Raw genomic sequence first — 142,504 nt, 5'->3', positions numbered from 1 at the left:
GTTATTCGTTGTGATGAGCAAAAGGGGAAATTCTGTGACTAAGCCTGTAAAAAAAGATCCTGGGGGTGTGTAGGGATCTATAGTAGGGGAATAAAGAAGTTGGCTTACTTCGCAGGTATGCTGTCAGGTCACTGTACGATATACCAGGTGTCCCTGGAGGCCCAGGTGGTCCAGGGAGCCCAATGCTCATCCCAGAACCTGCAAAATCAAACAGATCTAAGAGTAGCATGTTATCAAAACAGGCTGTTACAGTGTGAGCAGACAGGCTGCAGGGCTTGTTCACAGGCAATGCAGGAGAGATGCCTACAGGGTGGAGTGTTCCTATCTGCAGACTGTGCTGGGAGCCAGGGCTCAAGCCTTGTTCTGGAGTTAAAACTTGCCCTGTTAATCCCAATACAAGGGCACCTGCAGACAGGCAGGCATCAGGTCTCTATTCTTGGCAAAAGCTCTGCATGTCTCATGAACCCCTGACACAGGGTGAGGGCACCCCAGGACATATAGCTCAGCTGTGACCCTCTGGCTGATGCATGTGCTGCTCTCCCTGTGCCTGCCTACCTGCAAGCAGCTCTGGTGTGAAACTTTGCACCTTTGTAATTTGCTTTAATGAAATGTTCTTGCTGATAAAATGCAGCTGTCCTGCCTGAACTGCTGGGGTGCTGCTGATAAACAGCAGTTTCCTACTTTCAGAGCCAAAGAGGAAATTCCCGTCATCTTTGGAGCAGCCCATTAGTGAGATCTGTTCTCCACGGGCAGTTCAGAGAGAGTGAGCACGGACCAGGCTGTGCTTTTAAGTAGATAGTTGCAGCTACGCAGAAGGCTATAACCTGGCCACAGACCCAGTGAGAAAAGGGTTATAAAGGTACTTGGAAGGTGTTGATGGGACTTCTAAGATGAAATGCTGTTCCTAGGCTCAGTTTTTAGCAAAGAAAGAACTCATTACTAGAGTCTGTGGATAGTATCTTAGCTATAGGGCACGTTTGTTCTCTTCCAAGTCTATCATAATCCCTGTGAGGAGGTCTCTGTACATGGGGATTCACACAGTTGACACTGAAAGATTTTTCACTGACAGCATGAGCTTTCTGCTCAGCTCCCAAAGGAAAAGAGGGAAACGCACACTAATAAAGACCATTACTTGTCAAGTAGCTGATAAACCGCCTGGTCAGCTCATCATAATCCAGTGACAGAGACATGCCATCTCCCCCTGGTCCAGGAGGTCCTGGTGGCCCCCGAGGTCCAATTAGATACTGACGAATTTCTTCTCCTGAAAATGAAAAATGCATATTTTAAGCCTGTCCGGCTGCCGCAAAGATGCAAGGTGTGAGGAGTTCCCAGCCTGTAAGCTGAGTCCCCACCACTAAGAAAACCATCAAAACCTATGGATGCAAAGCTCCTTTCCCCACACTTCTCCTTTTCTGAGTGTGAACTGCCCTGTGTATGGTGTCAGAAATATTTGTGACAGGGACGGGAACCTCCTACTACTCAGGATTTGAGGAGGATGATAATCTTGATTGCTAAAGGGATCTCCTTGTGTTCTGTTTCTTCAGGACACCCTGTACAACATCTTAGGTAAAGGAAATTAAAAGTGGCTGGAAAAGACCATGCTGAGATCTGTGGTATTTCAGCAGATATTTGTCTGTTCGGAACATGGAATCTGATTGTCTTGCCACTGGATCACACAGGAGGAGTGCAGTGTCGGCCAGCATCATCAATACCTTCAGGCACAGCAAAATTACATCCTCATGATTTATCTATCAGTCCACAGTGACAGCATGTGCACAAAAGAATACAGAGCTGGGTACCCTCCTCACCTTAAGAGCAAAGACATCGCAAGGCCTTGGAGTGGGCAAGAGGGAATGGGGGGGACCCTAAGAGAGTGGGGGAGCTGGAAAGTGGAAGCTGAAGGTTTAGTGGAAAACTGGAGGAAATTGTGGGAAATTGTTCAAAAGGAGGGACATAGGCAGATGCCACTTAGAGAGTGAAGGAGGGAAAGGGAGGGGAGAGAGTGGGAATCCGCAGAGTTACAGCAGTATGTATGAAAAGCAAACAGGTAAGAAAGTATAGTTTCTGGAAAGCATGGAAACTCTCCAGTACAAGACATAAAGTCTCCAAAGGACTTGGAAGGCAGGCTGAGAGAGTTGGGGCTGTTCAGCCTGGAGAAGAGAAGGCTCCGGGTTGATCTTATTGCAGCTTCCAGTACTTAAAGGGGGCCTACAGGAAAGCTGGAGAGGGACTTTTTACAAGGGCATGTAGTGATAGGACAAGGGGCAATGGATTTAAACTGAAAGAGGGGAGATTTAGATTGGATATAAGGAAGAAATTTTTCTCACCCACTCTGAGGGTGGTGAGGCACTGGAACAGGTTGCCCAGAGAAGTTGTAGATGCCCCATCCCTGGCAGTGTTCAAGGCCAGGCTGGATGAAGCTTTGGGCAACCTGGTGTAGTAGAGGGTTTCCCTGCCCATGGCAGGGGGGATGGAACTAGATGATCTTTGAGGTGCCTTCCAATCCAACCCATTCTATGATTCTATGACTCAGCAGCACCTGTGGCAGGCCTTTGCCCTCTGAAGCAGCTGCTGATAACTTTGGTTGGAGACAGGAGACTGGAAGGGAAGGGCAGATCTCCCGGCTGCTGGGATGCTTTAACCCCAGACCCCATGTTTACCTTGAGGGTCACTTACTCTGCAGCATGTCCAGAAGTTCTTGGTACAAAACGGATGTAGTTGATACCGAACGGGCAAATGACTGGTAGCGATCTGAAGAGCCTGTGGGAATGAAAAGGTTTTACGTCACGCAGGATGAGACAGAAAGTGAAGAGGGGTCAGGCAGGGACAAAGGAGAGCTGAATCAATCCCGTTTAACTGCTGGAATGGGCTTCCCCTGCCCCCAGCCATGAATCAGTTGCTGTCTCACACAGCCTTGTTGTCTACACAGCTGTATGATCTGTGCTCTTCTGGCTGAGATTCCAGGCTGCTTCCAAAAGCTCTGGGAATTTAATCTACTTTAGGAGGGCCCCAAGCATACAGAACTACTCTAGAATATTTGAGACCACATACACCAAATAGAGCCACCTCTGTTTGGATCTTAAGGGCATTACAGGGTCTAACAGCTAACGTTTAACGTGAGACTTCTTAAACAGCGGCCACTGTTAATCTAACCTTTGTAATGGGACAGACTGAGGCCACCTCAGCTGTGTGGAGTCCTGGGCCAAGACTGCAGAAGATGAATAACTGAGCTGGGGTGCTGCTATTTAAACATGTTGTTTGTCCTCTGATTCTCACCTCCTAGGTGTTGCACAAGCTCAGTTGAGAGCGTGACTCAGTACAGAGCTTACCAACATGGTGCTTACTTGTCATATAGCTCATAACACGGGTAGCCAGCTCTGCATAATCCAAGTTCATCCCATCTGCAGTGGTGATGACTCCAGGTGGGCCAGGTGGGCCTGGTGGGCCTTGGGCACCAGTCAAATAACGCCTCACGTCATCACCTAGGTGGGAAGCCCAAGATATGCCCACATCACTAGAGAGAAGACAATGGCCATATGCACAATTACTGGACCCTCTTTCCTTCCTTGGCAAAAAGCAAGCCAACAGAAGGCCAGTTCTGCAGAGGCCACAGTGGGCAACAGTACTTCACAGTATCCAACAAAAATAAGGCCAGAGCAGTAGGGCTGCTGCTTCTAAAAGAAGAGTGACAAGGGGCTCAGGGAGCAAAACAGAGAGAGAGAAAGAGGCATCCATCTGCTGACCTATGGTAAAATGTCATTATACTCACTCTTCAGGTAGTCAGTGACATACTGCTGAATCTCTTGAGATGAACTTCCACCTGGACCAGGAGGACCGGGTGGCCCAGGAGGTCCTGGGGGTCCCTGAATTTGTCTGGATCCACCTACAGAAAGCATTGTAAGGAGAAGGAATGTTTTTGGCATGGTTGCATTAGACCAAGCGATGCTAAAGTGTGCTTGCATTGAGCCCTTCCCACAGGTCTGGAAAGAGCTTTGGGAATGGACTATGGAGGGGCTCCCCCTCCATCTCTAAACACAGTCTGAACATGGGCTGTTAGGCAGTATAATGTCTTCAATTAATTCGGCATTTTATAATTCAGCCTATGCAGCTTTGCAGGGCTGAGTTCAGAGACCTCTCTGGCTTCATACTGACAGACCTGGTCTGGTCAGTTTTGGCACCAGAGTGCAATGCTGTGCAGAAATAGACATGGAGATCCATAAAAGCACTCAAGCTCATTAGGCTAACCTCACTGCCCTGCTGCTCCCAATCCCAGCCAGCCTGGGCAGCACCAGCTCAAGAACTTCCTCACTGGTTTCCATTGCAAGATACACCTGGGCCCTGTGTGATTCCTGTCACCACAGTGTCCAGTGACACCTCATGTACTTTAAGGTATCTGTCTTCCCAGCACCCTGAGGTCGTGTTCCCAGAACACGATGCGGAGAGGCAGAGGGCGTGCTCACATGGAGGGACATTTAAGTTAATCCATATGTACTTTTTGTGAAACTGCATTCATGTCCTGCGTACAGAGATACTCTTATTCAGAATGAAAGCAGCTTAATTCACACGAATCCACCTGAGGGCAAGTAAAACCGAACAAAGGGCACTTTTGTTCTGATCAGAAATGTTTCTATTAAAGGGTTCAATGCAGCTTCCCTAATCCCTGTGAAACATTGCTAGCCAACCTGGAATCCCTTTCTTTCATGCCCCATGGGGACAAACTCTGGCTCAAAAGCTTCCCAGTAAGCTGGAAACAGAAAACTTGCAATCCTTTGTCTGATTTAAAGTAGGCTGTGAAAAAAAGAGGTTTTGAACACAATTCCCATCAGCACTAGGTTGGCACTCACACTTGTAAAACCCAAAGGAGCTTTTTCAAAGTCTCCACCAAGATGTCAGCATTTCTTGATAGTATCAGAGCACTGATGGTCTGGCCTCTTACCTCGAGATGCTCCTGGGATGCCAGGAGCGCCTGGGACACCTGCATCACCTGGAAACCAGAGTAAGGGTGACAGACAATTGTAACGAGTGTCACTGCACATTGCATAATTGGTTGTGTAAAACAGTTGAGCTACATGTTGTCAGAGAAGCAACTACCCAGCCCTTGTCACGACTATCTTGAATTAGCAGCTTGTTGGGGAAGAGCAGAAGGAAAAGGCCACAGCAGCTTTCCTGAGCCTTCTGTGACCTGCACATGCACCTTGTGCTCAGAGCAATTCTATTGTCATGGTCCTGCTCTGCCTGAAAAGGCAGGGGTGGGCACAGCTGTAGTTCTCAAAGGACCAGGTTGCTCCATCCTTTAGTCTCAACCACTCTTAGCTGTGTGAAGCCACCAGCAAAGAAAGAAAGATTTTTAACTTCACCTTTGGGTCCAGGTGCACCTGGTGGGCCTGGGAGTCCTGGAGGTCCCTGCATGGTGACTCTGTCACCTGTCAATTGCAGAAGAAGAGTCAGAGATTCACAGGAATAAAGCGTGTGGACAAAATCCTGGCTCCACTAAAACTAAGACAGAATCAATAGAGCAGGATTTTGTCCTCTGGTTTCAGCCTAGGGACAATGAATTCAAAGCACAAAAGAGTGCATAGACTGACCGTGGGAGAATGCTGAAAGGCCAGGCTCACCCGGTTCTCCTGCATGGGATACAGAAATGGAGGAGCAGTCATATACACAGGCAAGCTACCCTGCACCCCACTGATATGTCCTGGAAACCTCCTTACCCGTGAATCCTCGTGGACCTCGTTCACCTGTGAACAGGGGAGCAGAAGAACAGCGTTGGCATTTGCTTTGTTCTGATCTGCCACATCCCAGCCCACACTGCAGAATATTATCATTGTCTTCAATTTGCAGGGCAGAAATGGGTAAAGAGAGGAGGTCTCATGTTTTTCTGCCAGCTGAGAGCTGAGCTACACTTCACAAGGCCACCTCCTTACACTGACTTAGCCAAGTCCACACTGTATTTGGCGAAAAGATCATTCCCCTTTAATGGCAAATCTGAAGCTCTGAACGCTCCGGAATCTACTGGGCTCGCAAAGTTAGGATCTGAATACAGTGACCGCCTTGACTCCAGTACTGGAGGCTAATAAATTTCTCTGACAAAGACTGACTTGTCTTAAGGCAGCAGACAGGAGTCTTATTTAGTGACCACTGTGCTAGCTTTCTTACAGTTACAGAAAGGCTGGAGGCTTTCTGCTTCCAAGTCCTTCCTTCCTTCTTTTCAGTCTGAGATGCTGAGATCCATTTAAAATCTTTGTAAGGCAGCAGGATATACCCACCTTGGTCTCCCTTCGGGCCTGGTGGGCCTGGTGGACCTGGTGGGCCTGAGAAGAATGTTTCTGTAATTAAAACAAAAAGGTTTCTGCATGACATCCAGCAGAACATGACATAAAGTCTCCTCTGGCTCCACCTTGTCCTAGTCAAGGATGTGCTTTTTGGAACCCAACAGTCAGGACATTCCCAGGACATAGGCCAGGGAATGAGTGGGAAGAACCTGCCTGAGGTGGACATGGAAGATCCTGGTCTCCCTGGTGGGCCCGGAGGTCCTGGCAATCCTTCTCCTTCAAAAGGAACAAAAACAGGCTTCAGGAAGGATGAACCTCAACAATGTAAATAAACAGACATCAGGGCTGCTACATTGCCAGCCATGGCCATAGCTCAAATATTTCCAAGTGTAGGCTAGTATCATTGTTTTCTCCACACACACCTATTCCTCTATCCCTGTTAGTTATTTTTCATTATCATTTGCCACCACAGCAGACACAGGACAGAGAAACTCCTTTCTTTGTGGTACAGACTGCCTATCCCAGCGAGTCTTCACTGCATTGAGAGGGAAAGTTCATTTCATCACACACCTGACTAGCTCCCCTTTACTGCTGAGCAGAGAGCAAGGAATGGGGTTACGCTCCTATATTGTGTCCTCCTGCACCTCCCCTCTTCTGGCTATGAAAGGGAAATCTGTGCTACAGGAAGTGGAGTGGGGATATGTTCCCCATGATAAGAACCACTCCATCTGTCCCCAGCTGGAAGTTAAGGCTGCACAACTAAAAAGTAAAGATGGAATTGATTACAGTTACTTCCTTTGGAGGCTTGAGAATGTTGAGTGTCTTCCCAAAAAGTATGGTATTTATGAATTACTATTCTGGCTAGCAAACCTCTGCCAAAGCAAATCTTCTCTTGGGCAGAATCCTGCTACTGTGAAACTATATTGCAGTGAAATTGTGTTAGTAGGAACCCACTATGTGAAATTCTGCTTCCAGTAAAGTCAGCTCTAGTAACTTCCACCAGATCCAAGACTGCATCTGGGATACCACAAGGCACAGGATAGAGACACTGGAAAATGCCCTCACTTTCCAGGTTTGTTTCAGAGAAACAAGCTCTTACCTGGGGGTCCACGAGGTCCAGGAGGTCCCTGCACAGATTCACCTGATGAAGAAAGAAACAGGATTATTACAGAATATTTACTCAGTAAACTGCATGGCCCAGAAACATGCCATGTGTGTTAGCATCCCCCTGCTCATGTACTGAGCTCTCCTATATTACATACCTGGTGGTCCAGGGGGACCTGGTGGTCCTGCTCGCCCTTGTAAATCTGCCAGCACTATGCAAATGAAACACACACAAAAAGGGAAAATTGTTGCTGTGGAGATACTGCTGCTATGGAAACACTGTCCTTGCATTGCTGTTAGAAGCTCTTACAGTCAAAGGTGGACTAAGGCAGGACCTGAGTGACCTAAGACAAAGTTGAGTCAGGGAGGGGAGAAAAGAGATGTATTTGTTGCTAGCATGCAGGCTAGGACATGAAGCAAAATACTGTGCTGAGCAAGTTGGTAGCATTTTGGAAACAGGGAGATCTCTCTGGAGCATAATGGTTGCTGAGAGAAAGAACAAAGGACTCAAAGGCTGCAAAAGGAGAGAATGAGTTTTCAAGGAGAGGAAATATTCTTCCAACGAAGGGCAAGTTTTGGGAGGAAAACATTATGCAGCCATTATTTAACAAGTAGCTGCACTGTGTTATCTTGATTGGAGATGTATCCTCACCTCCATGCTGAGGGACAAACAAAGTTCAGTGATGCTGAGATCGAACTCCTGAATGGGGGATGGACAGTACTGAAGCATAGTCTGGATCTACATGACCCCCTTCAGATGGTGATCAGGCAAGGACTATTTATGATTTCATGCCCTCCTCTGCCTTGCCTCTCCTGCACACTTGCAGAGGTCTCAAATCCCAGGAATACTGCACCACACATCCAGCATTGCAAAGAGCAAGCAGACACTCTTCTCAGGATGCTGCTAAACCATTCTGTTCTGCTCCACTTATTTTCATCTTAAAATAGCATTTGCTCCCCTGCGAATTTGTCCTCTAATTCACAAAGAGTTTTTGGATTTCTGTTGCTTAGACTAACGTGCCTTTTCAAACTGGTTCTCCTCTTGTGGATGGCTCTGTGTTCATACTACACAGGGAACTGCCCTGTGCGAATACAGTGGCTAAAAGGCCAGTCTGAAACCTCACAGCTCTGTGACCATCTCTGCTGTGAGAGACTGTTCACCAGTCACTATTTCTTAGCTTTCTTCTTTGTGTCATGGGCCTAATTCAATCTACCTCCTTTCGAAAGCACTTTGGGATGCACAGATGAAAAGGAGGGCAGAAGAAGTAGCTGGTACTGCTGTCCCACCACCATACACATACACACACACACTTTATGTCACATTGAGAGGAAAGAGGTAGAGGCACCTCCTGTTAGCTGTGAGTGGGCCTTGAGGCCTCTGGCACCTCTCCAAGCAAAGGACTGGAAAGGCAGGTCCACTTACTTCGAGATGTTAATGACGAGACTTCCGTTTTGATAGTTTCTATCACAGCTTCACCTGGGGATCCCTTCTCACCCCGTGGACCTTTTTTTTTTGAAAAAAAAAGAGAAAGTGAATTATGTAACTCAGGGAGAATGACATTTTGTACCCACTCCTCACCTCCCTGACAACAGATTCTGACTTTGCTTATGTGAACTGGGAGCATGAACTCAGTCCCTGGCTCTGAGGGACATTGTATTCAAATCTGGAAATTACTGCACAACTTGCTCTAACAGGATCATAAAAAACTAAGAAAGGTTCTTAGGAGTCAGCTGTGTTCAAGCCCTTCCAAACAGATGTCTGTCCAAATGGCAGTGGTTTCACAGTGACATTATGACATTATTACCAATTTGGCTCTAGTTTGTTCCCCCACCTTTCAAAATGGCAGGAGGTATCCAGCTGGGCTATATCCCCTACCACAGAAAAGCAACTGCACTTGAGAAGTGCCTTAGAAATACCAGCCTACAGAAAAAATAACATAAGAAAAAAAGACATTTGCAGCATCCACATCACACTGGCTCTTAACACCCCGCTTCTTCCCCTGGGAAAGAAAAAAATAATAGAAATCCTTTACAAGATTAATTAAGCTAAATAATGCAGTGAAATGAACCGAAAGGAAGAAATCTGCAAACAAAAGGGAGAGAGATTGTGCCAAGGGCTGACAGAATTAGAAACAAAGGAAAACTAATGAATTCAGTTCTCTTAAGAAGAAGAAGAATCAAAGCTGATGGAGAAGTACCTTGCTGCCCAGGGAGACCAGCTGGTCCAACAGGACCTGGTTTCAAAGGAAAAAAAACAGATTGCATTAGATTTTCCTGGTTGTATTTTACAGTAGCAGAAACGAATCAATAAGTCTTTTATAAGAACTGAAACTATCAAATAATGTATTTGTCTGCACAAATAAATGGAATTGCTATGGGGTATGAATTTGTCAATGACCCATGTGTTACCTGAAGCTCTGGAGAAAAGGCTTATTTTCCACCACATGGCAATTAGTGCTTGGTGCCCCTTAGACTGGTGAAATAACCAGAATGTCACTGACCACGACAGAACTGCAACATCCCTAACTGTCCTCTCGCATTCCCTGCTGCAAATTGAGGTTAGCTCTACCAAACCAGCTCCAGGATTAGCTCCAGCTTTACAGCTGGGAGAGGCAGAGAAGTGCCATAAGAACCAGGGCTCAGGAACTCTGCTGCCTCACACCAGCGTGCTGGAGGGCAGTGTTTGACCTGGGACAGAGAGTCTGAGGACCAAGCTCATGCATAGCCAGAGTCTCTGTGTGTGTTTGTGTGAAAGATTTGTAGATGCTTCTGTGGGATTTCTGCTGCCTTGAGTTCAAAGCTAAGCTTTCCCTAAGCTGGGAAAGAAGCACTTCCTAATTTCAGTAACAGTACTGGAAAAGAGATTAGACACAGCCTGCTTTCCTGAGAGGCAAAAGAGCTTGATTCTACTTGCTGGATTTGACCTATCACTACTTCGTACTCATCAGATCAAAGGACAACAGTGTTCCCAGTTTCTTCATCTTCTCAGCTCTTCCTTCTTTCCTTCCCCCCTGTGATCATATCCCATTTCTCCCTTGAGGCTGCTGCCTCCCTAACTCAACCTGAGATCTTGGTCTTTCTGCAGGGAAGGGTGAGGACCATGAGTCCTGCCTGAGCAATTTTGCCTCCCAGACAGGGCAGCCTGGCAGAGACAATAAACATCACACATTAAATTAAGAACTGGATGCACAGCAATGCAAGCTGCCTGCAAAAAACACATCAGAGGAACAGCTTCCTCACCTGGAACACCTGGGGGTCCAGTGGGGCCAGGTGGGCCTGGGGGACCTGGTGGGCCTGGCAGAGCAATAGTTGACGAACCCTCTGAAACACAAACATATACGCTTGCACACATATACATACCCAGTGAACGCGTAACCAATCTAACTTTAGGGAATCACACATCTATAGTATATGTATTCTCCCAACACAGGTCTGACACACAGTCGAGATGAATTTAGGAGGCATAACAAAAACCAGAGAAAATCCTCAAAAAGCAGAAGTGTTTGAACTCTCACAGCACTACATACCAGCACTTATGACTTTTCCTGGAGCTCCAGGTTCTCCTAAGAAAACAAAGAGACAAAAGAATTTGCTTTTCGGGGAAGATCTGTCACTAGCTCAATGATATAGTCTTATTAAACATGTGATTTCTGTTCTCTTTGCCTTTGATCTCTTGTCTGAGAAGTCATAGCACTAGAAGGTCATGGGGAAGTAACAGAGCTCAGCTAATCCAGAGATATCCTCTGATCAGCTTTCCAAGCACTACATGTACCAGAATAGGCAAAAGGCCTTGATTTATCTGAGGCAGGCACACAGCTTCCATTGCAGCCACCAGGCACCACACTCATATGCTCAGGGCAGAACCAGGTTTGCTAAGGTTTTCTCAGTGGAGAACTGGCACGCTGAGTGCCTCAGCAGATGCCCTCCTTTTCGTGTATGCTCAGGGAGGCTTTGGCTACCGTCTGTTTCTCAGACCTTCCCTTCCTAAAGCCGCTAGATGCCACTGTTGTTTCAGGGACTGGTCAGCAGAGCGGCTAATCCTCCCTAAAATGAAGGGCTTAGAGAGAAAAGTAGTATTAGGGAAGAAACAAAACTCACCTTTAGCCCCCGGTCGGCCTGGGTTGCCTGGAAGTCCTGATATGAGGTAGATGAACAATTTTAAACGGTTAGTGCAAATATTGTTTGCTCTACTTTTTCCAGGTACCCCAGCTGAGTTTCACTTACGGGTTTATAGAAGCTCCCTACTCAAGACCCTGGCTTTCAGCATTTATAAGCAGGTCCCTGACAGCAAGTAGAGGAATTCATAATGGACTGGAGACTGAGCTGGTAGTGTCCCAGGGCATAGTTGAAGTCTTCCCTTCTCCCACTGCTCCCTAGATTTACGTGGGGCTTCTTCCAGGTACTGCTCCCTGTCCTGAGGCTCCTGGATAAAGTCCCTGCTGACTTGCCCCCCAACCACCTCTGCTTGCAGACGTCACATCCTCTGTTTCCACCTCTATTGCTACATCCTCTCCCCTCTATTTCTGCTGCTGCTTAGAAGGACTTTCCGGTGATGCACAGGGAACTGGAACATGTTGTTTGTTGCAAACTGTTTTGGGGAGAGATAAATTTTCAACACTCCAAGGCTCTGCGTTCCTCAAAAATTACACAGCAATCACAAAACATGTCTTAAAAGCCAAGGGAGATGCAGAAACCTTGGGATATCACTTTAGAAACCCCAAGCAGCACAGAAGGAAAATTACAAGGGTTTTTTTAGCCCATATCAAAGTGTATCATTGATAAATTGAAACACAGTGGAAAAGCCTACCTGGTGGCCCTTGGGGTCCTGTGAGACCTGGAAGAAAAAGGCAAAAATCTAAGATGTCTAAACAAATTTCAGATGGGGAAGGATAGACAGGGAGGAAAAGATTACATTTACTTAAAATTATAGCACACAGTCCACGAATGATGTAAACTGGCTTAGCACCTGTTAAGTAATCTGAACGTCGGCTCATAGCAGCTGACGTTCCTGTTTGTAGTGTGTGCAATCCTGAGATCATAAAGGGTCTAGATTCCCTGTGTTTTCCTTTCATCACCATCTTACAGTACAGAGATCCTTTGCCAGCCTTAACTTCAAATTAAGACTCGAAATTGTTGACAGAGACATCTGTGTTCTTGACTGAGTACAAACTATTTTTGTTCTCTGTGTGTCTTTACCTGGCTCTCCTGCATCTCCAGAGGGTCCTGGAGGGCCTCGGGCTCCCGGCATTCCCATAAGACCTGGTTCACCTAGGGATATAATCACCATTAACAAGCCAGAAGTCACTGACTTACAATCTACCAATCCATTCAAGCTTGGCCACCAGCTGTTCTGAAGCACTTTCTACCTATTGTATTCTCATAGCCAACTGATCATTTTCAGCATCAGCGTCTGGGAGGTGAACATCAATGACAGAAGAGTTCTGTAGTGAGAACTCTGTCACAAGTTTACAGCCAGCTCCATTACACATCTCAGTTCCATGCTTACATGGCTGACTCTACAGTTCTTCTGAGACAGCAAGATCCCAGAACATGAATCTGCTGCCATCTTCTCTCACCCCATTTACAAATCAATCTCCTGCCAAATCAGAAAGTACTTGCATTTCTGCCTCAAAGGAATCCCTTACCTTTTTCACCTGGCTGTCCATCACGACCAGCTTGTCCTGTCCAAAGAAAAGAGATTGATAGGAATGGCTGAAATAGTATCACAGTTGCCCTGTCCTCCTTCTAAGCGGAGCACAGCCCTACATACAAGAGTGTGGCTTTCCATCATATTGCACCTGAAAGAAACCTTGGCTGCAGTTACCGAAGATCCAGAAAGCATTCACTTGAAACTTAACTGCAGAACATCTGTTCTGATTATACAGACTCATTTTAGCTATCTAGAGAAAAGACCTAGGATCACAACCAGTACGACTCCACTCCCACGTTGTTTCCCTGTCTGTGCTCACAGAAACATGTTCTGGGTGGAAATGACATTGCCCTACATATACACACAGCTGTTTTTTGTTACTCACCTGCAGGTCCTTTAGCCCCTGGCTCTCCTGGAGGACCAGGCATTCCTCTTGAGCCTTGTTCACCTGTAACAAAACAGTATGAAAATGAATCAAACAAATCTTGGTGAGGATGCAGTTTATGACTGTCAGCAATATTTGGTGCATTGCCATTGAAAAACAGCATTGACAGGGTGTTCAGGCCTTGTGATTCGTGACTGTCTCTGGGCATTATAAAAGCTCTAGTGACGCGAACACACGGCATGTGAGGAAGAATTTCCTTAAAGTTAAACACAAAGATTGCTACCAAGATAACTGGAATCAAGAATGGAATCTACTTGTTTAAAATTTGGGTGCAAAAATAAAACTCCTACAACCAATAACATCATGACACTTTTTCAGAAAGCTAACTGGGATTGGCTGGGTTATACGATTATTTGAGAACTCAAATAATGCAAGTGTATATTAGATAGGCTGTTACTCCAGGAAAACAATCCACTGACCTGTCATTCCACGAGAACCCTTCTCACCCTGATCACCTGTGGAACAAAAAACGGAAGGATTCTGTGAGATTGTTTCATTGTAACATGTTTCCATCAGAGAAAATAAAATCTTTCTGACAGGAGCACAGAAGAAAAAGCCAAAGAAGGATAACGTTAATATCCATGGACAGGATCCATATCTAAAGAAATCTAAAGAAAATATCCACAAAAGACATTTAAGTGATCAACATACCTTTGGGTCCAGGGGCTCCAGCGGCTCCTTTCTCGCCTGAAAGATATATGGATGATTGAAGAATAGTAATAACAAGTCAGAAGGGAAAGGAATTTCATGCATCAAGAAAAATCATAGAGGACATACAGATACTCTGATATCAGACAAACCCAAACTGAAAACTCCTTTCCTTCAATACAGCTCCACTCATCCAACCATGTTTCCTCACCTAGACTCCGCTATTACCTCTGCATCTCTTGTATTTCTCAATATTTGCTTGCAATCACTGACTAAGTTTAGTTCCTCTTCCCTTTTCCTCAGTCTTATGATTTTCTTTGCCCCTAGCGTCAAAATGCTACATGCTCAGACCAAGCCTGCTACTCAGCGCAGAGCTAGAAACGCACATCAGCCAGTGCTGCTGTAATTGCCGGGAGGAAGAGAAGCTTACCTTTAGCGCCTGGGAGACCTGCTTCTCCTCTAAATCCTTGTAGGCCAGGAGGACCTGTAGAAAAATGAGATGGGGGTTTAATTCATCCCACTCACCATTATGGATCGCTGAAAAAGAAAAACTGTCATTCTGAGGTTTTTTGTCTAGTCTCCAGATGCCATAGCAAAGGAATGCAGCACTCACCTGGAGGACCTTGTGGACCTGGAGAACCCATCAGACCTGTGAAAAAGGAACATGAATTTTCTTTCAGCAACACCACAATTAGAAACTGAACAAATCTCTTTTGGTTTGCCCAACAGTATCCACAACCCAACAGGTTTTTCATAGAATCATAGAATCACAGAATGGCATAGGCTGAAAGGGACCTTAGAGATCACCTAATCCAGCCTCCCTGTCATGGGCAGGGACACCTCTCAACTAGACCAGGCTACTCAAGGCTCCGTCCAACCTGGCCTTGAACACCTCCAGGGAGGGGGCATCCACAATCTCTCTGGGCAATCTATTCCAAAGTCTCACTACTCTCATACTGAAAGCAGATTGGAATTCCCCCAGCGTCTGGAAGAATTTGCATCACTGGCACTCTCAAAACCAGGACGAGAAATCTACACAACTTCCTGTGACATAGGGAAGTGGTTTTCCCTAAAGTAAGGTAAAGAGACTCAAGTTTTCCATCTTGGCTGAGACACTGGGATCTGTGCTTCAGGTGGGACTCATTTTTTTATAGTGCAATTTTTATCACAGTTACATGAATTGTAGAGCTGTAACTGTGTTCAAAGACTATTAGGGATATGGAGCTGACATTATTTCTGAAAGCAGAGAAAAAACAGCTGGAAACATCACACATCTTAAAGATTGATGTTTTGAGAAACCTCCCTGTCAATCCCCATTCTCACTAAAAATCTCTGAGAATTTATTACTCTGAAGGTTATGTGTACCTACCAAAGTAAATTTTATCTAAAATTAGGACAATTAGCTCACTTTTCTGATTACTGTAGTGCAACACAAGTGAAACAGGAAGGCTGGAGTGTTCATTTACTCCTAACCAGTTTGTAAGGCTCTCTCTGTCCATCTTCATATTTACCTTTAAGGCCAGCAGAACCTGGGGGACCAGGTGGCCCTGGAGGACCTGGCTCACCAACACCACCTGCAGAATTAGAGCATAAATAGATACTGTAGAATACAATTGAGATTCCATTTTTCCATTATTCTATCTCTTGTTATTCTTTCTCTTGCAAGTGTCATGAATAATCTGCTGGTCAGTTCAAAACACCCAAATAAGCATACATTGCCCAACTCCCATCTCACTGGGCTTTAGGATGAGCCAGAAAAATCCCCCAGCTTTGGTGACTTTGGTAACAGTGAAGAAGATGACCTTGATACTAAGTGCTTTTGATTCTGTCAAACTCAAACCTGACCGTGAGACCTGGCAAACAAATCAACCCCTGTTTATCCATTGTAAATTTGGCCAAAAAAAATCCCTTAGGCCAGACTTTTCTGTGCTGGAAATGGCTGAAATGAAATCTGGATTTGAATAATCAAATCAAATTCTATCACTGAGGTGTTTTATAAATTGGGATCAAAGTCTAGCTTTTGTCCATCTCTGCTTTATCCAAGAATGGGACACCTAGTTCCTACCTCTGTCTCCTTTTTCTCCAAATCCAGGTGGCCCAGGCTCCCCTCGAGGCCCTGGTAGCCCTTCTCGACCTCTTTGTCCCATGGGACCTTCCATGCCAGGATCACCTACAGGAAACAAATGTCTTGCAAAAAAAGCTGCCTTTATGGGAGGCCCTGGATAAGAGGATCCACGGCCACCTCCATGGGGGAAGGCAATGAGTACACCAAGCTGGTGTTTGTATTCCCATGCCATGTGTCAATCAGTTGTGAGAAACTCACAGCATGGATAGAGATGCTTACCCATGCTGCCTTTCTGTCCTTTCGGTCCTTCTGGTCCTTGGTGCCCAATTGGACCAGGAATGCCTGGAAAGAAAGACATAACAAATGTTCAGAGCCCGTGTCTGTATAAAGTGAACAAATAACATGCAAATTAGGGGAACCCGAAGCCTAGAGAGATTCATCAGCTGGGGTAAAGCATATATTTCTTGGAAGGTGGGTACTTGAACAGGGATCTCTTTAGAAGAACACAGTACATACAAGAGCACAAGAAAGTTGGGCCAAGAACTCACGCAGCTGTGGGACTCTGTCAAAGGCAGGCTGGGATCTTCACACCCGCAAATTAGGCATGTTCAACTAAGTGGAAGGCAAGCTGAGGCCTGGCTTGTAACCAAGTCTCTCAGCTGTGTCTGTAGTTGAGCACCAAGGTATTAATCAAGGGACTTAGTCTATGCTAAATATTGATTCCTTAGAGAACTACCTTGAGCTAGGTTTGCAGTGCAAAATTTGTTCTTGCCTACACTAAATGTCCTCCCTCAAAGGAGAATTGTACTACTGCCCACCTGGGACACCAGGAAGTCCTCGCTCTCCTGTAGAGAGAAAGAAATAGACCATCAGTGGGGAACAGGTCTTCCCTGATTGTCACTTTGGCTGACCTTCACCCCCTATAAAAAGTAGTTTATGTTCCCGGCATGTTTACAAGTTCCAGCATCCCCAGCAATGCCACACTGGCATTGAATGGATTGAATCATTCACACCACACGAAATCCTCTGAAGCATTCTGTCATTAAACCAGGTAGAGCTTGGCTTCAGGAATGACTTTCACCCAGGTGAAAAGTTTCTAGATTCAAAGTAAGATCTGTTATCTCTTCTACTGTGAACTCTAAAATTGTCTTTGCCCGAAAGAAGAGCAAAAAACCCATCCATCACAATATCCGAACTACAGAATGCACTGGCTTCTCTATTTAACTTCTGGAGTAAGAAAAATTCATTTGCTACCCAAGCCCTCTGGCAGGCTGCCAATCTACCTGAGAAAGCAGGTAACTCCAGACTCACCTCTGGGACCTTGTATTCCCATGTCACCTGAGAACAGAGGGAGGAAAAAAAAATCAGGAGAGATTCTGGAGATATTTCCAATGTTACTAATTCATTTTATTTTTCTAGTTGCTTTCTTGCCTTTAATGAAGCATGAAGGAGTTTTGGGTGAACAGGGACACTTCACACTTGAATAGTGCAGGATCAGACCCATCCCACTAGTGGCAAACAGGATCTGTCATTTCACACTGGCACAATGCAAGATTGAGCCTCCTGTAACAGTTCTGCATGGGATCAGGCCCTCTACAGTTTACGTGGCAAACTAGCTTTACACTCTAGCAGGACTAGGGGAGTGACTGTCCCCCTGCATTCGGCACTGGTGAGGCTGCATCTCGAATACTGTGTTCCATTTTGGGCCTCTCACTACAAGAAAGACATTGAGGTGCTGGAGCACATCCAAAGAAGGGCAATGAAGCTGGTGAAGGGTGTAGAGCACAAGTCTTATGAGGACCAGCTGAGAGAAGTGAAGAAACAGAGGTTCAGGGGAGACTTTATTGTTCTCTACAACTATCTGAAAAGAGGTTGTAGTGAAGCGGGTGTCGGTCTCGTTCCATGTAAAAAGTGATAAAACAAGAGGAAATGGCCTCAAGTTGCATCAGAGGAGGTTTAGATTGGATATTAGGAAAAATTTCTTCACCAAAAGGGTTATCAAGCATTGGAATGGGCTGCCCAGGGAAGTGGTTGAATCGTCATCCCATGAGATATTTAAAACACATGTAGATATGTAAAACACTTAGGGACACAGTTTAGTGGTGGACTTAGAAGTGTTAGGTTTATGGTTGGACCTTCAAGGTCTTTTCCAATCTAAATGATTCTATGATTCCATGATTCTTTTTGTTCAAGTATAAACCAGCTTTATCTTTCTCACTGCTAATTTCCCATTGTGGCAAAATCCACCCAAACTTGTGCATTGCCAGAGCCAAAGAATAAGACAGGGGAAAAGAAGGACTGTATGGCTGTACCTTTCTCACCAGGTTCTCCTCTCTCCCCTCGGAAGTAGCCTGTAACAGGAAGTGTTACAAGGGGTTGTTAGAGCGCATTACACGACAGAGTAACTACTCACTTCACATCCAAGGATCCTTCTGTTTTGTTTTTGAGGCTGCAGGCAGCACAGGCTAAGCACAGCATGGCTTTATAAGTAGAGTTTCCTCAGCAAATTTGCTTTTGCAAATCCATGAAACTTCTGAAGCAGGGAGAAGGTAGGCTCCTCTGTTGTTAACTCATCTCCATCATCTACTGAATGGAAGTAAATCATCTTTCCCTTGCTAATGAAAGTACCATGAGAAATAAGGTCTGGGTTCATTTTTCTGTGTAGTTCTTTCAAAATGGAAAACTCACTTGCTACAGCAAACACGATACATCCTGGCACAGGATGGCACATCCACAGCCTACTTTCTTCTCCCTTTTCTGCTGCCTCTAAGGGATGCACCACCAGTGTTAGTGGCAGCAATCTGAGCTCCAGCACAGCTTGCCTGTGAGGTCGGGTGAGGGCACTATTTTTGACAGATTTCATTGCACTCTAAAAGTCCTGGTCTTCAGGCCCTTAGGTAGTCAAATCCTCCCACTCCTCTTTAAGTAATCTGGTCTGATGCAGCATCACAGACATTGACTCTGCTCACCTCGTTCCATTTCCTTGTTCAGTCTGCTCTTCACCATCAACCAGACTGACTCTTCATTTTCATAAGGGAAAGTTGAGGAGGGTGAAATACCATGAAGAAAGTCTACTCTTGAAACATCCTTTTCTATTTTTGAATTCCCTTCGTTAATTGCCAGGAGGCCACCATTGATTTTTTCCAGGTTTTCCACACGTGATTTCAGCTTTCTCACTTCTTCCGCTGGAAAGTTAAAGTAAAATGCTAGAGAATGTACTGCCACAGATGCATGCCTGAAACACCTACTTCTAACCGCAGGGACAAGGCAGCACTGTGTCAGATCACTACAGCCACTGAGTTTTTCAGGATTGTTCTTTGAATCTTTTATTCTAGCAGGGATATCTGGAGTTTAAAAGACAACTTCGGAATCTGTTAGTCTCTGAGAAGTAAGACCTCAAATCTCAGAAGTTTTCCTGTCCTACTTACCCCAAGACTATATAACCCCTCATCAAAAGTTTATATTCCTTATCCATTCTTTATGTCCAGTTGTAATATCTTAGTGGAAGTCACCATCATGCTGACTGTGATCCTCATCAGTTCTCTGGCTTGATATCTCTGACACTTGGCCTCTTTGCCAGCTTACACCCTCTGTTTGTCTTTCTATCCCATTCAACATTTTGTTTCTCAGTTATTTCTTACCCAAAGCAATGAGTCCAAAAAGCAATCCAAGGAGAAGCAACCAGGCCAGAAGCAAACCCAAGAGCCATTTCCACCAGCTACAGCAGGAACCACAGGGACACCAGGATGGTGCTGATCCAATTGCACCCCTTGCATCACCATTTCGTATTTCTGGAAGAGGAAAAGGGAAGTCTCCCGGTTAATGATGAGTTCTGTGACTTGAGAGTCCAGAATCTCTTAGAACAAGGACAGTAATGTCTGATACATTATACAAAGGGCTATGGAGAAAAATCTTTATACCCCACTCTGCACATGGTGGGTGTAATTCTAGGTCCTGTGAAAGCTGGGAACAGCATTCCCAATGGGAATTCCAACAAGAGACAACACTCAGTGCATTTTAAAATAACAGCTGAAAAACGTGATCCCCTTGGGGTCAATTTTTTGTACAGTTTTGAGCCATCAATTACACCAACAGTCAGCATGGTCTGTCTGAGCCCTCTTCTCCCCATAAATCTGTCCTGGTAGCAGGACGCAGCTGTACTGTCAGCTATCTGATTTTCTCCAGCAATAAAAAAACACCCCAACTGCTCACTCATCCACAACCAAATCACTGGTACCAATTTCTCTGGTGTATGCTCTGCTCATTATAGACAAAGAAGTCCCCTGAACATTCCCTCCCTCTGATGTCACTGCACAGTCATCACTCATGTCACTCAAGAACAATTGCTTTTTTGTATATTGTGCTTTGGTGCTTCTTTCAATGAAAGTCTGAACTGTATCACTTACCTGCGTAAGTTGCTTTGTCCCTTGTTGGCACGGATTTCAGTCCTCCTGTTTTAACAGCAGTAAAAGAGGTTTCAACAGTCTTTCTATGCAAGATTAAGCTTAGAGCATACGCTTGAAAGGGAAAGGTAGTAATGGAGGCAGAAGGAGAAAGTTCTGTTGCATTTCTAAAGGGACAAACTCTTACCATTTGCATCTGATTTTAGGCCAGTATCTGTAGCATAAGAGGAGGAAAATCCCTGCTTCTCTTTCTTCAAGGTGTCTTCTACAAAGGAGCCTGAACAGGAACCAAATATAATTAAAAACATGGCACCAGAAGTTCAACCAGGCCTATCTTCTTTCATTGGCAAAAGGCATATTTTTGACTGGGAAGACAAAATAACTCTGCTTGTTTAAACCAGATCTAGATTTTTGCTTTCTAAGCTCCTGAGCTTTGTGAAATATTCCAAGGCACACTCTGGAGCTTCAAATGCAAAAGCTGGACCTAGATTGCAGCTGGCATTGTTAAAGGCTAACTGCCTGCCACAGCTTCTTGTTTGGCTTGCAGGGCTTTGAGTCAAGTGTAGTGTTCTGAACTCTCGCTATGATCAGTCTCCACTTCCCTGCCCTCAGCCTATTCACATGTCCTGAAGAAGAGAAGTTACCTCCATTAAGCCCAGTGGTAGAGGCACTAAAGACTTTGCCACTGTCCTTTGTCATGATCAAAAGCTCCATCTCCTTCTTTGCTGGGGCATTCTCCTTCTCCAGCAGCAGGAACTTGCAGTCTTTGCGCAGAATGTCATCCCCCTGGGAGCTCAAAACAGTTCCCCCTGCAATATTGGTAAAGGATGGGAAAGAGGAGGAGATGAGTATGGGCCACTGAGTCATAACTACAAGCCAAACACTTTCGTTCATTAAAATAGGTAGTCCCATTGTGATTGGGGTTGCCACTACTATAAACATCCAGGAACAGAGACACTGGTCACTGAAGCTAGGAGGAGGGCTGTGTGTGTCATTAGGTTTCTTTAAAGATGTGTATTTCACTAGCAGGAGAGTAACTGCTACTAGAAATGGAAAGCATCTGGAATTCAATCACATACAGCAATGATTTGGTCAATAACATCTTCACTTCTCTGACACACTTACTATAAAATCATAGAAACTCAGTCTGAGAGAGACATTCAAGGGTCATCAGAGCCAGCACAGCTCAAGATGAGGAGCATCTTTAGCAGACCTACTCTGTCAGGCACAAAGCACTTCATATCCTTGAGAGCCAGGCATGGTTATGAAGCATTGAACTGTAGATTACTGAGGTTGGGTCCAGGCCAAACAAGACTCAAGAACATCCGTGTGGTCACCCTTCTGCCATTAGGCAGTATCAAGTATGCCTGGAATGGTGTACAAACCTGAATTTGCACACAAATTGGCACAACATTGAAAATCAAGATAACCAGAATGGTACTATTCCGTTACTCTAGCACAAACCCAGAGTAAACCTGTATTAGAGATGTTATCATAACTTCTGTGCTATTTTTAAGCCTCATCTTTGGGAGTCCTTGGATTGCAAAAGAAACTTGGCTTCCCGTACACAAAAAAATAAAAGACTAATTTATAGCTTTCAGAGTTGCAGGAAAAAGTTGGAAAAGATGAATCCCAACTGTTCAAGGATGAAAGGTCAGTAGAAAGACCTCAACTTCTCTCATTAAAAAAAAATAATTCTGATCATGTGTAAGTCAATGCCCTGATTTTTGAGTTGTTGAGGCTGGTACTACTGCAACACGATGTTAAAGAGCAACCTTGCAAATGTTTGGACTTCAAATGAAGCACAATTTCACACGTGTGACCTTCTATCCAGTTACCCGCCTGCTGAGCAGTAATAGCTGCAATTAAATCATCCAGGTTACCACAGAGTAGGGGAGATCTGAATCAGACCAGCTCATTTGCTCATTCTTAGCTTCCAGCTCATTTGCTTTCTTTTCAGAAAGGCACTGGTGGGAGACTTTGCTAGTGACAAGTCATGGTCCTCAGGAGCCAGGTATTAGTGTCAGTCAGCTGGCCGAATTTCTGACTCATTTTTATCATGATATGCTTGTACAAGGCCATGCCTGAACAACCGAATGACACACTCACCTGCAGAAGCAGGCACACCAGTACTTGCCACGGTGTTGCTCTGAGAAGTGTTCTTCATCCCATATGCTGCAATGAAGAAATTTGAGAATGAAAAGAAATGAAGGATAAAGGTATCTACACACATCAACCTTGGGCTGCACACCATTTGAAAAATCTCTTCTCATTTAGGGTACTGAAGACAGCTCAAACAATCAAGGGCTTCCCGAGCAAGCAAATCTCTGGAGTTTACATAGGCACTGAGAGCTGTTCCTGCAAATGCAAAGCAGAGGAAATGTTCCTCAATATCCTCTCATACCACACTGCTCCACACAAGAAGATGGTAATGAAGGAGCCTCTGTCAAGATGAACTTTCTAGTCACTATAGAAAAGGTGGGAGAAGACAGCACACATTGGTGACCTTCACACTTTCTTTAGGCTTAAATTGTTGCTGACCTGCAGAGGCTGCAGTAGCATTCTGGGTCAGGGTTGAAGAGCTTGGAGACAGGTTGTTTTGAACTCCAAACACTGCAAAGACAAATATGGCAACAGGGGTTACAAGGTTTCTGTGGTGCAGGTGATATTCTGGCTAAAACCAAAACAAAACCAATGATAATAACAACCACCTCTCCCAAGAAATTTCACTAGCTAGCTAGAAGCATCACAGGCCTAAGCATTCTGCTCAAAGATCTTCCTTACAAAATGTTTTTTTCCTTACATCATTTTGCTGTATAAGTTATTGTTGGCCCAGCACAATAATGGTGACTATTTTAAAACATTATCTCAAGTTAGACTGCGGGGCAACTCTCATGGCTGCATGGACCTTTCTGCAGGGGGGAACCTGGGAAAAAGGTAAGTTCAGGAAACTAGCTTGGTGTGACTAGGGGAAATTTAAGGAGATAACTGCTCACAGTATGTGTCAAAGAGAGAAGAGAGAAGCAAACAGTGTGGAAGGTGGCACCTTTGGTGCCAGAATCAGCATGGCAACGTTAGTGCAGTGTACAGACTGCTCTCATACACCCTGTTCTCTCTGCAGGCCCAGTCAGAGACCCTGCACGATGCCACTGTGTTGTGCAGACATAGTGTGTGTACCTGTGAAATGAAGTGGTTTAGTGACATTGAAGAGAGTCTACCAGAAGCCATGAGCTGGGTGAAACAAAGGAAAATTACAGGGAGAACTGGTAGAGTAAGACATTACTCTGAGTTGGTCTAGAGAAGAAACAGGGAGGCCTAACAGGTTTCTTTCAAAAGACAAATTATTCTCCTTGGAAAATTTCTAGTTTTCCCTGCCTCCAGGCAAAAATAGTCAGGAGCTAACACCAGCTATACATGGCCAATTCAAAATAAATCCACCATAAACAAGGAAGAACTTGGGTGTGCAAACAAGTTGCTGACACTGTGATGAGGAACAGAAGAGAAACATAGTGATACAGGTATTATTTCATTTTACAAATCTGCTAGGACTGTGGTGCTGTGACAGCGTGAAGGGAAGAAGAGAAATATCTGACCTGTAGAGGAAGTGCTCAGGCCTGTGTTCAGAGTATGACTGCTGGGAGCCAGGTTATTTGGAACACCAAAAACTGCAAAAAGAGGAAGTGAAATGTTATTACTTTTCTGGAATTGGAAATCCACCACCCGAAGGTCAGTGGTACAGTCACAGAAATTAAGAGTCACAGTTAGTGAAATGCAGTTAGCAAAAATGTACAATAATTGCACAGAGGAGAAATCTCAAAAATTGTGACACCAAACCACTCTTTTACTGAACTGACAAAGGGGAGAAAATCCTACATAAGACAAGTTGCAATCGTGAGACAGTGTGAGAAAGCAAAGCTTCTAATAGTATGCTATCATGAAGCTTCCTGTGGTTTTTCTCTGCAGCTGGGAAATGCAGCATCCCTGGCATGCAGAAGCAGGCCTTACAAGGTATAAGCACACTCAACACTTACTGATTATGTCTTTAGTGTGTGAGGACTGAAGGGCTAGGCCCAGTTGTTCTTACAATGGGCCAAGATAATCCAATGTTAACTAAAGTCTAAAACTAGTTTTGATAGGGAATGTGAGCCTAACCTCGTTGATAAAGCTATCATCAAAGTTTAGTGACAGATCAGGTAGTCAGGACAACAGAATCTCACAAAAAAGAGTTTTCAAATACAGTCAGTGTAGAAGCAGAGAGCACCAAGTTACAGAAAACCAGAGAAAATTCAAGCATATCCCCTGCTATCTTGATTCTTCCTTCATTTTAGTTTTCTTACTATGCAAAAAAAAAGCACTGCTGTTGACCCAGTTTCAGTATGGAGTTATATCCTTCAAGCCTGAGTGGTCCAGAAGCATACCTGATCCTGCAGAGTGAGACATAGCATTGATCAAGGAAGAGCTGTTATGGTATCCACCAAGGGAAGACCCAGCAGGCAGAGTGGAGGACCACATGTATGAAGGGAGGGCAGTATTCAGTATGGTTGTATCATATGTCCCCGATACTGTAAAAACCCAAACAGACGTGGCTTAGCATGCATTGCAGGTTTACATGGCAAACGACTTTATCTGCCTTAAATTTCAACTACCCTTGTGGAGTCAACACAGTGACTCCAGGTTAACATAGTACAACGGATCTGAAACGCCAGCTGACTACAGCCCACCTGAATTTTAAGCAATGGAATAAAGATTGACCTGATAGCATGATCATTGACAAAACACCTTGAAGATATTTCATTGCTTGTAGATGCTATGATACCAGAATAAACCACTTTGGTCTGTCATTCTCTTAATAAATCATCCTGGGCCATGGGACACATGACTTTTGCTTCCCACATGTGGCTCTGATTGGTTCACTAGTGTATTAGATTAAAATTCCTAGTTTTAGACAGGATTTGAGCCATGTGCAGGAAAAAGGGTATTGCTTGTTCCTAGATACTGGTAGAGGACAATGGAGTGAATGTGAATACCACTGCCTCAAGCACTGTGGTGAGGCTTATAAATAATAAAAGCTGGTTATGGTATTTTAAGTACCACTTGTATTATTATCAGGTTCTAGTGATCTCTGAACAATGTGCTGTGGACAATACATCAAACACGGACCTAAGTGTTATGTTCAGTACTATCTCCATCTTTCTTGGAGATAAGAGATCAAATTGCTCTACGATATGTTTGCTTAGAGCTCTTGTCTCTGTCAGAAGCATCTCTGAATCAAAGCTAGTGGCAGCAGGAACTGGAAATTAAACAAGTCACTAGAAAGCTACCCGAGATGGTTCTTGTTAGGGCAACATCTGGACAGGCCTCCAGCATTCTGACCCTTTTTCTGTATGGTCACCACTGTCTGGGACAGAGACCACGTATTCTTACTTGGATGTTCTTAGCAACTGGGTATTTTTATGGTAAATAACGTTTGGAATGGCTCCAGCATTGCTAACTGTGCTCTGCCAAGTACCTGACTGAGAGCTCTCAGTAACCATCTTTGTCTCCACCACAGCCTTTTTCGGTATCGGGAGCGTACTTGACGGTGATCGAGTAGGGCTGCAGCTGGCCGATCGACTTCCTTTCAGCAAACGTTTCACATCATCCAACTCTGTCCCTGGCAGGAAAAGCAAGTATCAAGATTCATCCAAAAGCCATTGTTTCATTGATCTGTAATCTTGCCCTGGCTAAACCATTCCATGGAATTTACCTGTGACTATCTATGAAGTTGTTAATTTCTGGAGGTGCCTTTTGAGGAGTGCCACTTACTTAATAACAAGCCTCAGGGCCTCATTTCTGGAACTAAGCACAACTACATCCTTGCAAGATCACCGTCTAACCCACAGCACGCTTCCTTGTTCAGAAAGGGGAGACAAATGAACGTTCTTAACAGGAAAAAAAGAATGACATGCTGCTATCTGTCACCATAAGAACTGGGTCCCAGGGACACTGCAGACATACCCACAGCAGCAACACCCTCTATCCTATACCTGATCCCCCTGGAATAAAAGCCGTGGCACTTACATCTGCCAGAGGGAGATGCACTCTGCAGTCGGACTCGTATTTCACTCTCTGGGAAGAGAAAAAGCAGATCATGAATATGGAGTGAGATGCATTTGTGCCCTCAGCTGGGAATGAATCTTTGGGTTGAAGTGAATTCCTTCCTTCTTGCTGTCTATATTCCATCTTGCCATCTTGCTGCTTGATCTGAGCAGCACTCATGGCCCATGTGAATTGGTTGTAAATTGGTTTTGGTGACTTTTTGGTTTGGGCTCGCATTTTGCTGCTGTTAATTCCAGAGAGCTCTATTTCACTCATTGAAGGCCTCTGTTGAAATCAATAGCATTGTTACTGCCAGACATACAGAAGGCCTAACTATGCAGTCCTCAATCACATTGATATTCCCGCTCATGACAATTATTATTATTACTATCCTTCTGGACAAAAACCTAGAGATCCAAAAGAAGCTTACTAAATACACAAATTCCCCACTACTTCACACTGTCATCTCTACCATGTCCTGTACAATATAGTCTCTTACAACCTGCTGATTTCTCTTTTGGCTCACTGAATGTGACCAGGCTAGTTTTAAGCCAAGATTCTCACCAGGTACTCGATTTCATTACTGACTTCTACTGTCTAGCACAAGAGACCGTGGAGTTAACGTGATTTGGTTGGGGCAAGCCTTTAAGCTCGCTACCCACAAGCAAACTGGCCAGCCAGGACATGTGATACGTGGTCCTCAAGATGCAATCTGACAGTGCATGCACTGTAAAAGAAACACTAGCTTTTTGCATTCATGTGCAGAAGCTGATGGATTGGAATTATTTTCTGAAGTAATATGAAAAGCTGGAGCTGACTCTCTGGTGTCTGTTTTATTATGTATGTCCTAGTTCTGCTGGGAGCTCAGGTATGTAATGTGCCAGAGGAGACTGTGAAGATCTGACACAGAATAATTGGTAACTGTGACACTCTCCAGGAGGAGTGCGCAAGAGCGCACTTTGATTTACATCCACTGCTAAAATTAACTTGGATAAAGTGACATTATAGTTTCCTCTTCAAGCAACTGGGAACAGATATTACATTCTTACAGGGCAATATAATCCTGCTTCCCCAACACTGCTAATAAATTATTAGAAGAGCTGAATGATTTAAACAATGCAGAGCTTTACAGCAAGCTGGCTAAAGAGACCGCAGTAAGTCCATAATTTCCTCACCATCTCCTTACTACCAGCATGACATCATTTGAGGGTATGGCCTTATGGTTTGTAAAATAAGATTACAGTAGGAGGAACATGAATACAATTACTGTAAATATGTCAGAGGCAGATCACAGAGCATGGATGGACCGAGTTTACGGTAGTGAAGAGACAAGATGGAAGACTCTGTCCTATGACCCTAGATGTCCAGATCCCCAAGTAGATCCTCCCTTCTGACACAGTTAAAACCACCAAGACTTTCACTGGAGTCAATTATTACACCAAGCTTGTTTAAGCAGTTGCTTACAGGTAGGTCTGCAGTGGTGTAAATCCACGTACCTCATCTGACTGCTGTACACTTAAACTGGTTGATTCCAGCTAAGGAATAGGTCCATTTAACACACCCTGAATTGTACTGAAGAAAACAAAGGAGGCTTCTACAAGAACAGTACTACTCACCTCGACTTTGGCTTCTCCCTCGTGTGGAGGCAGATGCTGTGAACAGCAATGAGAAAAGCAATATTAGGCTTTACTGCCTGTGACATCTCTGAAAATTAACACACAGATCTTGCTCAGAGTGCTCAGATGCAGACAGAAACCTTCTTTATTTGGGGCACAGCTGGAGGAATTGAACTCTTAGATTTGCCAGGCTCTCTTTGGACCATAAGGTATCTTAAAGAACAGGTAGCACCTTTAGCATTTCTGGACCATCTGCTGCTTTTTGTATACATAAATGTTGTTCATAGATGGAGATCTCCCATTTCCACAGGCCAAAAGGAAGCTAATAGGTCTGTTTACCCCACCAACCATGGCTGGACACTGTGAAACCCTGCCTCCTCTCTAAGCCAGAAAGATGGCCTGATCATAGTTTCACTATCTGCACTGAGTAAAATTGGCAGCTCAGAATTTGGAGAGGGGAAGCTTATACCTGCTGACAATGTTCAGTGTAAATGTATCACCTGATAGCCTGTTCATTTTTCCACATAAATATGTCAAAGCCTAGAAAAGAGCTATTGGAAAAGTATATCCAGCAATGGCTCAAAATCCTAAGATTCTGGGCTTTCTTGCTTGGAGCTGTTCTCCTAGCTACGGGGGATGGAAGAGGAAATGCTATGAAGCATCCCATGTCTATGTTCTCCTGTCCATGTCCTATGGCACATGGGGAGTGTCACAAAAGCTGTTGAGGGTAGCAGATATACATTATGCACCCTCTGTTTGAACATGTATCAGCTAGAGACCCTGCTATCAGCTGTTAATGTAAATCCCAGATAACTTCTCCAAAGTCATGGATCTGCACTTGCTGCCCCATACAGAGGCAGCATAGGCAGAGCAAGACACAGTAATGTGCACAATGCCACCATAGTCACCAGCTCACATGACCTCGCCATAATGTTCAGAGGAACAGCTCTAAAAAGAACAAACCAATTTCTTTTCTGGGAAACTCAGGAGAAGAGTTGGCACTGGAGCTCCCTGTAAAGAACAGAAAAGTGTTCATTAATACTTTGCACAAGCTCATTAAAAGCTTTCAAAACATATCTTTCTGGTAGCTGTCTAATCCCAGTGGGTAACAAATATTTCCATTTAAAAAAAAAGAGCAATTCAGGATTATATAAAAAAGCTGCTAATGTCTTTCAACAAAAATATTCCACAACTCCTTTTAGGAATGAGCATTACTATAAATAGGACTTAATCATTAAAATGTGTCCCTGATGGCTTATTTCCTAGCAAAACCACAATGGGATTCTTGTGCTATTTTGGTCAATCCTGCATTAATGTGACCTCAGAGTGCACAACACATTCCCTCCTTTCTATGGCATGTTATGCAATACCTTCATATGTTGCATGGCGGTTGACATAGGTTTTTCTTTCAAATGTTGAGCCAGGTGATTTGGTGAGAGTAGAGCTGGGAGACTGGGTTTGTCTGTAGCCAGAGGATGATGATGATGAATTCAATCTACCACTTCCACCTATAGGTAAAACAAAATGCCCTCAGCAAATTTGCATTGGTACCTCATAACTGGAGATGAACATTTGGGTCTAATTCTGACTATTCTGAGCATTCAGTGCAGAGGGAAGTATCAGTTATCTTTGTGGTTTCAAAACATATCTTGTCAATTATACATATGACAGGTTTTGGCCTAGGGGAATGAATGAGCCATCTCCCCTAAGCAGGAATAAATCTGGCTCTGGATGGTGCTGGGTTTTGGTTTGCACACAGATGCACCTATAAACTCATGTTACATGACACAGGTCACAAAAACTGGGAGACTGTTAAGCCAAACTCAAAGTTCATCTTATCATCTCAGTGCATAAGATAAGGGAAAGCAGAGATGAGTCCACTTCCCTTCCAAAGCAGCTATCCAGACTCTCACTTGGTCATGCCTTAGTCAGTCACAGCATCACAAAATCACAGAATGTTAGGGATTGGAAGGGACCTCAAAGGATCATCTAGTCCGATCCCCCTGCCTGAGCAGGACCACCTAGATCAGATCACACAAGAACGCGTCCAGGCGGGTTTTGAACATCTCCAGAGAAGGAGACTTGACAACCTCTCTGGGCAGCCTGTTCCAGTGTTCTGTTACCCTTACTGTGAAGAAGTTCTTCCTCACGTTTAAGCAGAACCTCCTATGTTCCAGCTTATATCCATTTCCCCTTGTCCTATCATTGGATGCCAGTGAGAAGAGCCTGGCTCCATCCTCATGGCAGTCACCCTTTACATATTTATAAACATTAATGAGGTCCCCCCCTCAGTCTCCTCTTCTCCAAGCAGAAGTGATTGAGGTGTGCGTCAGGCCCAAGGCTGTCTGGAGGTTATCAGTGGCTGTTAGACAGAGGAAAGAATTTCCCTCCTAATTCACATCAGTGTTTTGGAGAAAGAATTGAGCAGCCATAACTAATGTGTTCATACTCTGTATGAAATCTAATGCTGGAGTATGATCAGAGTATAGCAAAAAGGGAGCCCTGTCATAAAGTGCAACATATCCACTCTGATCAGCAGTATCAGACTGGATTTTGTTTACCCATCCCTGCAAAAAGAGTATACCCTTCTGATCTCAACAGAGTGTTTTCTTGCCAACCTTCCCCTCTACAAGGACCTGTTTTGTTCTGAACTTTTCCACTTAATTCAGCAGAACAAACTACTGTGACAAGTAGGCCTCTGTTGGAGGCATTCTGCAAGCAGAGCGGGAAAGCAGAGATTAGAAAATGCTCTGTAAAACTTCAAGAACCCATTATTTCTAAAGTTCAGATTTTTTTCTCTTCCTCCACACACTGAAAATAAATAACTAGGAAGACAGCAATCCTGCAGAGTTGTCTGAGTTTGCAGGGCTGGGTTCAGTTCTCAGACTGGTGCCAGTCCAGACAACTAGACTGACATCTTCACTGGAGTTACTTCACATCTGCCCGGAGGCAAAGTGATTCCGCAGTCTTGCCTGTAGTTGGTATGGAGGTGTCTGTCATACCTATTGGCTATGGGTAATTCTCCTGCTGAGCTCCCAAACTGCACTTCACTCCCTATGGTTTGTCAGCTCTTTTGGAGCATGGAGAATGTTTTCTACAAGGATAGTTATACAGTCTGTCCCACTGGGACAGAGAGAGGGTTATGCCAGAAACCTGGCTAGGAAGCTTCTTCTCCAGAAACCTTTGCTATGACAATCTAACAGCTAGGCAAAGAATACTGTTAGAGAAGAACTCTGTTTTTAAGGAGCAGATATCACATACCGATTTAGCACGTCAGAAAATTGGGCAGACTGTTCAAAGTGCTAAAGCCATGGACACAGTGGGAATGGCATTTTTTTGTTGCTTTTCTCCTGAAATCAAATTTTCCCTGTGGAAAATGGGAATTTTGCCATTTACTCACCCATCCTCAAACCCAACTTTAGGGAAAGAATACCTTTGCTTTGAGTATTTGCCACTTCTACTTTCATAAACCCTGTTTTCCTTACCGCTGGCTCACCCTACTTCCCTGTCCTGAATCTCTCCTCAGATCATTTATGCTGCCCTTGCTTTTGTTTCCTCACTGTGCAATGTCTTCATTCCTTACTTGAAGTCACATAGCTGCTGCCATGTGTGTAAGACCTCTTTTCCACTCCACCCACTCCAGGGTGGGATGATGTTTTCAGCCCGCTGCTGCTCCCTCCTTCTGGAAGAGATGAGCACAAAATGAGACATTCTCTCAAGGTAAAAGATGAGAAAAGCAAAGACACTGCAAGACAAGGCAAGAGGTACCCAAAGCTGTCCTCATACTCAATTACAAGTATAGCTTCATGTCTGGTGAGATGCCAGAATTGCAGAGAAGTGTCTTGGCAGAGCAGATAAGCATTCACACTGCAAACCCAGCAGGTTGGTAGTGAAGTTTCGCTCCATACATGAAATGAAGGATACTCCTGTTAACCCTCATCATAAATGAGAGAGAGAGTGCGATTCCTGCCCAACCCAGCTGCAGCAAGCCAATCAAGAATATGGTGGTATAAAGAGCATGGAGGATTCTTCCCTACTTGTTGCATAGAGGTATGCAACCCATGACACCTGATATTACCCAAAAAGATTCACTCACTGTTGTCAATTGAGTAAGATGACAGGGGAATACACTGCAGCCCCATCGGTGGAGGCTGCAGACCCATCACTTTTGACCCTTGGCCCCAAGAGACAGTCACCACTTGAGACCCTATATCTGGCTTTAAGCCCTTGGAGAGTCTGGTCTACCAGTCTTAGTGGACTGTGCAGCTTCGTATCTGAAAATACTCAGACAGCTCCCCGCGTGCTGCTCCTTCTCTCCACTAACAAGTATTTCGGCAGAGGCATTTCGGAAAATAGCTCCTCTTTGGGTGCAAGTCTTTCTGCACAAAGACCTGCTGAACCTAGGGATTTATGGAAATAATGCAGTTAAGAAGCATGGAAGGACACAGAACACCAAGCTGAAGTAATGTAATTACTTACTGGGTGGTAAGGACGTCAGTCTTGTGGTCACTGTCTCTGTAATAACTGAGGGAAGAAAAGGGTGCAGAAGTAACGGCATGTTAATAGAGCCAAACAAGATCAATGTTCTATTTAATTTCCATGGAAGATCATGACTCGTTTAAAGACATGGACTCATTTAAAGAAAAGTCCTTTAAGACCACACTGCCTGGGGGCTGCAGTTTCATTAGCACACAATGCTGCGTGTTCGTTTGCAGGCCTTTCAACACTACAGTAACAAAGAACATTACTGCCATGAAAGACTTTTTCTTTACAAAATCCCTGTAAAACATGGAAGCATTATTATTTCTGGGCACTTCTGAACCACAGCTATTGCTGTAGCAGCAAAGCCCATGGTCAGATCTCAGATCCCTTATTAGATTCCTACTAGCTAATTCCCATAATGTCAGCAGAAAACTTATTCTCCCTTTATACACAGCCAAAAAATCTATCTTAAGAACATTTTATAAGCCACGCAGGACATTGATATCAGAGGTAGAAAGAGAATCCAAATGCCTGCACTACTGGCTAGAAATGTAACCTCAGGGCAATCATCTGTGGTTAAACAATCAAGACATGTTACATGTCTCTAAGCGTCTGATCTCGGCCCATTCTATTCCTTATTCTGACTTCAACAGAGAGACCAGCGGCAGGTGCAGAACTTAGTTCTGGACCTCTAGTCAGCATTCAATCCCTTACAAACCCGAGTATCTGCTTCTGGGATTTTTGGTGTGTGACATAAAAACCAAAAAAATGTTCTCCTTACGTCTTTCAGTAACTTCTGATCCGTCTTGCCTCGTTTTCTTTGTTACAGAATCCATACCATTGCCACCTGCAGGGAAAGCAGAGACACTGCACTCAGAGCTCTGACTAGTAGGAGATGACAACAGTTCCTCACAAGCCCCACCACTTTTCTCCCTTCAGCTGGGGACTAGACTGCCTGGAAGACATCTATGCCAGGGATTTTACAGTGTCTTTCCAGAGCCATGTGAGTATTACTTATAGACCCTCACCACTTGCCTACAAAACTGGATGCTGCACAATGCTGCAGAGCTGAAACAGCTGGAGGGCCTGTAAACCCAACAGGCAAGATAGGGGCAAATGAGGCAAGTCCACTCAGTGCTGGAGAAGTTTAGACCTGGATTTATATCCAGACTTTGTGGCACTACACCATGGTCTCCAGCTGTGCCCCTGTAAAGGCTTGATCAAAACCACAGGATCCAAATGCCACTCCCACACATCTGCTCTAGGCAGGACTCAACAGTAGAGGATTAGAAATGCAGGTAGTTGCAGGAGTAAACTACCTACATCATCCCAGTAATGCCAGAAAAACCTAAGCGGAGATACTGTTGCACTTTTGACAGCATACTGAGCATCCTCAGGGCACACTGACACTAAAGCCACAGCACTGACTTTAGTGAAGCAGAAAAACACTGGAGCTACCTTTAAACTAGCCATTTTCGACAGCAAGGAATCTAAGGTAGGAAGTACTTTATCTTGCTTTACAGGCAGAGCAGAGACAGTTTGGAGGTGCTGACAGTGGCTATGGAATCTGATCTAATTTAATGCCAGCTTAGGTCAGTCTACCCAGTATTGGAATCACTGCTGTGAATGCCGTGTAGACTCTTCTTAACGACTTGGATCCACTTCAAGTCCAAATTACAATCTCTAGCAGAGGTATGACTGTCTGCCAAGGCAGGAATACCACAAAGAAACATTGTGATGGTGGAAAAGAAACATCAGCTAGAAGAGAAAATACTTCTGTCAGAAGGAAATATACAGTTGCTCACTCCTAGTTGCTTTAAGAACATTCATCTTGTGCAGCTGCAAACAATGAGAACAAGTTGATAATAGGCCAAAACTCTCCACTGCATTTGAAGAAGACTCCTTAAAACTGAAGGCCTAGCTGTACCAAAACCTACACACTTAACAGGCTGAGTCTGAAAAGAAGCTTTGGGCAAAATTCGTTCCAAGATTTCGAGCTTGAGGCAGAACCCAAGACCATGCCGTCCAATTGAGCTGCCATTTGAGTTTGATCCTCATGATTCCACTTACCCTTCTACAAAGTGTCTACCAAGTAACCCCCTTGATGTAACACTTGTACTGCCCATGCATAAATAATGACACAAAGAAGGATACAGCAGAGAATCTGCAGGAATATCTAAAGTTCAGATTCAGTTCTGTCTTTGAGCAGCTCCTGCTGTTCCCAAAGTTGGACAGGAACAATCTGAGAGTAGAAGGCACACTGCCAATCAAGCCACGTTAGCCTCCTATCACAGACTCAGCTGAACTTTGTGGAGAACACCCACAGTGCCCATAGTCCTCACTCTCTGCACCTCAGACACTGAGCTTGGCTAAACAGCCTTGTAAATGGGGTTCCTGAGGCCACATCCAAGTCCTTACACAACCTTGGCGGCAGGATATCACCCAACCCTTACAGTGCTTGCTAACGCTGGAGATTTCCAAGGGAGTAACCAGGGCGCTGATTCCAAGGCATATGCAAGACCAGAGCTATATGTGTTAGGAGAGTTCCTCCTCCAGCAGGATGACAATGCCCTGCAATAGGAAGGGTTCCTGCTCATTCGCTCCAAGGAGAGGCAGTATCTCTGCTACTATTTCTTATTGCATCAACAGTGGAAGCATCTTTCAAGCTCCTACCATAAAAACAGATGCTGGAAGCTGTTGTCTGGATGTCAGCACTATTGACTTTGCCAGTGTTTTTGGCAGAGGACACAGCTTTGTATTTGGAAACCGCTTTCCTACTGCTTTGTAGCCCCAGAACTCCACTTCCTTTCTGCTATTGGGAAACAGTGCTGGAAGAGGCCAGCACCACCATGGAGTGAATGCACCTTCTGCTCTTTGCCTTCCCTGAGAAAGGGGAGGATCTTGATCTGATACCAATCCGAAAAAAACGAGAAGAGGTTAAACCACATCTTTGGAGCCACACATGCCACAGCCCAGTACTAGCACATGGTGCATTTTGATCTAAGTTGCACGTGTGTTTGCCACCTGAATGCAAAAGCCAGCACAGGTTCCAGCAGGCTGACGGAGCAGGATTTCCATGATCTGCCAGGAGTGACTCATTTCACCAGCTCCTATCTGGGTTCACAAAGACATAGCTGTGGGCTATGTCTGTGGCAAAGCAATAGCGCTGTTGAATCAGAGAAGCCACCTGCAATTATCTCCGAGTAACGAGCAAGAACTTGTGAAGTGGGATCACTCTCAAACAGCGCAGGCAGCAAAAGAGAGGGCAACCCCATGGCCACTTTAACATAAGCTCAGGGGTTGTAATGCACTTGTGGCACCCACAAAAACAGGGAACTTGCAGACCTCACTGGCACTAGGATCCAGAAAGGTCTAGCACTGCCACACTTGTGCACATTGCTTCCTCTGTGCACAGCACTGAAAAGCAGGATAGTAATAGTTGTCCAGCTCTGCAAGGCATGCTTAGGTCAGTGCCTTCCACGTAAGCCCTACACTGCAGAGAGCCTCCTGCTCTCCCACCTGACTGCAGTGCAGCATGCTGCCAAGGATGCTCAGCCAGTCTGAGATGGGACATTCAAACCTCTCTTTGTATTTCAGAAGTTCGGCACTGTGTGCAATTGTAATAAAGTTTTTTTAAAGGCATTTTTCAAAAGGGAGCAGAATAGCCACAAAGACATATTTTAATGGAAAAATGAAAGCAGGCACGCTCCAGATTCTTTTATTCCTCCACAATATCCTTCCAGCTTTCATGTCAGAATGCTGTTACACTCACAGCACATCCTTTCAGCTCTCTCCTCCCTCCATTAATAAGGCTCCTGCTGTGAGACACTCCATTAGGAGAAAGAGGCACTAGCAGGTGCCAAGATTAATAATATTTAATGTCAGTGAACCCTTTGATCATGAATGCTCTGAGACTCAGTAGATGCCTCCAAACCATGTCACTGACTATGTTAAAGGCAAATGCCATGGCTGCCATCATATCAAATGTCTCTTAGGGTACCCCTTCCTCTTAATCAAGCCTTTCAGGTGCCACTGTCCTGGAACTAATAGAACTGGTTCGAAAATGGCCCCTTATCTCTCTTTTACTCCACAGGCTAGGAATCTGACCTTCTCATTCTGCTTTAAAAGCTGTTCCTTTCCAGTCATTCTACTTAAACCAACACAGTCAGAATTGAATCAACCAAATTATGCTTCCAAATCTGCTCATTTTGTAGACTCACTGAAATGATGCTAATGCCAGGGCAGCAGGTTGGATGCCCCACTAAAGCCTGGACATGCTGTAGGAACCAAATTCTGCTTTGCCAACAACCTGTCCTGGTTTCTTTGACACCGGTATGTGCTCATTTCCCAGAGCACAAGCAGGAGCACTGCCCAGACTTCACTTCGCACTGCCAGGTGCTTTCCTTTCAAAAAATGTGTCCTCACCGTGCCTACTTAATTGTGCTACCCAAAGAAAAACGGGCCAAAGCAAGGCCATTCTGACCTGCACAAGCTTCTCACCTCTGGCACAGAAAGAGAGGCAAACAATCTGGGTTCGTACAAAAACTGTCTGCAGAACAGGAAAGTGCTGCTGTCACCATTTCACAGATGAAGAAACTAGTCACAGAAGGACAAATAACTTCCCCGAAGTCACTCTACAAACCGGTCCAAAGACAGGAAAACAAGACAGGTCTCTTACCTTATGCCACTATGTTCACATTGCCACACCTGCTGCAGAAAGGATTCAATCTGATTCTCAAATCAGACTTTCCCGACTTATTGTGACAAAGCTTTGAAAACACCTTACAGTGCCTCCTAATCTTCTATGACAAAAATGTGGCCCAAAGTCCATAATCAGTGAGTCACTGCTGATAAATAAACCCACCTGTCTGAGACAAGCAAAGCTTGTCCGTAGCAACACGAGGTTTCACTCAGAAGCAGTGCCACACGTTCTCAGGACTAGAGATCAACTCCCTAATATTACACCCTGCGCCCACCATCTGAAGCTTCAATTCACAATCAGTATTCCTCCAGCACATTTCGGATCTGCACACTTTTAAAAACAGCCAACAGTTGATCTGCATTTCACCATGCTAGTACCCTCACAGAACTTTATCTGTTTGCATGGTAGTTTCACAAAACGCATTCAAAACGTCCCCAGAGCTTGGCTTCGCATTTCTTACCTCCCAGCAGGTACACTCCTTTCACTTGATACTCATTTTAAAAGAGATATATTAACTGACAAACACAAAACCAAAATGATCCAGCTCTTACAGTCTCATTTTTACATTGATTCCCCATAGAAAAATGTTAACACCTCTTCTATTTTGCCTGAGAATACAGCCTTGTTCTGCAATAAATCTGGAAGAGAGAAAATTCAGGATACTTTTTTTTCTCTTTTTTTCTTTAGTAATGTAACTTACCTGGAGTGCTTTGGTTACTGAACTGAAAATCTGTTTTTCTCCTCAACTGTTTCCTTTCTACCGAAATTTGCCACCTACACCTTATATCATGTCCTTCCAAAGGCGTGTGGAATCTGAGTGATCATCCAAAAATGTTCACCTCTCCTTTATTCAACCTGTTTTATTCTCACCCTTCTTCAGCTTTTCTATTCCCGTGTTCTTAAACAAGTCCCAACAAAGGCGTGTCGTGGTTTCCTGCCTCACCCTACCCTTCCAATTATCTGACACTCACTGGAAAAAAAGATCTGCCTCCAGGAATCAAACTTTATTGAAAGCAAAACTGCTCCTACCTATTTGCTCAGGTAGATTAACCATTCAGATCCCAAACAGATAAAGGTGTGAAGGCTTACGTCAGGGAAAATGAACTGTTATGGCAGTGCTTTCTGATACATGATCCGAGATCTGTTTTGGTCTTTTCTTACAGAAAGTTACACAGCACCTACTGATGTCTCTGCAAAGCTGGCTGCAAGCTAACCATATTTTGGTGCCTGCAGTACAAGAGTCTAAACTCCAACTAGTACAAACTGCTGAAAACCACTCAAGTCAGTTGTCTGAACTGGCTTGCCAACTCCATAGATAATTATGCTTTATTCAGAAGGCAGCACTATTAATAAATAAAAGTACACCAGACTGAGTAAGGAACAAAATTTCTTCCATGTATGTCACCTGCAGACTTCTCACAATATAGGAACTGGAGCAGAAGAGCAGCCATGGTGGGTCAAAGCAGAACTCCATCTAGTTCCCAACCCTGTCTCCCACCATGGCCCATATTAACAGCCCTGGTAAGGCTATATGAACAGGACAAGGATATGCAGATATTTTTCCGGTGTACACTAGAGACTTCCTAAGCCAAAGGCAGCAGCATTGCAATCATTTCTTGATGGATTTTTTTCATTAATTTGTCTAATTAGTTTTTGAATCCATACAACATTATAGTATGTACAGTGTCCTACAGCAGAGATTTTCACAGCTTAACTATACCTTGTAAGAAGATTTTTCCTCCTACTGAACATGACAGCATCATTCAGTGCCCTGTGCTTCTTTCTAAGAATCAGAATTCACCTTGGCCTCTTGCATACTACACAGATTTTGACAGGTTCATACCACTGAATGGGAAAGAACTTGATGCTTCATGTGTATTTTTGCACAGACTTTTCAAGGGATTGTTGCTACGTACTGTGAAGCTCACTCTCTGTTCTTTTAAGTTCCATACTGGAGATTTCCCAGGGTGTGTAGGTGCAGGGCTGCTATACAGCACTACAATGCCACTCCAGAGGCTACACCCCATGTTTGTTGATGGGGATCAAGACTTCTTCAGAATTTATTAATGCATCTTCTAAATCCCAGAACTTGTATTATACTGATCTTTAATCAGACAGATACTAATGAAGCATAATTTCCTTCCTGCACGGAGGAAGCATCCATGACTCTGCCTTCTGAGCAATAATCAAAGGACATCTAGTTGTCTAAACAAGCTGCATGTGATAAATAAGTCATTAAAAGGTGTAGACCTCAGCCTGGCACCTGGCCAAACTGCGCTTGGCTTAAGCCTTGACCAAAAGGATAAAGGCGGCTTTAGCTTTTTAAACTTCATGTTCTTTGAACATGGCATATTACTGCCTCTCTTATTATCAACTGCACTTTAAACCTGCACTTTGGTCATCTCATTTTACATCTGCTTCCAGTAAAATCCACAGCTGTATGCTTCAGACATAGCCTGGCTCTTCACGGACAGAAGCTGTTCAAGAAAAGACAGCTCTGAATGCACTGGGCTATTCTAGCTCTGAAAGACCCACCAGCATGAGACAGACTCACTAGGATGGCACACAGACCTCACTGAAGCAAGAGAAGAGAGCTCGCATTCTCAGATAACGTCTTCCGAACTGGAGGAATTTTCTCCCTCCTTTAACTTTGTCTACCGGTTTTCTTTATATATGCATAAACAAAAGGTAGCCATCATCATTTTGATAAAATAAGAAAATTACATTATTTTAGTCCCTGCAATGTTGTCAGTGACAAAGACATTGGTTTAATCTTTCTTGAGAACAAAGTGTTCCTGGAGCATCTCTTCAGGAGTCATTTTGCCAATTCCTTACTGGAAAGAAAAAGAAGGTGGTGGTCGGGTATGACATAGAGGTACCTTAAAAGGAAACTGAAAATAAATTACATCTTGGGAATCACTGAATCTGCATTTAAAAGAGGAAATTTAGGTGAAGATGAAGTTAAGGATGTTGCCTGATGAAATACACTGATTAGATCACTCAGGATCCTAATGGGCAAGTGTCAACATCAAGGGCATAATTTAGAGAGGTCCTGAGCCTTTTACGGAAGTCCATGATTGCCTCACGTATTCAGAGCCACTGAACTGAACTGAACCAGTGTGGACTGGTGGTTAGAGCAGAAGAGGCAACTTGAGCTCCTCTTGGAGGTAACAATCACCATCTCCCCGTTCCCCCATCTGTCCCGCTCAATTTTGCTTGTAGAAGGTGAAGTCTGTAGACATGGAGTCACACCACTGCCGGGTGTACCTGGGAATGTATTACCAGACACAGAGTTTGCTGCTTTCCCTGTTCCCACCACAAGAAGTAGCTGCAAAGACTTTGAACTTTCAATCGATGCTTCAGTCTGGCAGCTATAGAAAACAAATCACAGTTGAAGACAGCATCATCTTCTCTCGTGAAAGATGCTCCAAAAGTTTACAGCAGCTGATGCTGGCACTGAAAAAGCTGAGAAGATGAGGCAGAGCTCCACACTGCACATTCACCGCACCTGGAAGTGGGCTGTGCTGTAGCACATCTGAATCACCTCCCACTCTGCAAGGGGAGCCCAAAGATAAAGAGTCCCAAAGCTGAACCAGCTGGTTTCGTCATGGCCATCCTCTAGCAGCTCAAGGTGTGTTCATGGTTTAGAAACAGCGAAGTGATGATAACTTGTTATCTTCAACTTCAAAGGGAGCTGTGGAGCCCAGGATAAGGTGTACATCAGTCTTACAATTCTTCCTCAGCTGACACATAAATTACACAGCCAGTAAACCAGCCAAGAAGCTGATTGGAACAGTGCAGGCCCACACAAGGCTGGTTCTCACAGGGAAGAAGAAACCACACCCATTTCTGGGTAGCAACTGCAGTTGCCTCTGTGCCTTGGTTTTGCACAATAGAGCTGGGCAGCTCCTGAACCAACCAGAGCCTCCCGAGTCACTCCCTTGACTCAATGCCCCAAGTTCATGGTTTGCACATCACTTGAGAAACTCACCATGAGTAACCTCAGGCATCAATAAAAGCCTTGTGGGGAACGGATCACTGCTTTTGGGGTGCTGGGGGGTGAGTAATGTCAGGATGCAAAAAAACATTGCTAACTCAGTCTCACCAGTCCCAAGAGACTTCAGTGATCAAGAGATGTCTTGGCTGTTTGTACTCATTAATATAAAAGCTGTACAGCTAAGGACTGACTTTTCTCTCTCCTTTTGGCTTTATATAGCATGTCACACAATGGGAGGCTTGCTACAGCTTCGAAGGTTTATCACAGTGCAAATAATAAGCAGCAATATTTATAATAAAGCTATATATGCATATGGAGCATTATAAAACACTGATCCTTCACAGTGCAGGACAAACTGAATTGTACTGGTCCACAGAGGAGGGCCTGGACTGTTCTGGTGGAGGACAGAGATTGGGAGGAGGTGGCTGAAGACTTGAGCTTGCTGCTCTTACTACTATCATGAGGACAGGAGAAGTGAGACTTTTCAGCAGCTGTAGACAGCTGTCTACCTCTGCTCAGAGAGAAGCCTGTACAGACACTAGGACCCTGATGCCCTCTTGGTGCTCTGCAACACAGCTGCCTAAGAGTTACCAGCAAGCATCCCAGCCCAAGGGCTGGAGATGCACATATGCTTTGTCTTGTGTGTCTGGGACTGCTCCCGATGTATGCCGCAGTGACAGATTCAAGACAGATCCAAACAAAACACACCTGTGACCTCTTAAAGTGCCCCTGTCCTCCATGCAGCTATGTACGTGCATTGATGTTTGGGCACACTTTACACCTTTATACAGGTCAGGCTGTACAGCCGGAGGTGGCTGGCAGAGCCAGGAGTTATCACCCACGTCAGATTCACCTCTAATGGCAGCAAGGCTGGGATGTTAACAGACCTATTTGCAAAAATGACCTGCTGTTATCCCTTCCTCCCCCTCTCCCTCTCTTCCCCACTCCTCCCTCACCCTTGGCAATTAAGGAGCTATTCCAGCTGTCCAGCAAACCACAGCATCTGCCAGGGAACACAGCTGTGAAGCAGATGGTCCTGATCACTGCCGCTTTGAGGGATATCTCTGTGAGTTTAAACTAAGTAACTTTCATCCATAAGACTCCTCTCCTTCCCAGCGCTGGTGTGATGAATAATCCCTTTCACTTTGTCCTCTAGGTAAGAGCTGCCTGCAACACATGCTGCGTACACCAGCAGCGGTATGAGCTGGACCGAGTCTCTTGTTTGATGCTGTTGGTTACAACCAGCCCACTGCCCAATTTGCTTGGCCAAAGACAAAGGAAACCAGTCCTTGAGTATTTTAAGAGAATGCAAAGCTTCATTCATAAGGCAAAATAATATCCTGTTCCCTAGCTTTTAGAAAACTACTGACTATTTGCAAGCCCACTCATGAACCTTTAAAACAGTTTTAGCACCAGTGTCTTTTAGACAAAAAACATGCACCAGAAAATGCATTATTTGCTAACCTCGCACATCAAGTGTTTCAGTCAGCCAGGCAACAAAGGGACACAACCAAAGCCAGATGACCTGGCTGTGGTGCTGCCAATATAAACAATGGAGAAAAGTCAAAGCAAACTGTTTACAAAGAACTGGCAGCGTGGAAAAAAAGCCCTTCTGGCAGCCGCAAAGAAAAGAAGATTTGATTTGTGAATTGCTCACCAGTCACATCCATGGTTGAAATTCCAAGCAATTAGTATTTCAAACAAACAATTCAACCAGTTCTACCTGCTGCCAGTTCAAAGCCTGCAAGTTTAAGCACCATTCCAAAAAGCAACACAGGGAGAACTGCAGTGCAACAGTGCAAACAGGACAAAAGCTGGAGAGAAAACTTTATCTTAGAGATCTGCCTCAGAAAATGATGAGTGTTGGCAAGTAAGTCTGATTTCTGTGGGCCATCTTGACAGAAAATTCAAAACACACATTGGCAAAAAAATCCTGATGGAAAATCTCTGCCAGGCTCAACTACAGCTTGCAGCAGCTCACCTCCTACACAGAGAGAGGGATTGTCATTAGCAGGATGGGAAACGCATGGGAGGGTGACTGAAGGGTCTCCAAGAACAGTTTTCTTTTGCTCTCCCCTTCTCCAGTGCTATAGATTCCTGCCCTGCAAGTCCTTTTCACCGCTAAGTTTCAAAGGGTCATTTTTGGATCCGGAATTATTTCACAGCCCAGACAGGATTTTCAGGAGACTTTAGGAACAGAAGTGCCACTGACGCTGTCACTCAGCTGAGTTTGTACATAGTGCAAGACCATCTCCTGAAAGTACCTGGGCACAGAGAATGAAATTGAACACGGCCAGCACACAAAGCCAATAGCTTACACCCGGTTCAGGAGCCTGGCCAAGACTGCGGATCACTGCAGGGGCAGTAAGTGAAGAAAGCACAAAATCTGTTGCTGCAGGGATGGCGGAACTGCAACTGAGTCTATCCGGTTTGTGGTACATCTTTGTATCCCATCCCCAAGCTCTCTAGCCATATCTACACTGTCAAGATCAAACTTTGCTTTCCTAATAATTTTCTCATTGTCCACGTTGTTTACACACAAGCATGTGCTAAGAGAACGTCAGCCTGATCTCCGGAGCAGCCTGGGGGCAGGCCCAGAGCATCAGCAGTGTCCAACACTCCTTCGCTCATGCAGTACACATCGATCTCACAGGTACAGATAAATATAAGCAGGAGTCACTAGTTTTCACATACCCCAAAAGGCCTAGTAGCCATCCCTAGAAGGTCCTCTAACCAATATGCAAGCGATTTTGCAGTGTGTCATCTCCAGAACTTGGCTTGTCCTAAATGCTGTGGTGAGACAGCGAACTCAAACTACCAGTTTCCTAGACCAAGACAAAAACAAGTACATGGAGCAAACATCAATGACTCAATGGATTTGGCAGGTTTACACTCATTCTTGAGGTGGGTCTTGTAGTGTATGTAGACCCTCTGCGGCCCTGCCATATGCAAGAGAAAAAGGGAGCTGCCTGAGAGACTCAGATCAATAAAGTGTATAGTGCCATGCACCGCTTCCCAGACAGCAGGGCTCCTGAATCTAGGTGGGGATCCCCAACACCAGGAGCAAGTACAATGAGCACATCTTCAAACAAATTTATCAATGATATAGCTTTGCGGGCCACTAAGAGAACATGCTTCCATTATCAGGGATTCTGAATAGAAGCAAATGATCACCCAGGGGAAAAAAAGGAATTGAGGTATAAGGAGATTTTAAATGTGTATTCAATACGTTCACTTTTCTGATTTGTAGCCTGACCATTTGAGGCCCGTTGTGGATGAAGTACATTTCACCCACCATTTTCAGCTGCAGGTTTTCTGAGGAACCTGTGGTAAGTAAAAGAAGCGTATTGCCAAATGATTTTAGTCTACAATGGAGGGATTTTCCCCTCCCTTTGAAAATCTTTAGAAGTCTGCAAGTTGCAAAAGGCTGGAAACTATTGTAACAGGTCAGAAAAAACAGGTTAACAGCACAGAACATGCAGCACAAGAATACTGTGTATGGTTTGATCCCTTCTGCAGGGATGGAAAATACCTAGCAATCTTAGATTCAGGATAGAAAATAAATGATGCTTTAAATTCAGTCTATTTTACTAATACAGACCTTTGCTGGGCCCCATCTATATGGTACACCAGTCTGTCACTTTAGGAAATATCAAAGCATTAAAAAAATTTAAAAATAGCCAAATCAAGATTCTGAGCTTTTCAATTTTCATTTTTGTACACAATAGGCTTTTTGCAGTCCATGAATAGCACGTCTATCGTGCACACGTGCACATGTGTATGTTGGTCATGAAACTGCCTTTGTTGTGAGTTTCAATTAGAAAACAAAAGGACATTGAATACAACAACCTGGTTTTGTACTCCAGCAACACTATTGAAGATTTTGTGTTGCTTAAAGGATGAGTTTTTCCTCAAGAGTATACAGCAGTTAGGAGAAGGGGAAAAGACAGATCCAGAATCAAGACAATCTCTCCAATGTTTACAACAGAGGAAATAATTGATGGAGCAGAATCATTAGCTGGCTGAAAACTCTCCATCGATTTTGTTTTTCACACCACTTTTATAGAAAAGTTTACAAGAAAAAAATATTTTTGTTTTCAACAGAGTCTGAAAATGACAAAAAGTGGAAAATTTCTTTTTGTTCCTTTCCTCTTTTTTTTTTTCCATGGCAGTAAGGGGAACCATTTGGAATATAGGCTTTCCCAAAGCAAATGGCTTTAAAAAAAAAATAAAGCTTTTTAGAACATTTTTCAACATTTCTTTTTGACTTTTAGAATTTAAAATTAAAATCCCTCGCACTAAGAATTAAACAAAGAAAACCATGATGCATTTCTTCCAAAACTGTTTGCTTAAATAGATCGCATTTGTGAACCCTCTTTGCTAACTTTTTCAAGCTGTAGTCTGGTTCTAGGCAGAACTTGAAGAAAGTCACTGCTAAATGAGGCTGGTACAATCTAAACCCAGAAATGATAAGATAAGAATAAGACAGCTGATTTTTCACACCTGTAGGGTGGTAACTTGGACATTGCTCCCACATAATATTTTTCTGGGATCGCTCTTTGTAGTAAAGGGAAGTGAAAGCATAAAACTTTTATATCCATATTTCTACTTCTTTATCAGGCGTTATGTTTATGTTATATCTATATTTCTACTCCTTTAACAGGCTATGTTTTTAAACATTTTGAAAACACATATTTCATGTGATTTTTCACTCAGTTCTGACAGGTTTACACAGCTAAGATGCAAGAGCAGTAATTCGTCTCTCCAAGTTTCTATCTTCATATTTGAACTCTCCTGAGACCAAATGATGGAGCAGATACCGTCTGGCACTACATTAATACTGATGGGGTAAGAGTTAGTTCGAAATCTGTGTCAAAGCAAAACCAGGTTTTTGTGGAGAAGCAAGAGAAGGCCAGCCCAGTAGCGAATATATTCATCTGGAATATGCAAACATCTGTACAGTGATTTAAACCTGTAATTTTCACATTGTTCTCTCTAACCCTGTGATCAGACAGGCTGCCCTGGGCTGAAGGAGCTTTGAGAAAATGTTTCCTGTAATGGTAGATTTCTGGGGGAATCGTCAATCTTAGGTGGTAATGTTTCTGAGGGGAAAAAAAGTGACTTTGTATAAACATGTTAGAACAGCTGTGCTCTGTATGTCCTGGGAAGTTCTGACTATCTCCTGGGCCCATGCATGATGAAGACTGAGGCCATTCAGCAAATTTCCTGAGTCAGACTTTGAATACAAGATTACAGAGTTCTACAAGATTTCTGCTCGAGAGATGGTCCCTGTCAACGTGATTCTTCTCCTTCTTCGCTAGGAAGGCACTTCCTGTGATTAGGCTCTCAAGCATTTCAGGGTGGCGCTCATTTTTCACTGCCAAAGTAAACAACAGCATGAAAAGTCCCTGCTGGGCTACTAAGGCGTTCCCTCTAAGGGAACACGCTCTCTTGTGAGCCCTGTTTATTGCCACCGATCACTGGGGATTTATCATGGATTGGCATTTATCACAGTAAAGATTGATGTTACCACCAGGGATGGGCATTTCAGCTCACATTAGCTTTTTGGTTTCATGGGCGCTTCACAACCATAAATCAAATTCAAACATACGCTTATCGAGTATTGCAAAAGAGTTTTAAACCAAGAGACTGGTTTCCATTAGCATAAAGCTGGATTGGGCTTGTTTCTGTTGCATTTGTTTAGACCTGCATTAACACCATGCACTATAAAGGAGCAACCTGGATCTTACTTTGGTTCTGAAGGCGACATCATACCACTTGCCATAACTGCTTGTTGCAGTGTGAAACTGTTTTTATTCCTATTCCTATTTCTATTTCTATTTATTTGCTGAACTGGTCCTCAGAAAGGCTTGAATCCTTCTTCCTGGCTGCTGTCATGCTGCACCTGCTTTTCCTGGGGCACACAGCCTCAGCTGCCATGTGCAGGCTTGCAAAGCCTCAATTTAAATGGCACTCCTTTATTAGAGGATACATTCCAGGGGCATAAAATACTATTATCCAATATACATGGCTAGAAGACTGCTGATCTCCTGCAGGACTGCAATTACAAGACAGGACATGAGACTCTTGGTAAGATCACTCTCCAGAACGCACCTCGCATGGCAGCTGGAAGCTGCATACACATTCTCAGTACTGAGGCTGGAGACTGCCTTGGAGACTCTTCTTTCTCACATTGTAAAAACTACTGAAGTAAAGAACGAGTTAATCTTATTGAGAGCTAGTAACACTTCTTCAGAGTTCTCTTCTTTGGAAACTTTTGCCTACATTACTGTAATTATGCTTCCATCACTTTTTTCTCTCTTCCCTTCTTCAAGAACTGCTAAGTATCCTCTTCAAGACATAGATATCAACTGTCCTCTCTCTATTCCTTTCACGAATCTTCCTCATCTCCTATTTTTAGCAGAGAGCTATGGAAATTTATTAATCCATAAGTTTTGTGGTCATAGGAGGGAAGATGGTATTTCAATCCACGTGACTGGCAGCAGAGTTGTGTGAGCTGTTGTACTGAAGTTTTTCAAATCTAGTACCTTTCCCTGGTCTATTCACTTCCACTGTGTCTTGAGCTACTCTTTATTTACAAAATTGAACTGTTCATTTAACTTACAGTGCATTGTTTCTACTCCTTGATTTAATACCTGAAACTTTAATTTACAAGCGCTGGGTTTTTTAGCTTTCCTGACTATTTTTTCCAAAAAACAGATCACCATCTGCACTGAGTTCTGCTGGAAGGATATTCACTCCATTGAGGCAAGCAAAAACACCATCAGATCTATACTGCAGGGGTAAATTGTGCATAACACCTGTTTTGATAAGCATTTATTAATGATAGAAGTAATGTTCATTTATCCAGAAATGTCAGCTATTACACTGGTTACAGTACCAATTTAAGTATGTGTTTTGTAGGCTGCTATGTACACTTTTTCTAACTCAATCCCTCCCCCATCTCTTCAGCTCAGTAAATTACTGATAAAGTTAAGAATTGGATTATTGCAGATAAGAAGTATATAGTTTATAGCACCAATAAGAAGTTGAGTCCCGAATGAAAGACTGATACAACAGAGGTTTTTTTTAAAAAATAAATGCTGGTTTTGGTAAGCAAAGAGGCTATAAAGTCCAAAGCTGCTATATTCTATACTGCGCACAGGACCTATGGCAAGGATGCAGGGAGAATATGTGAGAGGGTAAGAAAAATACTTTATTTTTATTGCAGAATAGATCTTTAAAGCGATACAACCCAGAAGCTCATATCCCAACTTCAATACTGAATCCACAGAAGCTTTGATCTACAGATCTGAAAGCAGGGTAAATCCTTTTGTCCTCAACAGAGAGATGGGAGGCTTACGGTGGAAGACATCAAATTAGGCTGTGATGGATTTGATCACAGGTTCTAAATCACTTGTGGACCAGCACAGTATCTTTCTCCTCCTAATTACATGTCTTTAATCCATATGATTAAAATCTGAAGCCATTTCAAATACATCAACCAATTTCTTAGGAAATGGAAAAAGGTGGATGCACTGAATGATTATGTCAGATTTTCAGTCCTTCAACAAAGATGACAGATGCACTGCACAGAATAACAACAGTCAACAAGTTTCGAACTATCTGTCATGTGTAACTACACGTGCCATAGCAAGGCATGATAAGCAACCTTTGACTCCACAATAACACATCAAAACAGGCATTAAAGGAGTCACACTGTTCAGCAGATCTGAAGCTGAGTCAGAGCCTGCTAAGATCTCTTTCAATAGGGAAGTTAAAGGTGTCTTTGTCTAGAACATACTTTTATCCTGACTTTCAAGGTGAACTGATTGTTTACAAAAAGACACCTTTGTATCAGCTTTGCAGAAAGCACAGGGGTCTGTCTTTGTTCAACCTGATCACTGAAAAGGTTTGGAGAGGGTAAAGTGTCTACAGTGTGCTGCCTGCTCTATGGTGGTTATCCTGGAGGTAATACTGATCTTCGCTCTGTTCATAAGGAAGATGGCACAGACTGAAATAAGATCTTGCCCAAAACGTACAAGGTCTATTTTTCTTAAATTCTGTTGCTGTATATGGATTTTTATAAATGCTCACTATTTATCTCTTTCACAATGCATTTCATCTGTATCTTGTGTTGAAGTTAATTATAGCATAGATTTCCTTCTGTTTTGATATGCCAGCACTTCAGTGATCTTGATCAAGTTTCATACCTACATGAAACACTCTGGCACAAACTTCCTGTCCATACAAACATTCCCACACAGACAGAACAGACCAGAACCACAAGGAACAGTCATGACATAGACTCAATGCTTCTCTTCAGAAACCATTTTGGAAAAAACAGATACAAGGGTTAAAACATGCCAGTCCCTGCACATTCTTTTTTGCCTTGACCCTGAGTTAATCATGAAGGGACATACATAAAAGCTGGAAACTGTGGCTGGAGTTACAGAGTAGTTAGAGACACACCACTTATCAATAGTTAGAATGAGAGTAAATATTTGAGCAACACTACAAAAGTCATAGCTGAAACTTGTTTAGAAACAAGTGTTTTTCAATCTGTTTTATGATCCCTCACTGTTACTTAATCTAGACCATCTTTTAGTTTGCAGCTTTCTTCTTATGTGGGTTAAAAGCAGAGTTCAGCACCATTCATTTATGCTCCCATTCCCTCACATCTCTCCAAGTGTCCCGCTTTTCATTAGAGATTGTGCTTCTGCAATCAAATCTCTCGCCAGACACATCTTTGCCATCAAAACCACAAGTGACATGCTAATTCCAACCAAAAATCGTTCATTGAAGGATAAATAAAGAGAAGATTTGTGACCCAGAAGAGAGGAGAACAGATCACTGCGGGTCTGTGGCCTTTTGATATTATTTATTTCTGCTTCATAAGAACACAGAGGTACAACGCAGTCTGTGGAATATCTATGCATGCGTGTACATGGTGTAGTAGTAGTAAACCCAGTAATAATAATTTCTATAGAAATCATGCAGCTCTTTCATGCATGACGGTCTTACAGTAAGTTCATGCACACTTAGAACCCAGATGTTCCAAGTTTCTGCATCTACCACAATTCATCGAATTGATCTGTAACTCATCGTTACAACCAAAATGACAATGTTAAGGTGACAACTGTATGGCCAGCTCTGAAACATGCCAGAGCTGATTGAGAAGTGTTTATTTTCAGCAGGACTCATCCTTCTCTGGAACTAGGCAGGAATGCTTCTTCATTTTAACTGCTGACTTTTTTCACACATTTCTCCTGATAGTTACAAGAAAAACATGATCCTAAGCCAGCCAGGGTCACACTGCCTTGCACAATGGGGTTTCTCCTGGAATAGCTCACAATTTTTGCAAAAGGTTAGTATTACAATTTCAGTTGCAACAAGTAGAACAACAAAAATATAAACAAGGAACATTCAGAGAAAGACAATGAGCAGTAGCTGGCTTTACTTGGAAAGTCTCTACATAATCTGGCTCCTCGACTCAGAGTTACTCTTTCACTCCTTGCTCTCCCCACGAATGGCCACCAGTAGTTCTATTGCTCCTTCACATAACGTTGCCTGCAAGAGGATCTCATTTTACAAACCAGCATTTCTCCAGTGCCAAGAAGGTATTAAAAATCAAAATTAAAAGGAGTAATGGTGAGATGATGGTAAGTACACTATGCTCCAGCTGCTCAGCTGGTAGGGCAGAACCCTGGGGGGAAAGGAAGCTTTTATTTTCAGTGCGTTCCTTGTACCAGAGCTTGAACACTGACTTCACACTAGCAGATTATTTTTTAAATAGCTCTGAGTAAGACATTTGCAAGTGAACACTCAGAACTTGGATCCAAGCTATTTAACTAGCTTTTGCTTCCAGTTTCTGGCAGTTTTTCTGACTTGGCTCTAAACCTTCTGACTGTGCCCATCTCTCTGCTTGAAAAATCCTGTTTTTTATGCAAAGCACCAAAGTATTGCCTTTCCCAAGAGCCAGGTCTGTTTTTTGTCACTTCTTCTCAGCAAGATGACTGGCTGGAAACTTGGTATTCAAACTTTTCAATTCAGAGCAATCCAGATTCTTACTGATTTTCTTCCATTAGAAGTTCAGCTTGTGAGACCTGTGATAACACACAGCCTTCTCTTATAAAAATCAAGGCACTCTGGGCTCATCCTCACTCCGTATGTTATGTGCTGGGATGGATCTTTGTGGGTGTATTTATTGTAATCACAGGGTTGCCAGTTGCATGTTATGGTGGCTGCTTTCCTTACTCGGTGCCTGAAAAGGAGCTGCTCTTTGGGTTCTACTTTAATAACATCCATGATCAAAGTTGTCAGCCGAAGGCTTTGTAACCACAATACCTAAAGAGGTTTTTAGTTTACAGCATAAATTAAAGAGTTCAGAACAAAATATTTACACTCTTCCCCCAAATATGAAAAATCCGTACTAAGAAAATAGTTCTGTTAGGTATGATGGCAAGATAAAAATAATGGATAAAACATAGTGTAAGTGGTGATCTGAAGTGAAGAACCCTCGCTAGGAACTGTGTGTATTTTTTGAGTTTGGTACATTGAGTTCACCAAATCCTGTTTCTTTTGTAAAGATTGAGGTATCTACAGGAGCCCAATAAGAACACTGACCCACTGCTCCCCCTTCTGACAGAGTAACATTTGCCAAGTCTATAAGGATGAACTCTCTGAGAGTCTTTATACCTTTATTTTGAAGTATATGTGTAATTTTAAGCACATAAAATTATACAACTGTAGAGAATAAGGTTGAAAAGGCCTTCAATTAGCTATCTTGTCCATCTCTCTGTCCCAAGACCTAGCTCCATCATAACGGTTCTTGATAGATTTATCTTTAAAAGACTTTTAAAAATTTCCATGAGGTTTCAAAGCCTCTTGGGGTGATCTGGGTCATATCTCACCATACTTGCTGTTAGAAAATGTCTTGAGTTCCAAAACAAGTTATCACCTGCTTCAGCTGAGGATCACTTCCTCTCTTCCATTATCACTGTAACTTATCTCCTTTCTTGCCACCACCGTTTTTGTATTGAATGCTTTTGTCGTATATGCCATTAAGGTTTTCAACAGCAAACTAAGCTTTTCCTGCTCCTGCAGCTTTCCTCAAACACTGAGTTTCCTAGACCTCTGATCACTAATAACTACTGCTAGCCTTCATGGGGACTACCCACACGCTTAAAGCTGCATGGATACTGAAGTACTGTGCTGAACTGGGGACTTCATTCCTAACGTTGCCCAAGGCTGTCAAATACATGCTGGTCTAGTTTAATTGCATTACACTTCAGTTAATTACTGTTTTGATAATAACAATCTGGTAGTTTTGCAAATGTCTTTAAACTTGTAACTGCAGGTAAAAACTACCATATTTTGCTGGTGAAGGACAACCAGTGCCAAATTGTTGTGAACCTCACCAACCGGACCAGCAGGCAGTGTTTAACTTAAAGTTTCACAAGATATTTCCTTAACAGTGCAGGCATGAAACTGTGTGTATTGGAAACCAGTGTTCTTAATATTTCTGTAAGTAAATTGTTTTGCAATAAACACGCATGCCCAATACCTAATGCTTACTGCGACTTTACTACACACATATATCCCCATCCGCATCAGTAAAGAGGTTCCATCCCCTCCATTTCTGTACACAAAACACAGAAGACAAAATAGCATCTGTGGTAGCTAATGCACATCAAGTGTATGCAGGCAAGCAAAACACAAAGAAATCCACAAGCCAATACATGCACATAAAATATTATAACAAAAACTCAGGAAGACATAGACCAAGTGGGAAGAAGATGGAATGGAAACAGAGACTAAGCAATTGCCAGAGTCAAGAGCAATCAGCAATCAGCACAGGAGGAGGGCAGTGAACTGCGGCTGGGCTGGTGTTAAAGAGGCTATTAGAATTACATGCTCCTGCTTCTGTTCTCTTTACTGTAGCTACTTGCAGTGTCAGTGAAATCCCTCAGCTTTTCCTAAAACAAGGGCACAGTGTCTGCACAACAAACTAGTGAAAAAAGACCACCATCTAGAAGCAATACAAGTAAGCATACAATAAAAAATCAAGATGTACAGCTCCCAACATATAAACAACTTAGCAATAAACAAGCATATGATCAAATACAGGAGAACTGTTTGTTATGTACTTGCGTGCATGTGAAACATTCACAGAATATTTCTGTGTCAAGTATTCAGGAACTGTTAGGGACAACTCCGAACAGTATTTTAATGGATAGAAAGAATATGCTAAGAGTGTCTCTTCAATGCATTTTTAAATTTTTTGCTTTACCTAGGATCTTCATTTTTAAACCATCAGTGTGACAACACAGTCAACATTCATTTGTGGAAGATATTCTAAAGATGCTTTGATTTGAACACATACCCATCTCTTCATGAAAGAGCTTCCTGATTTGGTGACCGCCTCTTGGGATTCCTCCACCGGAGATGATGAACATTTAGTCACAGTTTAATCACCTCCAGTGTCAGTTCGAACATGGCTGCAGCTGTGGGGCATAAATGTAAAAGGAATCTTAGATTGCAGTTGCATTCATTCTAGTAATGGCTTTAATAGGCCAAAATACTGAAAAAGGCTGCGCCTCCCATTTAACTGCTTCCCACAAAGAAAGCACTTGAGGAGCATTTAATCTTACCCCACTTTTCCTACCTTTCTTCTATTCAAATTATGCAGATGAAAAAATTCTTACAAATCAATTAAATGAAATTAGTTGTTGATACAAAATCATCAATTCCCATGAAATCAGCTAAGCTAAAGATGAAATTGGCCCATGTGGTTTTGCTGTTTCAAAAGCAAGTGCAGCAAAAATTAATAGCAGCAATAGAGTTTATCACGGTGACTTCAGGGCGTGGGGTTTGATCCTCCACATTCGGGATGACAAGTCATTGCAACTTCTCCATTGTATCTGTGAGGATGATAATATTCTGGATTACTCTTTGTAATGTATCACACATGATTAAGCAGGGTGCACCCATACATGCACTGTTAATCCTAGAAAAAAGAATCCCACATAGGACTTCCTACCCAGACATCAATGCAGACAGTTTTAAGGTTAGTCATGCCTGGTCTCACAGGCTCAAGAAGAGTCAGGGTATATGCTAGCTAAAATTCCAGGGTGATCTATCTGCTAATCTAACTCCTGTGGAGTCTTTCAAGCGAAAACTTGTCAATGCATACCCATGTGTTGAGTTACCACCAAGCATTTAGCAGTGATGAAATAGCTTGTTCTGGCATATGTTACCCATACACCACTTGTAATTAACTCAAGGAAAAAATGCACTAAACTTTAAAATGTCAAAACCAGAATAACGCTTTCAGCTGTGAATGTACTCGGAGATTTCTAGCTACAGGAGTGTTACTTGAAATGATATGGCATGGCTGTCATCGAAGAGGTTGATGACGAAGAGAGCTTGCTCAGTGACTATCAATATGCATGATGGAGGTCACTGATGCCAGGACACAACCTCAAAGCTATGTGGGCTACTGGTTCACCAAATAATTTTCTTTCTTCTCTTAGCATCAGTTCAGCATTCCTGGACTTCATTGAAGACAAATGTTCTTCACCTAAAATACAGATTTCTTAATGTGCTGACAGGGGAACTAGTTGCCTTCTCACACATTAAACACAGTGTGAAACACGCTAATGTGGTCAGCTGCAATTCCAGTATCTCAGCACCGCATGAAGTCATACCATTAGCTCACTCCATATGCCACACTTTTACTGACTTCCATCAGGATAACATAGTTCTGCTTCCCTTCAGTCGAGTAGGAACTTTCTCAATGACTTCAAATGTCACAAGGGCTAAGCTGCCCTTCTGCAGTGTGGCAACAAGACAATGGTAAAAGCAATGTAAGAATCATCACTTCACCCCACTGAGGTTGTAAGGAAATATCACACACTCACCAGTAAAGCTCTTTCTGCAGGCCTGTGTAGAGGAAGGGACTCAAAATACTGTTATTTCAGATATGAACATGAACAGAAAATTTGCACTGAAATTACTTTGGAAATAACTGGAACAAAAGCAATACAGCTCACAAACACTGAAATACTCATTTTGAAATGAGCCATAACTGGCACGAACAGCATATTTTACTCAAGAAACAAGGCAAAGCCAAAAAGCTTCACTGTACATTTTACTTGCTAAAGGAAACGGCACAGAAGACATTCTTGTTGCCTTCCCTACAGCTGAGTATTTTAAGAGGGGTGATAAGAGTTCCCATTGTCTGTGAGTACCTTACATTTTTTGACTTTTAAAGAATTTGCTTCAACCTTTACATTAAAAAGTAAGAGTTTCATATCTGTTCACAATTCTTGGTGAATTGCCTGCCTCACAATCCTGAGGCAGCTGTGCATAGACATGTGATTTTGTTTGCATGAATAACACACAGGCATATCCCCCATATCACAACAGTTATGCACACCTAAAATGTTATGTAAGTTACTAACTGTAGGATCAGGAAAATGGGAGAGCGTTTTAAGCCAGCTCTCACAAGAGTGTATTAACCTGTGAGCCTGGTTTGCAACGTAAGTGTAGTCAGTGCCTGACAACAACACTGCCACACTGAAATCTCAGCCCTCTAGACATGACTTTATTGTCAGCAGCATATAGAAATAGAAAACTCCCATGAACACCACATTTGTATTTCATCCTTAGGAAAAGACCTCTAAATTTCTTCATAACAGAGCAGAAGTGTATTTTTAAATCCTGCTTGCTGATGCTGCAGTTCGGTAGGGAAGGAGGTGTGCTCAGTGGAATGGTTATTTGTTCTGAAACAAAACAATAACCAGTGATGCTGCTGAAGTGACGATGGACACTACTCTCTCATGTCTACGATCAGAGCAAAAGTGAAACCCACAGAAGCCCAGGAAGAAGGTGAGGTGTGCATCTCCAGCTGTGCTTACCTGCCCACTGGATGACTTGTTTGGTACCCCAGCTCAATCCACTGGGTCCACTCAAAGCCTACAGACTACGGGTAACTGCCCTCAAACTAGCTCATCTGCACTGGCAAATAAACCACGTTCACTTTTCAAGTAGCACGGAGAAACATGAACAACCTAGGAGCTACACGCGCACAACATGCAATGAACTTCTGTATTAAGTACGTGAGAAAATGAAACGACTCTTCAAGCTCCGCTACAATCCAAATACCTTTAACACAAAAATGTGCTCAGACCATCACAAATGACAAAAGCTGTACCAGGGACTAGTTTGGGCAAGGGCTTAGATTTAAAAGGCTTGAATTTTCTTAAAATAATGATCAATCAGTTCTCCAACAAAGACAAGAACACTGAAGGTCTGTTTATTGTTTCCTTTAACTGGTACAGTCTCATAAAGACTTCAAACTGTAATTTCTGGCATGGCTATGTCAGAGAAAATCCCACAAGCAGCCAAAAAAATAAGAGACAGTCTTACACCATTCCCTTTCATTAGTGCTGTGCCTCACCCACTTGGTTATTCGCGCACGCAGCAGCGAGAACTCGGAAGCCCATCTCAGCTGACTCTTACATTATCTTTTGTAATGGCAAATTGCAGTGCCTCTCAGCTACAATAAATTATGTCCGTTCTTCTTTTCAAGACAAGTACCTCGAAAACTGAAGGAAAAAATAAGGGATAGTCTAAGCAAGTCCCAGCTGTAAAGCAGAAAAGGCAACAAAATTTTACTTCTGCTTTAGCTTCATGTTGATATCATTCTAGTGACTTCACTGTATTACAGGACATTTGCACCATTATGAGAGCAGAATCTATCTCTCAAAGACCGGTTTTATTGTAGCAAACTTGGGTTCACTCCAGGAATCTGGTTTATAAAGCCCTTCCCTTGATATATTTACATGGCTATAAGCAAGTCAGAACATTTTTCTGAGGAGTGAATTGCAGCCAGCAAAAACACAGCCCTAGGCCCATGCTGAAGCGGGTAGGATTTTAAAAATTTCTCCAGCAGTTGGTGGTTAGGCACATAAAAACACTCCACCCTCCTGCCTCAGGCAAGAGCATGCAGACAGTGCAGAGTGTACTTCATGCGTCAGGATACAGCATTTGACTTTAAACAAGATCAACAGATTTCAGAAAAATGAGAGAAGGGAGTAATGCATATGTGCCTCAAGACTTAGTATGTCGACAAACGTCTCAGTTACTCTTTGGCAATGTTTAGGGACAAAAGGCCTGGCCGTTGTGCCCAGCAAGCTGTTAAATGGAAGTTTTATGATGCTCCTGGCACTCTAGAAGAGAAGAACACATCAAGGTCAAATTGGAGTCCCTAAACCCAAAGTTAGTATCCTTTACTATTATTCTCCACTTTGTCTTTGCTACTACAGATGATGCCCACAGAGAAATGTAACATCTTCTTGTCCTGTCAGTAATGATGTGTGAGCCCTAGTGCTCTTCTGGTAATATAAGATCAATGAAACAGATAATATATAGAGAATAGCTTTCAATTGTGCAGACAAACTGGTGTAAACTGAAAAAAAAAAAATCCAATCTCTAAAATGTCATCACAGAAACACCAAAGAAAATAAAACCAGGAAGTACATTTTCCTTCTAGTTCTTTGGGGAAACAAGTTTCTCTGAAAGGAGGCAATATGGTCGGCAAATAGAGCTCAATAATTTTATTACTCATTGCACAATTCCCAATGCATTTTTTTCTTCTATTTTGCTTACTCCAATCTATTCTGATCACAAAAGGAATTAAAAAAATAGTAATCAAACAATAGCATTATAGTGCTAATAAAGACTGTGTGGGAACGAACTTGCTAGCTGTGTGCACATACCGGCGAGCTTAACTGAACAGTATGAGAAATGCTCTACAGTGTGCCATAAACATGCCAGTATCAATAACACATGGATAATCTCTTTTCCTCAGGGGAAACAGATGCGCATCTTTTCACAGGAAGGTTTTAGTCTGACTCCTGTTTGTCATCAATAAGTTGCAGGTAAAATTATATCCATCATTATTGGTTTCTGCAATAAAAGTACTGGATAGTCACTGGACAGTGACTGATGACAATCTAGTTCCCAGCTCTGTCAGAGTCCTCCTGCCAGATCTTGGACAAGACATGCTTTTGCAGTACTACATGTAAACACCAAGTAAATCAATGGGGAAATGTGGTAAGCACAGCTAAACACTATACCAACACGAAACAGGATCTCTTCCTAGAGTGATCACCCATCAGTGAATGCTGATGACAGTATTTCCTTTTCTCTACTCTATATGTAGTATGTTAAACACATAAAACCAACATGTGGAACTGTCTTTCTATATTCACAGTCTCAAGCAGACTGTAATCCTCACTTGGGGTGGGGCACGTGGGCGTTGCTCTAATAAAGTAGCAATGATAACGCGCAGGATGACTTTTTCATGTGTTATGTTCCCATAAAATCTTACTGGAATCTCAGCTGGCAAATGATCTAAAATTTCAAACTTTCTGTTGTTCTTGTGCAACTCGACTGTTAACGTGTCTGTACAACAGAGCATGACTAATTTAAAGCAGGGAACATCTTGAGACAGAAGGTAATATGTTGTGAAATTGGACACATGCCATCTCAAAGCTCCAGTGTATTTGAGATCCAACCCACTTGATAAATTTGTAGCAGAAGTTCTGTTAGCACTTCTACTGTTGCACTTGGGAGTCCATTTTTAACATATTAAAAAATAAAATATTTATGACATTAAATTAGCTGCAGGTATTAAAACAAACCAAACCAAACAAACAAACCAAAAAAAAGGGGTAGGTTTAAAAAATGCCTCCAAACTGCCTCAACAGTCAAGGTACTGCACGAGTTTTCTTGCTAGATTGTTATAACTGATCATACAACTTAGTCACGTAATCTAAATTCCCACATTTGCTACTGAGAATATTATTTCTAAATCAATTTCACCCATAGATAGTCAACTCCTATACATGGAGTAATCTAAAGGCCCCAGATTCTCAGATTTCCCAAACTGACTTGTTCTAAACGGGCTTTGAATACTTAGATACTTTTTACTGTAGGAGAAAAAAAAGATTGTTACCAACCCTGTGGAATTTTATTCGAAGTGAGTGAATCTATGTATACTTCTGGTCAAAAGCACAGCAACTGCTAACACACTCACACACCTACACTTAGTGCTTACTCACCTCTCAGTGCAAGGGCGCCTCTTGTCTCAACACACGTGGGAGTACCCAAGGTGAAGGGAAAACTGAGCACCCTCATCTGCAGTTACGCAGAGGAACCAGGCAGGAAATTGACGCATTTCTGCTACACAAACTAAGGCGATGATCTAGCGAGAGCGTGTGGGCACGCGCGTTCCACGTGCACCGCTCGGCACGGCGTGCGAGGCCGCGACGCGCAGCACAGAGCGGCTGGGCTGTGGGCAGCGCTGGAGGAACCACTGGCAAGACACCCCCGTGGGCTGCCAGCTGGGCGTTATGGCTTCTGCAGCTTATTTTCTCAGTTCTGACAGTTGCACTAGAAAAACGTGTTGTGTAAATCAGAAATGTACATCTACGTGGGGAAACCATGCCTGCAGCACGGAAGGAACGCTTGCAGAGAAAGACAGGAACATCACGCTTGCTTCAGCAGCACCTTCGAGGGTCAGGGCACTCTAATCCTGAACTGCACGACTGCAACTACAGCTGGGGCTGCTCCTTGTCTCAATCACAATCTACCCGCCTGTTTTTCCACTCAAGCTTCTTCACTCTCACTTCTCTTTCCCTCACAACCCAGACAGCGCTGTTCAGACCGCGCTTCGCCCGCCGCCTTCCTAAGGCTCGGCTTTCCCCCCTCTGTGAGGAGACACTTCCCGAGGTGGAGCGGCTCGAGGCGGGCTCTCCGCGCGCCCCGCCCCGCCCCGCCCCGCCCCGCCTGCCGCTCCGCGCAGGCGCACAGCAGCCCGCGGCGGCGAGGGGCAGCTCCGCGCGCGCAGGCGCACTGCCGGCGCCCCGCCCCGCTCTGCCGGAAGCGGGAGATTGAAGCGCTGGGGCTGGTGAGGCGGCGGGCTCGGGGCGGTTTTTCTCCGTTCGGCTCCTTTCCCTGGTGTCTGAGGGGAGCGGGGTCGGCTCCCCACGGCTTAGTGGTGTTGGAGCAGAGGAAAGAGGGGAGAGGGTCCCTCAGGGTGTCTCCTTCCTTGGCCCCCGCGCGGGTCCTGGCGCAGCTGGCTCCGTGGGGCGGGCCGTTATTTTTCTGTGTGATAAATGGCATCGCTGCTTGGAAATATGGATTCTTCGGCCGAGATCTTGGGGGAAGGTTTTAAGAGTACAGGAGATCTATGTGAATGTGCCGCCAAACAGAGTTAAAGGCAAGAGCATTAGCGATCCATTGGAAAAAGTATTCCTTGTAGTCATGATCATTTGAAGGCATTAACTAGACTTTCTTTACCAAAGTCTGGGGTTTTTAATAGAATACCGTATGTTGAATTTTGAACAACGAGAGGGAATGCTGACTTGTAGGATAAATGAGTCCTTTGGTGTGGAGCCAGGAAGACCAGGGATGCTGGGTTAGTAAGGCTTTGGCATACTGAAGCGTTGGCGTGTTTCAGCTCCGACGAGGGAGTCCCTTGTGCCAGTCTTGCATTGCCTAGTGACTTGTTTGCAGGATTTTCTTTTTAAGAGCCTTCTGTTTTGAAACTCTTAATTGCAATTTGCAGGTAAACAGAGGTGTCGCTGATGATTTTCCAGCTGTGCTTTTGTCATTAGCAGGTGGTTCACAAGTGCTAAACAGAGTTAAACATTGCCAACTCAATTTGAAGTTGGCACATGCTGGGAGGTATGGCTTATCATTTCAATTAAGGTGCTTTTCTGAGCGAACTGGGGTGCTGACTTTTAATCTTAAATTCTACTTGCAGAATTACTTTTTTAAGCAGCATCCCTAGAAGCATGAAATGAGACAGTGGATTATTTTCATAGACCTGGGTACCTAATTATTTTGTTTTATAGAAAAGATTGCTTATACACGTGGACAACAAAAATCTTGCGGCTCCCAACAATACTTGGGATGCAGTTAAATGAAAGGACTGGTTCTTCACATCCTGGTTTAGGATTATTTCTTTGACTTAAGACAAGCAGTAAGGGTCATTCAGGTCAAGAAGATACAATTTGTTTGGAGTGAGCTTTGTTCCTTTCATGTTGCAGGATCTGACCTTGGATTTATAGGCATACTATTATGGGTTCGATTGCTTCATAAATTGTCTTGCTCCTTCTTAACACTTGAAAGAGGATATCAGATAGAAAAAAAAATATGGAGACTGTCTGTAAGACTTTCTATAATACTTTTCATCTTTTTAAGAAAAAATTCCATACAGCTTTATGAGTGAGCGGAAAAATAATATACAAAATGCGTAATAAGGTACTTTGTACCAGTTAGTGTCATTCATCCTCTTGAAACAAAGCCATTCACAAAGCAAGATGCTACTTAGCACAGGAAACAGTTGTTTAACTTATGCAGATGGTTTTTTGAACTTAACAATTAGAAAATAAGCCTTAGTATTTCATATTAGAACTTTTTACTCATTTCTACAGCCACATGGCTCATTATAATCAGGTGAAAATGGCACCATACATAATTCATTCTGTCTTTTAACAGCAACTGCTATCCATCTCAAGATGGAAGAAGAAGTACTTGATAAATCGACATCTTTGTGCAATACTCCAAAGGATTCTGGAACAGCAGCTCCACAGGGGACTAGTTCAGGGAAACAGGTATGAAAACTTACTTGTTTTTCCAGTAATGTGACTCTTCACAGCAACAAAAATGCTATGACATTCAGTCACTGAAGTACTGTTCATTGGAAGACTAAAGACAGGTAGCCTATACCTATAGCTACGAGGTTGTCCAGGTAAGGAGTGTGCTTGGTATACTTTGCTCTGAATATGCAGATGTTTGCTGTGAATACAAAGTGATGGAGCAGTATACCCCAAATGCCATTCTAATAAATTTTAAAACTATTTAGGGTTTGTAGTGGTTTTTGTTGTTGGTTTGTTTTGTGTTTTTTTTTAATGTCATCTTTGGTTTTCTGAGATCTTAATTTTCTGGGTTGCTGTGTATGCAGAATGACTTTCTGTGACTTCTGCTTGCATTTGAACAGAGCACACTAGTTTCAGTTTGTGTATTCTCCATAATGCTGAGCTCTATGTTGGTGTTCATCCTGGCATGCGTTATGGTGATGCTGTCATGCTCAGCATCCAGACCTATGCTGGACAGGGCTAGTTTGCAAGTGTTCCTTAACTAAGTCCTCTCTCCCATATTTTAGTATATTTTCATAGGTAAAAATGTTAGACACAGATTATTTAAAAAAAAAAAACTTCTTTTGAAGAAAAAGAATCACTTTTTAGATGCTTATCAGTGAAGGATCTCAAAGTCATGAACAAGTCAAAATTATACAGATAATTTCTAATACTCTCAAGTAGAATACAGATGTTTCATAATAGCACTAATACAGAAAGTGTATGTGTGGTGGGATGGAACAGCAAAAAAACCCCATCCTTTATCTCCATTAAACTAGAGGGGGAAATCGAACATGATGGAATAAAATCAGCCAAGTTGAAATATGCCAAATATCTTTTTCACAAGGACTAGATGAGTAGGTTAGCCTCAGTGGAATACAGGATTTGATCCTAGAAAATGCACAGGTACATCTTCCCGTGTTTTATAGCTGTGCGTCCAAACACTTGTGAAAGGAATAAGTTAACTTTGTTGTGTTTGTGAAAGCTATAGTGAGAATTAGGAAGTCTGGCTTTACAATGATCGGTATGTATATAACACATTCTGTGTAAATAATAACAAGGGTAAACAGTGCTTTGAAATTTGATTAAAATACTAGATTATGCTGATCCTTCTGGATTTTTTTTGTTGTCTCCTTTTTTGTGTGTGTTTTAGCCAATGAGTGCAGCTCTGAGGGAGCGATTAAGGAAAACAAGACGTTCATTTAATGCTAATTTTACAGTGGCAAAGCGGATCAAAATTGACTCTGAAGAAAAAGACTGTGCTAATGCTGACAAAGGGTGCCTGCCAAAGACAAGTACAGATTGTTCCAGATTACAAGATGCTTCTGAAAACCTGGAAAGAAATGGCACTGGACATACGTGTTTCAAAAGTCCCTTACAAGAAAATGATCTCTGTGGATCAGCAGAGAATTCTCCTGTGCTACAGGCTGGTCTTAGTCAGCAACAGTCCCTGGAAGAAAAAGTAAGGCTGGTGAAACAAGTGCAAGAGAAGGAAGAACTACTTCGAAGGCTCAAACTGGTTAAGAGGTACCGATCTAAGGTGAGGCAAACCTCTGAAAAAGCACTTCTGAGTCATTCTTTGAAGTGGAATTCACAGTGTAGTCCTCATTTATTGATTTAAGCAACAATACTGACTCACTTTTTGTGTGTGTTTGTGTATTGTCTTAATTTAAGTTTTTTGATACTCTGTAGATCGATTTTTATAAAAAAACCCCACATTTCAGCAAATGACAAAACTTGTTTTTTTGTCCCAATTTCAGAACAACCTGTCTGAACTGCAGGCTTTGATAGTGAAATGGAGAAGCAGTACCCAGCTGATGCTATATGAACTACAGTCAGCCTTTTCTGCAGATGGCAAGAAAGTGAGTCTCACTCAGCTGATGGATACTTTTGGATTAGAAGACCAGTTACTGCACTTCAGCAGAACAGAAGAAGATTTTGTAGATGTCTAAATCTACAGGTGCAAAGCTTTCAATTGCACACACGCAAAAGCAGGAAAGACTGAATGAATTCTGATCACATAAGCAGTGTTGATCAGACAGAAGACTTTATGCTTTGAGGTTAGGAGGTTTTCAAGAGACACTTGTAAAGCTACGTACTTAGACACAGTAGGCACTGTAAAAGGCATTACCTAACAGAAAAGATGGAACTCATGCTGTTTTGGAAAACCTGGTTTGATAACTTGATCAGTGAACAGTTATTTAATAAAAATAAAATGAAATCAAGTCATACTTTACCAGGTAGAAGGCAGTCCATTCTTTGATTAGTCTTTGTAAGGTCACTTGTCCTGAAATAATGAACTCAAATTAATTGTCGTATCTTTTGGTGTTCAGATGGGGAAGAGTTCAGTTTTTTGTTCACAGATACATCTCCATTTACAAATATCTTCCTGCTGCCAGCCAGTTAATGACAGCATTTTGTGAGTTACGTGCAGATAACTAATTTTCATGTTGTTAATATTCTGAAGCTCCAACGAGATGTTCTCAATAGCTTTAGTTATTACTGAGGGAAACGTGCCATAATGCACTCATTTTCATTTACTGGTCCAGACAGTTGTCTTCAGGGAAGCTGTCTCAAGCGTTCTGCCACAGCCTGAGATGACAGAAGGAAGGCAAGAAAATTGCAACCAACATCTGTCTATTCCACTACTTCATGTGGGAGCCAAAGTGTTTTCTCTCTTCAAATAAATAAGAAAAACAAGGCCTTGTCTAGTGGGAGTGCTTCAAATATAGCATAAAGCTGAATAAAACTGCAGCATTTCATTTATCCTCCAACAAATGTTCTCTCTTTAAAATGTCTTTTTTTTAATCTTAACTTGCTTCTTTTCTCATCATGGCCTATGCATATAGTGTGGTGACTTCTGTCTGCTTTTATTCTCCTTAAAATCATCGCTCAAGTGTAAAAACAGATACATCTTAACTACTCCAGAACTCTCCCTGCTATGACTATTGTTTTATATGCCATCTCATTCCTTATCGGTTGTACCTTAACTCTGTTGTTTACAGGTGCCATTTCCTGTTTCCTTAATAAGGGAGTAATTTCTTACGTATCTCAAGGGAAAGAAAATCAAAGATCATACAGACCCCTTTAACACTGGTAGGGCTCATTAGACTTAAATCTGTACCCACTGCTTGGTCCTAAGAATACTCGATGTTGCTGCCCATGGAGAATTAATGAAGAACAACCTTTATTGCTAATCACATTTTGAGTAGTAAGACAGTGTTTCTTCTGCCTCTTTAGATGAATAAAAAAAGATGATGGTGCCTGGTGGAGGGGGCAGTTCTCTTCTTTTCCCTGAGATCCTTGGCAAATTTGGAACTGTTGTGCCTAGGGAATTTTCAGCAGGAAGAAATGTCTTGCAAGAAGAGTGGAGATGTAATTAGAATCCTTACAGGCCCTAGTTAGAGATGATAAAGCAAAAAGGGAGGTGGTATCCAAGATCACCACAGAAGCAGTTTACCTTAGTTCAACAAAATTCTACACTTGTAAGGAATCAAAGCTATAATGCTCTCACAAGGGAATGAGTTTAGGTTTTATGTGAACTTATGAAAGGAGGAGAAGAATCAACACATGCCATGGAAGAAGGAAATAAAAATCCATCAGAATGACTGAGCAGGTAGATCAGTCTCTAGCAGTGGTTAATTTTATCACAGGTTCTTTATCTTTCTTAGTTGTCTTGGAGAGATCTGGCAGGAGAATAGACTGCACATTGATGTGAAGGGGTGGGAGATAGCAGCAACTATTTCAGGAGGCCAGATGCTTGCAAACCTGTTTTCCCTGTGATTCCACCAGTGGCAGCAGCCACAGCTACTGGTGGCTGTGGGTAATTATGCTATCATAAGCAGCAGCTTTCAGGATGGCCAAGTAGCACACAATGGTCATGCCAAAGCATACCTTCATCTTTTTGGCTACCTACACCTGTGCCATGAGAGGTGTAAATATATTTTAAAAAGCAAAATGAAGCCAAAGCCACAGAAAAGAATTTTAGCAGATGCAAATTCATGGATTTCTTGCAATATTTCACCTTCAAAATGTTCTACGATGGCATATTGCAGACTAAGGATATGCAACTGTTCTTCTATCAGTCTACAACTTCTTGCACTCTGTTTTCTGTAGTGAGCTATATGGTTTATGTAATGAAAACAGCAGGAATGCATCTCATGAACTGGAACATGATGGGGATAAGACTAAGTAAATAACATACAAAGACAAACATATATTTTTCAAACTGAACTTATTTTTAAAGAAATTACAGACAAAATTGTTTGTGGAAAGAAAAGTTCAGGGAGAAAAGGTAGATGTCCAAGCTCTTTTTCTTAGACAAGACCATGGTATTATACATCTACCTGGACTCTGGATTTTAAAGAATAGGGAATGTTCTCAATCTCAGTCTTTCAACTTCTGCCTGAAGAATTTCAAACTGTTCTTCCTGCTCCTTTACCAGACCCCGCAGGTGTTTCTGCTTCAAAATCTCTCGGTAACGCTGCTTTGCCATCTTTTCAGAAACACGTGTGTCTGCATAAAACAAAACCCAAGGGTTAGCCTGTACTTGCAGGGGGTGCACAGTCTATGTTTATATTGGACCTGCCCCGGAGTTATTCCAAGTTCAGTATAAAATAGGCAAGCGTTTTTTAAAAGGCTCGCAGTTGGGCTTAAGAGTCTTTATAGTACGGAATAAAGTAAAAAATTTCAAAAAGGCTCTGGGCATGCTTCTTTTAGTTGCCAGCAAGCATGCGCTGTTTTGAAAATCTATAACTCTTACTGGTGGAAAGACCTCTACAGTTTTCCTAATAGCGAATACCCTTCTCAGCTTCATGTTACTCCATTCCCTTCAATGGGTAGAAAGAAGTGGGTTGAGCAGTTCTGAGAAAGAATAAAAGCATGTTGTCTAATGAAGATATTAATGACTATAATATTTGGACTTAAATAGTTTCAGCAATTTAGTCAGTTAACTTTGGTTACAAGAACAACAATCTCTAGGCTTGCTCTTAAATATATGATGTTAAATTGTTGTGGTAGAAAGGGCACTGCTAGTTGTGCACGTACAGTAATAGTAGGTGCTCCTTGCCCCTTAGCTGATGCTGATGGAGAACAGGACCATCTAGCTCTGAAGATATTTTCTGAAAGTTTTTTGCTTGTGACTTAAAGCGCGTTATTGTGACTCACCGGCTGCCTCAATGATGTGCCTCCTTTCCGAAACAGAGACAAGCATTTCTTTCAGCTCCAGGCTGAGCTCATAGTTTGCTTGCTCCTTTAAACTGATGCACTTCTCCAACTCTTTAATTCTTTTCTGACGGTTCTTCACATTCTTCTTGTGCAGCTGTCCATTTCCAAATGAATAAAGCAAATATAGGAGCTTATACAAAAGCTGTTCAGACAAACTTTTGGTGGAAACCTATAATCTTAAGCACTGCATTGTATCTCAATAAACTTCCATGTATTTTGATTTGACTAGTAGCACATTCTGACTTTACTTTGTGTAATGTCTTTTACACCCACTGTATTCCAGAACTCTTTATGGAGTTCTAATATAGCAGACAAGAAACAAAGAGGTATGGGTCAGGGGGAGAGACAGATTAAAGATAAAACTTGAAAGGCAAAGGTAGGAAAGGAAGTCAATGGAATCAGTGAGTTGAGAACACTCTCTTGGCTGCTAGGAGCTGCTGAAGAAACGGTGGTTGCGCTGAAGCTGTCGGATGGGCTGTAAAGATAAATACTAAAGCTTGAAAAGGAAAAGGAGGCTGATGCCAGCTAGAGCAACCTGGAGAAAATCCAGTGGAATCACTGAAAAACAAGGATAATCATAATTTGAATGTTGAAATAGATGAGAGCCAGCAAATTAGATTGTGATCTCTCTTTTATTCTGAATATAAGAGGAGAGTGATATTATGAACAGGCTGGCACTCCTGGAGAGAAACATTAAGCAGTGAAGATTGGAATGATGCTTCGTTAGAAATGGAAGAGTGACTTTTATAGGCAATGCTGTGTAAGAGGTGATAAATTCTGCATTCAGACATTCAGGAAGGAAAGCATTTAACTCCAGTGACAGAGCCAGTAGATTTCTCTCCATGGAGCTGATCTATGCAGCAATCAATATATGACTGCTTCCAAAGACTTTAGAGAACTGCTGCTGCAGACAGCTCAGCGCAAGTTGAGGAAACTATTGAAAGCCGGATTAATAAATACATGGATATATATATTCATCCGTGTGCGCTGTTATGGTTATGCTCCAACATAGTCCTTGAGTTAGCCGAAAAGTTAGTATTCCTACATCAGTTGCAGTTATTCCTTACAAACACCTCTTGCTAACGAAGGAGAGGAGTTGTGTTTAAACTAAAAATGTGTGTCTCAAATGTGATAGTTTGCTCAGGTTTTACCTTATCCATGACACCCAGAGTCTGCTCCTTCACCGAAATGTGGTGGGCAATGTGGCTGTCATAATTCAGCACAGTTAGGAACTGAAGGATTAAAAACAGAAAGAAACCATTTTATTAATCCTGTTTATTCTCAACAATTCCACACCTCTGTAAAAGACAATCATACTATATGAAACTCAGAAAACTAGAATTCTGCATAGTGGAAAGGCTTACTAGTGATCATGAATAGTCATGGTAAAGATATTATTGGATGCTGTGTGAATATTAGACAGTACAGCTGTTAAAAAGAATGTTATCTATTATGTGTTAATGGAAACGAAGACCAAGCAAACTGGTTGTGAGGTTGTCAGAAAACCCAAGCTATACTTTTGCCTATAAGGTAGTCTAAGCTAACATAGCTGGAGGCCAAAGTGCTATACAGTCTGTCTTTAGACCAGAGAAAAAAGTGATTCTTTTCTGTCAAGTGGCTTCATAGTAATTCGTACTTCTTTTATTGTTCTTATATCTGCATAATAATTTAGGTTTTGAAGAATTTATTAAAGATCTTTTCTTGGGCACACTGCTACTAAAATATCTCTTTATCACGTGACAAATGGTAAAACAGGCTGTATGACCATAATGGGCAGGTTTCTATAGATGTAGATTCATCCTTCCAGAGTACTGTCCCTCCAAAGTGACAGGTAAAATTTTGTGGACTGCTCTAGTTAGAAGACGAGAAACAAGAGAGACCCAGCAGGCTTCTTGCTTACAGCACCAAACTGCTTTCACTCACTGCTTCACGAATAGCCCTCATTCCAGGTGTTCTCAGGTTCTTGCCCGTGTGCGTTTATCCAACACATCTTTCTGTTCCTATTGTTAGGCTCTCTGTTGCCTTGTCTTTCCTACTAACCTCACATTTCTACTCAAAAAGTGATGTCAAGCCTCTCAGAGCATTCAGATTCCGATTAAACTGGTATATGCCTTTGCTGTGGGCAAGTCTAACTCTCTCTGAAGGCAATAGTTCTGCTCATCAGTTTAAATTAAGCTTGAGCTAATGGCAACACTCTGGTGATAAATTTGCTAGAAGACCTTTCCGGTGTGTTGTCACATCACCTCTTTGGAAAGCTGTTTTGTTGGTGTTAGTTACGGAAGTTCCTTGGCTGTGATTCAGAAGTGGACAAGCAGTTTGGAGAGTAGCAAAACAAATGAAGCCTGAACAAAACATGTATTTTAGATTTTCTCTTAATCTTTTAATTGAATTGCAATATCCTTACCTGCTCTCCAACAGTCTTAATTTTCTCTGTGCTTTATAGGTCTTCCCACTGCAATATCTCCAGCCTGCCCATCCTCCAGCATCCCTAACTGCAAACCTTTAAGCCCTGCACCTTGTTGTCACAAAACCATCAGCTTTCCCTGCAGTCCTCTACATCCCATACTGCAATACCCTCAGGCTTCCCCTACAACCTCTCTTTTTCCTCCTCTCTTCTCCCACCGGTGTCCTTGGCTCTCTCCCAGCCTTTACCTATGTTTTTTGGCCTGCCAGCTGGGCTTGTTCAAAGCTATGTAGGTGCTGTCTTGCTGGCCAGCTGCTGCCTCTTGCCTGCCAGGCATGGCAAACAATTCCCTGTCATTCTGCTGCTGGGCCAACAAATGGCAGTGAGTGGGGCTCAGTGAGGCTCCTGTAGGAACGCTGGATCTTTGTACACTGAGCAAAAGTTACAGTATTTCTGTGAGGTACCAGATGGGGGCACCTCAGACCTTTCACTTAAAAGGAAGTTTTGGTGCTTGATTTAAAAGATCTCTTCCTTGTGGTTGCAAAATCCTTATTCCTTACTCTCAGTGCCAATTTTGAAACACTAAGAGTTAGGGCTAATTTTACCTTTGTTTACACCTCAGCATCCTAAAGAACTTCATCATTGATCCATCTCAAGAGTAAAACTTCCCTTTGAAAGCTGAATTGTTGACCTATTAGGAATCAGGTTTCTCCATAGCAGTGAGAGAGTGCAGAGGTATATATGATTTACAGGTATAGGCAGCGACATTTTCTGCGGTCAAAAGATAAATTAGAGGAAGTAACTCACTAGCTGGCGATCTTTTGAAATAGGTAGTGTTACAATATCCCGAGCCTTCTGTTTCAGATCTTCTATCTGCATTCTCATTTTCTTGTGTTCCCATTCCAGCTGAAATATCTCTTTAGAGAAGTCTTTACATTTCACCATGCTAGCAATTTTTTTTTCTCCTTGAGTCTGAAAAAAATAAGATTAATCTTCATTAACACACTTTACAGATTATGGAACAATTATTTGCAACAAGATGGGCCAGCTTCCAAAGTTATAATTTTAGTAAGGAATACACGCGCTATACTGCAGTTTCTTTCCAGACTTTGCTCCAGATGGTTATCTTTTGTGGAATTTTGTTCCCTTTTATGCTCTGTGCCACAGCCTTGGATTGTAGAAGGAGATGAAGAAAATTACAACTAACGTCTCTCTCCATCCTTCTGTCTTTTATAAGAATGTGAAGGCATTTTAACTCTACAAAATACAAACTTGCACTGTATAAGGTATTCTGTGGTTGTTACTGAAAGGTTTGTGCAGTAGCAGTAACAAGCAACTTTTGTACAGCTAGAATGCCTAAAAAAGGAATGTTTAATGAGAGTATGAAAAAGTGTTTTAAGTATTATCACCAATTTCACCTTACATAAAAGAGTGTTCTTATTTTTTTAAATCTTAATGTAAGCTACTGTTCAAATGCTTCTTAACATGACTACAAGTTTGCCTTGAGAGAAATTTCAGACTGGTGCTCAGGATATTAGCATTTTCTCTTTACTGAGCGTGTGTATTTGATGGTGTGTCTAAAAACTGTTGCCATTTCATTGATTTGAATTGTATTAATCAAACATCAAGAAAGCAGTCTGTATTGCAATCTTTACATCCTGATAAGAGACATTACAGAATTCTTAATAGCCTCTAGATTACAATGGAGCCTACTGGTGTGTAGCGATGAATTTAAACTAGCTGTAAAACTGGAGAAAAAGCAGAGCCCCTGAAACTTAAACAAATACAAATATTTAAACAAATACATTTGTTTAAAATGCTTAAATTTCCTTCAGATAATGTAAATTACCATGATAGAGCAATTCAGTTCTTCAATAACACTCTTCTTAATGAGAATGGCGTCAGTGTAGTCCGGGATCTCAGTACTTTCCAATTCCACCTGTCCTTGTTTTAGCAAAAACTGGACAGTCAAATTCAATTGAAGGTTCATCTTCTCCTCCTGCAGCCTAAAATGGCAGAAAACAATGTTTAGTGATTTCAACAGGATTATATAAATCCTCCTATGATTCTCAAAATGTTTATATTTATTACTGGTAAGTGGTATGTTCACGCAGGGTTACTCTTTGACAGCCTGTCTTCTATTTGCTCCCAAAGTGACAACAGAATTTGCAATTTATTTTCATACATGAAGTTTTCAACCACTGGAGTCAGTTTAGTATACTCTAGCAGATGTTCTGAGAGAAATTGTTCTTACTGAACAGAAGTCTTAACAATAATTGAAAAGGAAATGGAGGACACTACCAGCCAGCATCTGTTTTCTTGTGTAATTTATCCTAGGGTTTGTTCCTGAATGACAATGAATGTGAAAATTACGTCATGTACATGAAAAAGTGAAAAATTGCAGGTCCGAGCAGCTCAGTGAAATCAGGTGTCACGTGACTGAGCAGCATATTGCAATTAGGAGTGATCATTGGGTCCTAGGGCTACATGAGCAAAGTCCAACCGAGCTAGCTAGCACAAACACGGCCTTGACAGCTTCGGGGGATTCACTATGTGATACAGCTCTTGGGGCAGTCGGTTCGCATTGAAGACGACGCTGCCGTCCTTACTGATGTTATTACTTAAGATGGTAGATTAAGACTGGCTTGGCCTGCTCACATGTGCTGCAATCACGCCTCATTTCAGAAATACCGTATGTGTCTCACATGAATCCTAGATAAAAGAGTGTTGGAGAACACAGCTGTGTAATTCTGTATATAACTTTTGGTTCTGTGTTGGTGGAGTTTTAAAACATAGCTGAACATAGGAAAAGAAACAAAATTACCAACTGAGTTCTTGGAAAATGTCTTCTATTTCTGACTTAAGCTTCTCATTGTCATTCATTCTTCTGTGGAGAAAGGCCTGCATCTCTGCCAGTGTCAGGGCTTTCCATTTCACCTAAGCAAGCAATATCGTGACATTCTGAACTTTGTCAACTTTGTCAGCATGTCAGGGCAAATCTCTTCAAGAACAGAGAAGACAAGCTCTTAAGAAGACATATATACTTATAAATATGTAGCCTGAAATTTTGAGAATCCTAGTAGAGCACATGAGACATAGAGGTTACGATCCTTACACTCTGCTCAGAAAATAATTTATTCATTTATGCATAGTTTATTCACATGAAGGAAAATCGCATTTCCTTCTCTTTTGGTCAAAGATCAAGTATCTCTGTCTCTGGATAATTCAGATTTACACCTTCATGCTTTTAAACTGAACAAATAGTTTGCTAGAACTTTCCACAGCAATACCCTTTGTTAAGAATTGCTTTTGGTGTTCTAGAAAAATACAGGAATGCATTGGTGCAAACGTAGAATGCTAATGGGAGGGGACAACTCCAACAGATGATGGAAATCAAATACCTTAATAGTTTTTTGGTACGGATAGAGAAAAGGAAAATGATGTTTTTATTAATGAAACCATGTCAAGGTCACAATCATTCTGATCAAATCCATCTGCATTAATATGCTATTTTTTCCTCTAAAGGAGAACAGAGCTGGTTTCCCTTGTTGACATCTCTATTATTCTGAATTGAATGTGGCCAGGAGCAAACTTCAAACTCAAATGCAGCTTATGTATGCTGCATTGACATTTCACCACTAGCTTGACCGTACACTTGAACCCCACAGAAGTTTAAGACCTGAAAATACCAAGAAGTATATTGGTAAAATAAACAATTTTACATACCAGCTCCTCACTCTCCATTTTATTTCGTCTAGCTAGACAAAAATGTTCCCATATAAACGGGTCTAAGCCATTAGGCATGTGCTCAGGACTATCCAGTTCATCCATGGCTTTCATTAAAAGGGTAAGTGCATCTTTGTAATCTTCAGCTGAGCCTGAACAATCCCTGTATGGGTCAGCTGTGTCAAGGAGCATTTCTGTCATGGGGATCCTAGTGCACATACACAGTACATACACTATTTACTTTTTATTTTCTCTTGCATAAAAAAGCTCACAAAAAACTAAGAAAATTTCATACACTCAATCTCTTGCAAAGAGCAAATAGGTAAGACTGCAACTTACACAAGATAAGAATAGATGTTTTTAAGAACTGATGACTATTTAGATTGTATTTGAAATAGATTGTGTGGGGTGAATAAGGAAATGTAAGTACTCAAAATAGCAATTCTTAGTATGATAGGAATTCAACCATTGCTAACTATCCAATAAAAAGCAAGCAGTCTACTGATTCTCAAAATAATTTAGACTATTGAAATAAATAGCATTGTCATTCCTGACACACAAGAAATATTAGTATTTAAACAGATGGAATCAGGGAGGATCTTACTTTGGTCGATGTTTGTAAAGTTGGAAAAGTTCATCAAGGAGATTGGTAGGTATGTCAGCAAACTCCTTTGTAAAGCCACATTCCAGATTCTAGGAGGAAAACAGAAAGCTTCCTTGTTACCACAGTGCTATTTTTAAAAAAGCACTAACCTGACCATATCTTAGAAATACAGAATATGGTGCTCTTCCAAGTGCTCCCAAGCATCACAGGAATCTGGACTATTTAATAAATTCTTCTATGCACATATTATCCTTTACTGCTTAATTTCAGTGACCAGCAAGTTGTCCAGAACTCGTCTCATGCTTACAGTGAAGTATGTTCTTCTTATTATCAAGACACAGCATTGACTTTTTAATTTCTGAGTCTCCTTGTGTTTGTCGAGAGTCTCACCTTCTCTTCAGCTATTGCATTTTCATAGGTGTCTATGTAAGCTTCAATTTTATTTTTCGTAGTTTGGATTGTTCTTGCAGTCTTGACCTATAGCAAAACCAAAAGATTTCAGTAATGAAACTCAGCCAGCAGAAGTGCTGAATGGCCATTCATATACACTGATGAAGCTGACACTTTCTTATTTCTAGAGAAAACACTGTGAGCTATTTTTACTAACAATATAATGCCTTCTTCAGGGAGTTACTTGTAGATAATGCTAAAAGGTGAGAAGGTGCAAAAATAAGCTAGTCCACTGCTTAAGAAAGTAAAAAATCTATGTAAGAAATATCTTATACAAATGCTTACAAGTCTTCTTTGTAAACTTTGAATGTAAGGACCTATGTCGATACTTGTTTTCACTTGCATAGAGATTTCCTCTTCTGTTCATGTCATCACAGGTAAGACCAGTCAAAAATTCTCAAATTCCGTTCAGTGCAGGGTTCTTTAATTTAGAATGCAGTTTTCCTGTTGTCATGACATAGTTCTGTTACATGTCAGGATACTAAGCTCATCTGTTTAGTGAGGCTGTTAAACACTTCTACAACCATTTTGTTGTATTTGGCAGTTTGCATGGACTAAAAGATATACCAATGGAAGCATTTAGAAAATTAAAAAACAAGATGTATTTTGGAAAACATAAGCTGATATACACTACGCCTCAGGTAATTTTAAAACTAGTTCAGCCTATTCAGTGGTAGGGGCTAGAAGCCTACTTTGGAACCTCTCCCTGTAGCTCACATACAAATGGCTGCTTGCAGCTCCACACACACAGGTCTGTAGAGGTCAAGTAGGAGATGGGACATGGGCAGGCATTAGTATATTCTCTGTGGACTCTGGAACAGCTCTATGAAGATGAAGTGGGCAAATGGGACAATATTGTCTCAAGAACCAGAACCAACCTGCAGACTACCACTACTTCCATCACTTGAGTCACACAGGTATTGGCAGGACACAGGAGTCAGAACTGTCACTCAAAATTATTACGGTGGGCAGTAAGCACTTGTATTGAAATCCAGATCTACTACTTGTGCTTTCCAGTCTTTTATTGACTTGTATATGGTTTGACAGGGATGGGTAAACTCTACAGGAGATTAAATTGGTTGATAAGACTATAAACACTTTGTGGTATGTTCTGCTTCCATGGTCAGATAGATACTCACACACCACCTCTGTGTATGCTTTGAACTGGCAAACACAAGCCAGCGTGGCCCTGGCCTGCATTAGGCACCTCAGTGAAAATGTGATGGCATTACACATCCTTTTGTGCATCTTTCTGTCACAAAAGCATCATAATTGGTGCTTCCAGCTCGATACTGGGTACTAAAAATATATCTATAGTAAACAAATAGCAGCATGCCCTTCTGCATGTATGGAGTTTTACCAAAGAACTCCAGATCAACCAAAGTGAGTATCTATTTAAAAACATATCTATTTATAATTTATGTCACCTGTAAAACTTGAAACAATATCAGTGAACCTGTAAATTGTCAGAAAATCTCATTTATGGCAAAATTTTGATTTGGAAAGAGCAGTCTTCACAAGAAGACTTATCCTAAGAATAGCATTCCAAATGATAATTTACTTTTTCCTTCTCCTTTTTCATAAGGAAATTACGAAGTCCAGCTTCTCTAGTGTCCAACTCTTCATTCAACAGTAAAGCATAAACAAGATTGACTATTTTGAGTTCTTCCTGTGAAAAGATTGTAATAAAAAATGTTAACATTCCTGCTGCATAGAGGCAGAGATGAAAAATTAATGTTCTCTGGGATACCTGATAGATGACCATCTCTAATTTCACTTTCCTTTCAGAGAGTTTGCACACAGTCTCATCAAAATTTTGTGTTGTTTCCTTGATGGAAGCTTCAAGTTTCTTCAGTTCATTTTCCAGTGCCTGGGGAAGGGAAGGACAGGAGCAGCAATATTACATCTGGAGGAACAAAGAAGCTTTGATATATATCTATATACTATATATATATATAGTATATCAGATGCTGGAGAATGCACAATATGGAACTGTATCCTTCAGCCAAAAGGTCCCAGAAATTACTTGTTTGAAAGGAGAGTGCTGCCAGGCTACCAAGTTATGTTGTTTAAATATGACTTTGAAGGATAAATATAATTGTATTATTTGCATATCGCATAAGGAACTCTGGGAATGGAACCTGAAGAAAACATTAGGAATACTGGTACATTTGTGAAGTAAAGTTACCTTTTGTCAGATATCATAAGTTTTGGCATGTGTTAATTGGTATAAGTAGAGATTGCCGTATTTTACAGTCTAATCTAGGACTTATTTAATATGCCACATGATCTTTGTTCTTCATTTATTCTATGTATTAGTATTCACTTTTAGAAGTAGCTCCTGAGAAAGATCAGAAGCTTTGGTCATGAGCACTGTGAATAAAACCATTCCTTTTCTCATTTTAATTTACCCTTCTATACTTTTCTTTTTCTTCATTCAGCTCCTTGACTTTTTTCTCATGTTCTCTAAATATTTTCTTTTCTTCATCATTCCAAACATGCTCAGGCTTGGATATAAAAGGAGGTGGAGGAATATCCTGGAAGTATTAAAGACAAATATACTTCAAAAGCAATATTAAGTCTCCATCAGCACACTAACAAACTATAACATGCATCAAATTTAATGAAAGGTATTTCTTAGTGGTAAGTAAGGTACAAGCCTCAAGTCTAAGTAACAGATACATTCTGTTTCTCTGGTCTGTTACTTGCATCAGTAGTTTTGGCATACATATATTGTCCTATTCTCTCACTTGCCTACAGGAATTCACTGCTGAATCTTGTAAAATACAAGTATTTTGTACTTAAACGTACTATCTGTACAAGATATATACATTTTCTGTTTCAGAACCCCAAATCTAACTCCATGCTAATGTATACCTCTAAATGGAGTCCTAATTTTCCAAAACAGATTAACTCTAGGGAGAGTGCCTGGGTATATCTTATTCTTCTTCTGTGACACTCCTTCACATTCTTTCTGTCCTCTACTACTGTGCTATCTATCTTTGCTGAGTTAAATGGAAAACAGTATTTTTCTGTAAGATCACAGCCATGGATAATAGACCCTTTCCCCAGAAACACAGTTATTGTAACAGTAACACTAGATTATATTCCTGCAGAATTCCACTGTGATAGGGACAGGTGTTGATGAGTAAATAATATGCAGGCACTAGAATCTTGTGGTCTCTTTTGAGTCCCGTGTATGGTCTCTTACGGAGTTTACCTAAGCACAATGCAATTCTATAATTCTCCAACTTCCTTCATTCACTTAGTTTGGAAATATTTCCTAGTTGAATTTCACATTTCTTTAAAAGCCCACAAGCTACCTAAATGATATGGCAGAAACGCAGCTCACCATTTTCAAGATGTCTTCCTTTTTGACTTCTAGCACTCCACCCATCATGTCATTAAGAGCACGCAGTCTTTCATTGTCCTGGAAACAACCACAAAAAATATTTTAGGGTACAAAAGGAAGTGCAGTAATAGGAAGTTTTGGGAATGATGACAGGGTAGTTCACTTCTAGATCACTCATACGATTATACTGTGTGTCACTAGTAGATTAATGTTCTTCGGTGCTGAGTGTGAAATACGCTGAAAGTCTCAGACATTTTTCTGGTGGACAGATGTTCAGATACCAAATAACTTACTAAAGAATGGAAAGAATACATAGTTTCCAGTTTTGGAAAGAATACATAGGTGTAGACTAGTCCTAGCCAGTTGGCAGGCTACAATGAAGGAAGTTGTAGTGTCACTGTCATACTGTACATCTCTTTTGGGCCACAACCATCTTAGGCTTTTCAGAGACGCATTTTAAAGCCAGAGAAAAGCATTATGATTTTCTAGTCTGACCCCTGAAGAAGAGGTCGTTTAGTCAACAAAAACATAACAAGCACAAAGCTCTTGATTGAGCAGTAGCATGCATTTAGAAATGTATCTAGTCCCCAGTCAGATGATACGGTATTTTTAATTGCCATGAAGCACATTTTTAAATATTGTGAGCCTAACACTAAATCTTTTCTTTCCCTAGCTGGTCTGTGTAGTTCTGACTGTAAAGGATAATAAGAGGAAAAAGGCACACATCATCATTACCTAACATTGTAAATTTATTCTCCCATACTACATTACTGGAATATTCCAATGCAGCATTAACTAAATAAGCCTAACCAGAGACAAAGGCCTATTGAGTAAAAGGATACTACTTTAAGTACCATAGCAGCAAGGCGTCTTTCCATTTCAAGCTTATCCAGCATTTCTGCTTTCCCTCTCTCTTGTTCAGTCAAGTATTTTTCAACTTTAATCTGAAGGAAGAAAATGAAGTTCGTATCAGGGTGCTTTTCTCCAAATGTGATCACACGTGGACTATTTGGAAAGATAGTGTAATACTAATTCTTAAAACTTTTTTATCTCTGCTCTATTATAATATTCTTCAAGAAGAAAACTGTTCTTTTGAACAGCTCCAAAAGCTATATTTAAAAACGCTGAAATACAAACTACCATCATTTTTGTTGATGTTAGTTGTGTTTTGTGCATACCTTTTCTGACAGTGGAATAATATGGACTAGTGGGAGAGAAGAGAGAAGTGGAGAAGGACTGACAAAAGAGCAGATGAGATCAATGGAATATATCGTATGAGAAATATGGTGTTTCTTTATAAATTTCCAATTGAATTTTTAAGTACAGTACTAAGAATGCTTTAGTACCTAGACACTTAATTTGAAACTACTTAATTTCAAAATCGTGCTCAGAGAAAACAGAGAAACCCTCATCTATGGAAGTAATCCCTGCAAGCCTGGTTTGAATCTTATAGTCAGGAACAGATGGAATTCTTATCTAATTTATGGGCAATTAAAAGCTTTTAACAGCAATAAATTAAGATTGTATACATTTTATTCATTTCAGATTGACTTATTAAGAGCTTTCTCCCTAGAAAGGGAAGGGAAGCAAAGAGTCAAAAGATTATTTTAAGTACACAGACACATCTGGTTTTAGGCTTTTCAGTACTGACACAATGTCTGGAAATGAGAAGAATTAGAGAACTGTATTTGAGTGGGTGAAAGAGAAAGATTTATATTTCAGACACCTCTGAATCCTGAACAGTGAGTGCTTGCTCTGGTATCTCATCATCTGTGAGAGCTGGCTCCCACACTTCCACTTGGAGATCAAGCTGTGCCAAGATTTCTCGGATCCTCAGGTTTCTTTCTTTCACTCGTGCTATCTCCTGCTCCTTTTGTTGTGCAACTATGTCAAATTCCTTATTAAAAGCTGTTTTCACTTTGTAGATGATGTCCTGAAATACCAAAAAAAGGAAACGGCAATACTGCACATCCATCCATGATGATATACCACTCCTCAAGCCATCAGAATCATAAACGTGTGTATTTGTATGTGTGACAGGGAGATAAACCGGTAAAGTCCTTAAAAAAAAGGTGGGCAAATTATCAGTTCTTTTTTTTTTTCCCCTAGAAATTCAAGTTCAAGCTTTTTGTCCATTACTACTTAATAAACTGTCCAGGGGAAGAGAAGTAGAGAGTCTGATAGTAAATGAATAATAAGTAACAGAAACATTGAAGACTGCAAATGAAAGGATGGTAAGACTGGAGAGAAACAAAATGGTGTGAGGATCTAGCTGATCTTTCATTCAGCAGCAAATAACATGGAAAGAGGTCATGTTTTCACAGGGTGTGCTGAGATGGGCAAGCTAGCTTTGGCTATAAAAACTCTTAAACTGAATCACCAGTGGGCAAATTCAGATACCCTCAAATTGGGTAACCAATTTCATAAAAATGTTTTTCTTCCAGACCTGAGCAGGCAAATCCACATGGTGCTCTACTGCACTATGTGCATTTATCAGCTTTCATCTCAGTAACTGAGCTGTGCAACTCTCCATTGTATAGTGTCAGTATGCCCAAAATCTAACAGGGGCTGTGACTGCTGTGAGAACCAACAGATAAGACAGTGTCACTGCAGTAACACAAATTTGAGAAGACATCACCTTCAATAATACTATCTGATTGACTTTCTGCTCCCTGGTGTGCAAGTCCCATTGTTGGTATAGGAGAGATGTGTCTCCACCATACTGAGAGCTCAGACTTCCAATCAGGCAGTAAGATGCACTAGCATCAGCCATTACTTCTTCTGCCTTCTCTTCTTCTTCCTTAGATAGTACAGTCTCAGACTCAATCTCAAGATCTTTCTTCTGAACCTGAATATCACAAACATGATAACTGTGTTAATTTTGGACATGATCCAGTGGCACACGTAGGAAAAAATTCTACAATTCAACTTAGTGATCAAAATAATACAAGTTGAAATTATCATACCTGGAATATTGGGTCTATTTGTAGGTTTCCCAGTACAAGACAGACATGGGCATACTGGTGCAAGTCCAGTGATAGGTAACTAATACAATTAAGGGTTTGAAGCATCTAACATGTGAGGACAGGCTGAGAGAGCTGGAATTGCTTAGCCTCAAGAAGGAGAAGGCTTGTGGGGGATCTTCTTAATGTATACAAAAACCTGACTGTGGGGAGTAAGGACAACAGAGCCAGACTCTTCTCAGTGGTGCTCAGTGACAGATTGAGAGGAAATAGGTATACACAGAAATACAGGACATCCAACTTAAACATAATAAACCACTTTTCCTGTGAGGGTTGTCAAACCTGGGAAGAGGTAGCCCATAGAGGTTATGGAATCTTCCTTCCTTCCAAACCTGGCTGGACATAGCCCTGAGTAAATTGCCCTAGGACAGTTGGACTAGATGAATTCCAAAGTGCTCTTCTAACCTCAGCTATTCTGTGACTCTTTAATACTAATACATTTGTTCTGAGTAAAACCACATTTCGTCTTTATTTATATTTTGCAATTTTTTTTTCACAATTTCTACAGCAAGAAAATGGACATTAGAAATGTATCTATGTAAAGAAGGGTTAAGATGCCAATTCAGAACATTCTGATCTGAAATGCCTTTATGCAGTACTTCAAAGAGATTGTACCTTAAGACCAGCTGTCTCAATCTTCTTTAATTGCAGAACTTTCTCCAAAGTTTCCAGCTCTTCTTTACTACGTTCCTTCAGTGGATAATTCTTCACTTCACAAGCCATATGGAAGCACTGTTCAAATTTTAAAATAAAACACAAAAATCCAAAGTAAAAAGTTCTTCAGAATGCATCTATCAATTCATTTGTTTAATACCTGAATGCTAAACAGTTATAAAGACTTCTTAAAATCAGGAATAAAATTGAGGATCAATTACTATAGACAATATAGTAAAAACACAGGGGTAAGACAAAAACCACTTGCCTTTTTGGTAGTGAAAACGGTTGGTTTAAAATTTGCTTTTTGGTTTTTTAAAATAACCTATGGATTGGATATGGTCTCTTTATCCACAGAATTCAACTAGAACTAGATTTTTTGTGAAATGACTTGGTCTTTCATTACCCTTGAGATAATCCTTTATCATCAGTTTGACTAATCTCTCTCTGTTTGAAATAGGCAAAATCAAGTTTAAATTTTACCTTTATGTTCTGTGTAGCAGAAGTTGTACTGATGTACCTCTCCTTTTAGCAATACTGCATAAAGATATTCTCTGAGATCACAGAAGTTAAATTATTTGCTAATCAGCACTCTTATCCACCTTAGAAGGTAAAATCAGCCAGGCTCAGACAAAATGAACAGAATGAAAGATTTGCTTGAGCCCTGGGAAGAAGTAAGTTTTTTTCCCATACCATAAGCAAATCAGAAACGTGTTATGCTTCTATTTATTTTGTCTCTGTACCTTAAGGAATCAATAAACTACTGCAGAAAATGAGTTAGAAAGCAGAGATTACCTTAACTGCACGTCCTTTTACACACATAGCATCCCAGCACTCGCGTTTGATGACATCCTGCAAATAGCGGTTAGCTAAATTTTCCATCTCAATCTCCTTCCTCACCTTTCAAGATACAGAAAAGAAAATAACAAGATGTGGTGCAAAATACTAAGATATGGGCAATTTGTATTGAGTTATTGAAATAAACCTAACAGATGAAATGAATTACCGGTATTTCATCATCTCAGGCTATTGCAGCTATCTTCTCCAAAAACTATATCACATACTACTGAAAGGCATCATTTTATATGTGAAGAAAAGCACTACAGAACTTAAGCAACGTGTCCAAGGCCACAGTGTCAGATTTCTAGTTCCTGGCATAGATCATATTCCCATGGCCAATGTCTGCATCAGCAGTTTCACCTGCTTCAAAAAGTGACTTAAAATACTTTTAAGTTTTCCTGCTTCTCAGCAGTGAACAGCAACTTTGAGATCATCCTCTGTTCTTCAATCATTCTTTCTCCTTCTCACTCCCAGTTTTAAAATGTTCTCCCCATTTTATCATACCCTGGCCACCTCTTGTTCAGCCTCTGCTTGCACCCTTTCCTGTTCTTCTAGATCCAAGTTGAACTCCTGCTGCTCCAGTTTCTCAATGTCTGGTGCCTGTTCATTTTCATGCATCATTTTCTGAATCTGTTTTTTTAAAAATAGATATAAGGAATAAAAAGTAATTTGAATGTGAATAGAGGGAATGCTATTTTTAACACTATAGAACTTGGTATCAGAGAAAATTATTTTAATTGCCTTCACTTTTAACTGCTTCATGGTAATTGGTAGAATGTGCTGCCTGTAGCTAGTAAACATATATCATCTTTCTCTTAAAAGTTGATTTGGAAGTTTTATTTGAAGTTATGTGTACTTTCTAAGAACCTGTAGTACACAATTCTTTATTCTCTGGTTCTCAGAACTTTATTGAGTTGCTATCACTTTATTAAGTTGTTATCTGTCTCATGCAGTTCAACAAAGCACATTGCAAAATCCTGTACCTAGTGATGAACAGGCCCATGCACCAGGACATGTTGGGTGCTGAGCAACTGGAAAACAACTTTGCAGAAAAGTAGCTGAGGTTCCTGATAGACACCAAGTTGAACATGAGCCAGCAACATGCCCTTGCAGCAAAAGAGGCTAACTGTATCCTTGGCTGTATTGAGAGTGTTGCTAGCAGGTTGAGGGAGGTGAGAAACATGGATGTGCTGGAGAGAGTCCAATGAAGGTGATTATGGAACTGGAGCATCTCACATATGAGGAAAGGCTGAGAGCACTGGGATTGTTCAGCCTAAAAAATAAATGGTTCAGGGGGAATCTCATCAATGTGTATAAATACCCGAAGGGAGGGTGCTAACAGGGTGGAGCCAGGCTCTTTTCAGTGGAGTTCAAGGTCAGGACCAGAGGTAACGGGCAGAAACTGAAATACAAGAGGTTCCACCCAAACATGAGGAAATGTTTTTTTACTGTGAAAGTGACTGAGTACTGGAACATGTTGTTCAGAGAGGTCATGGAGTCTCCATCCTTGGAAATAATTAAGATTTGTCTGGACACAGTCCTGGGCAGATGCTCTAGGTGACCCTCTGCCTTATCCTCTTGCAGATAGCAGTTTTTATGTAAGGAAACAGAAGGAAGAGGACAGTACATTCTATAATGGAAGGTTGTTAGACAGGCAGAAACTAACCTACTGAGGGGATAGATTGCTCAAGGTACAAAGTACATATCTGGAGCAAAGGAAACTGAGAACCAGACAGTACTTCCTGACAGGTTCAGTGTGTAGTCCCTGAAGAAACATGTCTTTATTACCTCTCTGCTCAGAGTTTATGACAAAAATGTAACTGAGCACCAGAGCTGATAGCCATAAAGGAAGTGCACTTGTGAACAAAACTGGTAAGCTGAGCCATTATCCTTGTAAGAAACTCACAGTTTTACGCAGCTTTTTAATTCCCACTTGCAGCTCTTTCTTCTGGTTAGCAAACCTCTGAGTCTCTTCTCTAATGACCTGACATAAAACAAATATATTGTTGAAAGACAAAAATAGATAAGAGGAGAAAAAAAAGATTGAAATAGTCTAAAGGAACATTATCTGTACAGAAAATAAAACTCCAAAGGGATTAATAACTGGAACAGACATAATCCTAATTTAATAGGATGATTCTTAGAATTGCTCAAGAGAAAAAAGATTGTACAACCAGTTCACGGTGTAAACTAGTTGTACAGCAATGGAGCTTAAAAGAGAGAAAATATTAAAGAAACAAGTAATTACAAGTGAAACGATTACAGGCACATTGAACTGGGTAAAGCCTACTGCCAGAATTTGTTAAGTGTTTTATATTCCTTAGATTTTTCATTGTCACTAAGCATTCCCAGTGGGATATTTAAAGACATAAGTAAACTAACATCTGTTATTCATTCTGGAAGCCGCGAAATTTTCTTTGCCCCTACAGCTGATTCATGTCCTAGGGAAAATTTTGCAATTAGTCTGCACCTCTGGAATTTGCTTTCTAAAATAAGTTTACGACTGTTAAGTAGGATGATGGCTATTGATTGAAAGGAAAGAGTGTATCATTCTGATATTGGATGGACTCCTTCCTCTAAAAGTCAGATGCAAGTCTCTAGCAGCTTGAAACAACCTAGGACCACATTGCTGCCCTTCAATTTTTGCTTCTCATCATCTGTCCCTAGCTGATACTAACAGTCATGTGGTACTTGTGTGTAGGTAGAGTCACATGAACTTGCCAAAAAATCCCAATAGAGACACCAAAGCATGAGTGCCAGCATCAAAGCAGAAACAGGAATACATGTCTGGGAGAAGGATGGAGAAGACACCACTTTCAGTGGCAGTATGTCTTAGATTGACTTGAGCCACTTGTGAAACTGCATCATAATTTGGAAAGTCACTCCTGAGATCACCCAGAAAGCAATGATACTTTGCTTTGTCCTATCATTGAACCCCAAAAGCTGGACAAAATACAGCTCTGGCTTATATCAGAAAGAACCTACTAGCATCAATAAATTCATATCTCTGGGGAAAAAAATAATCTAACATAACAGTTTCCAGGCTTACAAAGCACTAAATCTCCTCTCTGTAGACAGTTAGATCTTCGAGGCACTTTTACTTATAAAACTTTGGTTATACAACATACTCACCTCAACCTTAACCTGAAATAAACCTTGAGGGTTTTGTAATTAATGACATATTGTTGACTACTGATTTACCAGTGCTGTAGAATTTGTTATTGAGGCCTTTTGCAAGAAAAGAGCACCTGCTTGGTTTCTGGTAATAATCTTCAGTGCAACCTCTTGACATTTAGAAGATAAATGTCTTTGTAAGTTTCTAAAGGAAGCCAATTTCTCTGGCTTTTTTTTTTTTTTTTTTTTTGAGTTTATTCCTTGTGTAGAAGTGTTCTTTTGGTCTTTGGAGCTCCTATTGTGCTAGTTACCTGCTCTGATGTGTTTATGACCTTGACCTAAAATTTCTAAGAGTCTAGATTGCAATGCCTTAAAGAGAGGTCCAAATGTCAGAAAAGCTTTAGAAACCAGCTTCTTTTAAAGCATATAATTTGGCACCCCAAATCACTACTGACTCTTGAAAAGTCTGGCTTTGATTTAATACTTGTTCTATGAAAGTACCTTCTTTATTTTCTGACCTATCCATGTCATTTCATTGGTATTGGCTGAATACAAACCGGCGACATTTCCAGATTCTTCTGTCACCTCTACATTGGAAGATTTAAGTGATGCCTCCTGAAATTAAGGACAAAAACATGCATTTCAGGTACTCAGAAAGAACAAAAGAGAGAAAGAAAGAAAATAACAAATAGACTCACATTAGAAGCAACACCACCACCACCAAATTCCAGAGAGTGTTACAACATTTTTATTCCCTAACGAGTCCCCAGATTTGATCCTGCAAACCCATGCTATTATGCAAAGCCTTTGGATTCAAACGGGCTGACTGTACTAATCTCTGTAATCACTGCTTTGCTTATTTCAACAGAAAAATATACAACTAGTAACACAACCTATAGCAGTAACATCACACTGGGAATGACACATAACTTCACATGAGGAGAAACTGATTTTCACAGAGTTTTCTGTGACTGAAGAAACCAAGTGAAACTGAAGATATGACTGTCATCTTCCCATAACTATTCCATTTCCTCGATAATACTATTCCACAAATTAATAATTAAGTATATTCAGCCTATCCTGAGGGATATTCTTCTACTTTTACAGAAGGATCAGTTTGTTTTGAGAACAGTTTTTATCAAACTTTTTTTCCCCCATAAAAATAAGGAAAACACCTTCAATTTCTCTTCTGGAAGTGATTCTGACGTGGATTCTGGGTCACACTGCCATTCTGCCATAGATTTTAAAACAACATTTTCACTCAAAGTAGACTTGTTCAGAATAGCAAGAAGAGACTGCCAGTGAACAGCAGCTTCCTCAAATTCAATTTTCTTTATCTTCCTAGTAAACAGAAAGGGAAATGATGTATTTTTTGTGTATTATGGTAAAGGATGAAGTACTAAATATTCTTTGTAACATAACTATTAATTTGTTTTAAAATTCCTATTCAATATTTTGATATACGATTCAATGTTGCTTGAGTTCTAGAACTGCATTATTAAATGAAGTTTCCAAAGAATTAGAAATTCTGAAAGATGGATTACCCAGACTAGAAATATTGCTCTGGCGGAGTCAGTCTTTAGTCTATGCATCTACCTGAACATTTTTTATACCACAGAAAAGCTGTAGTTTCAAGTGTCTCTTACTCCTAAAGAGCTTTCTATAGCCACAGTTGAATTCCCATTAAAGCTGTGATGTCTCCTAATTGCTGAGTTAAAATAGTATCTCATGAGATTACACCACTTACATCCCCAGAGACTCCCTTCCAGATGGTTTATCTAAGAGAGATGAGAAGCTCACTATGGGTGATACTTATCAGAAGATACTCCTATATCTTATATTGCAACCACACCCAAAGTACAAGAGATTCCTCACAAGACTGGTGGAAGCTTTTCATGACCTAGTTTCCCATCCTGGCAAACAATCCAAAAACAGGTAAAGTCCTGACACCACAATCCCAGACGAGCGAGAGGTCCGAAAGGAGAAAGACAGAGAGAGAGCTCTCAGAGAGTCTGAGAGCCTCTGGAAGAGGAAAAGTCCTTCTTTCAGGTCAACCTTCATCTAGATGCTGGGCATGACGCTGCATGATATGGAATACTCCATTGGCCAATTTAGCCCTCAATCCTAAGTCTAAATTCAAATCATAGGGGGAGTGGTGGACCTTTTGTCCCGGCTATGCTGCCCCCCAGCCTGTTTTGCTCCTGCACACTGGCAAGAACACAGCAAGCTGAAAAGTCCTTGAGGTCTCAGTGCCAACCATAAACATCAGTGCGCTATCAATGTTCTTCTCGTAGCAAATCCCAGACTAAAACCAAAACACAGACCTATTCTAGCTGCTAAAAAAGAACTAACTCTGTCCCAGCCAAAACCAGGACACTAATTCTTCTCCTTGCTTTGAGATTAATAAAAATGAAGTCTAGAATCACAAGCAGATGCAAAAATTAGTCTGTCAGGACACAAGAATTTACACCATCGATATTGGTCTGCCACTTCGTACATACTTCCATTTCAGACACACCAGGGCACCATCATTTTCGCCATTAACAAGGATGAATTTGCCATCCAGCGAAAATACCACGGATCTGATTCCCCCTCCTTGATATGAGTGACAATGCTTTTGAGCAAGTATATCCTAAAAAAGTCATAGAAGCAGTATGAGCGAATATGCTTTTCTAATGGAATATGTCTGTAAATTATACTTCTTTATTTTAGACAAAAGTCAGTCCAAAATGTCAATACAGAGTATATAGAAGACTAGGATTTACGATTTTATAATTTTTGACTGCAGATGGGGCAAGTTTCTAGCATATTGATTTTGCAGGAGATAAAGAAGAGTAGTTATATTATCTACCCTAAGATTTACTAGAGAAGAAAGTAATTTGTATGATCACAGACACATTCATTATAAAAACAATTGTACTGTATAATGCTGTCAGTTCATGTTCAACATAAACTTTACTGGAACACTTTATATTCAAGAAAAGAAAAACTCATAGTGAAAGAAAGTAGCTTTCACACCTTTTTCTCATGTAAACTTAACAAAGCCTGTGCCTAGATGCCTACCTACCATAGTAAAAGTATGATAGATGAACAAAACACCATCCTTTGCTGCTGATGCCAGCCACCGGCTGTTGGGTGATAAACAGAAGAACCCTGATCCAAACTGATTGCTAGGAGTCCTCTTTTCTGATAAAAATACTGATGGATCTTTCAACATATTCTGCCAAACAAATAAAATGTTAGGAGCAGTTCAAATGATGGAAATAACTATGCCATTTTGAGAAGACTAATAATAGCTTTGTCGGTTATGGCATGCGTTGCAATTCAAAGTGCTGGATTCCTGAGCTCAGGAAGCAGTACCATTGTTACGCTGCTGATTTGCTTCTCATCTCTTCAAAAGGGTCTGTATTCAGTATGTTTGGGAATGATGTTTCTTGGCTCAGAAAGTACAGGACTTGTCAAGGAGGAATGCTCACCTTTAGAATTCACTTTCTTGCTTGACCTGACTCTTAAACTGAGGAAGACCCATGAGCTGCAGAGAGCTCCAGTTCATCAGCAGGTGATGACAGTGGCTTTCTGGAGCCCTCACTACTTCATTGTGAGACAGGGCTGGCCTGGGTTTGCAGTTGTGTCTTAGAGCCTTGGGCTCACACTGGCTCAGTTCCTTCAAGAGCCGGCTATTCAGGTTACTCCGCAGACGGAACAGAAGCACAGCTCCGATACCGAAGCTACATGTGAAGTGCCTGCAATCTGTATGAGTTTTAAGAACCAACATTTGGCTTTCTCTGTAATAGAACAAGGAGGTTGCTTTTGCCAGGTTTCTGAGCAGATGGTAGGATACTGAAAGCTGGTGTTTATGGATGGAGTAGATATTTTTAGTGCAGAGATCATTTTTTAAAGACAATATCTGCTATATTCACTTCATCTATAGCCTTTGTTCACTAGCATTTAATCATCGTCCAACACAAAGCAGCTTCAGAAAATTACCTCTTCAGAGAGATGGTATTTACAGATGAAAGGTGCACAGGTACAGTAGCCATACACAACGTTATCCTTCAGTCTGACTGTTGAGCTCAAAGGGTAATCCAGATCATATTGCTCCTTTTTAATGGCACTGGCTTTAAGCATTCCTTGTTCATTAACATACTTATCGTTATCTGGAAAATTGAAAAAAGAAACGGGGCAAAAGGCATCACTACCACTAATGCAGGCACTTCACCTATCAAGTAATGCTGAAAACCAGGCTCAGCAAGTGGTGGGCATGACGTGAGTTTCCAAGGAGGAGACTGGGAATTAAGATACCTACCTTTAGCACTAACTAGGTGTTGCATCGATCATCCAGCACACTGCAGTGAAGCAGAGAAATAGCTATACGTGCTCTAGAGAAGTACCATAAATGGTTTAACCACAGTGACATGACAATTTGCATACATTAATTTATACCCTGCTTCTTGGATATTACATAAGCAGTGCTAATTAGTTCGCATGGAGGTTCATGTCATTATTGCTTTCATCTAGAACTTGTTCAGGCATCTCTGCCATGACGTACACACAGCCTGGGTGGTATTGGTTAAAACACTTAAGTTCACATCTTGAAAAGGGCATTTTATTCTTTTTGGTTGCTTAACTTGAGCTTTAAAGAGACACCTGAAATCAAGACTAATGCAATAACTATAGATCTTTAGCAACTTCGAAAATCAAGCCCATTTTATATGTCTAAAATTGGAAACAAAAAGAAGGCAAACATTAGTGAATATTTAAAGAAAACACTAACTTCATTGAAAATTACCTTTTAAAAACTTTGTAAATTTTAAGGCCTTTAAAAAATTATATGTAAATAACTAGAAAATCTAACACTAGGCTTACTAAAAGTTTTACAGAAGTTTTCTCCACAAAAGGCTTTGTTAGCAATTCATTTGCACATAGTGTGAGTAAAATGATATAAAAATAGAATGATGTTAATAAAGAACACAGGCTGCCTCTTGCTGTAATGTGATAGACAGAAGACATCAACTGAAAGCTCAAACTGTATTGATTTGGCAGTTCTGAGGTGGAAGAGACATAAAACTGGAATTGCGTGGTGCCACTGCCAACCAAGCCTGCCCTGTGCTGGCTGCATGGTGAGGACACCAAGTGCAACATTAGCCTGCACTGTGCCTTAATTAAGTTAATGCATTTAACCCCTTTCATGACAACTGAATTAGTTTCCCAGCTGATTCCAGAAAATGCCCCAAATCAGTGCATTCCTAGAATATCAGTTTTACATATTCCTAGAATATCAGACACAATTAAAAGTTCTGTGATCACTAATGACACTCAGGTCCATCCTGCTTATAGTACTTCTAAAATGCTGTAATATTATAGCTATGTCCTGAACGACACAAATTACTGAGTTGCTTCACAGTAGAGGATGGAATATATAAACCAAATCATGAACAGTATTTGATAATTTAGTGTGGGCTACCCAATTTAGTGAAAGACTAACAGGTTCCCTTCATTTTACTCCCAGATTATGAACAGAGATTCAAACTGTGATGTCCCAATATGTACATTGCACGCTGCAGATACACAAGGCCAGATTTTCAGAAGGTAAATGGAGGTACATCATTTTAAAATCTCCTTAATTCTCCCTTTTTCCTCTCAGTGCTGAATTTTTCATAGAATGTTTCTCTGCAACTTTCCTTATTGGGTTACAAGTTGATATTTTTTTAAAACAGTGGACTTTTTCCTTAGTGCCTGTATATGGAAAAGCTGTAACAAAGACAGGGAATCATTACTTTTTGAGATGTATCAACCTTTAACCTTTTCTTAATGAGCTATTACATACCTATAATTCTTTGAAGAGGCTGGTGGGATTGATTCCACTTTGAACATCTGATATGTTAGCCTGCATATGGGTGATGCCAAGCACAAGACCTCTTCGTGGCTGGCTTTGGGCGTTGCCCACAAAGTAGTAATAATAATAACAACAATAACAACAACAAAAACCGGTAGTAGTAGTAGTTAAGTGGTGGCTTTGTGATTCTGCAAGTGAAGTACTTCTGTCCTTCCTTGGCTTTCCCTCAAAACATCACAGTCTTTCTGCTGAAATGGTTCAGCTGACTGTAAGTCTACAGACTGCCGTATGGGAAATGGTGTTCCAGGAGAATGTACAGATAAGATGAAGAAAGACATTACGATTGTTAATATTTTGTGTTAAGGGACGGCAATAATATGTTCTTGCCTTAGAAAAATATCACAGAATATGTATTTCAATTCTTACCTGTTGTGAGTGCTGAAGATAGACAAAAGATTTCCAGTCTTGCTCGCTGGACCTCTGCTACATTAAGAAGCACCACCACTTCGACTAAGTCATTCTTCAAGTCAGAAACTACAGAAAGATCCAGCACTTCATAGGCCAACACTGAAGCAGTTAAGGAACACCAATGCAAATTGTTACTGAGTCATGGTAATATTGTTTTCACTAAGATACGTGAAACAAAATGAGATCCCTGTTCAGAATACATCTCAGCTCAAACACACGGTTTTGAACTCTCATTAAAATGTCAGACAAGGCACAACCTGGTTTCAGAAAGTGCAGCATGCACGCAACTTCAGCTTGAGACACAGGGCACTGAGAATGCTAAGCACCAGAGTGTTATTATTACATTAAACACTCAAATCTGAGTTTACATCCAGCTTGAAATGCAGCAATTTTGAGGCTGTCTGCTGATAACCACCAGATAAAGCACTGAAAAGCTCTCCTATAAGCAGCCAGCCAGCCAATGAGAACGTGATGAAGCAAATTCCAAAAATTTTCTAAGGAAATGTAATTCTATATTTGTCAAACCAATTAAAATGATAAAATAATGTCCTTTATACTCAAAATTATGATTAAGATCATATATGTATATATCATGAAGATGTGATCTGTAAGTGTAATGTTATTGGAGTTGGGAAACTGCCTAAACAAATTTACAAATTTCAGAAGAATTTTTTTGTGAGTCAAAATTCCATCTTTTTGGGGTTTTTTTCAGTATCAACCAGCAAAGCTGACAATTCCAGCAGTCTCCATGTTAAAGATGTCTGGGGTGGACATTTGTGACAGAAGATTGCCCCCAGCTATCACAACCCACAGGTTTTTTTGACTAAGTTCTCATATGGTGAGCCACAAAGGTCTTAAGTTCTTTGCCAGAACTATTACGTTTGTGCTTATAGTACAGTTGGTCAGCTAATCCGTTCTCTTCCCTGTGACTTATATGTGCCCTGGAAGAAAAGTAATATGGGTGCATTTGTTAACTAAAATTATAGATGGGAAAAAAAAAAGACTGGCCAGGACAAAAAAAATGGTTGGGAAATATGTGGGAAGAATATGCTTAGTCCTTTTAAAAAATAAGTAGAATGAAGTAGAGTGGCTTAGTCTGACCAGTAAGTATACTTAAAATAGAGCGAATAGTGAAAACACAGTGTAGTTAATGTTGTTATATATATTACCTATATATCCAAGAACTTGGAACAATTTTGAAGGCCGGGCATCTAGAATAAAGATGTGTCCTTCTGTAGCTCTAGCGATGAGGAACTGGCCACACTGATCATAACTGGGAAAAATACAAATCCAAGTAGAAAACAGTTCAATACAGTCAACAAAAAGGGCCAAAGAATTCCACTCCCTTAACTCTGCTGACTTCATTGAGGGCATAAATACCACTGACATTTCAGCTTCCAGGTTTACAGGGTTGGAGCCTAATACAAAGCCCAGTGCTATGAGTGCAATTTCTAACTAAGTGGGTGGTCAATGACACTCCATAGCAGTCTATGTTAACAACTTTATTAAATCTTTCTTTGAAGTCCACCTCTTTAAAAATAAAACTACTATACAGATTTTTATATTATTTTTAATAAACATGTCTGTTTACATTGATTTAGCTTTGAATATATCACTTTTTGTATCTATTTTTAATGTTTCCTCTTACAGAACTGTGAAAAGAGATCACATCTGAGTCTCCAACTAAAAGACAGATTTATATTGAAGTTTAACGGTTCAAAATCCATTCTATTTTTTAAAAAGTAGAAGTAAAATACTCTCCAATTTTTCAATAATTGAAAAAAAACAACCAAACAAACAAAAAAAGCCTTTTAGATCACTAGAGCTAATTACAAGAGGACTGGCAAATTCCAGAAATGTAAGCAAATAGATAATTAACAATGGTAATAAATATTCACCATATAAGAAGGGATGAGCAAAAGACTTAAATTTAACTTAAGAAAACCTCAAATCTATAATCAGTGAGAAATAACCCTCTAACTCAGATACATAGAATTGTGTATAATTACTGCATATGGTGATCTGTCAGAAAGGATCTTAGACATCAGTCTTTTCAGTGCTCTATTAAATATCTTAAATCTTAAAATAAAGGCTTATTATATTTCTCTCATATAAATCCTGCTACCCTTCCTCTTGCAAGCAATTTAGAAGATATTGGAAAAAAATGAAGCTGTTAAAATATTTTACTTTGTTTTTCTTAGAATAAAAACTCCTTTTCTGTTTTTGTTCAACTAAGAGCATTACTCAAGCAACAAATTGAAAATATTCCTGCCCTTGTTATTACATACTTACTGCAAAGACAGCACTGGAAATTTGGAAAGAAAAATTCTGTGAACAACCCGTGGAGCTTCAACGTCAGTAACATCAAGGAAATAGATTTGACCTCTTTTGGTCCCTATAGCAACACTGTTGGAGGAGGGACAGCAAGCCATAGCAGTTGCCTATTTGAGAAATAAAAGATACTTAACAGTTCCATATCTTTTTATATATTATGCCATATGTTAGTATGCTATTTAAAAGTCTCTAAAATTTGGAGAAGAAACCCTGAGTGGTTTACACAAAAAACTTTTTTTTTTAACAAAGAAAGGATTTTAGAGACATCATAGGAATTTTTACCTATGTGTCTACATATCAAAAGCTAACTGCGCTCCTCAGGAAAAAAAAACTATATCCACTATGCAGATTTTAAGTGAAAGAAGTTCCACCTAAATAAAACAGTGAGTGTACTGTTACACGTACAGCTGTTATAAAAAGGGATTTTTTTTCTTACTCCATCAGACTTCAGGGTTTGAATGCATCTTAAATCAGGACAAAGCATTAACATTTTGAAGTACTTTTCTCAATTCAACTCCTAAAACCTGTTTTTCAGACCAGTCAAGGCATTTAGTTTTCATATACTCGAAAGTTTTCCTTTCAGTTCTGACAGTTATTAAAAATAAAAATTTAATAAAGTAATATCATAAAAATTTAGAGTGTTATTTACAAATATATGCTTAAAGACACATCACTAGGACATTAGGTTGAAACATTTTCTCTGCTTTATGTCTGAGTTAAGTACATGATTAGTTCAAGTAAACATTCTGAAAGATATTACTTTTTAAATCTCTTTCATGGGTTATTCAAAGACACTACTGAGCTCTCCTCAGCACTGGTTGATCCAAATCTGTGGAATATTATGCTATGAATTGAAAAATATTAAAGAAAATTTGAAGTATCAGTCAGTATATAAGCTCCAGGTTACGTGTACCTCAATATCAAGGTTCAGCTTGCTGAGGCAAGTTCCATCTTCCAGGAACCAAACTTGTGCTTCACCTGAAATTGTTACAGACTGGAACAGAGAAAAACAAAGTCAAAAGAGGGTGGAATAACCAAATAGTCTGGAAGCGACTAGTGATCTTCTACAGCATATAAATTCAACTAATGCCTGAGCATAGCAGATGAAGGGTTACTGGTTTTGCTTGAAATTATCTTGCTTTTCCTTTAAGTTAAGTTGCTGCAAGGTACACCTACCTAAGGAAAATGTTTAAAAATTTTTGTGAGTTGCTGCAATGACAGGAATGGTCTTTAAGCAGAATGAGACAAGCCAGGGCAAATCATATAAGCTTGATCAATATTAGCACTCCCACCATTCAGCCAGCAATAGAAAAACCTGCTTATAATTTTCTTTGCACAGGAAAGGGCTTAAGGAGAGTTCTTGTTTTCTCACATGAAAAATTATGCATATCACAATGGTGCTTGAGTTCTTCTTACATCCAGGCAATTTTATATTTCCACAGTAAAGTATAGCTAGAGACCAATCAACTCTCACATTACTCATTCAGAGTCAGGTAAAATTTATCATTCTCATGATAATGACAAACAGATAGATTCAGCAAACCTAATTGACTAAGACTCCAGGGTTCCTAGGCTGGCTACTTGAAGAATTCATGGCCTGGAGACAAATCAGACTTGCTGGCTAAAATATATGTCTTGCAGGAGTCAAAGACATAGGAGGAAAGCAAGGAATTTCTCAGAACAGACAGATCCATGAGTAAGGCTGCCTTTGTCCCTGGACCCAGGACAGAGGCATCTCTCAGGCTGTTCCAATTTGTGCTGAAGGCTGAAAAGATCAGTAGGAATTTCTTGGTCCAACATATATTGTCTGAATTGAATCCACCTTTTGCTCAGCTATGTACCTGAGCAATGGAGAGTCACACAAATGAACATCAACACCAGAACCAACATAGCATTTTAGCAGCCTGTGAATTACCCACCCTGCATTCTAGGGCAAGTTCTGACCCTTCTATAGGGCATACCTGAATTAATGCCATTTCCTTCCTTACGGAGAAGGTACACAACTGTAACAAACACCAGAACAGGCCCAATCTCTGCAAGGCTTTTGCTTTTGTGCATTAGCAACATCTGAAAAGAGTCATTACTATATATAAGAAAGAATACCATTTCCTACCACACAGTACTTGTTCCCTGGAGTAAGAAAATCGGCTGCCAGAAAACAACTGCTGCATGCGTCCAAGAGTTTGACAGCTTCTCCATTGAGGGCAGGTTTGTAAGTGTAGACTGTCCCCTGACAAATAAAGAGAAATAATCTATCACTGGGCTGTGAAACTTTTCATTAAAAATTTTCAAAGACTACAACAAATATAGCCATCTTTCTGAGCTTCACTCTTTAAAGTTTTATATTTGACTCTAAACTGAGGTAAATAGTGCCCAGTAGAATTCAGCTGAATTTAGTGGATTAAATTAATTTACACTAGCTGAAGATAAGGTTAGTTCATTTTAAAGTGATCCAGCAGGTCACATTTTCAAGAAGTTTTGCCTCTCAAAATTGTTTTCATAAAATAATTTAAAAACACCTTACTTCATGCTACTCCAGGAATCAATAAATGTTCTAAAACAACGTAAAACACAAATCATAAATCTCAAGCTTTAAGAGATATTTTTATCTAAAGACCTCAAAGCCTTTAGAAACAATTCATAACTAACATTGACAAAGATTTTAGAACTCCCCTACTCATTTTACAAAAGGAGAATTAAATCAGAGAGAGAGTGTGACTAAAGTTATTATTTAACTGCTGTCCTGAACCCAGGACCTCCTGACTGACACACATACACACTACAAAAGCATTTTAAGAGCTCTGAATTTACCAATTTAAATGATTAAAGGTCTGGAAAAACAAGTGGCATTTGAGGATTTGGGACCCTTGTGTAAGATTCCTGGACAACGGGCTGGTCAGAGAAAGATCTTGGACTGGTTGCCAGACAAATTCAGGTACGTATACAGAACAACTCTACTGCACAGCCACAGCAGGTCTGATGAGCCCAAGCTACACTTTTCGTATTGTGCAGGCACACGTCAAGCCTAGAGCTCATGCACAGTAGGTTCCACGTGACCTGGACACACTGGAGACCCTGAACATGTACTCCACTGTACACACACAAGTATTTCTTGGGAAATCTCAGCATTAGGTACTTTATAATCCACCATCTGTAGGAGACAATTGTTCTGTGCTTCATTAAAAGTCCTTCCAGTCTTTCATTAAAAACACAAGATGGACTAAGTTCACCTCTGATATAATTTGTCGACTTGTGTGGTTACCTTACAGACATTTCATACCAGCAGTACTAGCATACACACAGAATCACAGGAACATCCCATTATCTCAAGTGCTATACCTGATCAGTGACAAGCAGAAGTACGGTGTAATCAGGAGAGAATATGAGGCTGGATATGGGTTGTAAGATATGAGCACAGATTTTCATCTCATACTGCAGACCTTTGATGTGATAAAAGAATAAAATGCCCTCCTGTGCAGAAAAATACAAATCCATGTCAGGTCTAGGTCATTTATCGTAGCCCACTCTGGCAAACTGAACTGCAAGAACAACTGAAAATCTGTAAAGTAACAGTGTTTAACCGTATCCCATCACTAATGGTCTCATTTGCCTTAGCATGTTTAAATCCAGATTACTCGTACCCTGGATAACAAATCTATTGAAAAATGAAGGTGTCCTTTAATACAAGTCTTAGTAACATTCCATGTTTGATAACAACAGACTCTCTCATCAGTTAATACTTCAGATTTCATATAGTTTCTTTTGAGGCAGTATAAGAATTTGTCCCACTCTTAAGCAGTAATGTACAATGGCATCGTCAGTTTGGGTTGAATATTGAGTTATACTTAGCACAAAACAATTTGGCAGTTCTTCTGGCCATCTCCTCTCCTTTCCTTTTTTTGTTCATTCTTCTTTTCTGTTCCTCTAGAATACTTTTTGTCTTTTGTTAAAAATAGGATTGTCCCCATTTGTTGCTTCTTTGACTATGAAAGTGGAATCTCTTCCTACCATGCTCCCTTCTGATTTCTTGTCTCAAGTCTTAACAAATAAAATATATACAACGCCAGAGAGGATCTTTATAGTTCTACAGACCTTCACTTTTTTCTAACTCCTGTCTTTCCAGTGAACTCTGCAAATATACTCCATTTGAATGTTCTATGATTTTCACACAATAAGTTAAAAGCACAAAGGATGCCTTACACTTCCAGCTGCGTACAGTCCCTCATTACAAAATGCCATGGCAAGTAACACTGGTTTTTGCAGATCCTTTGGTTTGTCACCTGAGAGTACAAAATCAACACAAAATATCAATTTAATTTATTGCGACAACGTGTCTCAACTTCAAATCTGGGATGATTTGCTATTTGTGAGTAAAAAGGCTCCATGAGCTACATATTCTTTGGACTTTTTGCTGTGATAATGAATGAGAAGGCTGGTATATGTAAGCTGAAGTGACTACTATTGTAGTCTGATGAACTAGAAATTGATTTGAAAAATCATTTGATTTTGTAAAGGCTGTTAAATAGCCACATTAAAGTTTGTCAATAACGGAATCATGGAGTCATTTAGGTTGAAAGGGATCCTAGAAGTCCTCTGATACAACCTCCCGCTCAGCACAGAGCCAACTTCAAACTCAAAGCTAACTTCAAAGTTAGATCATGTTGTCCAGAGTCACATACAGCTGAGGTCCATCCCCAAGAATGGAAATTCCATAGCTTCTCTGGCAAACTTGTCCCAATGTCTGACTACCTTCATCATGAAAGTGTTTTTTACCCTAACACCTACCTGGAACTTCCATTGACGCGAACTGCGTCCTTTGCCTGTCTTATCCCATCTTCTCTGTAACCTTTCATTAGGTAGCTGAAGCAATAGCATAAACCCTCATTTCCTTTTCTTCAGGCTGAACGAACATACTTCTCTTAGCCCATCTTTGTATGTCAGGTTCTCAGACTCTGCAATAATCTTTTTCATAGAATCATAGAATGGTTCAGGTTGGAAGGGACCTCAAAGATCATCTAGTTCCAACCCCCCTGCCATGGGCAGGGAAACCCTCCACTACACCAGGTCGCCCAAAGCCTTTTTGGCCCTGTGCTGAACTTCATGCGTTATGTGAGTATCTTTTTTGTACTGTGGAGCCCAAAACAAAGCGTTTGAAACAAACCCCTAAACCCTAACTCAACTAAATTACACGTGATTGCAGTTCCAAAGAAAGTTACTAAAACTAAGCAGTAAGGAACCTATTCCAGCATCACTTACTCCCATTTAAAGTAGAATGAACAGAAATTATTTCACTGCCAGTGTTTCTCCTGAGGCTATTCATTTGGCTGTCTGTTAGCACAACAGCTATTAATCACTTGTCTTGTAAACATACAAAAGATTGCCATCAATGTGTCTTACAGAGGCCAGCGTGAGCTGAGTTTTCCTAACCAGTGGCTTCCAGCTGTACTCACATATTATTACATCACTGATGCTGCCTAGAAATCTATTAGCTTGATCTGAATGTGGAAATACCTTTCTTTTTCTGCACTTCTCTATGAATATACGACACCACTTCCGACATCTTACGCATGTGTTCTGCAGAAAAGAAAACAATTTATAACATCAACCTCGTTTATATGTCAATATTGCAATAGGAGTCGGTTGTATTCCAGTCTACTGAACAAAAGACCAGGTTCAGGATAATTAATCAAAAATGTGTGTTCTTCCCCAATATCCACCATTTCTGTCATTTATGCACCTGAGCAGACACAATCTTTATGTGATTCAGCTTACAGCTGTAAAAGGGAGATAGCAATACTTGGCATGGAGAGCGGTACAAATGCAGATTTATCTATCTTCTAGTGCGAAGTTCTGGTATTGTTATTTCCAACCACGATTTTTTAATCTGATTTACTTACGCAGGAAACTTCAGCCACTCTGAAAAAAATGCCCAAGTGAAATGTTGTGGCTCCTTATGATTCTGTTCGCAACACTAACAGGAATTTAGCCTTTGCTTGAAGTTAGACATGTACCTAAGCATTCTGCTAAATAGATACAGATTGCAGAATGTTTTAAATTAAGCAGAAGCTTCAGTACACGATGAATACAGACAATTTTGTTACACAGTTTTAGGACAGGACTCCAAGAGGAATACACAGGCCAAGGAAGAGCCCGAATGGCAAATATTCTTGTCGCCTTCTACTGAACTTGCAAAAACATTTCTGGTCACATCTCAGCTTTTTATTTGTTGATATTCCAGTACTCCTCTTAGACCTGACTGAACCAGAGAACTTCATGTGCACAGTAGGACTAACACCTTCCACCCCTGTGAAGGACAACGGAGTACAGGTTGTCATTGCCAGAACACTTCATACTGGCTGTTGTCTCACTGTCCTCCATCTTGAGAGCCCTCTGAATGGGAACAGAAGAGTAGCAGGTGGCAGGTAGCAGGGGTGTGACCTTGGGATTCCCAGAAAAAAGAAGGCATGGAATGGGCAGCTGTTGCCAGAAAATTTTAGTCAGTCACTAGCGTGCCAAAGGTCCCCATGAAAAAAGACAGATGGGAATCGCCTCAGCAAGTTGCAATCAATCTGAGGGACATGCACTGAGTCTTCTCGTTCTAGAATATATCAAAAGCAGATTTCTTTCTTTGAAGTCAAAGACATCTTCTGTTCGCTGTGTTTCACACTCTCTGCAGTAAAGCCTGATAGTCTTTACAGCCTTGTTTTCGTTAGAAAATATTTATGTAAGAGTTGACCTCAAGGAATTCTATTAAGCAACATTACATTAAATTCAGTTTTGTTGTCTGAAGACTTATAATACGAGTCTTCAAAGATCTGTTCTAACATTATCTAACATAACAAATGAGGACAATCCAGTATTTTATGCAAAACAAAATAAATTATGGGTACTTAACTAACAGTAAAAAGACTGTGTACAGCTGGTATATTAAGAGTTTAATGCTAATCTGGTAGGGCTGCTTAGTAAGATCTGGGCTCCTGGAACTATTGTTCATTTTATCAGTTTGGATGTATTTAGAGCTTTTTCTCTCTTTTTGCTGAAGAGAAACGAAAGGCAATTATTGGGTGCTAAAGAAACCCACACAGAAGTTGAAAAGACATTCTTCCCAAATGTTTATCATACTAATAAAAGAAACATGGCTTTACAATATAGCTTTACAATTTCTCTAAGGTACACAATAGGAAAACTGAAGAAAGGAAGAAAAAAGCTTTCGTCTATCCACTTTCCTCCCTACTCAAATAAAACACACAATGCAGCTATTTCTTACCAGGTAGAGGTTTTTGTTGAAGAACAGAAACATGGCATGTCTCAGCATCAATTGCCAAAACATATCCTTCCTTACAGCCCATGTAAATTTCTGAGGTTGCAGTCCAGCAGTGGGCAGTAGGATGCACCGAAGGCTTAATATAACTTCTAGGCTTCAGCACAAAAATAAATAAGTTCAATCAACAACTGACAAATATCTGTACAAGCAGTTACATACATTTTAAGGAAAAAAAAAGATCATTACCTCATATAGTCTGACCACTTGTATAACATCGGCCTTATTTTACTCAGTAAACCCTTCACTGAGGCTAGTAACTTGAGAGACAAAAACATTTTCCATAAGAGTCTATATGGTGGAGAACTCGCCTCTCTCCCTAGAAGCTTGCTTAAATGATGTATTATATTTTTATTTTAAAAATTTACATTTTAAAATTTTAATTTCTCTGGATCTGTTCTCCAGCACTTGCATCTGTTATAGTTTTGTCCTCTAGCTTGGAAATCCCTTCAGTACCTTCCCTACCCTTGCAAAGATATTGACCCACCATAACCAGGTCATCTCCCAATTTTTTAATGATAAAATTATGATAAAATTCAACACATTGAGCCCCTAGAATATTTTTTTTAAAAATCAGAATAGCTCTGGAAGCCCAAATTGAAATGGTTACCCACTATGACCTCACCCTGACAAATGCTTTTTAAGCTGCTTTTCAAAATAGTCTTCCACTTTGTAGACATAACCTGCACATGTGGTCTTGCATACTTGGCAGTACTAAAACACATTTTGTTTGAATAGTTTATCTTATCATACAATCCAAATTGCTCTGTAAAACAGCTCTGTCAACCTTTGTGTCATCTGCAAATTAGTCCTAGAAATATCCCTGCCACAGACTTCCCATGTGCCTTGAATTTCATTTCACTAAAATAAATCTCATAAATCCACCATCCATAAAACAGGAGGAACAGAATTTCTCCACCAAATATTATTAAAGAGAGTGACCTGTTCAGATATAACAGTAATAGGGGTCACATAAACACCATGACAGAAAGAACCATATTGAAGAGAATTAGGGGAGAGGGGAACAAAACACAAGAAAACCTTGGGAAAACATTTAAGAGAGAAGATTCAAGGAACCATGTATGCGAGTAGAAGTGGTGAGGAACAAACACTAGACAATATGATGGATTTAAAAATGAAGAGTCTATAATTCTATAAAACACCTGCTGTCTCATTAAAAGTTCTATAAAAACAGGAAATATGGTTGGACTTGTGATGAAAACACAGGGCAGAGATTCATAAGTACCTAGATTTCACTAGTAAAACATGCCAAGCACTTGCCATATGATTCTGGGCAAGTAACTCACTCTCTGTTTGTGCTTACAAAGCATTTTGAATTTCTCGGGAGGAAATGTTACAGAAACAAAGTATATTAATATTTATTTTATAAATCAAATAGGACTAATGGTAATAAACCTATAACAAATGGGGCTTTATATCATCCAGAGAAATATTTAATATAGGCATTTTCACTGATTTTATGAGGCTTGAACATCACAAATCTTCGGGAAGATTGTAACAGAACTACGGTGAGTCAGAAGCTTCCTGTGTAAAAACAAATTCTGTAATGTTCCTGTGTATCTGCTGTCATGACTGTCTTTACACACAAAATAGATAAAATATGCTAATCTGAGGATGAGACTATGTAAATCCCAGACCAGGTTGCTTCTTGAACTGTGCATGGTGATGCATAATAATAAAGCCTTCTTTTTTTGAACTTCTCTACCTTTTGAGTAGCACCTCTTCAGAGTAAAAAAAAATCCATGATGGATCCTTGTCATGAAAAGTTTTATAAAAAGACAATGGAATAAAATTGGTACTGTGGATGAAGTGGAGTCAAGTGGGCTTGTCATGGTAAAGCATATTCAGAAAACTCAGGTTCCAACTATAAGAAATATTGAAACAAAACTAAATCAATCTAACGAAAGAAAAGGATTGAAAGCTGTAGGATATTTAAATTCCTTTCATTCTGCTGCCCCGTTGTGGTTACACTTTGGTACACACCCAGTCTCAGCATCTTGTTCTGAAGTATGGAACCCTAACACATTTCAAAGCAGCAAAAAGGTGCACTGGCAAAGGGCTCACTTTTCTTACTTGCCTCCCAAACATTCCTTAGGAGTGGGCTACACCCTCCAAGGACCATGGACTACAGGTTGAGGAGAACTTCTTTAAATAGTAGTCTAAATAAATGGTTCTCCACTTTGGATGGCTACATAAATGTGAAAAACATCGATCTCAACTGACCCAGATTTAGTAATAAAGAACAAAAATTCTTCTGTCGAATTCTGCAGACTGGGAGAGAGCTTCATCAGACCATGATGCTATTCCCACCGCATTCAACTGAACGCATCTCATTAACCACCACAGGAGAAGCAGGTTGCCTCTTACTAATTGAAAAAGCATTGATTGAATTGAAAAACAATTCCAAGGCATTTACAAATGTGGAGGCAGAGATTTTGGGCCAGAGTCAGGTAACTGCTCATGGACATTTGTAACAGTATACAAATCATTGGTGATAGCAACATCTGCCAAAGCAGCCTGTCAATTTATAAAGACAGTGAAGAAAGGTAGTTATAGCACCTCTATTTTGGACAGCCTGGTCCGTTAAAGCGACGGTAGTCTGAAGACATCTGGGCACCTGAGGACCTCAGCAAGGTCAGTCATTTTGATCTCTCTCAAAGTTGCTGCATTAGACTCTTTTCAACACAAGGGTCTTGATAAAACAACGTTTCAAAGAAGTATCTTCTCCATCAAGTATACTCTGATTAATTTGTGCTGGAATTCCTTTGCCAAAACTGTACGTTGCGTGTTGGGGTGTTGGAAGGCGGTGCTTAACCTGACAAGACGTGTGTGTGCAACTCCCCTCTAGTGCGGGGGGTTACAAGACTGAGTAGCGGCTCAGTTTTTCTGCCAGGTTAGGAACACACGTGCACAGGCATGTGTGGAGGGGAGGATTAGCGCTGTACGGCACAACAAATTCAAGTCCTGCAAAAAGTTACTCGGCTATCCTAGTCTGGAGCAAGGCAAACACATGCCAGAAACTGATTCTGTGCCTCCCAGTGCTAAACCGTGAGTTCAGCACCTCACAATTTAGTTCACAACATACCACCACAACAGGGAAAAAAAACAGCTTGTAATTCTGCAAAACACTTTCATTTCTAAATAGCCTGATGTTCGTTACCTTGTCAATATTCACAATGAAAATACACCCATCTAGGAAACTTGGACAGTAACTAACTGTCAAAATATTTTCCATGTAATTTGAAACAAAAGGAAGTCTTTGTCAAAGACTAGTAGAACAATCTGCTCTTTACTCCAGGAATATTTCTATGTATAAGGACAACATAATCACCTTGAAGGTGCTAAAAAGAAATCTAGGTTTTTCTGAAGGCAGTTGGGAATACAAAGACCCTAGAGTGGTCTCCAGTATGGTTGAAAGCACAAACTTTTCCGTGTGGAAAAGCTCACAACACAGTTCTGCAAGTTCAAGCATAAGAACCTACCATTCCTGAATGGAATAGCATCCACTCCAGGACAGATAAATTCTATTAAGCCTCACAGACCTAAGATGGCAGTTGTTTTTTCCCCAATATCTCTTGTAATTCACTTTACAGGCTAAAGAACAAAGAGGTTTTTACAGTTCATCATCTGCACATAATATAAGAGGCAGTAAGGCAGAAGAAAAAGACAATGCCTCTGATGAGCATATATTATCTTCATTTTCTGTGTTCTAAGTGATCTGAAATATAAGCAGCTCATGTGTAATCAGAATCATTAGAGGATGCTTGTTTGTAGTTATTGATTGTCCTGGAAACCAGGGGCATCAGCAGTTACACAGTTAGAAACCTCTGCAAATCTGAATGCATGAAGCCATGAAAAGAGGACGCGGTCAGGCATCATTCCCTATTTTTATTTTTTATTCTGATTTATAAGAAAAGTTTATGGCAGAAACCTGTAGTATTCTAATCTGGTAATACAGAACTCATGCCTGTCCATTGGAAAGAGATAGTATAACGCCAGTATCATCTTATGCATGGTAGTTTTGGTGTCTCATATATACCACAAGCCACCAAATAGAAACTGATGGTCTTAATCTTAGAAGAGAAATCCAGATTTGCAAGTTAAATGTTTTCACACTGGCAGTTGCTTCTAGTTGGTAGTCAGGTGACAGTAAATTTCAAACAAATTAAGAACACTTTTGAAGCCTCTCAACAGAGGCATCTCAAGGGAGGCTAACAAGTAAGTGATCAAATGTAAGGGAGACAAATAGGTAGGTCCCCACTGACAGTGGTGTGGGAGTGTATTTCAGAAGCAGGGCTTGCTGTCTGGAATAAAGCCTTCAATGTTTCCACAGCTTGAGACATTTTCAGAGTCAAAAAGAAAACGAATCACAAAAGGAAGCAAGGATACCTGGAGGTTACTGTCAGTTTAGCATGGGAATAGGTTTTCAAGGTTTCTGCAGGTCATGCTAGCTTGGGCATGGTAAAACGCTGACATGCTTATACTGCTTCTGGGATACAGACTAGCACCTCCACTACAAAGATGTATTACTATGTTAGGACCTGTGTCAGAAATCTCTACATCGTACTGCTCTGTGTAGTAGCAGCATGCCTTCTAGGTCTCCTGTCAAAATGGATTTCAAAAACACTTTTAGGACAATAGATCTATTTACTGGTTGTAGCTGTTTAACAGACACTAAAATTATTAAATTATTAACACCTATTTGCATAAAAATATAACGACTTGGAGTAGTAAAAGGAAAAAAAAAATATCAACTACCATGAATGTTTCTGCTTCATCTCCTACCAGCCCAGCAATGGCTGAAACTGGCAAATCAGGGCCATGGTATGGATCTTCACTATGAGAAACTGGGAAAAACAAATCCTTATGAGGACTCAAGGTCCCTTGTCCATCAGGGAGTTTCACAGGTCTGTGAAAAAGCAAGAGACACTGTCTGAGGAGAAGAAATATTATGAATAGCAAATGCTGATACAAAACCAAGCAGCACGTTTTCAAAACTTTCAGACACGAACTAAGTTAATGGGCTTTACTTCAGCAAGAGTAATGAAGGATTGTTATGGACAATCATTCCACATGGCTCATACCATTTCACTGAAAAGTAATAGTAATTCTACTGCAAAAGAGGAATTCCTAACTGGCAGAAATGGATTGTCATGTTCTAGTGTCTTTTCTTGTTGCCTTGAATAAACAGCTATTCTGTGTTACTGTTTCCTTGCTAACCAGGCTTATTAGAGTCACACACCTAACTTGCATATGCTGTGAAGATTCATGCTTAATGTTTATTTGGAGAAAGTTTAATGATGATGAAGAATTAGTACTAGCATTTGCCTGTTGCACTCTGGTAATTGGTGTATGAGTGGCTGTTACAATGCAGGAGTTGAGGATTCTATAGTTTACAAACTATGCTGATTTATGACTGGGAAAAAAATTTATGTAAAAAACCATTCTCAGAGGAGGTTCAAACTCTACTGAATAGAATGAAAGTGAGAAAAAGGAGTATAGATGTATCTTCATATGTGTATTCTAGAATGGCAAAAGGCAAAAAAACTTCCAGTATTTTTTTCAGATTGCAAATTAAGGCCTTGTCTATGCTTTCCCTAGTATAACTGTGTCAATGGCAATATGTTGGTTATATTCATAGTTAACAAGACTAAACACACTTGGGAATTGCCGTGTAGCTGTCACAGAAATAGCATTGGTGTTGTCCTTCAAGGACTCCAACCTGAATGATAGATACTACTTTTACACCAGCCTCAAAAAACATTTTAGCATAAATAAAATCTAGATTTGTTTTTGCTGTGCTCTGTGAATTGCATCAACAGAGCCACCCCCTCTGGACCTGTAAATTGGCCACACAAGCTGGAAATCACATAGAAAACTGATATTGATACAGTACAATTTGTGATTACAATAACATATTGTTTAACTATGCTTATTAGGAAGAACTTAATCCAAATCTGGTGGTTTAATAGCTACAAACGCCATGCTCAACATAACCACCTGCAGGAAAGCAGTCCAGGCCCTACCTCAACTCAGTCATGCAGCTTTTGGTAGAGGCTGCCAAAGCAGCTGATTAGTATTAGCTCCATTATGTGCATAATGTGGACATGTGAGAACTAAGACATGAAATCATAAATTGAATTCGCTTGATTGACTAGATAGATTCACAGTGGTTGTGATTTAGCAATTTATGATTGCAATTGCCAGGTGAACTAAATTAGATTAAATTCTTTGCAAACAGATGTGGGTTGCTAGTCTTAGTTATCAAAATGTACTCCTAGATTTTTCTCTTAATCTGAACGGTGTTCCACTTACATTCGCTTAAGGTGATACTCGTCATTATTCCTTTCCATATGCCAGACAGTGACAGAGCTTTCACTAACAAAACACAGGTGCTGCCAATTCATGGGATTAAAACTTAAAGAGGTCGCTGTTATCCCTGGCTGAGGCTCACTGCACAGGAGGATGTTTTGTTGCCAGTTCCTTCATTAAGGAGAGTAAAAGAAAATCAAATCCATTAAAGAAGTCAAAAACATTCAAGCCAAGAGCTGGGTGTCATTATGACTGACATTCAACACCAAGTTTGGAAAACAAATACTTTGTCACTGACAAAAAATTTCTGTTGTCAAACGAGTTAGGTCCTCTTGAGAATGAAAAGGAGGTGGTTAATTAGCTACACATAAAATTATTACTGCTACAAAAAGACTGAGTAGTAAACTAATTTTGAAATCTGACATTTTACAAACATTATCATGCAATTCCTTTTGTGAAAGACCAACAGAGTTGAGACATAGATTTTTTTTCACCAGTGGCTGTTTGAATGGGCCCAATTAACTCTTCAGCACCCCAGACCTCAGCCCTGCTTTTCCAGTCTGTAAAATAATGATTATAATGCTTGCAGTTGGAAGGTATTATAATTAGGAAATAAAACACAGTCAGCCTGTGATTATATATGGATGAATTATTTAGGTAATACAGTAATTGTGTTGTGAGTGCAGAGATAGAAGTTACGGCTGCATTAACTAATTTGAGCACAAAACAGGGCAGAATTTGTGTGGGGCTGTTATGTATAGCTGACAAGCCTGGGAATCTGCTTTCCACTGACTTTTCTTTTGTCCAGTGTAACCTATTTTATGTTCTTACCATCTAATTTGCATATTTCTCCATTATCCAGATTAATTCTGACTGCATTTGCATTTTTAGGTTCTGTCCAAGAAGTGATTAACATTTGAAGAAAATGGTTAAAACTGTTTTTCAATTTCTTGAACTGACTGTTAATCTAAATAACATTTATAGCTTTGGTATTTGTCATTACTGCTGAGAGGCAAAAAATCTAAAATGCATACACCGCAGTAAATGGATTTGGTATAATCCTGATGTTCTGGCCTGTAAGGAATTCACTTACAGAAACAGATCAGGATGCAAGACAATAGTTAATATCAATAGCGTATGCAAAAAATGAGAAGTATTCACACATACACAGTAATTCTCATTTATACAGAAGGCTGTAAGCTTCAGTTCTGACTTTTGAAGATATCAGTGCAGTTGGCGCTCTCAAGATCTGTCAGCATGTTCTCATCTCATACCTAACAGACAGTGCCACCTCACTTTCACAGTAGATAACTTATTAAAATCTGAAACTATATGGTACATGTATCTGAAAAATAATCAGGCATTCAGCCTCTCCTTTGAACAGAAAAGAATAAAAGATCTAGAGATAAAATATCTCAGATGAAAGGCAGCTTTTACTCATCCATAAGCTTTCTATATTTTCAGACTGACATAACTTCCAAAACATCATTTATACCTCTGATTCCAAACTACCTGCTTAAAATGCAGGAACTGTGCAACCATCATACTGTAATGACAGATTAAGAATGCTAAACACTGAGGTTCCTTTCATCTGTACACACACATTTCTGCAACGAATGCACAATATAATCCAATTGCAAAAACAAAGGTCTTGATCTCACAGTAAATTCATACACCTCTGTTCAAGTTATTATAAATTCTAAGTTTAATATTGTAAGGTAATTCTATTTCCTCACTAAATTCTTTCTGACTGGAATCTAGGATGGTTCTTTTGTGACAATTAGCTGCTGACAGTCATATTCACGCTGATTCAAACAGGTTTAAATTGTACGGCCTTGGAAATTGCCACTACTTTAAAGCATTTAAACATTTCCAGATATTTCCGTTTTTAAGAATAATCTAGAAGTCTTTCAAGATGGTGGATTTTTGTTTAAGTGTATGCAATGAACACATGAGACCATGTGTTTTATTTCTGCTGTAAGTGACAAACATGTAAACATGTTTTCACAGAATGGTTTGGGTTGGAAGGGACCTTAAAGATCCTCTAGTTCCAATCCCCCTGCTCTCTTCAGGCCAGTGAGGCTGGCTTGTTGGTTCCTACTGTGACATACACGCAGACATCCTTCCTGAACTACTGTGTATGATCAGAGTTCACAGCAAACATTATTCTTCTTCATAAGGGATAAAGACGAGGCATCTGTAACAGTATCTACTATCATTACTAAAATTCTGAAGTTACAGGAGTTTCTGTCTCTTCACCACTCATTGTACACGAAAAAGCCATAATTAAATTGGGAGTATACAAAATATTCCTTGCATGTCCTTGCTTGACTTCCTCCTACTCCACCCTCCCTATTTGTTTTAAAGAAATGCTCAGACTCCACAGTCAATGGAAGCTGGCTGGCAATGGATGCAAGAGCAGGATTATATTTTTTACAGAACAATTAAAATTAAATATTCTAACTTTCTGTATCTGCATCACATTATATAATGTTTCTTTTCATGACAATGAGCAGAAAATGATGATCTAACCCAGTGACCCATGGTATGTAATCATGAGCAAAACTATATGACAGAACAAAGATCAAGTACAAGTAATTAAGAGGACCACTGAATGGCCCAGGGGAACAAAAAAGTAGAAATTGCCTCTAGAATGCTTTTCCTCTTTTCAGCAGACAACTTTCTTCCACAAACAGCATGGTACTCAACTTCCAAAGGTGAACAAGTAATTAACTGATGCTGAAGACTTTAGAAGCACTCCAAAATATAAAACTTTGAAGAAGGTAGAAGATAGCTATAGCAAGGTAACAGTCATTCTGACTAGGGGATACTAATGCTAGAAAACAACTGCAAATTTGATACAGAAAGTTTGCAGACAATGATTAATCAGAAAAAAAAAAAAAAAGGAGATGAAGGCAACCAGTGAGTCTTCCACATTTGTTAACTTAATTTATGCTAAAACAGCACACATACAAAAACATGAATTAAATGTAAATGTTATTAAATATTTTTTTTTACTCTTACCATACTGAAAGAACAAATTCTGGGATTGAAGAGTAACTGGCTAGATATGGGCCTGTGAAACTAAATGCAAGTAAGGCATAGTCCAGCTGAGCATTACCTGAAATGTGAAAATACAGAACATGGTCTTTAATTGCCCCGGACGTCACCGTACACTATCAGAGTGCCCTTCTCAGTTCCTTCATATCCACTTTAACTCTTCAAAGACATTCTTCAGGCCCCTGATTCCTTCGCTTCACTCTAGATTATTGTTTGGATTTGATTATAAAAATGTTCCCTATGTATCACTGCTTGGAATTTTTTCAATTTTTTTCAAGAGTACCTTGAATTTGTAAAGTATTTTTTCCCCCCAAGTATCCTGAAATCCTTTGCAGTCATAATCTTGTTCATACACATGAAATAAGCAAGTGGTATGATCCTTATTTAAATGGCAAGGAAACTGAAACATGGATAGGGTAAGCAACTTAACCAAGGAGAGAAATGTTATGAGGCAGGCAAAAATGTAAATGAGATCCCAGACTCCAAAGTGTAACTGAAAGAACCCTCATTCATCTCACATCTCAGATTTCTCAATGTGGCTCTCAGCAGTCTGCTTGAGTGCCTACTGCAGTAGGATTTTTTTGTTATTCTGACTATATTTTCCTAAAATTAGTTCCATTTCATTCCATTTGTTTACTCTTTAAAACAGCTCCCTTTTGTATTGTCATATTTCTCCCTAGCTTGAGCCTAACTAAAAGTAATGCAGTGGAAAATTCCTTCCACTGCTTTCTGTGCATCTTGTCATGAGACAGTTTCCTGTCACATGTTTTTTCAAGTCTTAACAAAAAAAAAATCCTTCGGAAACTGGAAGATTTAAGTATTGTTTTAATGAAATGGTGACAGGGAGGGTTACCACATCACTACCTTTTAATTCTGTCAGTTTACTCAGTTCTGGAAAAGTGTAGATATATATGATGGGATTCAGCTTCCGGTCGGAAAAGGCCAGCACTTGACTGTTCCTGTTCGCTGCAAAGGCTCCCACCTGGCCAGTCTGACACTGCAGCACTGTCGTCTTCTTTGTTTCAGTGTCCAGGAAAAGGATGTAATTGCCACAAGGGTAGCAGACAGTTTGATTGCTGATAAAGCCAAAGTTCTTGTTGGAGAATCCCTGAACCCAACTTAAGAGAAACAGAATGTTAAAATGTTAATCAAAGATGCACATTTCTCAAAATACTGTGAAAAACGGAATGTTGTAGCCTAGGTTACACTGAACTGATGCTTGGGATGTTAAGACTCATCCTCATACCAATGTTGCAAAACCACAATAACTTCAAGATTCAGTGTTACAAATCACTAGTTCAGTGTTTCCAAAAATACAGGGTCAATCTTTCTCTGATAGAGCACAAAGGACTGTCATAAGAACATGGAGGGATGCTTATATTTCTTTCAGTTTTCATTAAAAATAAAGTCAGCCAGTCACAGGCTCTGTTTTTGTACTCATATATCACAGTAATAGAGTATATCTTTACTCTGAAAGAATTACACAGGTACAATCTGTACTGGGGACTCAATTGTGTTTGTTTAACCTTTCTACACTTTCATAGCTCGGCTCATTTCCGTGAAATAAAAAATACAAAGGTATGGCTTGTGTTTATAAAGCAGAACAGTCCTTCCGGTTAGGTTCATAAAGACACTACTACTTTAATATGGTAAAACTTTGGAATGTAAACAGGATGTATTACACAAGAACTGAAATAAATTACTGAAGAAGAGTCTGCTTATGAATTTAAAACACATCAACAAATTCGTAACTGCCTGCAGATGTTTTTACCTTTCAGAAAGTGCATGGATAAACATCAGGGTCCTCTTATCAAAGGGATTTGCATTTACCACTAAGTGAAGATGTCTGACTGAACCACAGCTTATCTGCTAGTACCATGTTAGAAAAGTTTCAGCACTGTAACATATATGCTCTGTGTACAACATTGTCGTTAGCACATTCTCTTCCAATTTCTATTCAGAAACTTTCCATCTCTTCTCTGCTTCCAGATAAGAGCATTTGACTGGAAGAGATCTTTGTCCTCTGCAACTGCAAGCAGCATTTTTACACTCCACTCGTGAACATAATTCAGTCCTAAGATCGGCTCAGCTGCTGATCCTCTGTACTATTACTAGAAGATTGTACTACAGCCTCAGCATTCTCATAGCTGGGAACATTTTAAATTAATGGTCTTAAGATATTTATGTCCAGCAATAACTTCTCACTATCTTTTCTGAGTAGTTTCTGCTCTTAGCTTCTTTAACTACACACCAGAGGAGTACGTGTAGCCAGAGAGGAGTAGGAGCACTCTGACTGCATGCTCGTGCAGGCGAACTAAATACCATAGCAACAAAGAGGAGATATTTCAGCTGATGAAAGTTTTTCCAAATCTTTTGCACAAGAACTAGATGTATGACATGCCATGGCACATAAGCAGACCTTTATGAACATGTTCACATGACCAGCTCTATGCTTTTCTCCAACGCTAGATCTGAGTCGGTGAAAATGAAGTATTTTTAACTCCTGTTCACAGATGTAAAATGAAGTGTAGAAAATATGTATGCAGAGATAAATTAATGGGATGACAGTGCAATTTATCATCCTGATGCAACCAGTAAAGGTTTAAGTGGACAAGGATTCAGGCTGTTATCTGATGTCAGCTATGGCTGGTGCAGTATGCACCGAGTCAGGTAATTAGCCACGGCTCACCCACATTTTCCATGCTGTGTCTGCCTCCAGTTCGTTATAAACTTTGTCTCAGAAGTATTTCAGTCATAAGTGCCAGCTAGTGAAATGTAGATGGGATAAAGTAGAGTTGCCTGGAAATTTCCGTACAGAGCACTTTGCCACTGAAAAATGCTGGTTCACACCAAACATGTTATATGATACCATGAGTTTTGTCAGAGTGCTGTGTTTTCCAAAGACACAAAGCACAGCATTCCAATCATCCACTGCAAAATAATTTCTATCATTTTTTTCTAAAACTGATATGCATACTTTTACTGCTAATATTAATATATAAGAAAAGCAAACTTTACATTTTTCTGTTTTATGGAAATGGGCTTTGCTTCACATTCAAAAGGGCTTAAATTATTTTTTTTACTTTGTATAATATTTTCATTTTATAAAGGTGTTTTCACAAAGCAGAAAAAAATGGGTCACACCTCTTCCAAGTAACACCAGTTTGCACAAGACCTCCTCTGAATAGCAATGACATGCTTCAGCTAGTCTCTTTCTTACTCTGCAAGTATCAGAATGGTTAAGGCTGAAGCCTGTTTCTCCGATTATTAGAAAAAATATTTTTCTTTCCTCTAAAAAGTGCTGCATCTGTAATTATGGATCTATGTCCCATACTAGCCATAAGCATTGATGAAAAGCTGAAACACTTAGAATAGGCAAGAAAGCTTACACATCTATCCCATTATATGGAAAAAAATGTCTAAACAGCCTAGATTGCTGTGAAAAATCTCAATCATGGTGGGGCAGGAAGGGCTTAATTCACCTACAGCTCCTATTTGTTCAGAAACAAAAAGGAAGTTGTTAGATTGCCAAAAGCTCTGAAAGAGAAGTGTTTTTCTATATATAGCATGGGTTAGGTGTCTGGGAAATGAAAATATGAAAGTCTCTGACATGCAGATTAAGATGCTGAGAGAGAAAGGCAGGAGTGAGGACTTTGAAAACCAGGAAAACTAAAAGCCATGGCAGGAGATTATGACACTGGGGTTTAGGAGGTACAGAACAGCCAGGAGAATCATAGAGGTTGAAGGAGCCTGAGTAAAACAGAAGATGTGGCCATGAACAGAACTGAAGTGTACAGGTTCACGAGGCCAGGTAGTGAGAAGAAAAGCACACCCTAAGAGTTCGTCGGGATTGTGTGCTGCCAGAACAGGAGAAAACAACTCATGCCACACTTACCAACTCATCAAGCTTCAGTTTAAAATTTACTCCCCATTTCAGAGCCACCCTGTGCTAAAGGGCAGAGAACCCAAGTTTCACCCAAATTCACCAAAGGCTCATTCCCGCTATATGCTGCAGTGCAAGTGCTTCTTGGAAATCTCTCTCCCATAACTACCTGCCACCTTAACGCAGACCCACAACACAGTGGGCTCCCCTCCTTCCCCTGCTAGACCTGCCCTGTTCTCTGGCAGCTGCATGGAGCTGACCGGGGGTGAGAGAAGCCGGGCCCCGGGGACACGGCGCAGGACACCAGGCACGACACCGGGACCGAGGGACTTCGGAGCATATACGGAGGCCCGAAGGGCGCGGGCTATGCCGGCCGGCCCCACCTCACTTCCAGCGCGGCCTCCTCGGCCGAGGAGGAGGAGCAGCCGCCGCCGCCGCCACCGCCACCCCCCGGAGCCTGGACGCGAAGCTCCTCAGCAGCCACCTCCATCTGCTCCGCCAGCCTAGTTACACCGGTCTCCTAGGAACAAGAACAGCCCCTACCATTAGCTGACACAGCGCCGCCCGCTAGGATTAAAACAGACAGCTGATTGGCCAGCGCCTGTGCGCCAGCCAACCAATGGGCACGGGCAGGTATTAAAAGGGCCGGCGGACATAAAGGCGTGAGCATGAGGGGTTGAGCTGCGTTCCTCTCCGTACTAGGAGAAAGCTACGTGCAAAGTGGCGAGAAGAGCTGTCTGTAACATCCCCCCCTTCTCATATAGGCACCGATGTGTGGCTAATGAGGTAACTGCCTGTGAGCCACTGGTATCTGTGGGCTTCACCCGGGTAATCATGGCTCCCCTGCCTGGGAGGCAGGTGGCTTTGTCAGGTGGAGGGGGAGTCAGCCCTGGGGGAGCAACCAGGGGTTCTTCTTTCCCTCGGCCACCCCACGGATCCTTGCACACTTGCTGCTCCTGTTCCAGCAGCACTTGGCCTTTCACTTAGTGAGGTGGCTGGATCTGTTCTCTTGTTGCTTCTCTTGTTTTTCCTGTCATGAGGTACCACAGTTCTTCTCAGGACGTGTTAAGTCAGCACTCCTGAAGCTTCTAAGAGAGCTGAGGAGAAGCTGACCACTGGAAAGTAGATAAAGTACAGCTATGATCTTTATATGCTTATGGCTCTTAGCATGGTAATGCAGTAAGAATGTCTAAGTGTTTCAAAAGTGGACTCAATAACATCTCCTTTTCCCTTTCCTAAAGGGACAAATGTTATTTACAGCATCTTGCGTCCCAGGGTTAGTTCGTTACTACTTATCTGCAGAGTGGCAGCGTGCAGTTTTGCGATACTGCTCTGTAGCAAGGATGGAGAGCAGCACGCCTGTCCGGGGGCAGCAGGGCAAGCCCGTACCTTACTTCTTGTCTTCACGGGTGCTCTGTATGCCATGCAAAACCAAGTCAGGATGAGGAAATGGGTTCATTTTTCCCTGGTGCCTTTGAGGGGCTGTTACAGCACAGAGATCTTGGGATGCTGCTTTGAGTTCCTACATGCCTGTGTCTGGGCTGTGAGTTAGCAGGCTCTCTGTGTTGTTCTTCATTGCTAAAAGAAATTTGAAATTTTTTTTCTTTTTTATGACCCAAAATGTTGCTGAATCTTTTCTGAGGGTGGACACTCAACAGAATGAGAAAAGCCCTCTAACACAGTTTTTTCTTAATGGTAGAAGGAATTAGTTTGTTGTCTTCTGTTTGCCTAGGGTGTGGCGGGCTTATGCGATGAATTACCACTCCCTTTTACTCTGAGGTGCTGTAATGAGTAATTACATATTGAAGAGCAATGACTTAGCAAAAAATCACATTGTTCTTCTATTCACACGGATAATGGTGTCAGGTTCATGGTCGCATTGCTAGTGGCCATCTCAGTGTTTGCTTGCGGGAGAGATCACTGCAGAAAATATGGGTCTTTGTGACATGATGCCTGAGGCCCAACTCCAGTGACAAAACCAAACCAAAAGTCATCAACAAGCAGATCTTCGCCACTGTGCACGTGTGGATCCACTGAGGAGGCTGGGGAAGCTCCAGTTCCTCTGTTAGCCTTGGGAGTTTGACAGAGAGGGCCAGGACTGTCCCTCCCTTCGGCTATGGCTGCCCCAGCCCTCGGGTGACTACTGATGTGCTGTTTCCTAATAACGTACAGCTCTGACCTGAAGGTTGGGCAGAAGTGTGTGGAGCCCCAGGAAGGGAAGCATTTTACTTCTAGGACCGTAGATCAACCTGGACACTATGTGAAATGCATTAAGAGGAAAGCTCCTCCTTCTGCTGTTACACACCAAGAAAAGCTGGTACAAGGAAAGCCCTGGTGCCCTCACCTCAGCCGAAAAAGGGAGCAAAAAGGACTTAAGCCCACGCTTCGGTTCTCTCTTTTGCTCTGTGCACATACAGATGCTCCCACAGGTCATGTTTGCAGAAACAACCATGAATCCTTCGCTCTATGATCACAAGGTAGTAATTAAATTAAATCTAACAGCTGCTGCACCCCCTTATCTGTTAGGCTATCTATTTTCTCCTCTTGGGTTTTCATCACGGAGCAGAACAGCTGCAGGAGAGAGAAACTCTCCTTGTCACGCTCAAGGTGGGATCGGGTTGGATTTTGAAGGGCAATAGGTGATGCGGGGCTGCTGTAGCAGAAGGCCTGGCCTGGGAGCTCCAGTCCAGGGAGGGGGCAGTGAGGTGAGTGGGGGGAAGCCAGTGCCTCACCAGCTGCTGGAGGCACCACTTGGAAAAAAAAAAACGGACATATGGTGTAGAGTTTTGCCACAGGTTTCCCATGTAAACGGGATTCCCAGCTGGGGTAGATCCTGCCGCGGTTATAAAGAAGAGAGCACGAAGAGCAGCTTAACAGCGTCTGTGGCAGCGAGGGGGTCAGCTCGAGCGAGGACGGACCACCGGGCTACGTGCCGCGGCCCCGACCCGAACCCAAGCTTTCCCCGCCCTGGGGGTGCCAGCCGCCGGGGGCGGGGCGCCGGCGGACCCCGGCGGCGGGAGGGCCCGACACCCACCGGGCGGCCGCGCTCCGCTGCGGGGCGGCGGTTCCCGCCCTCCCGCGGGCGGGGCCGGCGGCGGCGGGGCGGGGTGGGTACGGAACGGCGCAACACACGGCGCGACACACGGCGCGACACACGGCGCGACACACGGCGCGACACACGGCGCGACACACGGCGCGACACACGGCGCGACACACGGCGCAACACACGGCGCAACACGCGCATCGCGATGGCGGGCGATCATTCTCGCAGCTTGAGCAAGGGTAAGCGCCGGCCCCGGCGGGCAGGGCGGCGGGCAGGCTGCCGCAGCGCTGCACCCGCGGAGGGGTGCGGGGCTGTGGGTGAGGCGGGTGGCGGTCGGGACGGTTCTCTTCTCTTCCTCTTCCCTTGTCTCTCCCCAGGCAGCGCGGCCCCGGGGCCCGTGCCCGAGGGGGTGATCCGGCTGTACAGCATGCGGTTCTGCCCCTTCGCCCAGAGGACGCGGCTCGTCCTCCGTGCCAAGGGCATCAGGTGAGGCCTCCCCGGCGGGCCGGTGTGTGCGGTGCGCGGCTCCCCGCCGGCACCGTTCGCACCCCCTCCCCCCCCCCGCGACACCCCGCGTTGTCGTGACGGCCCGCGGGGGCTCGCACGCGGCAGGAGGCGGTCCAGGCTTCCCTTCCTACCTGGGCATCGTAAATGGCTTTTAATTAAACATCTCCGAAAGAACTGAGCGACGAGGGGTTTCTGTGGGTGATTTCGCTGTAAAGCCTGAACTTCTTCAGACTTTTGGGAGGGGGGTGTGTCTTGCTGAAGTGGGAAAGAAGCAGGCAGTGTGTGACAACAACGACGGAAAGGCCTGAAGTAGATCCACAGGGAAAAACCCCAAGATGATTGGGTTTTTTTCCCCTCCTCTCACCTGTCGTCCTGAATGTTTGCAGTAGCAGCATTTGAGCTTGTCCTGGGTAAAAGCGAGTAGAGCCTAAATGCATGTTGCCGTTTGGTTTTGATGTAAGCCACGGTGGAAGTTCTGGGAGATACAAACGTGCAGTGTTTCTGTTACGTGACTGCTTAGCAAAACACAACAGTGAGCGAATGGCCTTTGTAGAAGAGGAAGTGTGCTGTGTTCCTATAACATCTTCCCATTCCTGTGCTGCAGTAAGTTAATGGAATTCAGTGCTTATGTTCGTTTCTTTTTCGAGACAGCCTTGTCATTTCAGCGTTTTTAAATGGGAACTAATGCTTCCCTCAGTTTACTTCAGGAAAGACTAGGGAGAGCAGAGGAATGAGGATTCGATCTCCCAAGTACAGTAGCTGTTGAGGTGTAGTGACTGCATTTCACCGTGGTGCAGAGTGGACTGTAGCAGAACAGAGCCTGTTTGCATCTTGTTTCGTTCACTCTTTTAGCCATGAAGTAATCAACATCAATCTGAAGAACAAACCTGACTGGTTCGTTGGGAAGAACCCCTTTGGGCTGGTTCCTGTTCTGGAGACCAGCAAGGGCCAGTTGATCTATGAGTCCCCAATCACTTGCGAATACTTGGATGAAGCATTTCCGGGTAAGAAGTTGATGCCTTCGGATCCATATGAGCGAGCCTTTCAGAAGATGCTCTTGGAACACTTCTCGAAGGTACTGCGTGATCAGGGTGGGATTGTGTTTCTTACTTTGCCATAGCACCAAAAACTGCAGCTCTGTTGCCAATGCTGCTTTTATCCTTTAAGGCAGGTCTTGTGTTTGGGAAAAGCATTTAAATAACCGGAGAGGTTATTTTGGGTCTCTTGCTGCAAGCACGTACAAATCACTGTGAGTTTATGTGTGGGGATGGATGCAGAAAGACAGCCAAGCCAGTGAAAGTGTATATGACTGAGGCAGGATTTTTATCATCCTACAATAGACCAAAGGTTAGTAGACCAAACAAGCTGAATGCTTGAGACCTAGGCGGTGACAATTGTTGTATTTTAATCCTAGTCTTTCTGTAGGAAGTACTATGTGTATGTGGAATGCTGATGGAGAGAGCCTACAACCATGGAAAACAGATGGCAGGTGGCTGTAGACATGGGACATTGTCCTGGTTTCAACTGGGACAGAGTTAGTTTTTCTTTTTAGCAGCTAGTAGAGCTCTGTGTTTTGGATTTGGTATGGGATTTGTTATGAGAATAATGTTGATAGTGCACTGATGTTTGCAGTTGGTGTTGAAAAATCAAGGAGCTTTCAGCTTCCCATGTTTTGCCAGTGTGCAGGAGCACAACAGGCTGGAGGGAGAAGCATAGCTGAGACAAAGGGCCCACAACTCCCCTTATTTCAATTTAGATTTAGGATTGAGGGCCAAATTAGCCAATGGAGTATTCCATATCATGCAATGTTATGCCTGGTATATAGATGAGAGTTGACTGGGAAGTTGGGAGGGTCTCATTCTCTTCAGTGGAAACTCTCTTTTCTGAGGGCTCTCTTGGAGTTCTCTCTCTCTTTCTCTCTCTTCTTGGTCCTCTCCCTTGTCCAGGATGATGGTGTTAGGACTTATCTGTTTTGGGATTGTTTGCCAGGATGGGACAGGCATTGGTCACTGGGTGGTGAGCAATTACACTGTACATCACTTATTTGTATGTATTATTATAATAGGTGTCCATATGTTATTATAATATATCCATATATTATTATAATATATTCATATAATACTTTAATAATTATTATTTAAAATTTATTATTGTTGAATTGTTCTTATTTCAACCCACGAGTCTCCATCCCTTTTCCCCTTTAATTCTCTTCCCCGTTCCCCGGGAGTGGTGGAGGGTGAGCGAGCGGCTTTGTGACATTTAGTTGCTGGCTAAGTGAATTAATAAGGAGGCTGGTTTTGGCTCTCAGTTAGGTTTGGAGGTGGGCGCTGTGGCTGACTGGAAGTAACCTCCCTGTAAAAGTATGTACTTTGAAGGGTCTAAGAAGTGGAAGAAGTCAGCTTGGATATGAGGCAGCAGAGGAGAGGAAGCAACAGAAGATGTAAAGAGATACGGACAAAGAAGTGAGAAGGGAGGATATGTTTACAGCAGGCCTTTCCGAATAGGCGTGATGGGAAGAGGATTACAGGGAAGTGTGTTGCAAGAAACGAAATGTGCACTGCGTGTTGGTCGCATGAATGACAAGATACTAGAAAATTGTTTGTTTATGAGCTTTTAAGAATGTAATTTAATTAAGCTTGGCCACTGGGCAACTTTCGAACTCTATGTATGCTAATTTCACCAGAAATTACCAAATTAGAAAATGCACAAGTTTTGTAGAAGCTTGCATATCCTGCATTGCATATCTCTTTCTTAAAGTACCTTAAATGTTGATAATTGAAGTGCATTTGGATTTCAGAAATGTGTAGCTGGGAGAAGAGTGCCGCTCTGCACCTTGCTACCTTTTTGCTACTTTTTTGGTAGTGTATGCAAATAGGAAACATGCCCTTCTTTTCATTGTTCTCCCCTTATTGCAAGAGAAAAATTCATTAGTATTTGCATGCATTCTTCCTTTAAGCCTTTGCTTACCTTTTCTGAAGTATAAAAGATTTTTTTTATTAGTAGACTTTATTTAACTCTTCAAATCTTTAAGATTTAACTTGCATCTAGTATCTTAACATCTAACTTAACATTTTAAGCTCTGAGAGACTTGCTTGTATTATTGTAATGGAAACATTAAAAACTTTATACTTTCTTTTGTCTAGGTACCACCCCTAGTTTTCAAATATTTTGTGGCATTCAAAGAGGGACAGGATACCACAGCATTGAAAGCAGAGGTTGCTGAAAACTTTGGCAAATTTGAAGAGGTAAGAGTATTTAATGATAATGAGCAGGTTGCTAGTCATTGTATGATCCCTTTTTCTTTCATTCATTTCATGGAAGGGATGCCATCCAGAGGGACCTTGACAGGCTGGAGAGGTGGGCCTGTACGAACTTCATGAAGTTCAGCAAGGCCAGGCACAAGGTCCAGCACGTGGGTTGGGGCAAGCACAAGCACACGTACAGGCTGGGCGGAGAATGGATTGAGAGCAGCCCCTGAGGAAAAGGACTTGGGAGTGCTGGTGGATGAGAAGCTCGACGTGAGCCGGCAATGTGCACTGGCAGCCCAGAAAGCCAGCCGTGTCCTGGGTTGCATCAAAAGAAGTGTGGCCAGCAGGTCGAGGAAGGTGATTCTGCCCCTCTACTCTGCTCTTGTGAGACCCCACCTGGAATACTGCGTTCAGCGCTGGAGTCCCCAACACAAGAAGGACATGGAGCTGCTGGAGCGGGTCCAGAGGAGGGCCACGGAGATGATCCGAGGGCTGGAGCACCTCTGCTATGCAGACAGGCTGAGAGAGTTGGGGCTGTTCAGCCTGGAGAAGAGAAGGCTCCGGGGTGATCTTATTGCAGCCTTCCAGTACCTAAAGGGGGCCTACGGGAAAGCTGGAGAGGGACTTTTGACAAGGGCGTGTAGTGATAGGAGAAGGGGAAATGGCTTTAAACTGAAAGAGGGCAGATTTAGATTAGATATAAGGAAGAAATTTTTTACATTGAGGGTGGTGAGGCAGTGGAACAGGTTGCCCAGAGAAGTTGTGGATGCCCCATCCCTGGAAGGATTGGATCCTCCATCCCAAGGGCACATTGGATGAGCCCTGGGCCATGTTCTGCCACTGGTGGTGTAATGCAACTTCAGCAGTGCTCCAGGAAGTGTCAGGTGGCCTTTATGCTGTTTTTAGCAACTTCACAATCCGTGTTGGTAGTGCTTCTTGACTAGTCTGAACAGCTGTCAGACTTGCCTTTATCACAAACCCATTCCTTCTTCATCTTTAGCAGCCATGACTAGTGCTTGCTTCTTCTTCTCAATCAAGAAGTGTTCCTTCAAAGTGTTCCTCTTCTGGTGCAAAGCTACCAATAGCTTTCTAGTACTTTCCTAATTCTCCTAACAGTCTGTTAGGAGAATTCTAACATTTGCATTCTGTTTCCCCACCCCTTTGAGCTGCCAAAGCAAAACTGTTTTCAGGGCAGTTCTGTCTGTCTGATCAGGCTGATGCTGGAGTAGTGCAGATGACAAACGAATTCTTGGGGGAAGCCACGTGTGTTTCACTTCCCTGAAATGCAGATTTATTGAGGAAGAATTAACCTTCTTCCTGCTTTATTAATGCTGTGACATACTTGCTGCTCCTTCAGTGTTTCTATTTTACTGTACCCTGAAGGATTTTCCAGCAGCAGCTGAAGGTCAGCTGAGGATGGGAGGAGGGAACAGGAGCCATACAAACTTCACTCAGCCTGTTGCAAAAGATACTCAGGAAGGGAAGTGTTTTGAAACACGTGTATGTAGTTTGCTGCTACCCGGCAGAGGGAGCTGTGTTCCTTTCTCTGCAACTGCTGAGTTGTGTTCTGCCAGACACCTGGTAATTCAAACAGCTTGATGCTTCCTAAAAGACTGCTTTAAAATTTCTCCTGGATCAGGGGGGTTAAGGCACAGGGAGTAAATTCCACAGAAGTGTAGTGTTGTGTGTCCAAAAAGACAAATATTTGTAAGGTCTTTCAAGTTCCACCTTTAAAGTGCCAAAGTGCTTGAAAACAGAAGGACTAGTCTTAGAAAAGAAGAAACCAAGCTCTGGAGGTTCCTTAAAGCCTGTAAAACTTGAATGGCCGTGGCACTTGAAATATATCAGAAACGTAAATGTATCGGGAGAACTTGCTGCGTGCGTAGTGGCTCTGCTTTCTGTGCTGAGCTGTGGAGATCTCTTTTTAGTTTCTGTGGACGTTACACTTGCTTCATGTTTCCCATGCACCTGGAATCAAATCCAGTTATAGATACGCTGTTAGAAATGCTTTCCTGATACCACTTGGCCTCAAGTGCCATGGGAAAAAGAGTCTCTGCTAAGATGGTGTTCTAGTTTACCTGGGTGTTAAATTTAGCATTGCTCAAGAAATGCACGGGTGGTGTTATGTTTGATTAGTCTGTGCCATTAATGCTTTTTGATAAGTAGGAGATCAAAAACTGATGGATTCTTAGAGCTAAATTCCTTTTTGTTTGTGCACAAGCTGCAGGTTGCTAGTGATGAGTATGTTGTGACAGTTTTTGAATCACTGGAGAGGAGCTGGACTGACAGCGTATGAAATAGTTAAGCCTGATACTACAGCTGCTTTACTGACTAGCTCTGACTCCCCAGATACAGCACGTTTCTCCTGTGCTGTATCTCCATTATTTGCTGTCAGATCCCTTCAGTATGCCTGCATTCCACTGTGAAGTGGGCTTTTTGTTACTGCAGTGTTCTGTTGTGGTAATTTTCCTTCTGAGGGCAATTGTCATCTCTCGTCCGTCACAGATTCTGTCCAAACGCAATGCTGTGTTTTATGGTGGGGACTCAATCTCCATGTTGGACTACATGATCTGGCCGTGGTTTGAACGTCTGGAACCATACCAGCTGAAGGAGTGAGTACCTTGCCTAGCTTCTAGTGTGTACTGAGGTGCCTCAGCATAAATATTCTTTGCATACGCTCTGCAGCAATGGGCCACTCTTGGGAGTCGCTGAGGAAAGGCTGTATTATGTTCTACTTTGAGGGAAGCTTCTTCTCAAAAGAGATCAGTTGTCCAGCGATCTTCTGTAAACAAGCTTTCTTTCACCAGGTCTGTTTTCCCACAAAATAATTTCGACACATCTGCAAGAAGTGGTCAAAACATGGGACTTTCTGTGCTTAACATCATAAATGAAAGTGGTATTTATTTGAAGGGGATGGAAGTATGGAGGCCTAGGTTCAAATTTCTTGATCCAAAACCTCAGACTTGAAATGCAGTTTTCTGCTTCTCTCTGGAAATCCTAGGTTGACAAAAGAGAGTGATTTTGTTTTGAGATGGTTAAACTGTGTCCTGCTTTGCTGTAGCTAATAGATCTGTCCCTGTTGTAATAGCATTTTTTAATGTGTAAATATATGTCTTGATCTGTTATATCCTTACACAGCTCCAGTTACCATGGTATTGCGTTAATATGTAGGGAAATGGTATCAAAGGAAAACTATTTTATAGCTTGCTTAAAACAGGACTAAAGAGTCAACTTGTATGAGGAAGTGGGAGATAAAAGCAGCTGAGTACAGAACAGCTAGTCTCACCCTCTTGCCTGAATCATTCTCGAAGAACGAGAAAGACACAGGGAATCCTTAGCATTGAAACTTCAGGCACTGTAAAATGAGGGCTCTACTGATGAGTTGCTGACCTACTTTATCTCCTGTGTGGTTTTTGATTGGAAGGGGAAATACTACAGGCAATATAGGAGCGTAAGTGTAGAGTCATTAAGGTGTTTGAATGACTGAGGATCTGAGACATTGTCTGCTAAGAAAAAATGCTTTCTAGGTAAAGGTTAGGAGTTACCTGGAGAAGTTGTGCATTAACTAAACTTGGGAGTTGGAAATTGTAATGCAAAGTACTTGGGTCAACCTGCCAGAAGAGAATGAAAATTAGAATTCTGTTAAGCTTTCAGTTTGCCACACTGTTTTTTACCTCAATAGACTGCATCTGGGTTTTGAGCTGCTGGGTTGCAGGGTAGTACAGACTGCACAGCTTGTCTTGGTATGCAAGAGAGAAGAGAGAAGAGGTTTGTGGGTTGTGGAGAAGGACTCAATCACCGCACACAGCATTTGCTTTAAGAGTCACCATTAACAAAGCATTCCAGAGGGAGGCAGTGGTGCACAAGCCTCTGTCCTCAACTCAGAGCAGATGATAAATAGGAGCTGTGTCTTGCAGCAGGGATAGCGTAAGCAAAAACATGCTGATATCGTGCACAATAAGTGCTCTTTTGTGGTCTTGCACTGAGCGCGGAAGCTCTGTGAGAACTCTTTCACTTTCCAAATGCTAGTCTGTCTTCTATGATCTGATACGCATTTCCGTCACCTGCTCTGAGCTGAACATTATAGTAGGAGGGAGAAAGCAAAACAAGCAGTAAAATAGAACTGCTCAAGCTGTTTTGCTTCCTTGATGCCCTCTAAGCTTCCCATTTCTGTTACTCAGTCTCTTTCCTTTTCCCGTAGCATTTTGAGTCACAGCCCAAAGCTCCAACGCTGGGTGGAGGCCATGAAGGAGGACCCTGCTGTCAAGGCTACGATGACTGACCCAGAGACATTCAAAGGTTTCCTCCAGGTGTATTTGAAGAACAGCCCTGAGGCATGTGATTATGGGCTCTGAGGTGCCAGTAGGCACACGCTTGCTGAAGCGTCAGTGCTTCTTTTCAGCATGAGCTGTGGGGATTTAGTGTAACTTGGTGTGGGCTCTTCTGTGGTTGCATTTCATAATGGGGAGTAAATCTGTGCTGAAAAGGCAGAGAAATCTGTGAACTCCACTGCTTCCTGTCAGCAGGAGGGTGTGCTGGCTTCAGGTAGGAGATGAAAAGTCATTGCTGGCCATGTATATCATGTGAAGGAAAATGTTGGCTTTAATCAGAGGTGATGTTCTGTTATCTCTGACCTCTTTGCAGGCATTGCTGGTGGGCAGTCCCTGAACTGACCCTTCTACTTGATTTAAAAATTGCAGTACTGATGTCTTGAAAATAAATAAAAAGCAAACAATGTTGTCTTTAAACATGTTTTTCCTTCCTCTTTCCAGACAGCTATTAGTCACTAGACTGGTTGTACAGAGAGGAGCAAGGCACTATAAAGGCTAAAACAGATAGTGTGGTCTCTGAAGTTCAGATGTGGTTACCTGGTACAAACTGTCTTCCTTTTTAGACAGTACTGCTGCCAAACCACTGAACTTGCAATTCTACCTAGTTACCCCTGCTGAAGTCACATTTGCAGGGACCATCAGTAATGGCTTCCAGTTTGGGCTAGATATGGTAGGGGAGTGTGTGGTTATAGTCCTTCTCTGCCCTTCTGAAGTAGGGTTGTGTTTATTCTAGATCTTAACCTCAATTATCCTAAAGGCTGAAGTAGGGAGTAAAGCTGACAGAAACCATATCCTGAGCAGAAGGACATTTATTTCCGGTTCTGCTCCAAAACTCAAAGCATTGCCATGCATGTCGTCAAGATGTAGCAGAAACCAGAGAACTGAAGTAGGAGTTCAGTCAGAGCATTATGTACTGGTGGTGTCTTGCTGCTGGTGAAGGAATGGAATATATTCTGTTCCAGCAGGTAAATGGCAGGATCAGAGCCTTGCAGTTGGACGTCTTTTGAAGCTAAACTATATGCTAATATAGCAGAGTGCGGATAAGATTATTTGAATCAAAATTAGTCACAGGAAAGACTACTACTCTCTTTTTTTTTTCCCCCCTTGTCTTTTCTCTCCACATAGGGGATTAAAAGAACTGTGACCCATTCTGATGTTGCTCAGCTGTGTATGTCTTTCTCTGTCAGACCACTAACAACCCAAACTAGCCATAATTATAGGGAATAAGCATGCAGAAAGGAATAAGGCAAAGCAGTATTGTCAAGGACAGGGCTATGGTTCCTGTGGTGCCAGGGTGGTTGTGATGAGATAGACGAGGTTGTTCCTGTCTCCCATTGCAGTGAGATAAGGTAGCATAGCAGAAGGTAGTGGTTCATGGTTTTCCTGGTAATTAAGGCACTGAGTGTCTTGGAGCTTTTCTGAAGGAAAACAGGACTAATCTTTTTTTACTTTTAACATGTTTTATCCCAGCACACTAACTCTGAGGAAATGCATGCTTGTGTAACTTCAAGTAGGAAGGCAGATACAAAAGACAGATTTGATGAGGAAAAAGAATTAGCAGGAACTTAGTCTGTCAGCTTGCGGCTATTGGAGGGGATTGTTTATGCTCTTACTAGCTTTAATTCAAATTATGCAGCTTTTCTGCACCTGTTTATCTTTCTGGCTTTTAAACACATCTGGCACTACTTAGAGAAGTACTAATTACTCTGCTGTTACTTCCAGAATGCTGATGTTCTTAAAAAAAATTTCCCAGTCCAGATCTGAAGCTGTACCTATTTTGTAGATTGTCATTAGAGAACCCAGAGGAAGCATAAAGCTGTGAGGTGTGTTGTCAGAATATGGATCTAGGCCAATTCATTAGATGAACGCAGGTTTTGATGAAGCCGCTGTCCCTAAAATAGTGTTGGTGGGATCTCAGTGGCAAGCTTCCAAGGATTAACTGCAGAACGCTTTGGGTTTATTAGCTGCTCTGCTTTGTGTAGGGCTTGTTAAAGCTATTAGTACAGTAGGCTCTAAGTTGGCTCCTATAAACATGCTAGGAATATGTTGCATTTTGCTCCAGTGTAGTATTGGATGCTAGTGGGAGATGTGACATTAGGGAGATCCAATACTGGTTTAAGAGACGAGACTGGTATCCAAAAACTGAACTGGCTGGGGCAAGACCCTAGTAACCCAGAGACTGTGTTGTCCGAACAGAAAGATGTGCTCTCCCCGTCTTTACTTAGTGGCTGTAGAGTGTAACATTATAAATATGCTACTTCAGCAAAAAAAGTAAAATGAAATATACTGCCTTATAATTTCCTAGTAAGTATCAGTGGTCTAAATCCCCAGGCAGACATCTGGGGTCCTGAACTCATTATAGCACACCAAGAAATGCAGGCCTCAGGCAAAGTGTTTTTCATGTGGTAATGAATAGGCAATGGTTTGGCCCAGTCTTCAAAGGAAAGGAAGAGTCATGTGGAATGGCCTGGCTGGACTTCCCTGGTGAAGGGGTGTAAAGGATACATCGTATTAGTTTAAAGAGGCCAAGAAAAGAAAACAGATATCTTCAGTTTTGGTCAACAGAGGAAAAAGATGGAAGTTAATAATGAAAGGATCAAGCAGATGAACAGCTCTGCCTTCTGGTCAGACCTCTCCTTAAAATCTGTGGATCAGATTGTATAGCAAGTGCTGTACTTACTCACCTTCTACTCCGTATTTTGCCCTCCTGGGTCTCCTCTCCCCAGTCTTCTACTGCCGTGGCATCTGTAACATTCCCCTGTGTTATCAAGGTCTGAGAACTGGCTGTTTCTTATCCTCTCTCCCTTTCTCTGCTAGTAGCCTAATTATTTCACCAGCTGTGTTCCTTGGACATTGATTTCACTTGGCAATGGCTGATGAAAATGCAGTCTCTTTACAATCACAAGATCAGATGCTATTTCACTAAATCATCCCCAATTTCTGTAAGATGGAAGCAGTCTTTTCTACTGCTGGTCCAAAGCCAACAGAGATGGCAGTGGCTGATTTATCTGAGTAAATTAGTAATGCTATGTGATGTTGTTAGGATTTTTCCCTCCTGAAACACTTTGATTTGTTAAAACAGGAATTTTGAAACTTGTGAGATGCAGCTGTGTCTGGGGTGGCGCGTGACAGCTGCTTAGCAGTGTACAGTAACTCACTGAGTCCACGAGGAAGTCAGAACGCAGCTCGTATTAAGGGATCAATGTGCTGAGCCTGTTCTGTGCTGTTCACAGCCATCTTCTGATGTGCAGGAGGCAGTCTGTGAGAGTTACAGCAGGTGCTGCAGGTTTGCGTCTTAGGACCACCACTCTTGGCAAAGCTGAAGGAAAAAGCCATCTCTCCAGGGGAAACAGAGCCAAGAAAAGGGGCACTGAACAGCCACAAGCAGAGCAGGGAGCAGACACAGCTTCCTGTAAGCTGCAAACCATTTTCATGAGCCGCCTGTGTGGCTGCACAGCAAAGGCTTAGGAGGGCTGAAGGAAAAAGCTGTCAAATTCAGACCACCTGAAGAATCAATGAGGACCAACAGTGAGACGTTATGGCTTAATACTGGCCTTCCTGCAGTGCTCTGCATACATTCCCGTTTCCCCAAAAGATGCTTTTGTGCCTTTCGTCCTGTTGCTCAAACCATCCTCGAAAGGGAGCTCTCAACAAGAATGCACTCTGGGACAATCCACAAGTCAGAGTGGGGCTGTTTTTTTCCCCTCTACATTCATCACATGACTCACTCTGTGCCTGTTCAGGCTTGGAAGCAGTCTGTCTCCTCTTAATCACGTTAGCTATTACGAGTAATCAGCTGTTTCTTCTTGTGGGAAGACAGCTCTGATATAACCTACACCTTCAAACCTTCAGGCTTGAGGCCTCTCAGTTTCTCCTCATACTCTTTATGTAGCTTGACTGTGTTGTGCTGGTGTATCTCTGCTCTGGATCAAAATTTCCCCCTCCAAAGCTATGCCAGGTGTGGCTCTGGCAAGAGAGAGTCAGTGTGGGGCTTTTCATAGAAACCTGCAATGTGGACAAGCCTAGTGTTTCTCTAGTTTTGCGTACAGGAGCTTTATAATACTGACGTGATGTGATAACCCTGAAGCTGAACTGAACTGGCAGGAATATCATGCTGATGGTGCAGAACGCCTCTGTCCCGTGGGAACGCCTGTGTGACGGAGGCCGGGCCGAGCTGCTCTGCATCACTTGTGCTTACAGGCACCAGAACCATCCAGGACTGCCCTGCCCTGCCTGGTGCAATCTGGCAGGGATGAGACCTGGAACATGTTGGCAAGCTCAGTGTTCTCTCCCTGTGGGTTTAGGAAAATCCCTCAGTGCTGTTTGATTCCCAGCAGAGGGCTAGAGAGCAAGAGTGAAGGTTAGGAGCAATAGAGTGAATTTCTGCCTTGATGCACCTGGGGAGGTGAAGTGACTGATGAGTCAGGCTGTGAACAATGTGGTTTCCTGATCCCAGTTCTTCCTAGCTCTGCTCACTGGGCCTGTGTTGGAACCTGAATGCTAGACTGTCTGCAGAAAGGTGCCTAATTGGATTTCCAATGATATCGTAAGTGTTGTGGCACTTCTGGAAAGCAGCCCAATACAGATAGAAATTTAATCTTGGCTCCTTACACGTGATTAAGTCTTTGCTGAGTTGAGACTGTTAATGGCTGTGGGTCTGTTGGTGAATTTGAAGATTATTTTGCATCTAAAAATCTACTCCTTTTACTGCAGATCACCTAATACACTTTTAAGAACGTCATTGGGGTTTTAGTATTCATTCTTGTGCACAATTTTTAAAACAGTGCCCCAGTCAGACATTTTACAAACACTCAAGTACCTAAACTGTGAGGGCTGTATTTAAATGTTTCACCTCAGCACCTCCTGCACTTCCATCTCAGAACAGATCAATAAAGATAAGATACCCACTTTCAAGACAGAAGTTGCTGATTTTTTTCCCCAACCCCACCCCCCTTCTCTAACACTTTGGATAAGCTGTGGCTTTAGCTAGAAAGGTGCATAATTACTTAAAAACACAGTGCCGGAGTACAAGATGACACTTCTAAATGTAAAATAACTAGAAAGTGAAGTTTCTTTTAGAGAACACTAACGTTAATTGATCCACAGCATGGGCTCATTCAGATTTCTGTTTTGGGGACAGACTTGTCCAGTAGCTGTGATAGGAATATCTGTTTGTTTGCCTCCTTCCTCTTCTCTCAAGGCTCTGCTACAAAGTTACGCAGATCATTTTGAGGGTAGTAGAAATAACACAACCTCATTTCCTCACAGCCTATTTCTTTAGGTCTAGGTAGGCATGAGTACCAACTGCCTCTTACTGCGCTGGGGACATTTAAAAGGTCTCTTGTGTGCCTTTTCAGCATTACGGGAGTCTCTGTCTTCTATCTATCTGCCTGCTTGTCTAAAATTTGTCAGAGGTGAGTATTTCTGAGCTCTTTACAGATCTCTCAAATTTAGTTAAAGTTGTTTGATGCATTCAAAAGTTACTTGGCAGGAGATGAAGGGGTAGACCCTCCTCTCTTCCCCCTGCCTCTGTGCATGCACACACTGACTGCGCAGGAAAACAGCTAAAAATAACCTAGTTTATGTTGCCATAATGAATTCATCATTTTAGAAAAAGGCAGGACTGCCTGGAATTGTACTTGGAAGGGGTACAACAGCTCAAATGATTGGTTGGAGCCACTGAACCAATACCTTGAGAAATCCTCTTTCCAAACAAACACAATCCAGACAGATACAAGACACTTACCTAATACTGTGCTGGTGGTGCCTGGGGACAGATCTGAGTCAGCTTATAGACCTGCAAGCAAGGAACCATTGCACAGAGTTGAGCAGAGAGGATGAAACCTGCTGAAGAAGTGGGCAAATCCTGAGCAGTATCCCATTCCAAGACCAGTGCTCTCACCTTTACTGCTAGTGGTACCTGACCAAATCAATGTCTGCATGCCTGCAGGTCACCATATCCGCTGAGGTTGTTACTGGTTTTTTTTTATAGCACAGGCATTTCTGCCTACTTGAAATAAAGGAGACTCTGCCCTTGCTTGTGGATGTTCCATGAGTGGTAAGAAATCATGAGATAAATTATTACCTGCAAATTATTCTCCTGGCTTTGCTGTCCTGTCTCCCTCTCTGGATGACTTAACTCTTGAAAAGTGCTAATTTCTATCCACACAAACATCACCCTGATTTGCATAGTAGCAAAACAACATTGTGCAAAGTTGGGAAACGGAAATGCATTCCTGTGTGGAATAAATTTTTCTGAAGTCTGCAGATCTTTAGTATTAGCCACACATCAGCGTGGGGAGTGCACTATGTATCTGATTACCATGAAGGCTGTGAGATACAGGGGAGTTTCCTGTCAAATCCATAAGAACTGCCCAATATAACAGTTACATATCCAGGTAGTGCATAAAAGGAGATCTTTTTCTTGTGGTTGTGGAAAAGGCTGCTTACTGCGTTTGCAGGTGTTACTTGTCCAGTGAAGTCTGTCACTGTGCTAGAGAAGCAAGGATGCAGACTGGACCTGCATTTACAAGCTTTCCTGACCTGAATTTTCCCAAAAGTCAGGTACCACACAGGGTCAACTTGATTTCAGTCTTCAATGTCATGGGGAAACTTGTGTAGAGAGAGGAGAACCCAGCTGTAGTGAGGACAGCAGCTCATCAGACTGAAGAGGCACACTACAGCCATCTGTGCTAGTACGTTTATCGAAATGCTGATGTGACTCAGCTTGGGCTTATCAGCAGCAGCAGGCCTGTCTACCTGAGAGAGGTCCTAGTAGAGAGCAAGCATCTGGAACAAGCCCAGTCTGAAGGAACTTCTCTGGGATGTGTGTACCCCTTAGTGGGTTTGGAGAGGGTTGTTAATGACAGACTTCATCGAACTCAGATGATTTGGGAATTTTGGGAAACTGAAAGAACTCTGAACTGTGTTTGAAAATCTTCATTAAAATGAAAAGTTTCACAGTTAATATTATACCTGCCATTCTCATGTTCTTTTATTCGATCTATTTCCGAAGTGACAGCATGCAAAATGCTGTACTGAAGTTTTCAAATGAAGCGGCAGTCAACGCCCAAGGTCACAGCAACTTTGTGGGGCCAGACTGGAGGCCCTAACACAGAATAATAGACAGTTACTGTGACTTTGAGTAAATGGCTTAGAGTCACAGATGTAAATCTACAAAGTCTTTAAGTATTACAAGGAGACTCTATGTGAAGCTTTTAATGACCAAATGAGGAGTTTTATTGGACAATAAGGGAGAAGGAGGTAAATGTTACTTGTATTCTGGCCCCAAAAGAGGTAAGACCTCTGCCATAATTATTGAGTCACCTTCTGCCATCTAGAACATTTAAACAACAGATGGATATTGAAAGCAAAAATGCCCAGGTCTTCAAGGTCTGATCATCTACTAAACTAGGGCAACAGAGATGTTCACTCTGCTATGTGTTAGTTGTTTCAGTCTTGCACTTGCCCTTCCACATAGGCCTGGCAGCATCAGAAGCCAAGTACTACTGGAATTTTTCTGGCATGTGACAGACTTGATTTGCTTTGTGTAACTTCCCCATATTCAGCTATTTATTCTCAAAATGCTGAAAAAATGTCAAAGTACACCACCACAAACTCAAGTCTCTTCTCAGGGATTATTTTAAAGTGACAATAAAAACTGAGATTAGAGATCCTATATCTGGAATAGGGAGGGCTGCTTTCTAAATCTAAGTAAAAATCAGCCTTTTCTTTGTGAAGTTTCTCCTGAGAGTTTTGATTTTAGAAGAAATTGAATGTTGAAGGGGAGAGAGACCTGGAACATGACACAGAGCAATTAACCACGCAGCAGCCAGAGGGAATGGCGGGTACGCACATATCCAGATCCATGATGCAAGGCTTTCAGTGCACAAACCCTACGCCATGCTGGTGGGGTACAGTCATTAATAAAAGCTCCTTTTTTTTTTTTTTTATGTAAATACAGTTGCAAGTGAAAGGCAATTGGATATTGATCAGACTGAGAGGACAAGACCGAGAGGTTTACTCTCAGTTCAAGTTCACGTGCTCATTAGCCAAGCTTGAGATGATCTGTCCCTTTGCTTGAGGAGTGAAGGACCTCCCAGGACAATAACTTTACACACCAACCAAGCATAAACAGATAGCCATGTCCAAGTGCTAGCCAGACCTCTAGCCATAAAGCACACATTTAAGGTTTGAGCTGCAGGGTGGTTGTTTTCTCAGGAGCTTTTGTCCGTCTCTAGGAATATTGTCTACAGGTGCAGCAAGCACATCTCTGGACTGCAGTGTGGCCATAATTGTATGCCAAAACTCTAGGCTGCTAGACTTCTGATGAAAGCCAGCACATTGGAATCAGGGCTTTAAGAAAGCCTGGAAATAAGGAAAATACAAGAATTTAAATCTCTGAAGAAAGAATCCAGATCAAAGCCTAGAGGAAAACTGTTTTACTACTAGAAGAGGAGGCCAAAAACAATCGCTAGTGGCTGGGGATGGCCTCTATCTTCATCTGCCTACTATGACAGATAATACTGTAATAATGGCCACAACATGGACCAAAACCAGCAGTGCTAATTGCCCTTCTGAAAAAGGATTTTCTATTCATGTTACCCCTTCCGTTACATGGCAACACCAAAGCAGTAAAAAATGCTCCAGGAAATTAACAGCTCAAAGGAGCAAATGTTGTTGAGCTTGTCAGACTGAGCTTTAAAGCGTAGTGGCTTTATTTTCGGGGTTTTCTTTATTTATTTTAAATAACAAAGTTGCACTAAAACCACCAAGACTGCTGATGATCCTGTGCCAACAGCACTCAACAAACTCCATTTACCGCGGTGTGTGGGATTGACCCTAGGAAACTGTAACTCCTGGCTAGGTGGACTCATGCTGCAACTCTTAAGCCAGCCGCTTCCCAGGGCTGTTCAATGCTGATTCAGCCCCAGCAATCACTGGAAGGCAGAGTTATTAATTAAAGGTGTGCAACGCAGTCTGTGAAGCTGGAAGACATGTTGCCAAGGAAACAGTGGTGGTTTTATTTTATGAATTCATAACTAGTCTTGGATTTCCTTCCAGAGCCAGGGCAGGTAAGAAGAGTTATTAACAAGGAGGTGCCATTGCCTTAAACCAGGGAAAGGGGTTAAGCAGGAGGATAAGCGGTAGTGGGTGGTGTTGGAACTTGGCTATGGATACCTGTAAAACAAGCAGGTAAAGAGAATTCCTCTTGCTGAACTGGAAATTCAGGAGATTTCTGGTTCAGCCATTAAGGGCAACAACATCTACCAGCAATATTTAGGGCTTGCCACAAAAGGGTGTCTTTTGAGCAGAGATATCCAGAATGATTATTTTGAATTCCTGTGGATTCATATTCTCAGGAAGTCTGACATCCCCACATTATTCTGGAAGAGCTATTCCACTTTATGTTCACAATGCATTTTATTCTGGAACAACTTTTACAGGAGACAGAAATCACAGGGATTCTTGGTATTGGGCTCACTGTGCTAGGAACACACTGGGCACAGCCCCACTCCATCCTTCTGCTCTCTGAGAAGCATTCTGGGGGAACTAGAAACAAAACAGACGTCACGCTTCTTTAGATTTTGTACAAGACTTCCTTTATTATAAATAAAGCTGCATAAGAACATCTATAGAAATTCAACAGTGTCCTGCTATAAAAGCAGCAGTTTGAGTACAGCATTGTCAATCAAGGAATACCTTGGTTTGGAGAGTTTTGGTGCTATTGCCCATCTCAGCTGCATTGCCAAGACACTTCATACTACAGTTTTGCTTCTGAGCTAACATATTACACACACCTCCCCAATCCTATAAAAAAGACAAGTAATAAATAAAGCTATTTACTATGTAGGATCCTACTAAAACTAACCCCTCAATGACCAGCACCTAAGCTGTTACAGGTGGGTGAAGTCTCATTTCTTCACTACAGAGAAAACATTGCAAAGGCTTTGCATTAAAAACGTCTGGTGAACAAGCACCAAATCCTGCTGCTTGAATACTGGATAAATTTTAGGATCTCTTTGCTGAAATATGTCTTTATACCCCCATAAGACCTGTATGCCGAGCAACTTGGAGAGAGAGAAGCCATATTCTATGGCTGCCACATACTGAAGAGCGAACTCCCAACAGCTCCCCTTAGAAGACATTCAGCTCCTGAACAACAGTAACCTTAGACCAAGACATGTCCTAGAGGCAAATGGCTCCTGAGGCTACACCGAGTTGTACATCAGTGGCTGCTATCAAGCCACCACTAATTCCATTGCTTTGACAGAGCCTATAATAAAATATTAAAACCACAAGTTGAGGGTGTAGGGAGTGGTTGGAAACCAGCAGAAGGCAACAGGAGTTCATCTGTTAAATTCACCTGGTTAGCAAATAGCAAGAACAGCACTGAGACACAAGAAAGAGCTCCAGGACAGGCAATTTACCCTTCCTTAAAGATCTCTCATGGAGATACAGGCATTACCAGAGAGATGTGTTTGTTACTCCTGTGTCATGTGCTGTTTGGTTTTAAAGAATGTTACTCACTTCAAACCACAAAACGCCACTTCCACCGCCATCCTGTAAAGCTGCTTCCTCTGAATGCCCAGCCAGACTTCAGTCAAGGCAGTACTAAACATGGGTGGCATTAAAAAGTCTTAGGACATTTTTACTGGCTGACAGCTGATAAGAGCTGAACTGTCTTGAAACCTTTTTTATGAAATGTGAGTGTGGCCTTTTACTAATAGGGCTAGTGCTTCGTGGGCAAATTTAACACAGGAGACACAAGGCAGTCCAAAAAATGATGTGCTTCACATCGTGGCCTCCTTGTACCACTGCAGAGGTCTGATCCAGAGAAATGCTGTGTACCCACACCTCCTCAGATGGGACACATATATACCTCTGGTATATATACTGGTATATGGCTTACAAAGAAGATCTCTGGATTTTACTGGAGCACAGCTTATAGTCACAGAGTACTTCTTCCCCGCCCCGATAGGTATGAGTGGGTTCCCTCACAGCCTCAATGCACAGAACAGACCTCTTAAAAGGTGCTCAGGGCAAAATGAGCATATTGCATGTAGGAAAATTAAGCCAAGCAATTTGCTTTCAAGGGACCCAAATGCGTAACTCCTTGGTTTAGCTCCAGCTTGGGTTCAACTAAACCCCATGGGAACAATTCAGCGTCCCAATTTGGGCTTAAGAAAGAACAGGCACAAAAATACAGAAAACAAAGAACAAAATAGTCAATCCACTTATCAGTTTAGGTTCCCTTTGAGTCTGAGCAGCAGTGCCTGGACTTGTGTAAAGAGAAATTCAGGCACGTTTACAAGCCCATAGGACTGGGGTTACAAAGCTTTCTTCTTGACGTTTTAACAAGGGAGTTACCTTATTCTGTTCAACAGCCTTTTCTTCTCATCCTCGCCCTGCTCAACCTTATACAAAAGTTATTTTTCAACCCTTAATGTCATTTCCTGAGAGACCTGGGTCAAAAATTTGTTTCTGTTCTTTGGACAGTCTAAATTTAGACTTCTGACAGGAAACAGCAGAGAAATTTTTATTTCTCTCTGGCTGGGCTGGGAACATGTTTAGAAGCAACTCTGACCACAACTGCTTCAGCATGACCTGCCAGCAGCCCAGTGCAAAGCTGGATCTGCTACAGGCACAGTGCAGTAAACCCAGGCAGGTAAAAATGGCAAATTGCTTGGCTTTGCAAACAACTTACACAGGTTCCAACGTAGCCTCCAGGCGCCAGTATTCACCCACCCTCCCTGTACCTCTGCTTGTCACTACCTGCTTGCTGTGTCTCCTGAGATTGATCTTACCCTCTTTCCTACTGGAGAAGGCTTGGTTGTGCTAATGAAAGCCAGGGGCTTACAGCACTCGTTAGCGTTAGCAATTAGTCCTGCCCTGTTACTCTGCCAGCCCTGGCGGTCTCCCAGGCACTCCCTGCCAAGAGACCTGAAGCAAGCATTGATGATCCAAGACTCTTTCCTACTAGCAGTACCCACCAGCCCCTTCTCTCCCATTTTGCTTCCTATCCCTTACCTTCTGCTGAGAAATACTAATTAACCACCCCACAGCTGTGATGATAAAAGCCCAGGGGAGCAGCAATTTGAGCAGAGTTCCCTATCCTCACCTGTGCTTTCCTATAAACCAGGTGTGGAAACAGGGGTATAGCTTTCTCTGCCTTTGGGCATAAAATGTCCCTCTCTGGTGGAGCAACAGATAAGAGCAGACATCAAGGAGGTGGTGAAACGTTTTTTACTAGGAAAAGGGAAGAGAGGACACATCTGTGGAGAGTTTGCTTATCAACAGGCTGGATAATAAGCCTTATGCTGTCCCTAGTAGTGATACAGGATTAAGTCTTCTCTCTGATGCATGTGATAGAGAGGATTGATAAAAAGGGACCTGTGGAGTCATGGTAATATGATCCCTGATGGGTCTCACTGCCCAGAACAACTACCCTCTTGTAAACAGGATTCAGAGAAGCCCTAGTGTAAAAGATTGCAGGGAATCCTAGTGTAAGAAAATGGTAGGAAAGGCCCTTTAGCACTGGAGGCCAGGTCTCCGGGACCAGCCCAGAGCAGATCTGCACTGAGGCCTTGGCTTGGATCCTGCACGAGGCACACGAAGGAGCGACTGAGCCCTCTCCTCCAGCAAAGTCACCTCGCTGGAGCTGGACAGCCCACTGGCACGGCACTAACATGCTGCTTCCTGAGGGAGTTCAGGCACCTCCACTTCTGCGTTGGGTGTTTTAGCACATGCCTCAAGAGCCTCCCTTGGCTTGAAAGCCTGCACAAGCTGTCGTTTCCCCATTGCACTGCCGGCTCAGCAAATTACAGTCGCTAGCAGCAGCTCCTTGGAGCCTCATCAGAGCAGCAGTCTTTAAAAGGATTGGGGAGATCCTACATGGAGGCAAACAGGTAGCTTTTGCCTGGGTATCTGGGAGCAGAAGGGATGCGACACAGACCACAGGGCAGCTGCACAGTGCTGCCAAGCTCTGCTACATGTGCACCCCTTTCATCTCCTCCTCCTAACTCAGAGCCATACTGCTGGCCTTGGCCTCATTAAAACATGCTGGGAGAGTTACACGCTCATTTGGAGGGTGGCTGTTCCCTCCTGCTACCAGACTGTTGAGATTGGCTTCATTAGAGGATAATTTCTGAGAACTGCTTTTTTTATGAAAGCAAAAACTGTAGCAGTCCTTTCCCTCTTGGCTGTTCTCAGTTGTGCCGCCCCACGACTCCATACCTCCGACGAGGTAAGGAAAACAAACAAACCAAAATGCTAGAACGGTGTTTCTCTCTTTTATCTAAGGTAAAAAAGGTTCCTGTTCATTTATCCATGGAAAATGGCCAGGACTATAACCCACTTGTCATGCTACTGTGAAGAAAGTGGAAGACTCAAGTGAAATGGTCTGAAGACACAGACCCTGCTGCCTGCTCTGCTACATCCTCCCCAGGGAGAAGAAATGTGCAGGATGCAGGGAAGTTTTTGAAGGACAGGACAAGCCATTTAAACTACTGCTGCAAGTCCTATCAAGGAAGCTTTATTTTATAACCACAGTTACCTTTCCGTTAAAGAGCTGTGGTTGATTTAAGGCTCTCCATCCAGCCCAGATCTTGTGCACGACCCTCCTCCCCACATCAGCACTGTCTTACGTTGCACTTCCCATTGGTCGCAGAGCTCCTGCTGGCTGCAAGCAGACAGGCTCCTGCCATCTCAAGATTTTCTTACCTCCCTCTTCCAAAGGAAATGAAGTATTTGGCCACCACCACCGTTTGCATTGCAGGCATCTGAATAATTTAGTCATATTTGTTGCTAACCACCACTGTGGTGTGACTGAGGCAAGACAGAAAAATATATTCTTAGCTGCATAAAACCCAGCCAGCACACCAGTGGAGCAGAGTCTTACTTTTATACCACGTGTTCCAGTTTCTCCCTATCCTCCCCCCATCTCTTCTCCCTTACTGCAGAAACCACGACCCAGGACTGGTTTGACTGCAGACAAGAAGCGGTACTGGCAAAGTCAGTTGTCTCCAGGAGGCTTCGTAAAGCTGCCCTCTGGACTTGTGCTTAGTGGAGCAAGCGTTTTCCTGCTGGCTTCGGTTAAAGGGATTCCTTATGGATCCCATTGGTGTGTGCAAGGGGAATGTGCACTGTGTACTCATTGATCAGTGCAGACATGTTCCTGAGCATCTCGTGGAATGTGTCTACTGTCTTTCTGTAAACATCCCTGCGTAGCACAAAGGGACGGAAAAGGTTGAGAGGCTCAGCCCTCTGGAATATGATGGGGAAGCCCAGCTCTGCTGGTACCTTCCCATTGCCAATGAAGAAGTGGTAGAGCTTCTTCTCATGCAAACATTTCTCCAGGAACTTTAGCATGTCCTGTAGTCGGGCCTCCAACTTCTCCGCAGCCCAGTCCTGACTGGGATGTGCCTGCAGGAGATGCAGCATCACTGTCTTCAGGTGGTAGTTGGTGAGCCCGCTTGGACCTGTGAGGCTGCACTGCTTCCCATGGAGGAAGGAGAGGATCTGAAGGCAGCTGACATGGCAGGCATTAGCAGGCAGCGTTTTGGAGACCAGCTGGATGAACCTCCTCTCATACACTGCGAAGGTGAGAAACCAGTGAGTGCTGGAGGGCAGGTCTGCAGCCAGGCTGCTCCGAGGGAAATGAGAGATGAAGTAAACATCAGAGTTCTCGTACTGCACCACAGGGGTGAGGTTGAATGCAATTGATTTCCCTGACCTAAATTTTATCTTCAGGGCTCCTGGCGAGTCCAGGAGGCTGAAGGAAAGGTCGAATTCATACTTGTGGGAGATTCGGTTCCAGGCCTTGGTGACCGCGATCTGGAACCACTTCATGACTTGGTCAGCATCCAGATATTGAGTATTTTTGAAGCACAGGAGGTCTTCCATCTCACTGCTGGGCCTGGTAGTATTGCCTTGGCTATGAAGGAGGCACAGCATATCTTCCCCTAGTTTAGTCTTGTCACAGATGCAACCTGTCACATCCTCACCTGCCCTGCATACCTTGATAGTGCCATAACCTTGTTCATCTGGGGGAAAAGACTCGCCAGAGCACCAGGTCTGGGACCGGAAACAGTAAGGCTCTGGGGGAGCAAAAGGCACTATCAGATCACAGACGAAAGGTTTACGCACTCTCCAATTCTCATACATGCTCCCCACACCCATGCAGTCTTCCACTTCCATGTCAGCATCCCGGTTACAAACACTCCTCAAGGCCTCCAGCAGGTCATCTGCAAAGCCTTCCACCATCTCCCGCATCCTGGCCATGTCTCCGGTGGTACCCAGGATGCGCTTCTCATAGAAGCTGGCCAAGACAGCCTTGCCAGGGAAGGCCACTCCTTTAAATGCTTTGCCCAGGACAGCCATGTCATCCTCTTCTCCTCCTGTGTCCTGCCAATTCCCTTCCTGGAAATCTTGCCTCCAGAGCTCAATCAGCAGGAAGATGACCATGGAAAGGGCAGTCCACATATCCCATCGGACCTTTTCCTCTTTGCTTTCCTCCACTACCTCTGCAGCCTTTTCCAGAGCCTTCTGTGCAGCTTCCTGGTCTGCAATTTCCTGTTCCAAGCGCAACTGCTCCAGCCGAAGGCTCTCCTCCCGCTCCTTCATCTTCTGGATGATTTCTTCTGTGTTCTCAGGGACAGTGCCATTCTCTTTAGGGAAGAGGAGCGGATGGTTGACAATAGCTGTAATCACCACTAGGCACACCCGGAAGATTCCCACGGGCATGGCAGTTTCTTCCCTGGAAGAAAAGAAATACAGAATGACCCACGATTCAGAGTATACTCCATCAAGAAGAAAAATGAAAGAAACTCCCCACTTGAATAAAAGCTTTTGCATCCTTTCTAGCCCTGAAAGAAACTGCTTGAGTCTAGAAGCTCCTAAGCACGTGTCTGTTTCTGCAAGTTATCAACCAAGCTTCCCAAAGAGACTTTATCAGCAGATAGTGAGGATGAAAGTGTCCTCTTATCAAATTAACTTTGAAGAACAGAACTGTGCAGGCACTTGCTACTGTTGACACATTGTGATGCTGTTGGGGCAGTGTGGGAGGGCATGTCCCTCCTCTCTCCTTTGAAAGAACTTCAAAGTTCTTTCAGGACAGAAAGAGAAAGAAGCAGGCAGGGCCTCTCCAGATGTTGAAAAGCAGGGCTGGAGATGACCACTGCTTTCCCTCAACGTAAGGCTAATGTTGCAGATGTGGTAATGCCATAGGCAGGGCTATCCTGGCCACCTTTCATGTTAAGCACATCTGGGGACCCACAGAGCCTGCTTGGATCAGAGCAATCTTCACTGCCAGCGCTGGTTATGTGCACCTGGGTGGGAACAAGCCTGCATGGTTTTGTGCTTCAAAGCAGGCACTAGAGGCAAAGCTCTTCCTGCCTTTCAGCGCCATCAGGATCAGGCTGTGGAGAACCCTCCTGGCCCCCAGGATGCCTCATGACTGTTGTGCCCGGAAAAAGGGCAGAGGCGGAAAGACTGCTAAACTGGAAAAGGTTTCCTTTAACCCAGTGGTTTTAAAAGCATCTGGTTGTTTATTTTTGGTGCTTACTTTACTG

The 142,504-nt window shown here is 41.9% G+C and overlaps 5 protein-coding genes across 6 annotated transcripts in view; 2 read left to right on the top strand and 3 right to left on the bottom strand.

The window, feature by feature from the left end:
• COL17A1 (collagen type XVII alpha 1 chain) overlaps window positions 1-53,920 on the bottom strand; it is a 57,519-nt gene extending 3,599 nt beyond the window's left edge. The window contains exons 1-50 of the mRNA XM_086616436.1: window positions 53,848-53,920; window positions 33,545-33,610; window positions 32,761-32,805; window positions 31,865-31,963; window positions 29,652-29,789; window positions 29,245-29,292; window positions 28,282-28,317; window positions 26,648-26,695; window positions 26,097-26,240; window positions 25,006-25,149; window positions 24,181-24,252; window positions 23,129-23,200; window positions 22,697-22,762; window positions 21,232-21,396; window positions 20,775-20,864; window positions 20,591-20,635; window positions 19,826-19,975; window positions 19,154-19,369; window positions 18,497-18,535; window positions 17,496-17,522; window positions 17,003-17,029; window positions 16,464-16,526; window positions 16,185-16,289; window positions 15,631-15,693; window positions 14,733-14,768; window positions 14,550-14,603; window positions 14,123-14,158; window positions 13,891-13,926; window positions 13,412-13,474; window positions 13,022-13,057; window positions 12,573-12,644; window positions 12,184-12,210; window positions 11,475-11,510; window positions 10,904-10,939; window positions 10,617-10,697; window positions 9,575-9,610; window positions 8,800-8,880; window positions 7,535-7,588; window positions 7,372-7,413; window positions 6,486-6,548; window positions 6,267-6,326; window positions 5,712-5,738; window positions 5,586-5,624; window positions 5,358-5,423; window positions 4,937-4,984; window positions 3,770-3,883; window positions 3,345-3,482; window positions 2,677-2,760; window positions 1,133-1,261; window positions 109-198 (exon numbers count right to left, since the gene is read on the bottom strand). Coding sequence (XP_086472562.1) covers window positions 109-198; window positions 1,133-1,261; window positions 2,677-2,760; window positions 3,345-3,482; window positions 3,770-3,883; window positions 4,937-4,984; window positions 5,358-5,423; window positions 5,586-5,624; window positions 5,712-5,738; window positions 6,267-6,326; window positions 6,486-6,548; window positions 7,372-7,413; window positions 7,535-7,588; window positions 8,800-8,880; window positions 9,575-9,610; window positions 10,617-10,697; window positions 10,904-10,939; window positions 11,475-11,510; window positions 12,184-12,210; window positions 12,573-12,644; window positions 13,022-13,057; window positions 13,412-13,474; window positions 13,891-13,926; window positions 14,123-14,158; window positions 14,550-14,603; window positions 14,733-14,768; window positions 15,631-15,693; window positions 16,185-16,289; window positions 16,464-16,526; window positions 17,003-17,029; window positions 17,496-17,522; window positions 18,497-18,535; window positions 19,154-19,369; window positions 19,826-19,975; window positions 20,591-20,635; window positions 20,775-20,864; window positions 21,232-21,396; window positions 22,697-22,762; window positions 23,129-23,200; window positions 24,181-24,252; window positions 25,006-25,149; window positions 26,097-26,240; window positions 26,648-26,695; window positions 28,282-28,317; window positions 29,245-29,292; window positions 29,652-29,789; window positions 31,865-31,963; window positions 32,761-32,805; window positions 33,545-33,610; window positions 53,848-53,920 — 3,625 coding nt within the window. The remainder of the gene's footprint in view (window positions 1-108; window positions 199-1,132; window positions 1,262-2,676; window positions 2,761-3,344; window positions 3,483-3,769; window positions 3,884-4,936; window positions 4,985-5,357; window positions 5,424-5,585; window positions 5,625-5,711; window positions 5,739-6,266; window positions 6,327-6,485; window positions 6,549-7,371; window positions 7,414-7,534; window positions 7,589-8,799; window positions 8,881-9,574; window positions 9,611-10,616; window positions 10,698-10,903; window positions 10,940-11,474; window positions 11,511-12,183; window positions 12,211-12,572; window positions 12,645-13,021; window positions 13,058-13,411; window positions 13,475-13,890; window positions 13,927-14,122; window positions 14,159-14,549; window positions 14,604-14,732; window positions 14,769-15,630; window positions 15,694-16,184; window positions 16,290-16,463; window positions 16,527-17,002; window positions 17,030-17,495; window positions 17,523-18,496; window positions 18,536-19,153; window positions 19,370-19,825; window positions 19,976-20,590; window positions 20,636-20,774; window positions 20,865-21,231; window positions 21,397-22,696; window positions 22,763-23,128; window positions 23,201-24,180; window positions 24,253-25,005; window positions 25,150-26,096; window positions 26,241-26,647; window positions 26,696-28,281; window positions 28,318-29,244; window positions 29,293-29,651; window positions 29,790-31,864; window positions 31,964-32,760; window positions 32,806-33,544; window positions 33,611-53,847) is intronic.
• Window positions 53,921-62,056: 8,136 nt separating this feature from the next.
• SFR1 (SWI5 dependent homologous recombination repair protein 1) lies at window positions 62,057-64,128 on the top strand. Its single transcript, XM_009987194.2, has 3 exons — window positions 62,057-62,152; window positions 63,330-63,716; window positions 63,937-64,128. The coding sequence occupies exons 1-3, from the start codon at window positions 62,057-62,059 to the stop codon at window positions 64,126-64,128; spliced, it is 675 nt and encodes a 224-aa protein (XP_009985496.1).
• Window positions 64,129-66,536: 2,408 nt separating this feature from the next.
• CFAP43 (cilia and flagella associated protein 43) lies at window positions 66,537-118,048 on the bottom strand. Its single transcript, XM_086616813.1, has 40 exons — window positions 117,920-118,048; window positions 115,188-115,324; window positions 111,786-112,039; window positions 110,886-110,982; window positions 107,865-108,032; window positions 106,308-106,458; window positions 101,475-101,625; window positions 99,719-99,781; window positions 98,408-98,487; window positions 97,547-97,678; window positions 96,321-96,437; window positions 95,121-95,201; window positions 94,166-94,314; window positions 93,043-93,146; window positions 91,832-91,972; window positions 89,557-89,726; window positions 88,637-88,789; window positions 88,071-88,201; window positions 86,745-86,910; window positions 86,071-86,184; window positions 84,362-84,439; window positions 82,960-83,085; window positions 82,411-82,515; window positions 81,577-81,693; window positions 80,577-80,786; window positions 79,665-79,871; window positions 78,793-78,882; window positions 77,939-78,016; window positions 76,998-77,123; window positions 76,337-76,456; window positions 76,148-76,255; window positions 74,527-74,613; window positions 74,137-74,225; window positions 73,533-73,740; window positions 72,631-72,743; window positions 71,656-71,812; window positions 70,614-70,778; window positions 68,554-68,634; window positions 67,343-67,496; window positions 66,537-66,691 (listed from the first exon to the last, which is right to left on the bottom strand). The coding sequence occupies exons 1-40, from the start codon at window positions 118,046-118,048 to the stop codon at window positions 66,537-66,539; spliced, it is 5,262 nt and encodes a 1,753-aa protein (XP_086472939.1).
• On the top strand, window positions 117,997-126,350 carry GSTO1 (glutathione S-transferase omega 1). Of its 2 annotated transcripts, XM_086616382.1 has the most exons (6): window positions 117,997-118,086; window positions 118,225-118,333; window positions 119,207-119,429; window positions 121,498-121,599; window positions 124,108-124,214; window positions 125,804-126,350. In XM_086616382.1, exons 1-6 carry the CDS (start codon window positions 118,053-118,055, stop codon window positions 125,955-125,957), a joined length of 729 nt encoding a protein of 242 aa, XP_086472508.1. In that variant the 5' UTR covers window positions 117,997-118,052; the 3' UTR covers window positions 125,958-126,350. The 2 variants fall into 2 exon arrangements, with proteins under 2 accessions (XP_086472508.1, XP_086472509.1); XM_086616383.1 differs by lacking the exon at window positions 121,498-121,599.
• A 13,576-nt stretch (window positions 126,351-139,926) lies between these two features.
• Window positions 139,927-141,677, bottom strand: ITPRIP (inositol 1,4,5-trisphosphate receptor interacting protein). Its single transcript, XM_009984920.2, has one exon. It carries the CDS (start codon window positions 141,675-141,677, stop codon window positions 140,028-140,030), a length of 1,650 nt encoding a protein of 549 aa, XP_009983222.2. The 3' UTR covers window positions 139,927-140,027.
• Between the last annotated feature and the right edge of the window lie 827 nt (window positions 141,678-142,504).

This window comes from Tauraco erythrolophus, chromosome 9 (assembly GCF_009769465.1).
Source record: "Tauraco erythrolophus isolate bTauEry1 chromosome 9, bTauEry1.pri, whole genome shotgun sequence".
Lineage (NCBI taxonomy): Eukaryota > Metazoa > Chordata > Aves > Musophagiformes > Musophagidae > Tauraco > Tauraco erythrolophus.
The sequence above is the reverse complement of the archived record's forward strand: the minus strand, read 5'-3'. Positions and strand labels throughout refer to the sequence as shown.

Bases quoted from the DNA above. Each gene is read 5' to 3' on its own strand.
- SFR1 (XM_009987194.2), top strand. From the start codon at position 62,057: ATGGAAGAAGAAGTACTTGATAAATCGACATCTTTGTGCAATACTCCA. The intron at 62,153-63,329 runs GTATGAAAACTT...TGTGTGTTTTAG, and splicing joins GGACTAGTTCAGGGAAACAG to CCAATGAGTGCAGCTCTGAG. The intron at 63,717-63,936 runs GTGAGGCAAACC...TCCCAATTTCAG, and splicing joins TTAAGAGGTACCGATCTAAG to AACAACCTGTCTGAACTGCA.
- CFAP43 (XM_086616813.1), bottom strand. From the start codon at position 118,048: ATGCGCGTGTTGCGCCGTGTGTTGCGCCGTGTGTCGCGCCGTGTGTCG. The intron at 89,727-91,831 runs GTAAGAATTGAA...TCAATTTTCCAG, and splicing joins ATCTTCAGCACTCACAACAG to ATAACGATAAGTATGTTAAT. The intron at 81,694-82,410 runs GTAATCTCTGCT...AAATTTGAACAG, and splicing joins TAAAAGGACGTGCAGTTAAG to TGCTTCCATATGGCTTGTGA.
- GSTO1 (XM_086616382.1), top strand. From the start codon at position 118,053: ATGGCGGGCGATCATTCTCGCAGCTTGAGCAAGG. The intron at 118,334-119,206 runs GTGAGGCCTCCC...TCACTCTTTTAG, and splicing joins CTCCGTGCCAAGGGCATCAG to CCATGAAGTAATCAACATCA. The intron at 119,430-121,497 runs GTACTGCGTGAT...TCTTTTGTCTAG, and splicing joins TCTTGGAACACTTCTCGAAG to GTACCACCCCTAGTTTTCAA.
- ITPRIP (XM_009984920.2), bottom strand. From the start codon at position 141,677: ATGCCCGTGGGAATCTTCCGGGTGTGCCTAGTGGTGATTACAGCTATT.